Source organism: Trachypithecus francoisi, unplaced genomic scaffold (assembly GCF_009764315.1).
Source record: "Trachypithecus francoisi isolate TF-2019V2 unplaced genomic scaffold, Tfra_2.0 Lachesis_group15, whole genome shotgun sequence".
Taxonomy (NCBI): Eukaryota; Metazoa; Chordata; class Mammalia; order Primates; family Cercopithecidae; genus Trachypithecus; species Trachypithecus francoisi.
Window position 1 is genome coordinate 105,999,531 of NW_022681460.1, and position 121,896 is coordinate 106,121,426.

General features: G+C 47.5%; 1 protein-coding gene across 3 annotated transcripts; it reads left to right on the forward strand.

Annotated features, from left to right (window-relative positions):
* The first annotated feature begins 43,824 nt into the window (after positions 1 to 43,824).
* Positions 43,825 to 120,271, forward strand: USP7 (ubiquitin specific peptidase 7). 3 transcript variants are annotated; one of them, XM_033235783.1, is made up of 32 exons: positions 71,342 to 71,430; positions 79,718 to 79,822; positions 80,568 to 80,742; positions 87,161 to 87,359; positions 89,395 to 89,533; positions 90,873 to 90,961; positions 92,110 to 92,218; positions 93,780 to 93,910; positions 94,378 to 94,432; positions 95,411 to 95,491; positions 95,593 to 95,683; positions 101,144 to 101,226; positions 104,134 to 104,243; positions 105,998 to 106,154; positions 107,258 to 107,402; positions 107,988 to 108,118; positions 109,068 to 109,202; positions 110,010 to 110,111; positions 110,305 to 110,410; positions 111,252 to 111,344; positions 111,429 to 111,496; positions 111,856 to 111,956; positions 112,690 to 112,843; positions 113,262 to 113,329; positions 113,805 to 113,913; positions 114,007 to 114,084; positions 115,152 to 115,252; positions 116,510 to 116,609; positions 117,097 to 117,216; positions 117,479 to 117,550; positions 117,720 to 117,810; positions 118,252 to 119,583. In XM_033235783.1, the coding sequence occupies exons 4-32, from the start codon at positions 87,274 to 87,276 to the stop codon at positions 118,356 to 118,358; spliced, it is 3,012 nt and encodes a 1,003-aa protein (XP_033091674.1). In that variant the 5' UTR covers positions 71,342 to 71,430; positions 79,718 to 79,822; positions 80,568 to 80,742; positions 87,161 to 87,273; the 3' UTR covers positions 118,359 to 119,583. The 3 variants fall into 3 exon arrangements, with proteins under 3 accessions (XP_033091672.1, XP_033091673.1, XP_033091674.1); XM_033235781.1 differs by lacking the exons at positions 71,342 to 71,430; positions 80,568 to 80,742 and adding an exon at positions 43,825 to 44,553 and having other exon boundaries at positions 118,252 to 120,271; XM_033235782.1 differs by lacking the exon at positions 80,568 to 80,742 and having other exon boundaries at positions 71,291 to 71,430; positions 118,252 to 119,584.
* Positions 120,272 to 121,896: the final 1,625 nt, after the last annotated feature.

The following is a 121,896-nucleotide window of genomic DNA, read 5'->3' on the forward strand; positions in this document are numbered from 1 at the left end:
GGCTGAGGTGGGAGGATCACTTGAGCCCAAGGGGCAGAGGTTGCAGTGAGTTGAGATCGCGCCACTGCACTCTGGCCTGGGCAACGAGTGAGATCCTGTCTCAAAAAAATAAAAATAAAAATGAAAAATAATTAATCAATTAAAATAAAACAATGCCAAGCTGGGCATGCCCACTCCTGTAATTCCAGTGACTCTGGAATTTGGAGGGGGAGGATTACAAGCCTAAGAGGTCGAAGCTACAATGAACTGTGATTGCACCACTGTACTCCAGCCTGGACAACAGAGTGAGGCCCCGTCTCATAAACAAGTAACATAACATAACATAACAATAAAATAATGCCAAGTCTTCAGGAACAAATCCTAGAAATAAAGGGTATGCCACCCAGTCCCTGCTCCCTGGAGCTGTCATGACAAATGACAATGTGCTTAGAACTATGCCCAGGACCAAGATATACATTAGACACAGTGCCTAGGTCCCTTAGTATTTGCAGGGGCCCAGGGAATTGTTTAAATTTCTTTTAATATTCGAAGTAAAAATATAGGCTGGGTGCAGTGGCTCATGCCTGTATTCCCAGTACTTTGAGAGGCCAAGTTGGGCGGATCACTTTAGCTCAGGAGCTCGAGACCAGCCTGGACAACATGGTGAAACCCTGGCTCTACAAAAAAAAAATGCAAAAATTAGTCAGGTGTGGTGGCTTGTGCCTGTGGTCTCAGTTGCTTGGGAGGCTAAGGTAAGAGGATTGCTTGAGCCCAGGAGGCGGAGGTTGCAGTGAGCTGAGATCATGCCACTGCACTCCAGCTTGGGTAATGGACTAAGACTCTATCTAAAAAATAAATAAATAAGAAGTGAAAAATGAATATAATCCATTTCCCCTTATATTTCTCTTTGTACCAATATAGTCCTGAACGACAATATTTTTTCATGAAGGAAGGGCCCATGGAAGTTACAGTGTGGCCCCAACAGTCCCTGGCACAGAATAGACCTCAGTAGATGTGGGTTGTTTGACTATTCTCATCCTTTTGCTGTTATTGGCAAGATTGAGGCACTCCTTACACTGTGGTCACCAGACCAGCCTAGCCAGCTGGGAGGGTAAATAGAACCAAAGTAATTATAAGGCTGGGTGCGGTAGCTCACACCTGTAGTTCCAGCTACTCCGGAGGCTGAGACAAGAACGTTGCTTGAGCCCAGGAGTTACAGGCTGCAGTGAACTATGATTGCAACACTGCACTCCAGCCTGGGACACAGAGCAAGACCCTATTACTTAAAAAAAAAAAAAAAAAAAGGCTAGGCAAGGCAGGTCATGCCTATAATCCTAGCACTTTGGGAAGATCACCTGAGATCAGGACTTCGAGACCAGCCTGGCCAACATGGTGAAACCTCGTCTCTACTAAAAATACAAAAATTGGCGGGGCATAGTGGCCAGCGCCTATAATCCCAGCTACTCGGGAGGCTGAGGCAAGAGAATCCCTTGAACCTGGGAGGCGGAGGTGGTAGTGAGCCAAGATTGAGCCACTGCACTCCACCCTGGGTGACAGAGTGAGACTCCATCTCAAAAAAAAAAAAAAAATTAGCACAAAGTAAGCTGGGTGTGGTGGCTCATACCTGTAATCCCAGCAGTTTGGGAGGCTGCAGTGGGAGGATCACTTGAGTCCAGGAGTTCAAGACCTGCCTGGGTAACATGGCAAGACCCTGTCTCTACAAAAAATTTAAAGATTAGCTGGGAGTCAGCCGGGTGCGGTGGCTCACGCCTGTAATCCCAGCACTTTGGGAGGCCGAGGAGGGCAGATCACGAGGTTAGGAGATTGAGACCATGGTGAAACCCCATCTCTACTAAAAATACAAAAAATTAGCTGGGCGCGGTCGTGGGTGCCTGTAGTCCCAGCTACTCGGGAGGCTGAGGCAGGAGAATGGCATGAACCCAGGAGGTGGAGCTTGCAGTAAGCCAAGGTCGCATCACTGCACTCCAGCCTGGACGACAGAGCGAGACGACGTCTCAAAAAAAAAACAAATAAAAAAGAAAAACATTAGCCGGGAATGGTGGCATATGCCTGTGGTCCTAGCTCCTTGGGAGGCTGAGGCAGGAGAATCACTGAAGCCTGGGAGGTGAAGGCTGCTGCGAGCTATAATCAGGCCATTGCGCTGCAGACTGAGTGACAGAGTGAGACTGTTTTTCAAGAAAGAAAGAAAAAGAAAGGAAAGAAGGAAGGAAGGAAAGAAGGAAGGAAGGAAAGAAGGAAGGAAGGAAGGAAGAAGGAAGGAAGGAAGGAAGGAAGGAAGGAAGGAAGGAAGGAAGGAAACACAATGTAACAATAATATAGATTCACAGTGGTAAGTGCTCATTACACACTCAGCTCTGTGCTGAAGACATCATTGTCCCTACAAGGTGGATATTATCATCTCCATTCCGCAGATGAGGTAATGGAAGCCAGAACAGTTACGTGACTTGCCCAGCATCACACACCTACCAAGAGGGGGAGGCAGGACTTGAATCCAGGTCCCTGGGATGCCACAACCACATCCTGTATGTGCTAAGAGAGGTGATGCTAATCAGAAGGTCTTGCATGACAGTCGAGGGAATTTGGACTCACTCACACAGAAGACAGTGCTGGCAGGTTTTTGGAAAGGAGCTAAGTGGTGCTTTGGGAGATGGATTTGGCAGTGGTGCTTGGAGTCTCAGCGGGTTGTCGTAATTCCAGGGAGTATTCCAAGAGGTGTCTAAGATTGGTAAAGGGAGGCTGGGCACAGTGGCTCATGCCTGTAATCCCAGCACTTTAGGAGGCCGAGGTGGGCAGATCACAAGGTCAGGAGGTCGAGGCCAGCCTGACCAGCATCGTGAAACCCCATCTCTACTAAAAATACAAAAAATTAGCTGGGTGTGGTGGCGCATACCTGTAATCCCAGGTACTTGGGAGGCTGAGGCAGGAGAATTACTTGAACCCAGGAGGCAGAGGTTGCAGTGAGCCGAGATCGTGCCACTGCACTCCAGCCTGGGCAACAGAGTGAAACCATGTCTCAAAATAAATCAACAAATAAACAGGCCAGGCACAGTGTCTCACACCTGTAATCCCAACACTTTGAGAGGCCAAAGTGGTGAGATAGTTCTAACCCAAGAGTTCAAGACCAGCCTGGGCAACATAGTGAGACCTCATCTCTAAAAAAAAATTTTTAAAGAATTGGCTGGACACGGAGGCTCAAGCTTGTAATCCCAGCACTTTGGGAGGCTAAGGCAGGTGGATCACTTGAGTCCACAAGTTTGAGACCAGCCATGGCCAACTCCCCACCCCCAGCGTCCCAGCCCATCTCTACAAAACAATACAAAAATGAGTCTGGCGTGGTGGTGCACACTTGTAGTCCCAGCCACCAGCTAGTAGGGAGGCTGAGTTGGAAGCATTGCTTGAGCCCAGGAGTTCAAGGCTGCAGTGAGCCATGATCGTGCCCACACCTGTAATCTCAGCACTTTGAGAGGCCAAGGCAGACAGATCACTTGAGGTCAGGAGTTTGAGACCGTCCTGGCCAACATGGTGAAGCCCTGTCTCTACCAAAAATACAAAAATTAGCTGGCTGTGGTGGCCGTTGCCCGTAATCCCAGCTACTTGGGAGGATGAGGCAGGAGAATTGCTTGAACCCGGAAAGCAGAGTTTCCAATGAGCCAAGATCGAGTCACTGCACTTCAGCCTAGGCTACAGAGTGAGACTCCATCTCAAAAAAATAAATAAATAAGGCCAGGCACAATGGTTCACACCTGTAATCCCAGCACATTAGGAGGCTCAGGCGGGTGGATAACCTGAGATCAGGAGTTCGAAACCAGCATGGCCAACATGGCAAAACTCCATCTCTACTAAATACACAAAAATTAACCTGGCGTAGTGGCAGGTGCCTGTAATCCCAGCTACTCAGGAGGCTGAGGGAGGAGAATCGCTTAAACCCAGGAGGTGGAGGTTGCAGTTAGCTGAGATCATGCCACTGCATTCCAGCCTGGGTGACAGAGCAAGATTCCATCTCAAAAAAAAGAAAAAAAGAAAAGAAAAGAAAAAGAAAAAAGCCATGGTGGTACACTCCTGTAGTCCCAGCTATTCGAGAGGCTGAGACTGGGGGATTACTTTAGCCCAAGAAGCCAAGGCTGCAAGACTGTCTCAAAAAACAACAACAACAACAAAAACAACTATTTTAAAGAATGAATGCAGGTTAATCACTTAAAACAGTGCCTGAATGGCTAGGTGAGGTGATTCACGCCTGTAATCCCATCACGGCCAAGGCAGATGGATCACTTGAGGTCAGGATCACTTGAGGTCACCATCCTGGCCAACATGGTGAAACCCTGTCTCTACTAAAAATACAAAAAATTAGCTAGGCATGGTGGCACATGCCTGTAATCCCAGCTACTCAGGAGACTGAGGCAGGAGAATCGCTTGAACCTGGGAGGCGGAGGTTGCAGTGAGCCGAGATCGCACCATTGCACTTCAGCCTGGGTGACAAGAGCAAAATTCCGTCTAAAAAACAAACGAACAAAAAACGAAAAAAAAAAGAAAAACAACAGTGCCTGATACATGATAAATATTCAACAATTATTAGCTCCCATTATTCTTGTTGTTGTTATGAGTTGTCTTGCAGAAATGGGGGTAATGGGACATGGATGCTCCAAGCTAATCCTCATACTGGTATGACTAAGGGCATTAGCCTGGAAGCCAGACAGATCCAGCTGTGCCATTTACTAGCTGAGTGATTCATTTATATTACATAACTTCTTTGAGTTCAGTTTTCTCAAATGTGAAATGAGAGTAATATCTACATATATCCACCAGATGTTTTTGGCTATAAGGAACAGAAACTGGTTTGAACCATAAGAGAATATATTATCCCACATAGCAAAAATCCCAGAAGTAGGCTGGCCTTCAGAAATGGCTGATCCAGTATTCAGTACTGGGTGAGGTGGCTCATGCCTGTAGTCCACCTACTCGGGAGGCTGTGGTAGGAGAATCGTTTGAACCCGGGAGGCGGAGGTTGTAGTGAGCTGAGATCGTGCTACTGCACTCCAACCTAGGGGACAAGAGCCAAACTCCATCTTAAAAAAAAAGAAGAGGAAGGCGGGGCGCGGTGGCTCACGCTTGTAATCCCAGCACTTTGGGAGGCCAAGGTGGGCGGATCACGAGGTCACGAGTTCGAGACCAACCTGGCCAACACAGTGAAACCCTATCTGTAATAAAGATACAAAAATTAGGCTGGGCGTGGTGGCAGGCACCTGTAATCCCAGCTACTCGGGAGGCTGAGGCAGGAGAATCGCTTGAACCTGGGAGGTGGAGGCTGCAGTGAGCCGAGATGGTGCCACTGCACTCCGGCTTAGGTGACAGAGGTAGGCTCCGTCTAAAAAAAAAAAAAAAGAAAGAAAAGAAAAAAGAAATGGCTGATCCAGAAGCTGAACCTGGTCACCAAGGACTCAGAAACTTTCCATCTCTATATCTAAGGTTCATCTTCAGGTTAAGGTTCATTTTGTTTTCGTTTTTGTTTCTGCTTTTGTTTAGAAATACAGTCTGGCTATGTCGCCCAGGCTGGAGCATAGTGGCACTATGATAACTCACTACAGCCTGAAACTCCTGGGTTCATAAACCCTCAGTCCGGCCTCAAAGTTGTAGGGGTTTTTTGTTATTTATTTATTTATTTTTTAGTGTTTGCTAGATGGCTTCTGGTGGTAATTCAGGCCACATGCCTTGTTGTTCATATCCAGTGAACAGTAGAGAGTCCTCCCCCATCGTGAAATAAAATTCCTTCCTTTCAATGTAATTGGTCTAATATAAGTCTCATACCCACCCATAGACTGAGAACCCATTCAAAGGGTGGGATGCCTGAAGCTGACTGGCTTAGACCTGTATACTTGAACCAATCACAGGCAGGGAAATGGGATAATCATGTTCAGACCAATCAGAACCCATTCCTGGAGCTGGGAGGGGGGACCGGCCCCCCTCAGTCACATGGACTACATGCAGGCATTTGGTCTTAAGAAAATGCAGGGCCGGGCCGGGCGCGGTGGCTCAAGCCTGTAATCCCAGCACTTTGGGAGGCCGAGACGGGTGGATCACGAGGTCAGGAGATCGAGACCATCCTGGCTAACACGGTGAAACCTCGTCTCTACTAAAAATACAAAAAAAACTAGCCGGGTGAGGTGGCGGGCGCCTGTAGTCCCAGCTACTGGGGAGGCTGAGGCAGGAGAATGGCGTAAACCCGGGAGGCGGAGCTTGTAGTGAGCTGAGATCCGGCCACTGCACTCCAGCCCGGGCGACAGAGCCAGACTCCGCCTCAAAAAAAAAAAAAAAAAAAAAAAAGAAAAAAAAAAAAAAAAAGAAAATGCAGGGCCGGGCGCGGTGGCTCAAGCCTGTAATCCCAGCACTTTGGGAGGCCGAGACGGGCGGATCACGAGGTCAGGAGATCGAGACCATCTTGGCTAACATGGTGAAACCCCGTCTCTACTAAAAAATACAAAAACTAGCCGGGCGAGGTGGCGGGCGTCTGTAGTCCCAGCTACTCGGGAGGCTGAGGCAGGAGAATGGTGTGAACCCGGGAGGTGGAGCTTACAGTGAGCTGAGATCCGGCCACTGCACTCCAGTCTGGGCAACAGAGCGAGACTCCGTCTCAAAAAAAAAAAAGAAAAAAAAAAAAAAGAAAATGCAGACTGGATGTAGAGTCTCAATCCACAGTGTCCCTTAGGCTGCCTCTCGGGGTTCTCAAGATTAAGTAAGAAAATATCTTTAAAGCATTTTAATAATAGGTGCCTCACACCTATTATTAAGTTTTTCTGTGTTGTTAGTAGGAGCTGAGTTGAGTGCACGGAGCTGCTAAATTGGTTACCAAAGGAGAGAACAGAGAGTACCGATGAGATTAATGTTTTTTTTTTTTTTTTTTTGAGACGGAGTCTCGCTCTGTCGCCCAGGCTGGAGTGCAGTGGCCGGATCTCAGTTCACTGCAAGCTCCGCCTCCCAGGTTTACGCCATTCTCCTGCCTCAGCCTCCCGAGTAGCTGGGACTACAGGCGCCCGCCAACTCGCCCGGCTAGTTTTTTTGTATTTTTTAATAGAGACGGGGTTTCGCCGTGTTAGCTAGGTTGGTCTCGATCTCCTGACCTCGCGATCCACCCGTCTCGGCCTCCCAAAGTGCTGGGATTACAGGCTTGGGCCACCGCGCACGGCCGAGATTAATTTTTTTTGATACAGTTAACAGAGAAATAGTACAAATATTCTTAACCATTTGCCAGCTATCAGGAGACTTATAGACAGTGGCTAATGCAGTCAGGACACAATGGTTTAACTTAACCTGATATAATATCCAGAAGAAAGTAATAGCTGAAAACAAATTAAGTGACTGATTCTGGGGTGCAAACAGAGGTGCCTTCACGAGAGACTCACGAAGCTTGAGCTTCGGGATCCTAAATTGTCCCTTCCTAAATCCTGGAAGGGACCCTAGCAATTTTTGGTTTTTTTTGTTGTTGTTGTTTTGTTTTGTTTTGTGATGGAGTCTCGCTCTATCGCCCAGGCTGAAGTGCAATGGCGTGATCTCGACTCACTGCAACCTCCGCCTCCCAGGTTCAAGCGATTCTTGTGCCTCAGCCTCCAGAGTAGCTGGGACTACAGGAGTGCACCACCACACTTGGCTCATTTTTGTATTTTTAGCAGAGACCAGGTTTCACCATGTGGACCATGGCTGGTCTCAAACTTGTGACCTCAAGTGACCCGCTTGCCTCGGCCTCTCAAAGTGCTGGGATTACAGGCTTGAGTCACTATGCCTGGCCAATCCTAAAGAAAAATCTGATTGGTCCAGCCTGAGTCACATGCCTGTCTATTGAACCAATCCAGTGGCCAGAGGGAGGAGCCAGTCTGACCAGTCTTAAGCATACGGAGAGATGAAAAGAGACAGGACCGCCGGGCGCGGTGGCTCAAGCCTGTAATCCCAGCGCTTTGGGAGGCCGAGACGGGCGGATCACGAGGTCAGGAGATCGAGACCATCCTGGCTAATACGCTGAAACCCCGTCTCTACTAAAAATACAAAAACTAGCCGGGCGAGGTGGCTGGCGCCTGTAGTCCCAGCTACTCGGGAGGCTGAGGCAGGAGAATGGCGTAAACCCAGGAGGCAGAGCTTGCAGTGAGCTGAGATCTGGCCACTGCACTCCAGTCCGGGCGACAGAGCGAGACTCCGTCTCAAAAAAAAAAAAAAAAAAAAAAAAAAAAAAAAGAAAAGAGACAGGACCACTTGAAGTTCTCCCAGAGGAAAGTAGAGAAAAGTAGATGAAAATGCACATTGTGGCCGGGTGCGATGACTCACACCTGTTATCCCAGCACTTTGGGAGGCCGAGGCGGCCAGATCACTTGAGGTCAGGAGGTCGAGGCCAGCCTGGCCAACAGAAGAAAGAGAGAGAGAGAGAGAGAGAGAGAGAGAGAGAGAGAGAGAGAGGAAGGCAGGCAGGCAAGCAGAAAAGCAGGAAAGCCTGCCGGGTGCGGTGGCTCATGCCTGTAATCCCAGCACTTTGGGAGGCTGAGGCAGGTGGATCACCAAGTCAGGAGTTCAAGACCAGCCTGGCCAAGATGGTGAAACCCCGTCTCTACTAAAAATACAAAAAAAATTAGCAGGCCATGGTGGCAAGTGCCTGTAATCCCAGCTACTCAGGAGGCTGAGGCAGAGAATTGCTTAAACCTGGAGGGGCGGAGGTTGCAGTGAGCTGAGATCCTGCCACTGCACTGCAGGCTGGGCGACAGAGTGAGACTCTGTCAAAAAAAAGGAAGGAAGGGAGGAAGGGAGGGAGGGAGGGAAGGAAATGCACATTGTTCAACTACACAGTCCCTAAACCAAAGGACTGCAAGCACATCGTGTTATCACTGAGGGTACGGTGACCTAGAGAGGTGACATTTAGATTTACACAAGGTTATGCTGTATTTGCACAGATCAATCCGCATTATGAAATCATGGATCTGGCCGGGCTGGGTGGCTCGCACCTGTAATCCCAGCACTTTGGGAGGCTGACTGGCCAACATGGGAAAATCCTATCTCTACTAAAAAATACAAAAATTAGCTGGGTGGGGTGGTGGGCGCCTGTAATTCCAGCTACTCAGGAGGCTGAGCCAGGGGAATCGCCTGAACCTAGGAAAGGGAGGTTGTAGTGAACCGAGATAGTGCCACTGCACTCCAACTTGGGCGACAGAGTGAGGCCCTGTCTCAAACAAACAAATCATCTGATATAAAATAATCCTACTCCCAGTGTTTTACACAGCAGAGAGAAATCACCACATTCACCATGAAACTGATATGGACTCAATGTCCTGGGCATTGTGACCCAGAAAAATGGGAAAGACCTGCAGTCAAACTGTCTAGCAGGACGCCTTTAGGGTTCATCAAAAGGATTTCTTTTAATATAGCCACGGAGCCGTCTCCTTGTAGAAGCTACTCTCACTGATGCCAGAGCTGCTTCCTAGAATAGCTACCGTTCAGGGGGGTGGAGGTTGGTATATTCTCATCCATCAACCACAAAGAGTCAAATATCATTTTTCATCACTACCTCCAGGGACACCCAGCATCACCACCACCAACCCTTCCTTGGAAAACTGGGTATAATCCCAGTCTCACCTCTCTGGGGTGTTTGGCAAGTCTCTCCCTGCCAACACAGGAGAATGATGGCTGTAACCAAATGCTTCTTCTGTTGTTAGGCGTCTGCTGAGCCAGGAATGCAGCTATCTTAAGCAAAAGGGAGGGTTTGCTATAAGGATACTGGGCATCTTGCAAAACCTAAAGTCCTTAGGAGGGCTCAGAAATGGAAGCCATCAGAAACACTGGACAGGGGTCGGGCACAGTGGCTCACGTCTGTAATCCCAGCACTTTGGGAGGCCAAGGTGGGTGGATCACCCGAGCTCAGGAGTTCGAGACCAGCCTGGGCAACATATTGAAACCCCATCTCTACTAAAAATACAAAAGTTAGCCGGGCGTGGTGGCACATGCCTGTGATCCCAATTACTTGGGAGGCTGAGGCAGAAGGATCACTTGAGCCTGGGAGGTGGAAATTGCAGTGAGCAGAGATCACGCCACTGTACTCCAGTCTGAGCAAGAGGGTGAGATCCTGTCAGAAAGAAGGAAAGAAAGAAAGAAGGGAAGGAGGGAAGGAAGGAAGGAAAGAAGGAAGGCCGGCCAGGTGTGGTGGCTCACCCTGTAATCTCAACACTTTGGGAGGCCAAGGCAGGCAGATCACTTGAGGTCAGGAGTTCGAGACCAGCCTAACCAACATGGAAAAACTCTGTCTCTACTAAAAATACAAAACTAGCTGGTGTGGTGGCACATGCCTGTAATCACAGCTACTTGGAAGGCTGAGGCAGGAGAATTGCTTGAACCCAGGAGGCGGAGGTTGCATTGAGCCGAGATCGCACCATTGCACTCCAGCCTGGACAACAAGTGCAAAACTCCATCTCAAAAAAAAAAAAAAAAAAAGAAACTATGGCCAGGGCGAGTGTGGTGGCTCATGCCTGTAATCCCAACACTTTGGGAGGCCGAGGTGGGTGGATCTCTTAAGGTCAGGAGTTTGAGACCAGCCTGGTCAACATGGTGAAACCCTGTCTCTACTAAAAATACAAAAATTAGCTGGGCATGGCGGTACTCACCTGTAATCCCAGCTACTTGGGAGGTTGAGGCCGATGAATCTCTTGAACCCGGGAGGCAGAGGTTGCAGTGAGCCGAGATCCCGCCACTGCATTCCAGCCTGGGCAACAAAGCCAGACTCCATCTCAAAATATATATATATATATAAATACAAAATAAAGTCAGCTTGGGTCAGGCACAGTGGCTCACACCTATAATCCCAGCACTTTGGGAGGCCAAGGCAGGAAGATCACTTGACGCTGGAAGTTTGAAACCAGCCTTGCCAACACGGTGAAACCCCATCTCTACTAAAAAGACAAAAATTAGCTGGGCGTGCTGGTGGGCCCCTGTAATCCCAGCTACCCTGGAGGCTGAGGCAGGATAATTGCTTGAATCCAGGAGGTGGAGGTTGCGGTGAGCCAAGATTGTGCCACTGCCCTGTAGCCTGGGTGACAGAACAAGACCTTGTCTTTAAAAAGAAAATAAAAATTTGCTGGGCGCAGCGGCTCACACCTGTAATCCTAGCAGTTTGGGAGGCCAAGGTGGATGGATCACGAGGTCAGGGGTTCAAGACCAGCCTGGCCAAGATGGTGAAACCCCGTCTCTACTAAAAATACAAAAATTTGCTGGGCATGGTGGTGGGCGCTTGTAATCCCAGCTACTCGGGAGGCTGAGGTAGAGAATTGCTTAAACCAAGGAGGTGGAGGTTGCAGTGAGCCGAGATCATGCCACTGCACTCCAGCCTGGGTGACAGAGCAAGATTCCATCTCAAAAAAAAATATGTAAATAAATAAAAATTAAAAATAGCCGATTAGCAATCTTAATTTCACATGCTTGACATGTGAGGTAACATATGCACAGGTTCTGGGGATTAGGGTGTGGACATGGTTGGGGAACCACGATTCTGCCCATCACAGCAGCCCTCTGAGGAAATGAATAACTGGAGCAGCCAACATCAGGTCTCATTTTACATCTTACATAGAATCCAGCTCTGCTGGCTGCTGCAAGGTGGGGGCTACCCTGGGACACAGAGTACATGTGGTTGTCACAAACTGGAAGAGACAAAAATAAGCATGGTCTCCCAGAGGCATCCCTGACCTCTGCAGAGGAGACAGGGACCACCAGGTACCAAACCTGCTATCTGCTTTATCTTCCCACTGTGTTGATTTGCATAGGGATAGGGGGATAATCATCGATGTTTTTAGCAATAAAATAAGAAGCAATGTTTATAGCGTAAGTGGTGTCCTGCTTAAATAAGCCTATTGTTTTGGGGGGGGGGGTTATTATTGTTGTTTTGTTTTGTTTTGTTTTGTTTGAGGTGGAGTTTCGCTCTTGTTGCCCAGGCTGGAGTGCAGTCGTGAGATCTTGGCTCACTACAACCTCCACCTCCTGGGTTCAAGCAATTATCCTGCCTCAGCCTCCCGAGTAGCTGGGATTACAGGTGTGTGCCACCACACCTGGCTAACTTTTGTATTTTTAGTAGAGACGGGGTTTCACCATGTTGGCTGGGCTAGTCCTGAACTCCTGACCTCAAGTGATTGGCCCACCTCAGCCTCCCAAAGTGTTGGGATTACAGGCATGAGCCACTACACCCGGCCTTGTTTTGTTTTTTGAGACAGGGTCTTGTTCCGTTGCCCAGGCTGGAGTGCAGTGGCAGAATCACAGCTGACTGCAACGTGGAACTCCTGGGCTCAAGCATCCTCCTGCTTTAGCCTCCCAAGTAGCTACTAATTTTTTTTTTTTTTTTTTTTGGAGAGACAGGGTCTCACTGTTTTGCCCAGGCTGGTATGGAACTCCTGGCCTCAAGTGATCCAGCTGTCTCAGCTTCCCACAGTGCTGGGATTACAGGTGTGAGCCACCGAGCCTGGCCAAGCCTAGTGCTGTGCTCTCTGATCATCCCAGCCCCAGACATGAAATCCCCACCCAATTCCCCTTTGCAGCCACCGTCAATAATGTCTTTGGAGGCCGGCTGTGGTGGCGCATGCCTGTAATCCCAGCACTTTGGGAGGCAGAGGTGGGTGGATCACTAGGTCAGGAGATTGAGACCAGTCTGGCCAACATGGTGAAACCCCGTCTCTACTAAAAATACAAAAAATTAGCCGGTGTGGTGGTGGGCACCTGTAGTCCCAACTACGCAGGAGGCTGAGGCAGGAGAATGGCGTGAACTCGGGAAGCGGAGCTTGCAGTGAGCCGAGATCGCACCACTGCACTCCAGCCTGCGCGACAGAGCAAGACTTCCTCTCAAACACACACACACACACAAACTAATGTCTTCAGAGGTGAAAGGGCTTCCAATTAAGATCTCTGTTGATCCAGGAAGACAGGCCAGAGGTCCCACCCTCCACTCTCTGCTGGGAGAAACACCTCCCTGGAAGTGCCTGAGCTTCCTGTTCTTTTTTTCTTTTTCGTTTTTCTTTTCTGTCTCTTTCTCTTTTTTTTTTTTTTGAGACAGGGTCTTGCTCTGTCACCCAGGCTGGCATGCAGTGGTGCGATCATGGCTCATTGCAGCCTCAGCCTGCTGAGCTCAGCGATCCTCCTACCTAAGCCTCCTGTAGCTGGAATTATAGGCACACGCCACCACGCCTGGTTGGCCTTTCTGTTCTTTGTGCTCATGGGAACCTGCCACATGCTTAGGGTGTCTAGTCGATGAAGGCAGCACGGCCTGGGGGTTAAACACTCAGCCTTGAGTTCAGATCCCAGCTCTCCCACTTACCAGCTGGGACTGGCTGTTTCCTCTGAGAAATGGAGATGATGATTATAACACTGTCTCCTGGGAGTGTTGTGAGGGTAAAAATGCAACTGCGGATGCAAATGTCATGCAAATTTGCCTAGTGGGTCCTAAACAAACGTTTGCTCTTGCTTTTACTATGATCTCAATAGGAGTGACTAGAAATTAAGAGCTCAGACATTTTCCAGACCCAGGTGAGTCTATCAGCTGTTACAAAGGTGTGTGAAGAGAGAAAAGATATTCACGCCCAGTTTAGCTATTCCTATGTAAAATTAAAATACCATTCTAAAAGCTGGACATGGCTGGAACCCAGGAGTTCAAGTCCAGTCTGGGCAATGTAGGGAGACCCTGTCTCTAGAAAAAATAAATTAATAAAATACCATACAGGCTGCGCGTGGTGACTCACGCCTGTAATCCCAGCAGTCTGGGAGGCCGAGGCGGGTGGATCACTTGAGGTCGGGAATTTGAGACCAGCCTGGCCAACACAGTGAAACCCTGTCTCCACTAAAAATACAAAAATTAGCCAGGTGTGGTGGTGTGTGCCTGTAGTCCCTGCTACTTGGGAGGCTTAGGCAGGAGAATCGCTTGAACCCCAGAGGCGGAGGTTGCAGTGAGATCACACCACTGCGCTCCTGCCTGGGCAACAGAGTGAGACTCCGTGTAAAAAAAAAAAAAAATAATAATAATAATAAAATATACCATATTGTATTCCTAGGGTTTCTCAAAGGGTAGTCCAAGAATCACCTTTATTTTTCATCTTTTTTTTTTTTTTTGAGAGTGGATCTCACTCTGTCGTCCACGCTGGAGTGCAGTGTTGTGATCTTGGCTCAGAGCAGCCTCCACCTCCTGGGCTCCAGTGATCCTCGTTCCTCAGCTCCCCAGGTAGCCGGGACTACAAGCGCGTGCCACTATGCCCAGTTAATTTTTGTACTTTTTTTGTGAGCTCAAGCGATCTGCCTGCCTTGGCCTCCCAAAATGCTGGGATTACAGGACGGAGCCACTGTGCCCAGCCCGTAAAAGCCACCCTTCTGAGGCTGGGAGGGGGAGATGGTGAATACCATAGAGGTAGGAGGACTGAGGAATCTGCATTTTAAAAACTCCCAGGGATTCTTGGATTCTTATTCTCACTAAATATAAAAATGATTCTCTCTTTGTAAAGAATCTCGGCAGGAAAAGGGAAATGACTGTCTATGTTTGGTTTTTGTTTGTTTTTGAGACAGGGTCTCGCTCTGTCCCCCAGACTGGAGTGCAGAGTGGTGCACTCACGGCTCACTGCAGTCTCGACCTCCCAGGCTCAAGTGATCCTCCCACCTCAGCACCACAAGTAGCTGGGGCTATCAGTATGCTACCACACCCAGATATTTTTTTTTTTTTTTTTTTAATTTTAGTAGAGACGAGGTCTCACTATGTTGCCTAGGCTGCTCTGGAACTCCTTTTTTTTTTTTTTTGAGACAGGAGTTTTGTTCTTGTCACCCAAGCTGGAGTGCAACGGCATGCATAATCTTGGCTCATTGCAACCTCTGCCTCCTGGATTCAAGCGATTCTCCTGCCTCAGCTTCCAGAGTAGCTGGGATTACAGGCATGCATCTCCATGCCCAGCAAATTTTTGTATTTTTTTAGTAGAGACGGGGGTTTCACCGAGTTAGTCAGGCTGGTCTCAAACTCCTGACCTCAGGTGATCCGCCTGCCTTGACCTCCCAAAATGCTAGGATTACAGGTATGAGCCACCACATCCAGCCTGGTCTGGAACTCCTGAGCTCAAGCAATCCTTCCACCTCAGCCTCCCAAAGTGTTGGGATTACAGGTGTGAGCCACTGTGCCCACCAGGTCTATGCTTGGGATGTTCTGAGCATCTTGGTGTGGCAGCCAGAGGGATGGAGCGTCTTCCTTTCCCCTGTCTGGTGGTTCTTTTCCTTCTGACCACAGACAGGCTGAGAGGAAGCTGAGCGCTGGGCCTGAATCAGCTCCCATCCTGCCCATGTCAGGACCGAAAGAGTGTTTTGTGGCTGGGCACGGTGGCTCACGCCTGTAATCCCAACACTTTGGGAGGCCGAGGCAGGCAAATAAAGAGTTTGAGACCAGCCTGACCAACATAGTGAAACCCCGTCTCTATTAAAAATACAAAAATTAGCCGGGCACGCTGGCGGGCGCCTATAGTCCCAGCTACTCGGGAGGCTGAGGCAGGAGAATGGCATGAACTCAGGAGGCGGAGCTTGCAGTGAGCCAAGTGGCGCCATTGCACTCCAGCCTGGGTGACAAAGCGAGACTCCATCTCAAAAAAAAAAAAAAAAAAAAAAAAGAGTGTTTTGTGGTTCCTATGAGAGCAGCAGAGCCAGTCACAGGTCACAGCTGGTCACAAACCCCTGGGGAAAAAGCCACTTGGAAGCTCACGACCTGTTTCCTGCCCAACAAGAGACAGCCAGGCTAGAAGAAGCCATACATTAAAGAGAAGGGGCTGAGGGGCCAGGAGGAGGCCTTCTGGGTATCTGCCCTGTTTCACTGCGAGCAGCAGGTTTGCGCCACCTACAGGTAGTACCTGGGTTGAGTAAACCACCCCCTGCCCCTAACCCCGTTATTCCTGGGAAACTTGAATTTCTAACCCTGTCCTGCTCCTGGGAAAACACCAACTACTCTGGTTTTGCCTGAGGTTTGCACTGCATGGAGGTTAAGAGTGTGGATTTTGGGCCGGGTGCTGTGGCACACACCTGTAATCCCAGCACTTTGGGAGGTCAAGTTAGGAGGATTGCTTGAGCCCAGGATTTCAAGACCAGCCTATGGCAACATAGTAAGACCTTGTCTCCAAAACAAAAACAAAAACAAAAACAAAACGGGGGGACTCTGGCTTGAGCCCAGGACTTTGTCTGGGCGACAATGTGAGACCCCGTCTCAACAAAAAAATAAAATGGCCGGGCGCGGTGGCTCAAGCCTGTAATCCCAGCACTTTGGGAGGCCGAGACGGGTGGATCATGAGGTCACGAGATCGAGACCATCCTGGCTAACACGGTGAAACCCCGTCTCTACTAAAAAATACAAAAAACTAGCCGGGCGAGGTGGCGGGCGCCTGTAGTCCCAGCTACTCGGGAGGCTGAGGCAAGAGAATGGCGTGAACCCGGGAGGCGGAGCTTGCAGTGAACTGAGATCCGGCCACTGCACTCCAGCCCGGGTGACAGAGCGAAACTCCATCTCAAAAATAAATAAATAAATAAATAAAATGAAAATTAGGCAGGCATGGCGGTGCACGCCTGTAGCCCCAGCTTCTCAGGAGACTGAGGCAGGAGCATCACTTGAGCCCAGGAGGGTCAAGGCTGCAGTGAGCTATGATTTCACCACTTCACTCCAGCCTGGACAGCAGGGCAAGACTGTCTCCAAGAAAAAAAACAAGAATGTGGGCTCTGGAGCCAGGCTGAATCCCCAGCTCTGTTGTGTGATATTAGGCAAGTTACTGAACCCCTCTGTTATCCTAATTACTTCCTCTATAAAATGGGGATCACATAACCTGTACCTCATTGAGTTGGGATGAGGACTGAATGAATTTACAATTGTCCAGGGGCCCAGAGCACTCACTGCTTGCGTGGGCAAGTGTGAAATAAGTGTTTATTGGCATCATTGTCACACTACTAATAATAATTAGCACAGTTTTCTGCTGGACGCAGTGGCTCACGCCTATAATCCCAGCACTTTGTGAGACCGAGGCTGGTGGATCACGAGGTGGGGAGATCGAGACCATCCTGGCTAACACAGTGAAACCCCGTCTCTACTAAAAATATAAAAAAAGTAGCCGGTACAGTAGCGGGCGCCTGTAGTCCCAGCTACTCAAGAGGCTGATGCAGGAGAATGGCAGGAACCCAGGAGGCGGAGCATGCAGTGAGCTGAGATCGTGCCACTGCACTCCAGCCTGGAAGACAGAGCGAGACTCTGTCTCAAAATAAAATAAAATAAAATAAAATAAAAATTAGCACCATTTCCAAGTATTTCTCCCATCCCTGAGCCTGGGCTGAAAACTTTAGGCCCATAATGTCACCAAACTGCACACCTGAAAATGGTAAAAATGAAGCTGGGCACGGGCCTGTGGTCCCAGCTACCCAAGAGGCTTGAGGCAGAAGGACTACTTGAGCCCAGGAGTTCAAGGTTGCAGTAAGCCGTGATCCCACCACTGCAGTGCAATATGGGTGACAGAGGGAGACCTTGTCTCTGAAAAACAAAGAAAAGAAAATGGAGGGCCGGGCGCGGTGGCTCAAGCCTGTAATCCCAGCACTTTGGGAGGCCGAGACGGGCGGATCACGAGGTCAGGAGATCGAGACCATCCTGGCTAACACGGTGAAACCCCGTCTCTACTAAAATATACAAAAAATTAGCCGGGCGAGATGGCGGGCGCCTGTAGTCCAGCTACTCGGAGGCTGAGGCGAGAGAATGGCGTAAACCCGGGAGGCGGAGCTTGCAGTGAGCTGAGATCCGGCCACTGCACTCCAGCCTGGGCGACAGAGCGAGACTCCGTCTCAAAAAAAAAAAAAAAAAAAAAAAAGAAAATGGTGAAAATGGTAAATTTTTGTTATATGTATTTTAACACAATTTTAAAAATTCAATAGGCAGCCGGGCGTGGTAGCTCACGCCTGTAATCCCAGCACTTTGGGAGGCTAAGGGGGGGCGGATCTCTAGAGGTAAAGAGTTCAAGACCAGCCTGGCCAACATGGTGAAACCCCGTCTCTACTAAAACCACAAAAGTTAGCTGGGTATGGTGGTTCAGGCCTGTAATCCCAGCTATTTGGGAGGCTGAGGCAGGAGAATTGCTTGAACCCCAGGAGGCGGAAGTTGCAGTGAGCTGAGATCACGCCATTGCATTCCCGCTTGGATGACAAGAGCAAAACTCTCTCTCTCCAAAAAAAAAAAAAAAAATCCAATAAAGCAGGAGCTACTGTGATCACTCCATGTTATAAATGACAAACGGTGAAGTTCAAAGAGACCACATGCCTCACCCAGGCTGGGCACTGGGAGTGGCTAAGCCTGGACTTTATCCCAGTGTGCCTAACACTGGCATGAATGCAGAGACCTTTGTGCATTTATCCTTTTGTTCTTTCATTGAACAAACCTTGACTGGGCACAGTGGCTCAAGCGTGTAACCTCAGCACTTTGGGAAACCAAGGCAGATTGTGTGAGTCCAGGAGTTTGAGACCAGCTTGAGCAACATGGCAAAACCCTCTCTCTACCAAAAAATACAAAACTTAGTCGGGCATGCTGGTGCATGCCTGTAGTCCCAGCTAGTTGGCAGGCTCAGGTGGGAGGACTGCCTGAGCCCGGGAGGTCAAGGCTGCACTGAGCTGTGGTTGCACCACTGCTCTCTAGCCTGGGCAACAGAGCAAGACCCTGTCTCAAAAACATAAAACCAAAAAACCAAATTGCATCCCTACTAAGTGGCAGGCCCTGTATGATATACTGAGGGTTCTGCAGATGACAAGAGTTGATTATGAAACACTTGCCCAAATAAATGTGTATTGACAACAGGAACAAGTACTGAGGAGGAAGGTACCCAAGGAAGATGTTGATGAGGGGTTGAACTAGTTGGGGAGTGCATGAAGGGAAGTAGGAAGCAAAGAATTTTCTGGGCAGAGGGAGCCACTTTTGCAAAGGCCCTGTGGCCCATGTGGCTGGTGAGGAGGGGTTGGGAGAGGTGGAAGCAGCCGAGGATGCAGAGAGGTGCAGAGGCCAGACCACCCCCTGGAAAGCTTCACCTTTGTCCCAAGAGTAATGGGGACCCTTGAGGGTTAGAAGCCAGGCCGGGTGTGGTGGCTCACACCTGTAATCCCAGCCAAAGCCGGCAGATCCCTTGAGGTCAGGAATTCAAGATCAGCCTGGCCAACATGGTGAAGCCCCGTCTCTACTGAAAATACAAAAAATCAGCCGGGTGTGGTGGTGGGTTCCTGCAATCCCAGCTACTCGGGAAGCTGAGGCAGGAGAATCACTTGAACCCAGAGGTTGGAGGTTGCAGTGAGCCGAGATCACACCACTGCACTCCAGCCCTCCAGCCTGGTGACTCTGCAAGACTCTGTCTCAAAAAAAAAAAAAAAAAACAATAAAAGAAGGAAGAAGGAAGAAGAAGAAGAACAAAGAACCCAGGGAGCCAGGGAATGCCGCAATCTAATTCACCACTCCCAGGAAAGATCGACCGCCTCTCCCTGGCCCCAGGCTTGGCATCCCATCAGCAGCAATGAGAAGTCCCAGCAGTCAGCCTTTCCTGACGAGACCCCTCCTGCCACACCCTCCCCACAGGCCTCCCTGCATGGACACCACCCTATTAAAATATAAAATAGTATTTTATTATTTTAATAAAATGATAAAATATTTTATTTTATTATTATTATTATTTGAGACAGAGTCTCCCTCTGTTGCCCAGGCTGGAGGGCAGTGGTGCAATCTCAGCTCACTGCAACCTCTGCCCCACTGGGTTCAAGCGATTCTCCCACCTCAGCCTCCAAAAAAGCTGGGATTACAGGTGCCTGCCACCATGCCCGGCTAATTTTGTATTTTTAGTAGAGACGAGGTTTCACCATGTTGCCCAGGATGGTCCCAAACTCCTGACCTCAAGTGATCCGCCCGCCTCAGCCTCCCAAAGTGTTGGGATTACAGGCGTGAGCCACCTTGCTCGGCCTATTATTTTGAGCATTCTGTATGGAGGTGAATGGACCCACTCCTCAGTCCCAGGCACAGCACTAGAATCAAGGCAGACGCCCTAGAGACAGGGCTTGCTGCCAGCACACTCAGGATAATCACGGCGCACACTTGGGGGCCTCTGTTTCATTTCATTGCCTCATTCCCTCTTCAGAGTAACTCCAGGGGGAACCATCAGTACCTCCATTGTTCCGAATTCAAACACTGAGACAGACGCAGAGGGGGGCCTTAGCCTGAGAAGCAGCAGCGCTGGCTGTCAGCGAAGCCCAGGGCTGTCTGACTCTTGGTCCCGGTCACCTCCTACAAGGTTGCCTTAGGCCCCGTCCTGGCAAGAGTGTCCCCCACCACTCTCTCGTCCCTCTGCCTCCTGCCCCTCACAGATGTGTTCATTTCTCTTTCCCACCAGAATGTAAGGTGAAAGATACACTCAAAGATGAATTATCCCCTGCCGTGGCATCACGGACACAGCTGAAACTAATTTGATTTAGGGAGCAATGAGTATAACAGCTTGAATGAACCCTTTAAAATCATGCCACTTTTTTTTTTTTTTTTTTTTTTGAGACAGTCTCGCCCTGTCACCCAGGCTGGAGTGCAATGGCATGACCTAGGCTTATTGCAACCTCCGCCTCCCAGGTTCAAGCGATTTGCCTGCCTCAGTCTCCCAAGTAGCGGGGATTACAGGCATGCACCACCATGCCCAGCTAATTTTTGTATTTTTAGTAGAGACAGGGTTTCACCATGTTGACCAGGCTGGTCTCGAACATCTGACCTCAAGTGATCCACCGGCTTTGGCCTCCCAAATTGCTGGGATTACAAGTGTGAGCCACTGCGCCTGGCCAAACCATATCACTTCCGGCAGCTCTCATAGTTGCTGAGATGGTTGCTACACTTGTTTTGTTCACACCTGTGTTCCCAGTGCCTAGTACAACGCCAGGCACATAGTACATGCTCAGTAAATGCCTGTTGAGAGATTTAATGCATGAATGGAAAGATTTCAGTCTTGTCTTTTACTGCTAAATTATATCCATATTGTCCTCATCCCCTTTCCTCCTTCCTTCCTTTCTCCCTGCTATTCACAGCTTTTGACCCCCTACCAGATGTCATACATGTTTATAGAGGCTGCTATAAAAAGCTAAAAATGGCCGGACATGGTGGCTCACGCCTGTAATCCCAGCACTTTGGGAGGCCGAGACGGGCGGATCACGAGGTCAGGAGATGGAGACTATCCTGGCTAACACAGTGAAACCCCGTCTCTACTAAATATACAAAAAATTAGCCGGGCGCAGTGGCGGGCGCCTGTAGTCCCCGCTACTCAGGACGCTGAAGCAGGAGAATGGCGTGAACCCGGGAGGCGGATCTTGCAGTGAGCCGAGATCGCGCCACTGCACTCCAGCCTGGGCGACAGAGCGAGACTCCGTCTCAAAAAAAAAAAAAAAAAAAATGCTAAAAGTGACATGAAGCACATGGTAGTTGGTTCAATGGGTAGATATTTTAAAATTCCCCCCTTCTTTTTTAGTTTTATTTATTTATTTATTCATTTATTATTTATTTATTTTGAAATGAAGTCTCATTCTGTTGCCCAGGCTGGAGTGCAGCTCACTGCAACCTCCACCTCCCAAGTTCAAGCGATTCTCCTGTCTCAGCCTCCCGAGTAGCTGGGATTACAGGTGTGCAGCACCATGCCTGGCTAATTTTTGTATTTTTAGTTGAGATGGAGTTTCACTATGTTGGCCGGGGTTGTCTCAAACTCCTGATCTGAGATGATCTGCCTGCCTTGGCCTCCCAAAGTGCTGGGATTTCAGGTGTAAGCCACCACACCCAACCTAAAAATTCCCTTTAATATAACGTGAAGGCCAGGCATGCTGGTTCACACCTGTAATCCCAGCACTTTGGAAGTCTGAAATGGGCGGATCACCTGAGGTCGGGAGTTCAAGACCAGACCAATAGGGAGAAACCTCATCTCTAAAAAAATACAAAATTAGCCAGGCGTGGTGGCTCATGCCCGTAATCACAGCTACTCGGGAGGCTGAGGCAGGAGAATCACTTGAACCTGGGAGGCGGAGGTTGCGGTGAGCTAAGGTTGCACTCTTGTACTCCAGCCTGGCCAACAAGAGCGAAACTCCGTCTCAAAAAAAAAAAAAAAGTGAAAAGCACTATTTTATTTATTTTTTCATCACTTATTCTTTTTTACAGCTTTATTGAGGTATTGAGGTATACTTTTTTTTTTTTTGGTGGGTTTTTGTTTTTTGGAGACAGGGTCTCGCTCTTTCTTGCAGGTTGGAGTGTAGTGACGCCATCGTGGCTCAGTGCAGACTTGACCTCCTGGGCTCAAGGGATCCTCCTGCCTCAGTTTCTCAAAGTGCTGGGATTATAGGCATGAGCCCACAGTTGGCCTACTCTGCCATTTGATAATGGACTTGAGCATCCTCAAATTGTGCAATCAGTGGAACCAGTCTCCTGCAGATGCAAGGGTGGAGTTTGTGTCTTTTTGTTTGTTTGTTTGTTTTGAGACGGAGTCTCGCTCTGTGGCCCAGGCTGGAGTGCAGTGGCTGGATCTCAGCTCACTGCAAACTCTGCCTCCCGGGTTCACGCCATTCTCCTGCCTCAGCCTCCCGAGTAGCTGGGACTACAGGCGCCCGCCACCTCGTCCGGCTAGTTTTTTTGTATTTTTTACTAGAGACGGGGTTTCACCGTGTTAGCCAGGATGGTCTCGATCTCCTGACCTCGTGATCCACCCGTCTCGGCCTCCCAAAGTGCTGGGATTACAAGGTTGAGCCACCGCGTCCAGCCTGACAGTGTTTTTTTTTTTTTTTTTATTTTTTTATTTTATTTATTTTTTTTTGAGACGGAGTCTTGCTCTGTCGCCCAGGCTGGAGTGCAGTGGCCGGATCTCAGCTCAGTGCAAGCTCCGCCTCCCGGGTTCACGCTATTCTCCTGCCTCAGCCTCCGGAGTAGCTGGGACTACAGGCGCCCGCCACCTCGTCGGCTAGTTTTTTTGTATTTTTAGTAGAGACGGGGTTTCACCGTGTTAGCCAGGATGGTCTCGATCTTCTGACCTCGTGATCCGCCCGTCTCGGCCTCCCAAAGTGCTGGGATTACAGGCTTGAGCCACCGCGCCCGGCCGTGTTTTTTATTTTTACTTAATTTTAAATTAATTTAATTTTTATTTTTTTGAGACAGAGTCTTGCTCTGTTGCCCAGGCTGGAGTGCAATGGCACGATCTCGGCTCACTGCAATCTTTGCCTCCTGGGTTCAAGTGATGCTTCTGCCTCTGGCTCCTGGGTGGCTGGGATTACAGGCGCCCACAATCATGCCTGGCTAATTTTTGTATTTTTAGTAGAGACGGGGCTTCAAAATGTTGGCCAGGCTGGTCTCAAACTCCTGACCTCAGGTGATCCACCCGTCTCAGCCTCCCAACGTGCTGGGATTACAGGCGTGAGTCACCACTCCCAGTCTTATTTTATGTTTGAGACAGGTTCTTGCTCTGTCACCCGGGTTGGAGTGCAGTGGTGTGATCATGGCCCATTGCAGCCTTAACCTCCTGGGTTCAAGCGATCCTCGTACCTCAACCTCCCAAGTAGCTGAAACTACAGGCATGTACCACCATCCCCAGCTAATTTTTTTCTTTTTTTTTGTAGAGACGGGATTTCACTATGTTGTCCAGGCTGGTCTTGAACGTCTGGGCTCAAGCAATACTCCTGCCTCTCAGCCAAAAGTGCTAAGATTGCAAGCATGAGACACCATGCCTGGCTTTATTTTTATTTTTTATTTAATTTTAGTAGAGAGGTGGTCTTGCCATGTTGCCCAAGCTATTCTCAAACTCCTGGGCTCAAGTGATTCTTCCACCTCAGCTTCTCAATCTGCTGGGATTATAGGCTTGAGCCACCATACCAGGTCCTGTTTGTTTATTTATTTATTTATTTACTTACTTACTTATTGTTTTGAGACAGAGTCTCGTTCTTGTGGCCCAGGCTGGAGTGCAGTAGTGCAGTATCGGCTTACTGCAACCTCTGCCTCCTGGGTTCAAGCGATTCTCCCTGAGTAGCTAGGACTACAAGCATGCGCCACCATGCCCAACTAATTTTCATATTTTTACAAGAGAGGGGGGTTTCACCATGTTGGCCAGGCTGGTCTCGAACTCCTGACCTCAAGTGATCCTACCGCCTCGGCCTCCCAAAGTGCTGGGATTACCGGTGTGAGCAACTGCACCTGTTCTGTTTTTATTTTTTATTTTATTTATTTATTTATTCTTTGAGACAGAGTCTTGCTCTGTCGCCCAGGCTGGAGTGCCGTGGCGCGATCTTGGCTCACTGCAAACTCCGCCTCCCAGGTTCACGCCATTCTCCTGCCTCAGCCTCCCGAGTAGCTGGGACTACAGGTGCCCACCACCACACTCAGCTAATTTTTTGTATTTTTCGTAGAGACAGGGTTTCACCGTGTTAGCCAGGAGGGTCTCGATCTCCTGACCTTGTGATTCACCCACCTCAGCCTCCGAAAGTGCTGGGATTAGAGGCGTGAGCACCGTGCCCAGTCTGTTTTTATATTTTTTATTGAGACAAGTCTCACTCTGTCACCCAGCCTGCAGTGTGGTGGCGTGCTCATAGCTCACTGCAACTTAGACCTCCTGGGCTCAAGTGATCTTCCCACCCCAACCTCCCAAGTGAAGGAGAGAATGAAAGTCTTTACATGAGACATTTTTGTAGTATACTTAGAAAAAGGTGCAGGCACTGGTCCTGGTGGTTCACACTTGTAATCCCAGCACTTTGGAAGGCCAAGGCAGGAAGATTTCTTGAGGCCAGGAGTTCAAGGCCAACCTGGGCAACACGGCCACCCCATCTCTACAAAAAACTTAAAAACAAAAAAATCACCCAAGCGTAGTGGTACACACCTATAGTTCCAGCTACTCAGGAGGCTGAGGCGGGAGGATCACTTGAGCCCAGGAGGTCGAGGCTGCAGTGAGCTATGATTGCACCACTGCACTCAGCCTAGGAGACAGAGAAAAACAATAAAGGAACAAATGAAAAGAAAACGAAGGAAGAAATGGAGGGAGGAAAGAAGGAAAGAAGAGAAAGAAGAGAAAGAAAGAAAGGAAGGAAGGAAGAAGAAAGAAGGAAGTGCAGCAGTATCTCATAGAAATTTCTGGGGTTGCACATTGCCAAGACAATTCCAAGCCAAAAGAACAAAGCTGGAGGCATCACGCTACCTAATTTCAAACTATACTATAAGGCTACAGTAACCAAAATAGCATGGTACTGGTACCAAAACAGAGATATAGACCAATGGAACAGAACAGAGCCCTCAGAAATAACACCACACATCTACAACCATCTGCTCTTTGATAAACCTGACAAAAACAAGAAATGGGGAAAGGATTCCCTATTTAATACATGGTGCTGGGAAAACTGGCTAGCCATATGTAGAAAGCTGAAACTGGATCCCTTCTTTACACCTTATACAAAAATCAATTCAAGATGGATTAAAGACTTAAATGTTAGACCTAAAACCATAAAAACCCTAGAAGAAAACCTAGGCAATACCATTCAGGTCATAGGCATGGGCAAGGACTTCATGACTAAAACACCAAAAGCAATGGTAACAAAAGCCAAAATTGACAAATGGGATCTCATTAAACTAAAGAGTTTCTGCACAGCAAAAGAAACTACCATCAGAGTGAACAGGAACCTACAAAATGGGAGAAAATTTTTACAATCTACCCATCTGGCAAAGGGCTAATACCCAGAATCTACAAATAACTTAAACAAATGTACAAGAAAAAATCAAACAACCCCGTCAAAAAGTGGGCAAAGGATATGAACAGACACTTCTCAAACCAAGACATTTATGCAGCCAACAGACACATGAAGAAATGCTAATCATCACTGGCCATCAGAGAAATACAAATCAAAACCACAATGAGATACCATCTCACACCAGTTAGAATGGTGATCATTAAAAAGTCAGGAAACAACAGATGCTGGAGAGGATGTGAAGAAATAGGAACACTTTTACACTGTTGGTGGGACTGTAAACTAGTTCAACCATTGTGGAAGACAGTGTGGCGATTCCTCAAGGATCTAGAACTAGAAATACCATTTGACCCAGCCATCCCATAACTGGGTATATACCCAAAGGATTATAAATCATGCTGCTATAAAGACACATGCACACGTATGTTTACTGTGGCACTATTCACAATAGCAAAGACTTGGAACCAACCCAAATGTCCATCAGTGATAGATTGGATTAGGAAAATGTGGCACATATACACCATGGAATACCATGTGGCCATAAAAAAGGATGAGTCCATGTCCTTTATAGGGACATGGATAAAGCTGGAAACCATCATTCTGAGCAAACTATCGCAAGGATAGAAAACCAAACACCACATGTTCTCACTCATAGGTGGGAACTGAACAATGAGAAAGAACACATGGACACGAGGTGGGGAACATCACACACCAGGGCCTGCCAGGGTGTTGGGGGAGTGGGCAGGGATAGCATTAGAAGATATACCTAATGTAAATGACAAGTTAACGGGTACAGCACACCAACATGGCACATGTATACATATGTAACAAACCTGCACATTGTGCACATGTATCCTAGAACTTAAAGTAAAATTAAAAAGAAAGAAAGAAAGAAAGAAATGTCTGGGGCTGGGCGTGGTGGCTCATGCCTATAATTCCAGCACTTTGGGAAGCCGAGGTGGGCGGCTCACTTGAGATCAGGAGTTTGAGACCAGCCTGGTCAACCTGGTGAAACCCTGTCTCTGCTAAAAATACAAAAAAATCAGCCAGGTGTGGTGGTATGTGCCTATAATCCCTGCTACTTGGGAGGCTGAGAGACAGGAGAATCATTTTAACCCTGAAGGCAGAGGTTTTCAGTGAGCTGAGATCGCACCAATGCACTCCAGCCTGGGTGACAGCCTGAGACCCTGCCTCAAAAAAAAAAAAAAAAGAAAAAAAGAAAATTAGTAGAAAAAGGAAAGAAAATAAAAACAAAGGTGGAGGCTTCAAAATTACTTTAGCCTGTTCTTTTGTTCTGGGATCGCCTTAAGTAAACCCTTAAGCTATGCAACTGAGGTAAGGAGTCCAGATCCAGCCTTCAGTGAGCTGGGTGGGGAAGGGTGGGGAGGTGGGAGTCCAATTATAAGAGGCTGGAGGTGGAGAAGGCAGGGATCACATCATTTTCTCTTAATTTCCTATTTTCTTCTGAATGAGCTCAGAAAGCTCAGGAAGGCCCCAGAGAGCTTCCTTTCTGGAGATTCCCCATGCCACCGGTAAGACCAATTCGGAAATCGAGGCGTGAGCCAAGCTTCAAGCCTAGCCAGAGGCGCAAATCTCGGCCACTCCCCAAGGCCCTGAGGCACCTTTCCCAGGAAGACCCGTGTACCAGCCTCCAGTCCCTGTGGCTACTGGCTGAGTTCAGCTGCAGTGACCACAGCACAAAACAAGGTATGTTTTTTAAAATTATATTTTCCAACTTTATTGCTAGCTCATAAGAAAACTTCATGGGGCCGGGCGCGGTGGCTCAAGCCTGTAATCCCAGCACTTTGGGAGGCCGAGACGGGCGGATCACGAGGTCAGGAGATCGAGACCATCCTGGCTAACACGGTGAAACTAAAAAATACAAAAAACTAGCCGGGCGAGGTGGCGGGCGCCTGTAGTCCCAGCTACTCGGGAGGCTGAGGCAGGAGAATGGCATAAACCTGGGAGGCGGAGCTTGCAGTGAGCTGAGATCCGGCCACTGCATTCCAGCCTGGGTGACAGAGCGAGACTCCGTCTCAAAAAAAAAAAAAAAAAAAAGATTCATCCAAGTTGTAGTATGAATGTAGTTTATTTCATTTTATGGCTGAATAGTATTTTATTATATGGAAGGTATATTTTATTTATTATTACTTTTAGAGGTCGTGTCTGTGCTATGCTGCCCAGGCGGGTCTTGAACCCCTGGCCTTGAGCAATTCACCTCAGTCTGTGGAGTAGCTGGGATTACAAGCAGCTGAGCACGGTGCTCAGCTGTTAGACCACATTTTATTCATCCATTCATTCGTTGATGGACATTTGGGCTGTTTCCACCGTTTGGTGACTGAATAACTCTGCTGTGTATGTATGTGTGCATGTATTTGTTTGAGTTCTTGTTTTCAGTTCTGTTGGGTACATACCTAGGAGTGGAATTCCTGGGTCCTGTGGTAACTCTTTTGCTTTTGGAGGAACTGCTTTTCTTTTTTTTTTTTTTTTTTTTTTTGAGACAGTCTTGCTCTGTCATCACCCAGGTTGGAGTGCAGTGGCGCAATCTCAGCTCACTGCAAGCTCCACCTCCCGAGTTCACGCCATTCTCCTGCCTCAGCCTCCCAAGTAGCTGGGACTACAGGCGCCCGCCACCTCGCCCGGCTAGTTTTTTGTATTTTTAGTAGAGATGGGGTTTGACAGTGTTAGCCGGGATGGTCTCGATTTCCTGACCCTGTGATCCACCCGCCTCAGCCTCCCAGAGTGCTGGGATTACAGGCGTGAGCCACCGTGCCCAGCCAGGAACTGCCTTTCACTTTTTAAAAGTTAATGTCAGGCTCAGTGACACAGATTTGTTTTTAACGTGTACATTTGTCTCACTCTGTCGCCCAGGCTCAAGTACAATGACGTGATCTGGGCTCGCTGCAACTTCCGCCTCCCTGGTTCAAGCCATTCTTCCGCCTCAGCCTCCCAAGCAGCTGGGATTACAGGCATCCACCACCACGCCCAACTAATTTTTTTATTTTTAGTAGAGACAGGGTTTCACCATGGTGGCCAGGATGGTATCAAACTCCTGGTCTAACGTAGGCTGGAGGTCAGTGGCATGATCACAGCTCACTGCAGCCTCAACCTTCCAGGCTCCAGCAATCCTTACATCTCAACCTCCTGAGTAGCTGGGACCACAGGAACCCAACACCACACCTGGCTAATTTTTTGGTAGTTTTTTGTAGAGACAGGGGTCTCACCATGTTGTCCAGGCTGGTCTTGAATTCCTGGGCTCAAGCGAGCTGCCCATAGTCTCGGTCTCCCGAAGTGCTGGGACTATACCACCACATCCAGCTTTAATACCTTTTTTTTGAGACAATGGCGGGATCTTGGCTCACTGCAACCTCTGCCTCCCTGGTTCAAGCAATTCCAGTGCCTCAGTCTCTCTAGTAGCTGGAATTACAGGTGTGTGTCATCATGCCCGGCGAATTTTTTTGTATTTTTACTAGAGAAGGGTTCACAATGTTGGCTCGCCTGGTCTCAAACTCCTGGCCTCATGTGATCCACCCACCTTGACCTCCCAAAGTGCTCCGATTACAGGCATGAGTCACCATGCCTGGCTTCCAAATACTTTGAAAAAGAAATACGATGCGAGTCTCAATGTTATCTAATTTAAAATCACAGGCCGGGCGCGGTGGCTCAAGCCTGTAATCCCAGTACTTTGGGAGGCCGAGATGGGTGGATCACGGGGTCAGGAGATCAAGACCATCCTGGCTAACACGGTGAAACCCCGTCTCTACTAAAAATACAAAAACTAGCCGGGCGAGGTGGCGGGCGCCTGTAGTCCCAGCTCCTCGGGAGGCTGAGGCAGGAGAATGGCGTAAACCCGGGAGGCGGAGCTTGCAGTGAGCTGAGATCCGGCCACTGCACTCCAGTCCGGGCGACAGAGCGAGACTCCGCCTCAAAAAAAAAAAAAAAAAAAAAAAAATCACAGAGGATGTCCAGGATAGCTGGAGGGAGGAACCCAGGGCAGGAGCCAAGCTTTGGAGCCAGACAGACTTAATCTAAAATCCTGGTTTTGGCTGGGTGTGGTGGCTCACACTTGTAATCCCAACACTTTGGGAGGCCAAGGTTGGTGGACTGCATGAGCCCAGGAGTTTGAGACCAGCCTGGGCAACGTAGTGAGACCCCGTCTCTGTTAAAATGGTAATAATGATCCTGGTAAAAAAGAATCCTGGTTTCGTCACCTATTTGCTGTGTGACTGTACAAGTTGCTCAATTCTTCCACAAAAGAAAAGACGATGTAGGGTTGTCATTTTCAGGGCAGGTTTGAATTGATGCAATCGAAATTAAAATGAGAGTAAAATCTCACGTTCTTGCTTTAATGTGAAATACTGCAAATTTCTTACATCTTGTCATTAGTTTATCAAGTATCTCCTAACTTCAAGATGAGCAGGACTGGGCATGGGTGCTCATGCCTGTAATCCCAGCACTTCAGAAGGCCAAGGTGAGAGGATTGCTTGAGCTTGGGAGTTCAAGAGCAGCCATGGGCAACACGGTGAAACTCGCTCTCTACAAAAAATTACAAAATTAGCCCTGTGCGGGGGCATGCACCTGTAGTCCCAGCTACTTGGGAGACTGAAGTGGGAGAATTGCTTGAGCCTCAGAGGTTGAGACTGCAGTGAGCTGAGATCGCATCACTGCACTCCAACCTGGGTGACAGAATGAGACCCTGTCTTAAAAAAAAGAAAAGAGGTACGCATGACCACATGGCCTGCAGCACCCCTTGTCTATACGCATCACTCTGGAGATCCCACCTGATCGAGGAAACAGAAATAGCTGCTCCCCATTGTTAAGATTCACTGTGAATGATTAGCTGTAAATGTTGCCAAATCTTCAGGAAGAGAACTGTTGTGAAAAGTGGAGTTGGGCGCAGTGGCTCACGCCTATAATCCCAGCACTATGGGAGGCTGAGGCGGGTGGATCACCAGCTCAGGAATTCAAGACCAGCCTGGCCAAGATGGTGAAACCCCATTTCTACTAAAAGTACAAAAATTAAGCGGGCGTGGTGGCAGGTGCCTGTAATCCCAGCTACTTAGGAGGCTGAGGCAGAGAATTGTTTGAACCTGGGTGGCGGAGGTTGCAGTGAGCTGAGATCTGAGATTTCGCCGCTGCACTCCAACCTGGGCAACAGAGCGAGACTCTCTCCCAAAAAAAAAAAAGAAAGAAAGAAAGAAAAAGGAAAAGTGTAGTTAATATAAGAAAAGTGGCTGGCATAGAGTGGACCAGGGAAAACAATGACTATTTGTACATATTCAGTGGCAGAATATTAATTTAGGGTTTTCTTTGGATGTGGGGTTTGAAAAATTGATAAGCCTGGGTGAAGACACGAGAGGACTCATTAGGAACTCCAGTGGGGAGTTGAAACCTTAAAAATAAAAATTAAAAATAACTGCTTTTTTTTTTTTTTTTTTGGAGACAGAGTCTCACTCTGTTGCCCAGGCTGGAGTGCACTGGCGCAATTTTGGCTCACTGCAACATCCGCCTCCCGAGTTCAAGCAATTCTTCTGCCTCAGCCTCCTGAGTAGCTGGGACTACAGGCTCACGCCACCATGCCCAGCTAATTTTTGTATTAGTAGTGACAGGGTTTCACCCCATTGGCCAAGCTGGTCTTGAACTCCTGACCTCAGGTATCTACCCGCCTCAGCCTCCCAAAGTGTTGGGATGTATTACAGGCGTGAGCCCCCACCATGCCTGGCCAATAACAGTTTTATTGAAATATAATTCACTTACTGCACAATTTACCTGTATTAAATGTACAATGCAATGGTTTTTATTATGTTCAGAGAGTTGTACAGCCATCACCACAGTCAATTTTAAGACATTTTCATTTCTCCCCCCAAATCCTATACCCATCTGCAGTCACTCCCCATTGCCCACCTCCTGTGAACCGCAGGCAACTGCCAGTCTGTTTTCTGTCTCTACGGATTTGCTTATCACGGGTGTTTCGTATCAATGAATCGTATAATAGTTCTCCTTTTGTATCTACTTTCACTCAGCATGGTATTTTTGAGGTTCATCCATGTTGTAGCATGAATCACTACTTCATTCTTATTTATGGCTGAATAATATTCCATTGTGTTGATAGATAACTGTTATTTACTCAGTCACTTGTTGATGAACACTGGGGTTGTGTTCAGAGTTGACATCTTGGTGTTGCTTCTTACTGGACCAGTTTTGGGGCCATTAGCCTCTTGCTGCCTTAGTGTCCTCTTCTGTAAAATGGGAGTAATAGTAGCACCTCTCATATGCAGGGCTGGCACCAGCTTTTACAGTGCCCTTGTGCAAGCTAATGGTACCCCTCTGGACAGACACCTGCCTCATCCCATGGCCAGGTAAACAGGTGAAGCCTTTGGTGCCAAAAGCAACGTTGGTTCAGGGTCGTTCCTGGGCTAAATTGAGCCCCATCCTTCTTTAAAAAATATAGTTTTAGGCCGGGCGCGGTGGCTCAAGCCTGTAATCCCAGCACTTTGGGAGGCCGAGACGGGCGGATCACGAGGTTAGGAGATCGAGACCATCCTGGCTAATACGGTGAAACCCTGTCTCTACTTAAAAATACAAAAAACTAGCCGGGCGACGAGGCGGGCGCCTGTAGTCCCAGCTACTCGGGAGGCTGAGGCAGGAGAATGGCATAAACCCAGGAGGCGGAGCTTGCAGTGAGCTGAGATCCGGCCACTGCACTCCAGCCTGGGTGGCAGAGCAAGACTCCGTCTCAAAAAAAAAAAATATATATATATAGTTTTAGGCAGGGCACAGTGGCTCATGCCTACTGGCTAACGCAGTGAAACCCTGTCTCTACTAAAAGTACAAAAAATTAGCCGGGTGTGGTGGCATGTACCCGTAGTCCCAGCTACTCGGGGAGGCAGGAGAATCGCTTGAACTCAGGAGGCGGAGGTTGCATGAGCAGGATCGCACCACCGCTCTCCAGCCTGGGCGACAGAGTGAGACTCTGTCTCAAAAAAAAAAGTAGTTTTATGGCCAGGCCATTGTGGCTCAGGCCTGTAATCCCAGTACTTTGGGAGGCCGAGGTGGGAGGATCACCTAAGGTCATGAGTTTGAGACCAGCCTGGCTAACATATAATGAAACCCCATCTTTACTAAAAAAATACAAAAATTAGCTGGGTGTGGTGGCACACACCTGTAGTTCTAACTACTTGGGAAGCTGAGACAGGAGAATCGCTTGAACCCAGGAGACAGAGGTTGCAGTGAGCTGAGATCTGGCCACTGCACTGCAGCCTGGGTGACATAGCAAGACTCTATCTCTTAAAAAAAAATGTAGTTTTAAATTTTAGCTTTATAGTTTCCATTTAAAATGCCATTTTCTAGCCAGGAGTGGTATAATCACAGCCTATAATCCCAGCATTTTGGGGGGCTGAGGTGGGAAGATCACTTAAGGCCAGGAGTTCAAGACCAGCCTGGGCAACAGCAACATAGAAAGATCTTGTTAGAGGTCAGGAGAACGAGATCATCCTGGCTAACATGGTGAAAAATACTAAAAATAGAAAAATTAGCCGGGCGTGGTGGCGGGCGCCTGTAGACCCAGCTACTCGGGAGGCTGAGGCAGGAGAATGGCGTGAACCTGGGAGGCGGAGCTTGCAGTGAGCCGAGATCGCGCCACTGCACTCCAGCCTGGGCCACAGAGGCAGACTCTGTCTCTTTTTTTTTTTGAGACGGAGTCTCGCTGTGTCGCCCGGGCTGGAGTGCAGTGGCGCGATCTCGGCTCACTGCAAGCTCCGCCTCCCAGGTTCCCGCCATTCTCCCGCCTCAGCCTCGGAGTAGCTGGGACTACAGGCGCCCGCCACCGCGCCCGGCTAGTTTTTTGTATTTATAGTAGAGACGTGGTTTCACCGTGTTAGCCAGGATGGTCTCGATCTCCTGACCTCGTGATCCGCCCGCCTCGACCTCCGAAAGTGCTGGGATTACAGGCTTGAGCCACCGCGCCTGGCGACTCTGTCTCAAAGAAGAAAAAGAAAAGAAAGATCTTGTTAGCAACAATTTGACTAATTTTCCTAAAAATAAAAAATAAGAAAAGAAAAAGATGACACTGATGCTGGTTGTCCATGTTCTCACTGACTCTCATTGCAACTTCCGTCTAAATGTAAGCCAACCCAGTCACTCGTTGAGCTGTCTTCTTAAAAATGTTGGCCGGGCATGGTGGTTTATGCCTGTAATCCCAGCACTTTGGGAGGCCAAGGCGGGCAGATCACCTGAGGTCCGGAGTTCAAGACCAGACTGACCAACATGGAGAAACCCTGTCTCTACTAAAAATACAAAATTAGCCGGGCATGGTGGCGCACGCCTGTAATCCCAGCTACTTGGGAGGTTGAGGCAGGAGAATCGCTTGAACCCAGGAGGTGGAGGTTGCGGCGAGCTGAGATGGTGCCACTGCACTCCAGCCTGGACAACAAGAGTGAAACTCCGTCTCAGGAAAAAAAAAAAAAAAAGAACACGACTCCAACCACTATACACGCACCTGGCCGGCTAGGAGCAGTCATTTTGGCAAAACGCTTGCATTCACATTTGGCTGTCTCTCTTCCAAAACCTATCCCAGAAGAATGCTGGTCACATGACTTCCTTTTATTTAGCCACAGTCACTTTTGCTATTCATTTAGCCTGAGGCAGCAGGGTCCTTATCTCATAATAGGCACTCATCCCATAAACAGATTTGAGTGAAAGGACCGTGGATTGTAGGGGTCAGGAGTTGGAGGCTGGGGTCTCACTCTATTTTTATTTTTTTTTGAGAAGAGGTTTCACTCTGTTGCCCAGGCTAGAGTGCAGTGGCGCGATCTTGGCTCACTGCAACCTCTACCTCCCAGGTACAAGCGATTCTCTTGCCTCAGCCTCCTGAGTAGCTGGGATTTCAGCTGTTTGCCACTATGCCTGGCTAATACTTTTGTATTTTTAGTAGAGATGGGGTTTCACTACATTAGCCAGGCTAGTCTCCAATTCCTGACCTCAGGTGATCCACCCGCCTCGGTCTCCCAAAGTGCTGGGATTACAGGCGTGATCCACTGCGCCCAGCCTCCTTCTGTTCTTAGATCAACGATCTCAACAACTTGTGATATGTTTTTTTCTTTTTTCTTTTTTCTTTCTTTTTTTTTTTTTTTTTTTTTTTTTTTGAGACGGAGTCTCGTTCTGTCGCCCGGACTGGAGTGCAGTGGCCGGATCTCAGCTCACTGCAAGCTCCGCCTCCCGGGTTTCCGTCATTCTCCTGCCTCAGCCTCCCGAGTAGCTGGGACTACAGGCGCCCGCCGCCTCGCCCGGCTAGTTTTTGTATTTTTAGTAGAGACGGGGTTTCACGGTGTTAGCCAGGATGGTCTCGATCTCCTGACCTCGTGATCCGCCCGTCTCGGCCTCCTAAAGTGCTGGGATTACAGGCTTGAGCCACCGCGCCCGGCCTCTTTCTCTTTTTTTTTTTTTTTTTGAGGCAAAGTCTCTCTTTGTCGCCCAGGCTGAAATGCAGTGGCGCAGTCTCAGCTCACTGCAGCCTCCACCTCGCAGGTTCAAGCAGTTCTCTTGCCTCAGCCACCCAGGTAGCTGGGACTACAGGTGTGCGCCACCATGCCCGGCTATTTTTTTTGAGATGGGGTCTCACTCTGTTACCCTGACTGAATAACTACTGGAGTGCAGTAGTGCGATCTTGGCTCACTGCAACTTCCACTCCTGGCTCAAGCGATCCTTCCATCTCAGCCTCCTGAGTAGCTGGGACCACAGGCGCAAGCCACCACACCCGGCTAATTTTCTTTTTTCTTTTTTTTTTTTCCTGAGGAGTTTCGCTCTTGTCGCCCAGGCTGGAGTGCAGTGGCGCCATTTCGGCTCACTGCAACCTCCGTCTCCTGGGTTCAAGCGATTCTCCTGCCTCAGCCTCCCAAGTAGCTGGAATTATAGGCGCCCGCCACCATGCCCAGCTAATTTTTGTATTTTTAGTAGAGACGGGGTTTCACCATGTTGGCCAGGCTGGTCTCAACCTCCTGACCTCAGGTGATCCACCCGCCTTGGCCTCCCAAAGTGCTGGGATTACAGGCGTGAGTCACTGTGCCTGGCAACACTTAGCTAATTTTCTTGTATTTTTTGATAGAGACAGGTTTTCACCATGTTACCCAGGCTGTTGTCAAACTCCTGAGCTCAAGCAATCTGCCCACCTCGGCCTCCCAAAGTGCTAGGATTACAGGCGTGAGCCACTGCACTGGTCAACCTGTGGATTTTGAAGTGTTTGATATTTTATGGTTTTAGGTAGAGACTGTTTTCCCATTTCCCTGATAAGAATCCAGAATTAGAAAAGGTTGGGCCGGGTGCGGTGGCTCACACCTGTAATCCTAACACTTTGGGAGGCTGATGTGGGTGGATCACCTGAGGTCAGGAGTTCGAGATCAGCCTGACCAACATGGTGAAACCCCGTTTCTACCAAAAAGGCAAAAATTAGCCAGGCGTGGTGGCATGCAGCTGTAATCCCAGCTACTCAGGAGGTTGAGGCAAGAGAATCACTTGAACCCAGGAGGCGGAGGTTGCCGTTAGCCGAGATCGCGCCATTGTACTCCAGCTGGGGTTGGACTCCGTCTTAAAAAAAAAAAAAAAAAAAGAAAAGAAAAGAAAAGAAAAGGTTAAGTAAGCTTCCCAAATTCAAGTTTATAGAACCCTGTATGGAGCTGGGTTCCATCTGGTTTCTGAATCCTAAAGCCCCTTACCCTCCCAAACTGCTTGACCTTGGCTAAGTCCCTTATCTTCTCTAAAGTCAAATCCTCATCAGTAACCTTGTGGTATGGGATTAGGTCATCTTTCTAGGTATGGATTATTTAGGAATTTATTATCCCGGCTGGGCGGGGGGTGGGGGCAGATGAAGGCATGGAGAGGGGGAAAGGTGTAAATCCCATTTCTTCTCTGACACTTCTATTAAATAATTTTAGATCCTGACCAATATAGCTTCCAGGTAGATAAATATTTTGGTTCTCAAGAAGAAAAACCAACCCTCTGGTTTTGCCAAGTCATGGCATGGCCCTGGGAGTAGCAAAATATGTTTTGCTCCAAGTAATGATAGGGTGGCCCCTCCCTGCCCTTTACTGGCTCTAGCTAATGACAAGTCAGTTTCTCCGGTGGTTCCTGTCTCCCCGGTTTTTCATCTTCTCCTTAGTCCCCGGTTTCTGAACCACGGTAGGGGTTATGAATTTTTTTTTTTTTTTTTTAATTGGCAGTGGTCAAAAATGGTGCCCTCAGTCATCTTCCCCTTCGGAGCCTTCCATGTCCTCTGGAGGCATCTTGGCATTCACCCTCCGAGGAAGCAGGCATTACTCAGCGGATTCACTTCTGCCGAGTCCTTCCACACACACCCCTTCTGTGTGCAAATGGACTTTATAGCCAATGCAGGCACAATTCTACCAGGGGAAGAAGAAAACAGGCCAGCCGAGCCTGCTAGAATAATCAAGTCGGGGCCTTTTTAGTGGGCCTCCAAGGGCACTGGTCTTGCTTTTCTCGCAGCTGTGGTGCCCTAGAAATGAACTCTCCCTCCACCATCCACTCCTCGGTGAAAGATGTGGACCAGCCAGGAAGAAGCAAAGAAGTGCTGCTTTATTGACTCCAGATGAGAGGCCTTCCAAGCAAGCAGGCACTGTCATTCCCAGCCTGTATCCCAGAGGCTCTGAGCTCCTAGCAGGCAGTAAACAGTTGCAGGGGTGAAAGAATTCATTCGGCAAATCGGCAAATCTTCACTGAGTATGTACTATAAGCTTGGTGCTGTACCGAGGATAGAACTGTTAGACAAGACAATTTCTTTTTTTGTTTTGTTTTTGTTTTTGTTTTGGAGACAGAGTCTCACTCTGTCACCCAGGCTGGAGTGCAATGGCGCAATCTCGGCTCACTGCAACCTCCACCTCCCAGGTTCAAGCGATTCTCCTGCGTCAGCCTCGCGGGTAACTGGGACTTGCGGGTAACTGGGACTGGGACTACCACCACACCCAGCTGATTTTTTGCATTTTTAGTAGAGACGGGGTTTAACCATGTTAGCCAGGATGATCTTGATCTCCTGCCCTCCCAAAGTGCTGAGATTACAGGTGTGAGCCACTACACCCAGCGATATTGTTTATGTGTATTTATATCCTATAGCTGTGTAATAAATTTCCTTAAATTTAGCAGTGTAAAATAATATCCCTCTTTTTTTTTTTTTTGATACGCAGTCTCCCACTGCTGCCAAGGCTGCAGTGCAGTGGTACGATCTCAGCTCACTGCAACCTCCACCTGCCAGGTTCAAGTGAGTCTCCAGCCTCAGCGCCCAGAGTAGCTGGGACTACAGGCCCGTGCCACCACGCCTGGCTAATTTTTGCATTTTAGTGGAGACAGGGTTTCACTATGTTGGCCAGGCTGGTCTCGGAGTCCTGACCTCAACTGATCCATACCCACTTGGCCTCCCACAGTGCTGGGATTATAGGCGTGAGCCACTGCGCCTGGCCTCATTCAGCAAATCTTCACTGAGCAACTACTGTAAGCCCAGTGCTGTGCTGAGGATAGACCTGTAGACAAGAGAGTTTCTTTCTCAAGGTGCTTCTGGAAGGGGAGACAGATACTGTTTATGTGCATTCATTTTATTTTATTTTTTTTTTTTTTGAGATGGAGTCTCGCTCTGTTGCCCAGGCTGGAGTGCAGTGACACGATCTCGGCTCACCGCAAGATCCACCTCCCGGGTTCATGCCATTCTCCCACCTCAGCCTCCTTAGTAGCTGGGACTACAGGCACCCGCCACCACACCTGGCTAATTTTTTTTGTATTTTTAGCAGAGACGGGCTTTTGCCGTGTTAGCCAGGATGGTCTCCATCTCTTGACCTCGTGATCCACCTGCCTGGGCCTTCCAAAGTGCTGGGATTACGGGCGTGAGCCACCGCGCCCAGCCGTGTATTCATTTTGTATTGCTGTGTAATAAATTTTCTAAAATTTAGCAGTGTAAAACAATACCCCCTGGCCGGGCACGGTGGCTCAAGCCTGTAATCCCAGCACTTAGGGAGGCCGAGACGGGCGGATCACGAGGTCAGGAGATCGAGACCATCCTGGCTAAAATGGTGAAACCCCGTCTCTACTAAAAAATACAAAAAGAAACTAGCCGGGCGAGGTGGCGGGCGCCTGTAGTCCTGGCTACTCGGGAGGCTGAGGCAGGAGAATGGCGTAAACCCGGGAGACGGAGCTTGCAGTGAGCTGAGATCCGGCCACTGCACTCCAGCCTGGGCGACAGAGCGAGACTCCGTCTCAAAAAAAAAAAATACCCCTTTTTGATTTTATATTTCCATAGATCAGAAGTCACAGTGGGCTGGATTGGGTTCCTTTGGGTTTTCACAAAGCTAAAGCCAAGGGCTGGGCTCTCATCTGGAAGCTCTGGGGAAGAACAACCTTACTGAGGTTGTTGGCAGAATCCACATTTTTTTTTTTTTTTAGTAGATATGGGGTTTCACCATGTTTTCTTTTTTTTTTTTTTTTTTTTTGAGACAGAGTCTTGCTCTGTCGCCCAGGCTGGAGTACAGTGGCCAGATCTCAGCTCACTGCAAGCTCCGCCTCCCGGGTTTACGCCATTCTCCTGCCTCAGCCTCCCGAGTAGCGGGGACTACAGGCGCCCGCCACCTCACCCGGCTAGTTTTTTGTATTTTTTAGTAGAGACGGGGTTTCACCGTGTTAGCCAGGATGGTCTCGATCTCCTGACCTCGTGATCCGCCCGTCTCGGCCTCCCAAAGTGCTGGGATTACAGGCTTGAGTCACCGCGCCCAGCCTCATCATGTTTTCTAGACTGGTTTCGAACTCCTGACCTCAAGTGATCCACCCACCTTGGCCTCCCAAGACACTAGGATTACAGGCATGAGCCACCATGCCCCAGCCACACAGATTTTTTTTTTTTTTTTTTTTTTTTTGAGATAGAGTCTCATTCTATCACCCAGGCTGGAGTGCAGTGGTGCAATCTTGGCTCACTGCAACCTGCACCTCCCAAGTTCAAGCGATTCTTGTGCCTCAGCCTCCTGAGTAGCTGGGATTACAGGTGCGCGCCACCATGCCTGGCTAATTTTTGTATTTTCAGTAGAGACAGGGTTTCAGCATGTTGGTCATGCTGGTCTTGAACTCCTGACCTCATGATCTGCCCTCCTCAGCCTTCCAAAGTGCTGGGATTACAGGCGTGAGCCACCATGCCTGGCCAGATTGGTTTTGAACTCAGTGATGGGGATAAGGTTGGCCAATGTGAACTGACAGCCACACATATAACCTTCTGCCACCTCTTCGTCTGCCAGAAAGGCACTTCTTCCCTCCTCCAAGGTTCCAGAATACTAGAGAGGATTCTTTTGCATCTGAGCAGTGTTGATTAGCATTTGTGAGAATCTGTGTGAATAACAATACCTCTTCTTCAGATTCTGGGGGTGACCCAAGGGATTCCTTTGAAGTGACTGGGCTCTTCCCTGCTCACCTCTGTGGTCTGGCAGGAAATTCACTGGTGGGAAATCTTCAAGTGTATGAAATGCTGGTGAGGGGGATCCAGTCACACTTGAATCTATGTTCATTCAACCAATTGATTGAATGATTGATCAATTGATTGGCTGATCGAGATTAGGTTTCCCTATGTTGCCCAGGCTGCTCTCCAACTCCTGGGTTCAAGTGATCCTCCTGCCTAAACTTCTCAAAGTGCTGGCATAAGAGGCGTAAGCCACCGTGCCTGGCCCATTCAACCAATATTTATTTATCTATTTATTTATTTTAGATGGAATCTCGCTCTATTGCCCAGGCTGAAGTGCAGGGCTATGATTAGCTCACTGTAACCTGTACCTCCTGGGTTCAAGCAGTTCTCCTGCCTCAGCCTCCTGAGTAGCTGGGATTACAAGCGTACGCCACCATGCCCAGCTAATTTTTTGTGTGTATTTTCTTTCTTTTTTTTTTTTTTAGACGGAGTCTCGCTCTGTCGCCCGGGCTGGAGTGCAGTGGCGGATCTCAGCTCACTGCACGCTCCGCCTTCCGGGTTTACGCCATTCTCCTGCCTCAGCCTCCGAGTAGCGGGGACTACAGGCGCCCGCCACCTCACCCGGCTAGTTTTTTGTATTTTTTAGTAGAGACGGGGTTTCACCGTGTTAGCCAGGATGGTCTCGATCTCCTGACCTCGTGATCCGCCCGTCTCGGCCTCCAAAGTGCTGGGATTACAGGCTTGAGTCACCGCGCCCAGCCTCATCATGTTTTCTAGACTGGTTTCGAACTCCTGACCTCAAGTGATCCACCCACCTTGGCCTCCCAAGACACTAGGATTACAGGCATGAGCCACCACGCCCCAGCCACACAGATTTTTTTTTTTTTTTTTTTTTTGAGATAGAGTCTCATTCTATCACCCAGGCTGGAGTGCAGTGGTGCAATCTTGGCTCACTGCAACCTGCACCTCCAAGTTCAAGCGATTCTTGTGCCTCAGCCTCCTGAGTAGCTGGGATTACAGGTGCGCGCCACCATGCCTGGCTAATTTTTGTATTTTCAGTAGAGACAGGGTTTCAGCATGTTGGTCATGCTGGTCTTGAACTCCTGACCTCATGATCTGCCCTCCTCAGCCTTCCAAAGTGCTGGGATTACAGGCGTGAGCCACCATGCCTGGCCAGATTGGTTTTGAACTCAGTGATGGGGATAAGGTTGGCCAATGTGAACTGACAGCCACACATATAACCTTCTGCCACCTCTTCGTCTGCCAGAAAGGCACTTTCTTCCCTCCTCCAAGGTTCCAGAATACTAGAGAGGATTCTTTTGCATCTGAGCAGTGTTGATTAGCATTTGTGAGAATCTGTGTGAATAACAATACCTCTTCTTCAGATTCTGGGGGTGACCCAAGGGATTCCTTTGAAGTGACTGGGCTCTTCCCTGCTCACCTCTGTGGTCTGGCAGGAAATTCACTGGTGGGAAATCTTCAAGTGTATGAAATGCTGGTGAGGGGGATCCAGTCACACTTGAATCTATGTTCATTCAACCAATTGATTGAATGATTGATCAATTGATTGGCTGATCGAGATTAGGTTCCCTATGTTGCCCAGGCTGCTCTCCAACTCCTGGGTTCAAGTGATCCTCCTGCCTAAACTTCTCAAAGTGCTGGCATAAGAGGCGTAAGCCACCGTGCCTGGCCCATTCAACCAATATTTATTTATCTATTTATTTATTTTAGATGGAATCTCGCTCTATTGCCCAGGCTGAAGTGCAGGGCTATGATTAGCTCACTGTAACCTGTACCTCCTGGGTTCAAGCAGTTCTCCTGCCTCAGCCTCCTGAGTAGCTGGGATTACAAGCGTACGCCACCATGCCCAGCTAATTTTTTTGTGTGTATTTTCTTTCTTTTTTTTTTTTTTTTAGACGGAGTCTCGCTCTGTCGCCCGGGCTGGAGTGCAGTGGCCGGATCTCAGCTCACTGCACGCTCCGCCTTCCGGGTTTACGCCATTCTCCTGCCTCAGCCTCCCGAGTAGCTGGGACTACAGACGCCCGCCACCTCGCCCGGCTAGCTTTTTGTATTTTTTTTTGTAGAGACGGGGTTTCACCGTGTTAGCCAGGATGGTTTCGATCTCCTGACCTCGTGATCCGCCCGTCTCGGCCTCCCAAAGTGCTGGGATTACAGGCTTGAGCCACCGCGCCCGGCCTTTTGTGTGTATTTTTACTAGACAGGAGGTTTCACCATGTTGGCCAGGCTGGTCTCAAATTCCTGACCTCAGGTGATCCGCCCACCTCGGCCTCCCAACGTGCTGAGATTACTGGCTTGAACCACTGGGCCTGGCCCAACTAATTTTTATTAAGCACTTGCTGTGTATCCCAGGCATTTGTGATACAGTAAGCAGAACATTCTTTTGGGGGGCGGGGAGACGAACAGTACATAAACTGGAGAAAAATGCAGAGAAAGCGGGTATAGGGAGATGGAGAGGAAGACAGGTACCACAATCTTCTGGCCTTGTTAGAGCGAAATTCTATTCTCCCCTGAGATGTGTAGAAATGTATATCGGTTTGCTCCATTTTTATTGACCCACACTGCCTTGATTAACTGGAAGAGTTGAGACCCTAATCATCAGTCTGTCAATGACTGGATGAGACAGGACAGGAGATACATTCACTGAATGTCTCCTGGAATAGGGAGACCCCAGGTGAATAATCCCAGACTGGGTTGATAGGAAGGAAATAATGCCAAATGTGAGAGGTAGTGGGCTTGTTTTATTTTTATATTATGATTTTGTTATCATTATTAGTTGAGACAAGGTCTCATTCTGTTGCCCAGGCTGGAGTGCAGTGGCACCATCTTGGATCACTGCAGCCTCAGTCAACCTCCCAAGTGAACCTCCAGCTTCAGCCTCCCAAGTAGCTGGGACTACAGGCGCGGGGCACCACAACCAGCTAATTAAAAATACATTTCAAAAATGTAAAAACAAAAACCAAAAACTTTGTAGAGAGGGTGGTTTCTTACTCCTGGCCTCAAGTGATCCTCCCGCCTCGGCCTCCCAAAGTGCTGGGATCACAGGTGTGAGCAGCTGCGTCCCGCCTGCGGTTGCTCTTGAGGAGCCAAACTTTGCCAGATTAGGCTGACAGTGAGAAAATAAGTTCTTCCACGGTAGATATTGGGTGAAAAAGTGCAGGTCAGTCGGCGAGGGTAAATAACGACAATAACAGGAACTTCTAGGCGCTGACCCCAGGCTCCCTTCCGGGCGCTATCCCGGGCAGTCCCTGGGCAACCTCCGGCGCTCGCCGCGGCGCGCTCGGCTGGGACCTGAACCACGGTCGCCGAGTGGCTTCTGGGCCCCTCCTCGTTGCCGCTCCTGGGTCTTTCGGGCTGTCCAGCTCCCCAGGATGGGGAGGATTCCGGACCACCCCCGCAGGGCTAAGTCACCGGGCGTCCAGCCTGGGCCCCCAGGGCCCGGGGGCAGCGAGCGCCGAGGGCCCGCCTCGGGACTGCCGGGCAGGCGGCGCCGGGGCGCGGCGCTGCGGGGCGGGCGGGCCTCGGCGGCAGGCGGGCCGCTCCCTGCTCCGCCTCCCGTGCTCCGCCCTGCGCTCCCGCTCCGCCCTCCGGCTCGGCGCCCGCCCGCTTGCTCTCCTCGCTCGCTCGCTCGCTCCGCGGCCCCCCATGCGGATGTGACATTTCACGCCGCCGCCATTTTGAGAGCGAGCCGAGCCGAGCTGCCGGGCGCCGCGTCCGCTGCCGGAGCCCCGACGACGACGCCGAGGAGGCGGAGGCCGCGGCTCTCGGAACGCGGCCGGCCCGTCGCCCGCCCGCGCCGCCGCTCCCGCCGGCCCCAGGGCCCGCAGGCCCGCCGCGGCCGGCCAGGCCTCCCGCCCGCCGCGCCCGGCCCGAGGCGGGGCTGACTCCGCGGCCCCCGCCCGGCCGCCCTCCGCCCCCGGCCGGCCCGCAGCCCCGCAGCCCCGGCCCGGGCCCCGGCGGCGGGAGGCGGGCCCCGCGGCGGCGGCGGCGGCGGCGGCCGCAGCGAGCGACGAGGCCGCCCGGCCCGGCCCGCCGGCCGCCCGCCCGCCTCGGCGCCGAGATTGGGCGAATCGCGAGCAAGTACGTGCGGGTCTCCCTGCCGCCGCCGCCGCCCGCCGCGGGCCGCCCCGGGGCCGCCGCCGCCGACGACGCGCGGGAGGAGGAGGAGGAGGCCGCCCCGCCGCCGCCGCCGCCGCCGCCGCCCCGGCTCGCCGCCGCCCGCCAGCCGGGCTCGCAGCCCCGGCCCCCGGCCGCAGGCGAGGCCCAGGCCACGGCCGACATGAACCACCAGCAGCAGCAGCAGCAGCAGAAAGCGGGCGAGCAGCAGTTGAGCGAGCCCGAGGACATGGAGATGGAAGGTGAGGCCCGCGGGCCGGTCGCGGCGGGGCCGGGGGGCGCCTTTCATTGTGGCCGGGGGAGCCGCGGGAGCCACGCGAGGGGCTCGCCATCTTTAACCAGGCCCCGGGCGGCCGCCGGGCCTCGGCCTGGCCTCCCGGCCCCGGCCCGGCGAGGCTGCAAAGTCATGCCGGCTCCGCGGGCGAGGGGCGGCCGCCGGGGCCCCGGCCCCGTGCATTGTCCCGACCCCGCGTCCGCCGGGCCTCCCCGGCACAAAGCGCCCGGAGTTGTAAAATTCGAGCGCTCCGGCCGCGGAGCGACGGAGGTGTTTTCTCACCCAGGTTGGGAGGCGGGCTCCGGGGACCGTCCCCGTTCTGGGGCGTCCGGCTGGATCTGGTCTGGCTGGGGAACTCCTGACCTCCCCGGGCGCGGGGCTCGCCAGCACCTGCTCCGGTGCGCTCACCCGGAGGGCGCGCCGTGGCTCGGAAGCGCTCCCCCAAATCACTTTCTAACAGCACTGCCTAGCGTCGGGCTTACATTCTAAAACACCTGCAAGGAACGCAGATGTTGTCAGGCTTTGGACTGGCCCAGAGTTCTGACCCGGGCGCTGTTGGTTTCCGAATCCACCTGTTTTTCTGGGAGTTTGGTACCTGGCAGTGTGTGGTGCAGTCAGCATCCGGCCAGGTGTGCGCTTGCAGTCGTGCGAAAGCCCCGCCGCACATGGCTGCCTGCATCAGAATCAAACCTGACTCGAAAGGTAACTCGGTTTTCTGCCGATGTGGCGGTAATTTTCCAGGGCACTGTAGTTTGAGGTATCGAGTCTTGGTTATAAAGGTTGGATGTAAAGACACTGTAAAGAGAAGGGTGTTGGATTTACGGAGTTGGTCATTGGAAGGCACTTTTTCTCATGGCACATTCCACTGAAACAAAGCAAAGTCCGAATGGTCTTTAAAAAGTTTTCTTACCTACGTGACGGGTTCAGCCTGTCGGGAGTCAAATGGAGGCCACCTGAATGAAAAGGGCGTGGAATGCTTTATTCTAGTTTTGCTTTTAGCGAGGGATCTTGGGTTGCGTCAATGAATGAAGCTCCACGGGAGCTCAGGAAAAGCGATGTGTGTCCTGTGCGGTGGCTCCAAGTGTGGGGTGCTGCACACCGGTTGGTGGGAACACTTAAGCGTGACTGGTGTTCCCCTCTGTATAACTTACTGCCAGTAATTGGATGGTCAGTGAAAAAATGGCTGGCCAGGTTGCACATGGCAAAGTGGCTGGGATTCTGCACTAGGCACTCCCCAGTGGTGTTTATCAATGGCAGTAATGGAGGACAGAAGAGCGGAGTCCACGCCAAGGACTGGGTTATCTGTTTCACTTGGCCCCAGCAAAGCAGCAACTTTGCAGAGCGCCTGGTATGTGTGATTAAACCGAATAACTGAAAAGATGTACATTACTGAGAGAATTTTGTGTATTCCTTTTGTGCTGTATTTTGCAGCCCATCTAAAACATAAAAAAAGGTTGCTTTTCAGTTTCCTTTTCAAATGGTACCTGATCAAGACAAATATCCAATAACACGAGCATATGGATTTCCCATGGCATTGTCCTACTGCTTTCCAGGTGTCTTTGGACACCAGTGAGAATTAATAAACAGAGACATTACTGCAGAGCCTGTGTGTTACAGACCTGTACCTTTGGGAAAATAACCAGGTCCACAAATTTCAAAGTCTTTTCTTTTTTTTTTTTCTTGTGATACGGAGTTTTGCTCTTGCTGCCCAGGCTGGAGCGCAGTAGTGCACTCAGCTCACTGCAACCTCTGTCTCCCGGGTTCAAGCGATTTTCCTGCCTAAGCCTCCCAAGTAGCTGGGATTACAGGCATGTGCCACCACACGTGGCTACTTTTTTGTATTTTTGTTAGAGACGGGGTTTCTCCATGTTGGTCAGGCTGGTCTAGAACTCCCGACCTCAGGTGATCTGCCCTCCTCGTCCTCCCAAACTGCTGAAATTATAGGCGTGAGCCACCGCGCCTGGCCGGTCTTTGCCTTTAGAAGACTAGAGGGTGTTGAAGTTTTAGAAATTCAGCAGTCTCCATGCATGTTTTCAAGGCTGCTTGCTTTTCTCATAAAATGAAGCTTTATTTTCGTATTACAGTTTGTATTGGAAAGGTAAGCCCTAGAACAGTTAATCTGTAAATTTACCAGAATCTCAAATTGGATGGCAGCGGTTTTAGTTACTAATGCTGATTGCTTAGACTTAAGAAACTCCTTTCTTCTAACTGGGCATCTGTTTCAATTTCATTATCCAGAAGGTCCCTTGTCTTGTAGGGAGCACATGAGGCTGTGGACAAATAATAGTGCCCTGTGAGTACCCACTGGTGTGTGGTTGAAAAAGCTACTTGTGTCTTAGGCCATTTATTTCAGCCTTCCCAATCCTGAAATGTAGCCTTACGATTGATCGGAATGTGACTTAGGACCCGAAAGAGTGAGAGAACACTTCTGTTAAAAAGCCAGAAGGGTGGAATTTAGCGGTCTCGGGTTAGCTTCATGGACCAGGCTGTGAGTGGGGTCCGGGTCAGAGCTAGAGACTTGCACCTGTTTAGTGTCTGCCTCGGTGCCTAAAGAACCAGCAGCTGGAAACTGTCAGGGTCTGAACAGCTTGAGGAGGGGAAGGCTTTGTAAACCTGGAGCATCCTGCCTGTGCCTCCTGGGCAGGGTGGTTTCGAAGGAGCCTGGGAGACTGGTTTGGTTGGTTGGTTTTTCTCTATCAATATAGGTCAGTGTGAGTTTGCTCTCCGGCCTCACATTCTTGGGGTCGCATTTGCTTTTGAGTGAACTCTGCACAGCCCTTGGATATTCACTGGAAAACAGCAGTGTTCTGGAATAGTTATTTTTAAAATGCCCTGAGCAGTTAGGAAAATGATGAAGGGTAAAGTGCGGAGAGGGAAGAGGTGAGGGGCCTGATGCAGTTTGCTGGGGTTGCAACCACACACTGCCTGTGAGGCCTGGAGCAGCCAGTTGCACGTTTCTAGTTGGAAGGCAGATAGAGCTGGGGAAGTGGTGGTATGATTAGGTCTGGCTGGGAATAAGGTTGCTTGGCAGTGTATTATTATTTGCTAACTTTGGTGGCCACGGAGGTCTAGGGGCTGAAGGAGTGACTTGCATGGGTCTCTGCCCTCTGAATACTCGATGGTCATCGGATGGTCCCTGTAGACGCTGTTGAATCAACAGGAAGTTATCCGGAGGCCTTGTTTCTGCATACAAACTGTTTTTTCCGTGGTATGGTTCTTCTGCCCGAGTGAGCAGTCTCTGTTTCAGTGTCGACTCTGAGAAGAATGGGATAGATGTTAGACTGTTGTATGACACTTAGACTGCTGCTATTAGGAGCAAATGAATGGGTCAGCTGCAGCTTCTGAAAATAATTGATCATAGGCTTCTGTGTTTTTTGTTACAGGAGTGGTGGTGGGTTTCTTCCAAACTTGTGCAGTTACTTTTCTGCTGAAGCATGTTTGGGAGTAGAAAGTGACTTCTCCTGAACACACCCAGCCAGATAAACTTGTGCTGTTCTAATTTATTATAACTAAGGAAGATTCTTTCAAATAGCACTGTAAGAAGACAAAAGTCAAGTATTTCGAGGGTGTCGGTTTTCCTTATGTTGGCATATGTTGCTAAGATAGTTCTTTGCAAAGTTACAAGATGCACATCAGCTCAGAGAACCCAGTAGAGAAGAAATTAGGCCAAACCTAGCATCTCACTCTGATGTGAGCATGTCAGGTTTTAATGATTCAAAGCGTTTCCCCAGGCTCCAGCTCTCCTGATTCTTTCAGGCTGCTGATATCCTCGTTATAATTTTTTCTCTATAACCAAATGATCGATACTAGCAAATGTAGGAAGAAGGTATCCTTTCTTTTTTTGAATTCATGTTTTGGAAAAGGAGAAAGAGGTCATTAAGTTAAAATTCATGGTAGGACAGACTGTGGTGGCTAAGGCAGTCTAGATTTAGAGCCATGCCTGGGTTTGAATCTGGGTTTTGCCATTTGATTGCTGTGGTACCTAATGTGCATTGCTTAAGCACTTGGTTCCTCAGTTTCTCTATCCCTTAAAGGAGGTCACTCATGCCTGTCAAGGTTGTTGTGAGACTGGAATCGCCAGGCACATATAAAGTGCCTGGCGTGCAATTTGGAGCATAGGAGATGTTCAGCGCATGGTGTTGCCTTGATGGTAGGGCTTTCGCAGCCAAGAAGACGTGATACTTAGGTTAGAACTAAAGTGGGGCACACAGCACACGTGGGGCCGTCGAAGATGGTTGCTCTGCAGAAAAGGCCCGCAGTAACCATAGCCGATGTGGATTAGGAAGAAACCATCCGGCCTCTGCCTAAACAATGCTATTCATGAAATCTCGGGCTTGATGTGCCTGAATAGGGGTTTTAATATTAAAGGTGTAATATTTTGAGAACGATTCACTGTATGGTAAAAGTCGAGTGGATTTGGTGCCATTTGCCACTGATGCTTAATTTTAGTCAGCCTGGTGGCCTTCTGATGATTCTTGCGTGAGTGCTAGAACTCCCCACGAGTGTGGGGAAGTGGAGCACTAGATAGTGGCAGGAAACCAGGTCCCTGAGTGTCCAGAGGTTGGGAGTCGGCCTTGAACTCTGCCGTCTCTATCCCACATCCTGTTGCCAGGCCCTTGCTGCCTCATGCTGGAACTGTGGCGGTAGCCTTCCTCTTGGTCCTGCTTCCAGCCTGCCCGACCCCACACGCTATGAAAGCTGCTGCCCACAGGACTTCTGTCTGTCACTGCCCTGCTGAAAAGGACTCGGTGTCCCGCCTTTCCTACAGGAAGTGGCACAGCCAGAGTCTCAGGATGGCCCCAGCCTCGTTGGTGCTACTGACTCCCAGCACACATGCACTTGTGTGGGCACAAACAGGACAGATACCCCCGGAAAGTGGTTCAAAATCCCACCCAGGGGCCATCTTTCCTCTAGGCCTAAAGGTCGCCTCTGCCCCTTGGCTTGCATAAGACCTGTGCACTTTTTGCCCCACCTGCTACTGTGCTGGTGGGATGGGCGTTTGGGTCCCTCCTCCACACTGTTGGCTTGTTTGCTCTGAAGGTGACCGTCTTAGTTTCCTTTTTTGTTAAATTTATTTGTGGGAGATGCTCTTTCAGGAAACAGGTTTTCAGTGTACTCTGAGAATAAACAGTAGTGCAGGAGGTGGCTGGCTGGCAAGTGGCTCTCAGACGCTGAAGCCATAAAATGGTATTGCTTTGATAAGTGATCATTCAGTTTTATTGCTTTTAACGTTAACGTAATGGTTTTTTTTTGATCCTTTTGGAAGTAAAAGCCCGTTTTCCAGACAAAGACATTGCTAGACTTTCATAAATAACTGAAAATTTCTTTTGGGTATTTTGTAAAGTCTATTTTTGTTACTGTTTTTGTGTTTAAAAAATTTTTTTTTGTTTTTTTTAAATTTAAGCGACAGGGTGGCTCTGGCTGTAGTGCAGTGGGTGATCATAGCTCACTGCAGCCTTAAACTTGCGGGCTCAGGTGATCCTCCCACCTCAGCCTTCCAAGTAGCTGGGACTACAGGGTTGAGGTGACCACATCTGGCTAATTGGTTTTGTTTTTTTTGTTTTGTTTTGTTTTTCTTTTTTCTTTTTTTTTTTGAGGTGGAGTCTGGCTCTGTCGCCCGGACTGGAGTGCAGTGGCCAGATCTCAGCTCACTGCAAGCTCCGCCTCCCGGGTTTACGCCATTCTCCTGCCTCAGCCTCCTGAGTAGCTGGGACTACAGGCGCCCGCCACCTCGCCCAGCTAGTTTTTGTATTTTTAGTAGAGACGGGGTTTCACTGTGTTAGCCAGGATGGTCTCGATCTCCTGACCTCGTGATCCGCCCATCTTGGCCTCCCAAAGTGCTGGGATTACAGGCTTGAGCCACCGCGCCCGGCCTTTTTTTTTTTTTTTAAGTTTTGTAGAGATGGAGTCTTACAATGTTCAAACTGGTCTGGCCTTCCTGGCCTCAAGCGATCCTCCTACCTGAACCTTCCAAAGCGCTGGGATTATAGGTGTGAGCCACCTCACCTCACCCCGCCTGTTTATGGTTTTTTGCATGAGTAACAAATAGCGTGGATATCCTGCTTGATTTCCAAGGCAAAGAAATTTTACCCTGGAGAACAAGAGTTGTAACAACATATTTCTTGCCATGTACCATGACAGAGTTAGATGTTAAATGTCACCTGCTTTAGAAATTGCTTGTTCTGAAGTAATTTGGACTTAAGAAAGTTGGAGGAAGCAGGGTTTTAAGTGTCATGCGTAGGCGAGAAAGTCAGTTAAGCCATTTTTCTAGTAAGTTAACACATGCCTCGGCTAATGAGAAGTCAGATGTGTTGAAATTTTTGAAGAGAAGCAGGTCTACTTCTGAGGGTTGGTAATTTTAACTTTTTATTTGGAAGTTGGAAACAGTAATTAGTACGTTTCTTGTATGGGGAAATACACCAACCTGAGCTAGAGCGGGGATGCTTCCAGAATTCAGTGATGACAACCCTGAGACAGGCTGGCAACAACCCAACATGGGATGGGAAGAGGGTCGTCTGGGAGAAGGCACCCTGAGAAATAGCGTCGACTTGTCTGTGTTGTGCTGCCCAGAAGGGCTGGGCATGTCTGAGGCTGCGCTGGGAGTCCTGGTGGGTAATGGGGCACTGCCTGCCGGGGGCTGGGCTCTCACTATCCTATGCCTGTGGCTGTGTAAAGCAAAATCTTTTTTTTTTTTTTAAATACGAAGTCTCACTTTGTTGCCCAGGCTGGAGTGCAGTGGCACGATGTCGGCTCACTGTAACCTCGGACCCCTGGGTTTAAGGCATTCTCCTGCCTCACCCTCCTGAGTAGCTGGGACTACAGGCACACGCTACCATGTCCGGCTAATTTTTGTATTTTAGTAGAGATGCGGTTTCACCGTGTTGCCCAGATAGTCTTGACCTCCTGAGCTCAGGCAATATGCCTGCCTCGGCCTCCCAGAGTGCTGGGATTAGAGGCGCGAGCCGCCGCACCTGACCCAAATTCAGTTGTTAGTGTACCCCTTAAGGGGTGGAGACACTGTTGTGAGGTCACAGCTGTTCATAGTCGCAGAAATGCCCATGTTTCCTTGGAAGGAGCCCATGTTACCTGCGAGGAGCTTTAACTTCATGAATGTTTGAAACCTGGGAGCAAGCGTTGTGGCCCATTCTCAAGGTGGTGATTCTCTTTGGGTCGTTGAGAATCTAAAAGCTATTTAGAAGGAGACTCCCTTGTGAAACCAGAACGAGTCATGTGATTTTCCTGCCTACCATAGAAGATTAAAAAATCAGGCCCCTCTGTTTTGATTGCACGCCAGTAACGAAGGTTTCCTGACATCCCGATACTGGGAGGGCAGTGTCCTGTGTTATGTAGTAACCTCCAGCTCTTGCAATAAGTTGTTAAACTGGCATCTGGTTGGGAAAGTGTGCTGTGTGAGTTTGGTAGGGTGACCTGTATTGTGGAACGTGGTCCCATCCCAGGGTGTGGCCGCAGGTGTCTGGGTGGTAATCTGACTTCTGGCTGTCCCTCTTGCCACCCCGTTCACAGTACTTCAGAAGAAGTTGAGGAGAGTGTTTCCAGGGGACACTGTGTGGCATTGCCGTGAATGTGTAGGCTGAGCAAACCTTTCTACTCCGCAGCCCCTTAAAAAAGCTGTAAGCTGTTGACCTCAAGTTGCAAGTACATTTCATCAATAAGACTTTGGGGAATAAATTATATTTCATGACTCTTAATTGACCTTGTGCAATTGCTATATATATGTATTTTTTTGTTTTTTGTGTTTGAGGTGGCGTCTCCCTCTGTCGCCCAGGCTGGAGTGCAGTTGTGCAATCTCTCCGCACTGCAAGCTCTGCCTCCCGGGTTCACGCCATTCTCCTGCCTCAGCCTCCCGAGCAGCTGGGACTACAGGCGCCCCCTGCCACGCCCAGCTAATTTTTTTGTATTTACTGAAAATAAATACGAATAATAAATCTCTCTAGTGAAAATAAATCTCTCTACTGAAGAGAGAGGGTTTCACTGTGTTAGCCAGGATGGTCTTGATCTCCTGACCTCTTGATCCGCCCACCTCGGCCTCTCAAAATGCTGGGATTACAGGCGTGAGCCACCGCACCCGGCTTTTTTTTTTTTTTTTTTTTGAGACGGAGTCTCGCTCTGTCACCCAGGCTGGAGTGTTGTGGCCAGATCTCAGCTCACTGCAAGCTCCGCCTCCCGGGTTCACGCCATTCTCCTGCCTCAGCCTCCCGGGTAGCTGGGACTACAGGCGCCACCACCTCGCCAGGCTAGTTTTTTGTAGTTTTTAGTAGAGACGGGGTTTCACCGTGTTAGCCAGGATGGTCTCGATCTCCTGACCTCGTGATCCGCCCACCTCAGCCTCTCAAAGTGCTGGGACTACAGGCGCCGCCACTTCGCCCGGCTAGTTTTTTGTAATTTTTACTAGAGACGGGGTTTCACCGTGTTAGCCAGGATGGTCTCGATCTCCTGACCTCGTGATCCGCCCGTCTGGGCCTCCCAAAGTGCTGGGATTACAGGCTTGAGCCACTGCGCCCGGCCTTTTTTTTTTTTTTTTGAGAAGAAATCTCGCTCTGTTGCCAGGCTGGACTGCAGTGGAAGGATCTCGGCTCACTGCAGCCTCCTCCTCCCAGGTTCAAGCGATTCCCCTGCCTCAGCCTCCCGAGTAACTGGGACTACAGGTGCTGCCACCACGCCCAGCTAATTTTTTGTATTTTAGTAAGAGACAGGGTTTCCCCATGTTGGCCAGGCCTGACCTCATGATCTGCCCGCCTTGGCCTCCCAAAGTGCTGGGATTACAGGTGTGAGCCACTGCGCCTGGCCATGCAATTGCTATTTTAAAACATGCTTGTGAACCTGGGCGTGGTGGCTCATGCCTGGAATCCCAGCACTTTGGGAGGCCGAGGTGGGAGGATCACTTGAGCCTTGGAGGTCAAGGCCCCAGTGAGCTATGATTGCATCACTGCACTCTAGCCTGGGGCGAGACACTGACTGGTCCCAATACTGTCCATCATGTAGAAATGAAAGGCAAACAGATTATTGAAGAAGTAAAGAAACAGCCATACAGAAAGAGAAACTCCAGTTTATTAAATACAACAAATGTAAAACTACATTTCAGCAGTTATTGTTAGAACAAGCATACATGGGAAGAAATAAAAGAATTGCAGAAACTGCAGATTCATAGAAAGTGGGTATAGGTGATAAGTAGAGTGACTGGTCCACACATCACTATCATTCACCCTGTGGTAGCTGAACAAAATGTGTGAAACAGCAATTGCTGTTACTGTTTTTTTTTTTTTTTTCTTTTTTAGTAGAGACGGGGTTTCACCGTGTTAGCCAGGATGGTCTCGATCTCCTGACCTCGTGATCCGCCCTCCTCAGCCTCCCAAAGTGCTGGGATTACAGGCTTGAGCTACTGTGCCCGGCCTGTTACTGTTTTTTTATTTTATTTTTATTTTTTGAGACAGAGTCTCGCTCTGTTTGTCAGGCTGGAGTGCAGTGGCACTATCTCGGCTCACTGCAACCTCTGCCTCCTGGGTTCACGGCTTTCTCCTGCCTCAGCCTCCCGAGTAGCTGGGACTACAGGTGCCCGCCACCACACCGGCTAATTTTTTTTGTAGTTTTAGTAGAGGCGGGGTTTCACCGTGTTAGCCAGGATGGTCTTGATCACCTGACCTTGTGATCCACCCGCCTCGGCCTCCCAAAGTGCTGGGGTTACAAACGTGAGCCACCCCACCCGGCCCGCAATTGCTGTTATTAAACTACGAAAACTTCAAGTGAATACATACTTTCATATTTAGTTAGTAAAGTTTTTGGTAAGTCTTCATCTCTGTAGAAAACTTCAAGAATGTATCCTATAAACTTATAGCTAAATTGTCTTCCATTGCAAAAAATAGATTCTGGATTTGACTTTCTGAGTTATGGTTAACAGGGTAATCCTAAAATCTCACAGGCTGTAATGTGGTCCGATTGCCTGTGACCTGAATGCAGTCACGCCTCATGTGATGAGTTTGAGAACACCCAAGCTGCCTCATGCTCTGTTTAGAGAGATGAGCGAGCCCACTGAACACATGTTTGGATGTTGCAGCAGAGTCAGATTTCTTAAAAAGCCATCTAAGGCTCAATCTCCATTTCCTTTAGGTTCCCAGGGGCACCTGTTCAAAGCCTCTGCTTTGAGTGGCACTGCGCGGGACACCTGTCTTCTCCCCAAGCCCCATTTCTTACTGCCTTGGTTTCCCCTTGGATCGTAGCTCAGACTTCACTTAGTGGCAGAAGGGGTGTCCTGTGGTGTCCACAGAGGCTGATGTAGGCTTTTGTGCATCATACGTCTCCTGACTGGCAGGAACTGGGCTGGCTACTGGGTTATGGTCCCAGCCCTGTCCCCGATGGGACTGCCTCAGAAAGTGAAGGAACCCTGAACACATGTGCAGGGGAGGGCTTCGGCAAAGCAGCTGTGACATAGGAGAGACAGGACTGGCTTCCCGCGGGGAGGGGGAGCCTCGAGTGAGGCCTCACAAAAAAGGCGACACAGCTGAGTGTGAAAAGAGGAGGTGAGGCCAGGTGTAGTGGCTCACGCCTGTAATCCCAGCACTTTGGGAGGCCGAGGCAGGCAGATTACCAGGTCAAGGGTTCAAGACCAGCCTGACCAACATGGTGAAACCTCGTCTCTACTAAAATTACAAAAAATAGCCTGGCATGGTGGCACACGCCTGTAATCCCAGCTACTTGGGAGGCTGAGGCAGGAGAATCGCTTGAACCCAGAAAATGGAGGTTGCATTGAGCCAAGATCGTTGCCATTGCCCTCCAGCCTGGGTGACAAGAGTGAGACTCCAGCTTAAAACAAAAACAAAACCAAAAAAAAGGGAGGCGAGTGTGGTCACAGGCAGGAGGGGTGGAATAGCGGGATGAGTTTGGGAACTGCCAGACTCGGTGACTAGAGGTTTAGGGTCTGGTTGGCAGAATGATGCCCCCGTCCCCCAAGGGTGTCCATGTCCTAATTGCTGAAACCTGCAGATGGGATTTTGCAGACGTGATTGAATTCAGGATCACTAGTGAGGAGATGGGCCGGCGTGCCGCAGGTGGGCCCAGTGTACTCACTGTCATCAGCGTCAGAGTGAGTGGACCTGAGAAGACAGGGGCAAGGGAGAGCCCAGGAATGGGGCGGCCCTAGGAGGCAGAAGCGGCAGGGAAACATTTCCCCCAGAGCCTCCAGAAGGATTGAGCCCCGGCCAGCACCTTGGTTTTAGCCCAGTGAAACCCATTTCAGACTTCCGACCTTCAGAGCTGTGAAAGAACAAGGCGTGTCAACTTATCTGGTTCACCCAGAGCAAGTGGCAGAGCTGGGATTGGAACCCATGTGGTCTGACTTCACCTTAACCAGTATGTGCCGTTGGTCATAAAGTAGCGGCTACTGATTTTTAATAATTAAGTTTTAATTATTACTATTTTTTTGGAGACAGGGTCTCCCTCTTGCCCAGGCTGGAGTGCAGTAGTGCGATCACCGTTAACTGTAGCCTCAAACTCCTGGGGCTCAGGCACTCCTCCCACCTCAGCCTCCCTAGTGACTGGGACTACAGGCACTCCATCCCCGGCCAGGTTTTTTTTCTTTTTTGTATAGATGGGAGTCTACTTTTTGATTTAAACACTCTCCTGCTTTCATTCATTTTCCTATCTCATCACCCAAAAGTCAGGAACTGCAGTTGGGCTTCCCAGTCTGAAGGTTGTGGTGTGGTTCACCACATGCTTTGAATATAGAAAGTAACCCACTGCCTGAATAGGCCAGGGCCACTGATACACTGCAGGTGGCATTTGGTGGCATAAAAAGAGATGAAGCAAAATAATGCACATTGGTAGATTTCTTCCTTTGTGAATCAGGTGTTCAGTAACAAGTTTTAATGAGATCCTGAGCTGAATGAATCATTCCTAAAGCAAACCATCCTGGGCTGTATGTGTCTCTGAGTGTATGGAGGGATTTAAATGTGAAAAGGCCTGAGTCTCGTCTCCCAGGGCTCAGGGTGCAGGTGCACAGCGTCTCAGCATACCCAGGTCTCTAGATGTACAGAGTTAGATATTACAGCATTTTAGACCTAAGTATAGCCTCATGGGCTCAGGTCCTCAGTCATCCTCATGCCCACAAACGCTCTGCATTTTCAGATGAGCAAATAGGATATCCAGGCCCTCTCTCCAATCCCGCAGAGCTCATCACATGAACCTGACTGGCTCAGAGCCAGGTGGGTGAGCCCCCTGCTCCCCGGGCCGTGTTCTCTGTGAAGTCCTGGCCAGCTGGGGTGGTGTCCTTCCTGTTGCCTAAATCACCTAGTTTATTTAAGACGGCAGCTTTCACAAGGTGGAAGGAAAACTGGGTCAGGGCTACCAGAGGCTCAGGATTCCTTTACTGAGCAGAGGTTGAAAGAAATTAGGTGACTTAAGAGGCCAGTCTCCTTGCTTCATTAACTTGTAGTTAGCTGTGTCGTATTTATTGTTTCCGTGGCATATTTTGAATATTTTCCATGGGGGCCTCTTTCCCTGACAGTAGATTTTAAAGATTAAATATATGTATACACACACAGACACACACACATATATATATATGTGATGTACATCTTCATAGGCAACTTTGGAAACTATTTAGTTTGTAAAGTGACCGTAGCAGTCAAATAACAGTGGCAAGACTACAGTTTAAAATACAGAAATCCTTACTTGGTTTAACTTTAAGTCTTGCCTGTTAAGTCACTGATTGAAGAAAGCAGAAGGAAACGTGGCTTTTTGATCTTAGGTTTCTGCATGTGCCTGCTGCTCACACAATGCACAAGAGCTGTGAATTCTTTGGACATTGCATCAGGTCAGTTTTTTTAGTCTGTGCACAAATATTAGCTTGAATGCTTACTTAGTGGTCACTAACTGTACATGTGGTTCTCTTGGGAAAAATAAGACAGGAGACCCAAGTTCTGGCCTCAGGAGTGACGGTGTGCACAGAAACAAATGACACTGAGTGCCCGCTCAGACCACTGCCGTGCGCTGGTCAGTGCCTGGGGAAGACATGCATGTAAGCCAGGTGACCCTTGGGTCCCTCGCCAGTAGGACGTGGCCCTCCAGGTGACTGGCTGAGCGTCAGAATGCAGGGCACCCGGGCACATAGCTTCTGAATCTTGGACACTTAGCAGTGCCACGTTCATGGCAGGCAGGGCTGGGGTGGTAACTGAGACTGTTGTCTGGCAGCGCCCAGTCCTGTGGGAAACGTGCTACTGAAAGCTCTGTCCCAGCCCAAGTGATCAAAGTCTTCAGTGTTCTCAAGTTGGGGTTAATTGCCTATGGGTAAGGGGTCTGGAAAGAGGAAGAACACGTTAGAACCACACATCTGCATTTACTGTTAATGATCAGTATTTCCTTTGGAAATCAGAAGCTGTTACTTAAAATCTAATTCTGTTTTGATGACATTAAGTCCTATACTTGTTAAAAGGGCTTTTATTTTTCTTAAAATACTGTTTTAATCTTGAGTGTTTACCAGAGAGCACTGGGTCCCATCTTTTTTTTAGAGCAGAAAGTGTCTGTTGTGGCCCCTACTCTACAAGCCTAGAAACCAAGGCTCTGAGTGATAAAATTATTTCTAGACCTTTGCTGTCCACTGTGGCAGCCACTAGCCATATGTGGTTGATTAAATTAAATACATAAATATTTGATTTTTTGGTCTCCATGGCCATATTTCATGTGCTCAATAAGTACATGTGGCTATTTAAGTAAAATTATATTGAATAAGATAACAATACTAGTTCCTCTGTCACAACAGCCATGTTTTTTTTTTTTTTTGAGACGGAGTCTCGCTCTGTCGCCCAGGCTGGAGTGCAGTGGCCGGATCTCAGCTCACTGCAAGCTCCGCCTCCCGGGTTCACACCATTCTCCTGCCTCAGCCTCCCGAGCAGCTGGGACTGCAGGCGCCCGCCACCTCGCCCGGCTAGTTTTTTGTATTTTTTAGTAGAGACGGGGTTTCACCGTGTTAGCCAGGATGGTCTCGATCTCCTGACCTCGTGATCCGCCCGTCTCGGCCTCCCAAAGTGCTGGGATTACAGGCTTGAGCCACCGCGCCCGGCACAACAGCCATGTTTCAAGCGCTCAGTCGCCACGTGTAGCTCCTGGCTTCTGTGTTTGGTGGGACAGCGCTGCTCTTTAGACAGAGCCTGTGACTGGGGGGTTTTCCTTTGCTATTCTAGGGGATAGCAACCCTTAGACCTCCTTGACCAGGATGGTTTAGAATATGGAAAGCCAACCATTTTCATGTAATAACTTCTTAGAAGGAACTTCCCCAAGCTCAGCTTAGGACATCCTTGCTGGTAATCACCGCTTCAGGCCCGGGGGGCTTGGAGGGGAAGCAGAGATGAAGTGATAAGGTGTCTCTGCCTAAGGAAAGCCAGCATGGTTCAGATAGGTCATAGGAGCAAATATTGAGGGCAGAAGGTGATGAATGCCCAGAGGTGAGCCAGGTGGGGGCATGGAAATTGAAGAGCGAGATTGCACCCCGAGAGCAGGAAGGCATGGTGAAGAGGTGGTGGTGTGGTGGGCCTTAAAGTAGAGTTAGGACTTGAGCTTGGGGAATTGGAGGTAAAGATGGCAGTGGCAAGGCTTCTGGGTGGATGAAAATAGAAGCACCGGCTGTCCTGGACATGGCCGTTGTATTGGAATTGCCACATTGTGTTGTGTTACTTCGCTCTTCTTCACTAGACTTTGAGGTTGTAAAGTTCACGGACTGTGCCCCGGGCATTTTCAATGCCTTGAACAGTAGTGTTTCTCCCTACACAGACCCAATCATCAATTGCTTTGCATTTTTATGTCTTAGTTTCAATCCGAGTGGAATGTGCCACGATGTTTAATGCCAGTTAACTTTAATTTTACCTGATTTGGTAACAGTTGTAAAGGGTTAGATTTGCATCTGTGCTTTTTGATAAAATTCGCTAACAATCATGATTTTTAAAATAACTTCATTGAGAGATAATTCACATATCACAATTCACCCATTTAAAGTGGGTTCAGTGGTTTTTAGTATTCACAATTGTGTGACTATCAGCAATCAATTCGAGCACATTTTTATAACCACAAAAGGAAACCCTGTACCCATTAGCAGTCACCACTAATCTATGGATTTGCCTGTTATAGACATTTCATAGACTGTAAGCTTCCCTCCCGCCTTTGAAGATCTTGTCAACCCGGCTGGAGTGCCGTGGTTTGATCATAGCTCACTGCAGCCTTAAACTCCTGGGCCCAAGCCATCCTCTCCCATCTCAGCCTCCCGAGTAGCTGGAACCACAGGCACACGCCACCATGCCCGGCTAATTTTGTATTTTTGTAGAGACGGGGTTTCGCCGTTTTGTCCAGCCTTGTTTTTGGCTGCTTTTACTTAGCTTAATATCCTCAGGGTTGGCCGGGCGTGGTGGCTCAAGCCTGTAATCCCAGCACTTTGGGAGGCTGAGGCGGGCGGATCACGAGGTCAGGAGATCAAGACCATCCTGGCTAACATGGTGAAACCCCGTCTCTACTAAAAATACAAAAAACTAGCCGGGCGTGGTGGCGGGTGCCTGTAGTCCCAGCTACTCGGAGGCTGAGGCGAGAGAATGGCGTGAACCTGGGAGGCGGAGCTTGCAGTGAGCCGAGATGGCGCCACTGCACTCCAGCCTGGGCGACAGAGCGAGACTCCGTCTCCAAAAAAAAAAAAATTCTCAGGGTTCACCCACATTGTAGCCAGTAGTCGTTCCCTTTTCTTGCAGAATAATATTCCATCGTGTGGAACTTCACCATGATTTAGCAAAGAGATGTGCAAGTTCTTAGGATTGTGTCATCTATAATAGGCTTTAGTCAGTATTTTTAAAGGGATTTGAACTTTTTTTGTAGTTAGGAATATGCTTCACTTACTGAGTTGACTGAGGGCCAGATGTGGCAGCTCATACCTGTAATCCCAGCACTTTGGGAGGCTGAGGCCAGTGGATAGCTTGAGCCCAGGGGTTTGAGACCAGCCTGGGCAACATGATGAAAACTCGTCTCTACAAAAAATACCAAAAATTAGTCAGGCATGATGGCATGTGCCTGTAGTTCCAGCTACTCCGGAGGCTGAGGTGGGAGGATTGTTTGAGCCCAGGAAGTTGAGGCTGCAGTGAGCTGAGATGGTGCCACGTGTACTCCAGCCTGGGCTGGTGGGAGGGAGGAATCAAGGTCAGTTGAGGGTTCCATCAAGGGAGCAGAAGTGTAGGAAAGGGATGCAGGGATTTATTAGTGGGATTTTACTGGACACAGTGGTGGGAGCTCGATTAGCATCTGGGTCTGGTGCCAGAGCTGACCGACGTCTGCAGGGCATGTAGTCTTCAAGATGTGGTGGTGGGAGTGGGGAGCCAGGCTGTGCTGCACTCCAGAGTGCCTCTCACCATGTCCAAGCCTCCAGAGCCTAATGACCTGGGAGGCAGAGAAACCCCTAGGCGTAACGGCATGTGGCACCTACTTTACTCCTGCCTTCTGAATTGCACACTGAGGGTCTCAAAAGTGGGAGCTGTGCAGGGAGGGGCATGGCATGCCCACCTAGCTGAGGCAGCTTGGCACAAACCCACCAGGCAGCCCCACCTCTGGAATCGCCAAGCTTTTGGTGGCAGGATCCTGTCAAAGTCCTAAAAGACTTCACCCATTAAAGAGCTTTTGGTGGTTGGGTTATAGCTACTGTTATTTACCATATAGAAATTAAGGCCAACCTTAAATAGTTATTGATTGAAATACAATAGACGCACCCCTGTAATCCCAGCATTTTGGGAGGCCGAGGTGGGTGGATCACTTGAGGCCAGGAGTTCGAGACCAGCCTGGGCAACATGGTGAAACCCAGTCTCTACTAAAAATACAAAAATTAGCTGGGTGTGGTGGTGCACGCTTGTAGTCCAGCTAATCAGGAGACTGATGTGAGATAGTCGCTTGAACCTGGGAGGTGGAGGTTGCAGTGAGCCGAGATGGCGTCACTGTACTTCAGCCTGGGTGATAGAGTGAGATCCTGTGTGTGTGTGTGTGTTGGGGTGGTTGGGGCTGGGGGGCACCGCTGTGGGAAAACAATAAACCGGGACATGGTGATGTTGTATAAAAAATAGTTATTTTCCAAAAGTCTGTTGAGAAGAATGGCATTGCTTTACGTTTTTGTAAATTTGTTTACTGTCTGTCTTAATAGAAGACTTCTTACCTGCTTTTGCGTTCAGTCAGGTGCAGTGTAATTTTAATTAAAATATGAAGAAAACCCAATCTTACAGAGATATACTGAAAAAAACAGGAGGAATGCTTTGGTAGCCTTTTTGGATGGTTGTGGCTATTTGATACTACAGCAGAACAAGTGGTAGATTAATGGAGGTTAATTACACCCCCGTTACGTTAAGTTCATTGATCTCTCATGCACTTTCAGTGGATTTTTTCCAGTTGCATTCATTGGCCATTTGGAAAATACGGATTCATCGAGTTATACAGGTCTGCTAAATGTTGCCACATTTTGTTATACAGTTATATTAAGAAATTGAGTTTATATGCCCAGACGTCGGCGTTGTGGGAAACCCTGCTGCTGTTTGCTCTGTGGGTGGAGCCTTCTGTGTGCTGGCAGATGGTTGAGTGGTGTAGTGTGAGTGGCTGTGTGGAGGCCGCCTCCTCATCTGCTGGCCTGTAGGGCTGGGGTACAGGCCAGTGACCAGACTACTGGAGGTGTGCATTTGCCATGCCTGTGTGCTCTTCAGAGTGTCAGTTCAGGTGTTCTGACTTTTTAGTTGGGTTGTGTCCAGCTGTTGAGTTTTGTGAACTGTTTATATATTTGAGATTCGAGTCTTTGTAAGATACACGATTTGCAAATATTTTCTCCTGGTCTGTAGCTTGTGTGTATTCACTTAACAGCTTCTTTCTGGAGCAAATGTCCAAATATTTGCCCCACCCATCATGATAGATGTTCTCCTGTGTTTTCTTACAGTCTTACAGTTTTCCATTTCATTGTGAGCTACTTTTTATATAAGGTGTGAGGTTTAGGTTGAGTGTCTTGTGGGGGAGGGGCTATAGAATCCGGTTGTTCCATGGTTCCATGACTTTTGTTAGAGACTTTTTCCTTTGAATTGCTTTTGTACCTTTGTCAAAAATCAAATGGGATCTATTTCTGAACTCTTCCATTCTCCTCTGTCTGTTCCTTTGCCAGCAGTGCTGTCTTGATTATGGAAGCTTCGTACGGGTAATGTGATTCCTCAATCTGTGCTGTTGTTTTTTAATTTTAATTTTAATTTTTGGAAATGGGGTCTCGCTATGTTGCCCAGGTTGGTTTCTGATTCCTGGCCTCAAGCAGTCTTCTTGCCTTGGCTTCCCAAAGTGTTGGGATTATAGGGTAAGAGCCACCACACCCGGCAAATCTGTTACTCAAAATTGTTTTACCTACTCAATCTTTTAATTGTTCCATATAAATATTAGAATCAGCTTGTCCATAGCTATTAAAAATCCTGCTTTTTAATTGGACTGTGTTTAAATGTATAGATTAATTTGGAGAGAACATCTTTACTGTGCTGTCTCCCAGTGCATGGGCACGGTATGTCCCCAGTCTCAATGATTGTACCTCTTACGAACAGCTAGCATTCACAGTACATCACTAGTGCACAGAAATGTTCAAGGTGTCTGTTGGTTTATAGGTTGAACTGTTCCCCAAGCCCCCACTACCCCATGAACAAATAAAACAAGATTTACTTTGCTATTCTCTGGACAACTAGTCTTCCCAGGAACATTTTTGTTTGTTTGTTTGAGACAATGTCTTGCTGTGTTGCCCAAGCTGGAGTACAGTGGCGTGGTCTTGGCTCCCAGATACAAACGATTCTTGTGCCTCAGCCTCTTAAGTAGCTGGGATTACAGGCGTGCACCACCACACCTGGCTATTTTAAGACAGAATTTCACTCTTGTTGCCCAGGCTGGAGTGCAATGGCAGAATCTCGGCTCACTGCAACCTCCACCTCCCAGGTTCAAGCAATTCTCCTGTCTCAGCCTCCGGAATAGCTGGGATTACAGGCGCCCACCACCATACCCAGCTAATTTCTGCATTTTTAGTAGAGATGGGGTTTCATCTTCTTGGTCAGGCTGGTCTTGAACTCCTGACCTCGGGTGATCGACCTGCCTCGGCCTCCCAAAGTGTTGGGATAGGTGTGAGCCACCGCGCCCAGCCCACCTGACTAATTTTTGTATTTTTAGTAGAGATGAGGTTTCACCATATTGGCCAGGCCGATCTCGGAATTCCTGACCCCATTCATGTGCCCCCCTCAGCATTCCAAGTGCTGGGATTATAGGCGTGAGCCACCGTGTCCAGCCGCCAGAACCTTTTCAAAATCCCTTTGACTAGATTTTCAAAAGATGTGACAGCCCTTGAATTGCAGATGTTCCATAAAAGTCTGCAATGGTCCCTTCTCTAAAGGAGATGAAAACCTGAATGGTGGTCTGTGTCTCTGGTGGCCTAGAGTAGACTGGCAGCCTGTGACATGGTGCAAAAGAAAAAAAAAAATAGTTTTCTTTCTCTACTAAGTTGTTCCCGTTTGTGGTTTTATTCAAATAAAGGAGCCTGTTTGAAGTTGGTTATGTTTGACTAGTTTTAAAGGACTTAAATTAGCACAACCAAGAGTTTGCATAAAAATCTCCTTTCTACCTCTGACCTCATCCCCAGAACCCAAACTGGCTTGTCTTTTCAAATAATTTTTAGGGAAAAACAGACATTTAAGAGAGGAAGCTGCTAGTTAGTTGCCAAGGTGTAAACGGACCTTCCAGGCCACAAATAGCCCAGGCAATTCCTTTGTTCCAGGACTCTGGCCCCCTCCTGACTCCAGGCGGGCAGCTGTTGCACCCCCTCTCTCAGCTGCCAAGGGGGTGTCAAGCCTCAGCCAGTATTTTGGCTGTGCTTTTTTTTTGCACCTCTGTTGCCCTGTGTATTTTTGCTTTTGTTTTAAGAGTAATATATATCCCCGGAAACATTCAAACATGCAAGGAAAAAGGCAAGAAGGAGAGATTCTGTTCCTCAGAGGGAACTACCATTATATACTTGATATATCATGGATATGGTCCCAGTTCATTCTTTTTTTGATTGTTTTTTAATTTTAGAGACGGGGATCTCCCTATGTTTGCCCAGGCTGGTCTTGAACTCCTGGATACTGCCTCCCCTGCACCTTATAGTTTTTAAAACCGAATTATTGTAGAATAAGCAATAAAATAAATGTATTAGAGAATTGAAATTTTAAAAACCAAAATGTTTTCCTATAAAAACTTAAACTTATGTTTAATTTAAAGTTGTGCCTCTGCAGGAAGCACTGTTTGTGTTTATCCCTGGGCATGAGTGCTCATTTTCTTGGGGAATGGGTTTTTGTGGTAACATTTCAAAATGAGTGAAAGGACAATCAGCATTTTGGTTTGATACATACTGCCTTTGGGAAGGACAATTTGACTCTAGAAAAGTGTGTTCCTGCCAGCCATTTGACACTACCCATATGGTAGACCTTCAGTACCAGTGAGCATCTCCATTGCTTTTCACCATTAATCTAGCAGAGGAAGAGTGGTATCCCATGGTAACGAGAGAAGTGGAGCCTGTTGGTTAGTCATTTGTGTTTCTCATGGCATTGGGGCCCTGCATTCTCGTTGTTAATCCTTTGCCTCTTGTGTGTCACAGATCCCCATCCAGGTGGTGGCATCCCTTGCCCTACCGTGTCTGTGCAGCTTGGTTCCGGCCACGCGTGCTGCGACTGCCTTCCAACAGCACTTGCATTGTGCTGCACAGTTGAGCAGATAATCCTGTTTCTTTTGTGGAACAAACGATACATGTATAGAATCAGTACAGGCATAATTATAAGCCCTTGTGCTGTATTTTAAACCCCTCTCAGTGTACAACACAGCATTGAAACCAATCATCAGTGTTTGGACAGGCATTTTTGGTAGTTAGGATGATCTCTAGGGAACAGATGATTTTACATAATGAAGCTAAACTGAAAGCTCCAAACAAATAGTTTTATTTAAGGATCACATATTATATGTGGCCTTCTTTGGGGCTTGGTTTTCATATAGCTAATTTACATCAGGATTATTTCAGCATATAGAGCAAACCGTCAGATTTTAATACAGTAGGTCCACTTTGAACACTCAGGCTCCATTGCCTTAAAGCTAGGTGGGTAGCTGACCTCAGGGCCCACAGTGGCTGAAAAGGCACAGGACTGAAGGCAACCTAGCTTAGTAGTATAGGACTGTCTCCTGGAAGTGGCTTTCCAGCCAGCCTAATGAGGGTGCATAGTTTTATACACTCCAAGTAACTGGAGTGTATAAAATCACAAAGTGGCTGGACGTGGTGTCTCATGTCTGTAACCCCAACACTTTGGAGGCCGAGCTGGGAGATTGCTTGAGGCTGGGAGTTAAAGACCAGCCTGGACAACATAGTGAGACCCAATCTCTACAAAAAATACAGAAACTAGCTGAGTGTGGTCGTGTGCACCTGTAGTCCCAGCTACTCGGGAGGTTGAGGTGGGAGGATTGCTCGAGCCTGGGAGGTTGAGGCTGCAGTGAGCCGTGGTGGTACCACTGCACTCCAGCCTGCCCAACAGAGTGAGACACTGTCTCAAAGATAAGTAAGCCATAAGCCAAAATTGTTAATAAGACCAGAGGGATTCAGAGTTATTTAGGAGGGCCCTGTTTTAGAGTACACAGGGGTCTATGTTGATAGGCTGGGTTGAGGTGTGGGTGTTCAGACCCTCACAGTCCTGCAGAACAGCAGAGGAGCTTGTAGGCAGACCCTTAGCATGTGATAAGGGTGGGACAAACCCCACTGCTGTGATATTTGGCAGGGCTGGTACCAAGATGCCCGTGCTGGGGCCGTCTCAGGTCCGACAGAGCCCTCCACTGGGCATCCTAGTCACCCCGAGTGTCCCAGTACCTCCCAAGGACACAGATGGCTTCCTGTTCATTGGGTGGAACACCTGCTGGGAGGGAACATTTTAAAGTTAAGACTCCTTATGATGGCCTTCAAGGCCTTCCACAGCCTTGGCCCTGCCCACCTTCCATTTCCCACCCATCCCCTTCCCACTGCCCTGTTCCTGTTCCTGTTGCAGTTTGCTCTACCTGAAAGGTACTTCTCCATCTCTGGCCGGCAGGCTTCTTGCACTCTGTGCTTGCCATCCATTTGTCTCCTCCTTCATGACTAAGGGACATGAAGCAGCCCTGTGGCTGTCACTGTGTGCTGTTTGCCATCTATGGCGATGAGCACCAAGGGACTTGCCTCCCACTCATTAGTGAGCACCAGGAGACCAGGGGGCATGTCTGCCCAGTTCCCTCCTGAACCCTGGACCCAGCCATGCTTGTGGCACATACAAGTTACTGAACATGTTGACTGACCTGCAAGAAGTGGGTGGCCTCTGCCGAACTGCAGCCAGAGATGCATGCCTTTACTCTCAGGCGCTTCCTGCTTGGAAAAATAGCATATTAGGCTACAGAATCAAATGTCATCTTTTTAAAAGAGTTGTTAACTGCAGGCTGCAGGATATGTAGGGTATGTCCACACTTAAGGCGATGCATGAAATCCTAGCTAATGGTGACAGCTTACAAAGGTGATTTCAACATTATTTTTGAGCATAGTTGAATTTTTCCACTTAGGATCATGTTCTGGAATTGGCTCCTTCCAAGAGGTTTCAGGTGCTCAGTCAGGCACACAGGGCATGAGGGCTGGGAAGTATTTGGGGGGTCCTCATGGCCCCATGGGCAGGGTGGTCTTTGTGAGTGGGGCAGCAGCTTGTTGGCATACAAGGGCAGTGTGGCCTGGCCAGCACCTACCACTTTCCAGCCAGTGGCTGGAAGGGGTGATGAACCTTGAGTCCCTGAGTGCTGGACGAGAAGAAGGGTCCTGGGGTGGAAGGGTAGAGAATTCTTTCCTGCTATTCCTGACTTTATTGTATCCTATTATGACCTTCGCCCCCACTTGATTAACTGGAATATATACAGTGTGTAGATATATAGATAATAAGCAATTCTCCTGCCTCAGCCTCCCGAGTAGCTTGGATTACAGGTGTGCGCCACCATGTCCGGCTAAATATTCCAGGGCCCTACCTGAAGCCAGCTCGAGCTTTACCTAGGAGAGGTCTCGCAGAGGGGATTGAACTCACTCCACGGCCTCTGATCTTTCCCACTCCCTGGAATGTCCAGAAGATGGCTGTCAGGAGCTTCTTAGGGAGTGTGGTAACGCTGTATTTTTTGGCAGCCACCATCGTCCCTGTTTATGTGGATGCCTTGGGAGCTCACAGGCTCTCACCTCTCCTTTCCTGATGCAGGGAGTCATTGCTCTAACTACCCCACTTCTTGCCCTGGGTTGCGTGGTCCCAAGGTAACCCCTGCCCTTCACTCTGATCAACAGCCCTGATGGTGGCGTTCAGCTTCTTGGACGTTCCTAGTACACCTTTTGCCTCTCGTTGTGTTCCAGAAGCTGAGGAGTTCTCCTCCACACTGTGCTGGAGGCTGGTCCTGTGCTGGAGCTGGCCAGAGCATTTGGCAGTGTTCTGGTTCTTGGATAAATGTGTTGATATTTGTCATTGGACAAAGCATAGTTAGCCACTTGCAGAGACCAGATGTGTATATGACCTGGTTATAGGATGAGTAGACAGGTGACCTGGCTGTAGGATGCATGGACAGATGACCTGGCTATAGGATGCGTAGATAGGCAGCAGGATGGGAGCCACAGCACAGGCTGTTTGTGAGAGCATTTGGAGTAGCAAAAATAAAGAAAAAACCTGGATGGAAACAGTCCTTTTTTTCTTTTTTTGGAGACAGAGTCTTGCTGTCACCCAGGCTGGAGTGCATTGGCTTGATCTCAGCTCACTGCAACCTCTGCCTCCCTGGTTCAAGCGATTCTCGTGCCTCAGCCTCCCAAGTAGCTGGCACTACAGGTGACCACCACCACCACCACCACCACGCCCAGCTAAGTTTTTGTATTTTTAGTAGAGAGGGGGTTTCACCTTGTTAGCCAGGCTGGTGTTGATCTCCTGACCTAGTGATCCGCCTGCCTCAGCCTCCCAATGTGCTGAAATTACAGGCTTGAGCCACTGAGCCCGGCCAGTCTTTTTTTTTTTTTTTTGAGACGGAGTCTCACTCTGTCGCCGGGGCTGGAGTGCAGTGGCCGGATCTCAGCTCACTGCAAGCTCCACCTCCCGGGTTCCCGCCATTCTCCTGCCTCAGCCTCCCGAGTAGCTGGGACTACAGGCGCCCGCCACCTCGCCTGGCTAGTTTTTTGTATTTTTTAGTAGAGAGGGGGTTTCACAGTGTTAGCCAGGATGGTCTCTATCTCCTGACCTCGTGATCCACCCGTCTCGGCCTCCCAAAGTGCTGGGATTACAGGCTTGAGCCACCGCGCCCGGCCGAGCCTGGCCAGTCTTGATCTCTTGACCTCGTGATCCACCCGCCTCGGCCTCCCAAAGTGCTGGGATTACGGGCATGAGTCACCGCACCCGGCCCCCTGAGTATTTTTAATACGCAGTTTGTTGAATCCACAGATGTGGAAGACTGACTGTATTGTTTCTTTTTTTTCTTTCTTTTTTTTTTGAGACGGAGTCTCACTCTGTCACCCAGGCTCAGTGCAGTGGCGCGATCTCCACTCTCTGCAAGCTGTGCCTCCTGGGTTCATGCCATTCTCCTGTCTCAGCCTCCCGAGTAGCTGGGACTACAGGCGCCTGCCACCACGCCCGGCTAATTTTTTGTATTTTTATTAGAGACGGGGTTTCATTGTGTTAGCCAGGATGGTCTCGATCTCCTGACCTCGTGATCTGCCCGCCTCGGCTTCCCAAACTGCTGGGATTACAGACATGTGCCACTGTGCCCGGCCGACTGTATTATTTCTTAAGACTGTGTGTGAATCCACAGTTAACTCAAAGTTTAATCAAGAAAAGTTTAATCAAGTCAGTATAGTATGGTGTAGTAGCAGTCCTACAGGAATCCAAGTTATTTTGGGAATATCCATATTTAAAAGCATATGTAGTCAAAGAACTTCAGCCTTCTTGGAGTGTCGTGCCTGTTTGCTTAGGACTTTTCCATTCTTCTTGCCTAGGTCCTCTTGTGGCAGTCAGTGCCTGTCCTAGTCCAGCTGTGACCCTGGTCTGGTGACATAGGATATTCTGCCCTACCTTACCCTGGGGCCAGTGACGATTACCTGATAATTGTACAAGGCCTGGCACATACATAATAGGGGCTCATTGGAGTTACTGATTGATGAAATACTTAAGCAGATGGTAGTTCCTTCTCATGTGGTCAGTATTTTCTCTCCCCCTCCTACCCCCACATAGATGCAAGCTCCCCAGACTGGCAGCAGGTCTCCTGAGCAATTCTCTTGTCCAGTTGTCTCCTGGCATCTGTGTGGAAAGTGTTTTGTGTTTCAGCTCCCAGACTGCTTTTTTGTCTGCCTTGAATTGCTTGAGAATTTAAGGCATGCTCTATATAGGTGCATAATGCAAACATTTTTCCCTGTTTTTTTTTTTTTTTTATAGCCTATTTAAGAGACAGGGTCTTAAATGGGTAATAGGTCTTAATAGGTAAGGCTGACTGCAGCCTTTGCCTCCCACCTCAGCCTCCCATGTGGTTGGGATTACAGGTGTGCACCACTATACCCAGCTGATTTTTTTTTTTTTTTTTTTTTTTTGAGACAGAGTCTTACTCTGTCACCCAGGCTGGAGTGCAGTGGCGCGATCTCGGTTCACTGCAACCTCTGCCTCCCAGATTCAAGTGATTCTCCTGCCTCAGCCTGCCGAGTAGTAGCTGGAATTACAGGCATGAGCCACCACGTCTGACTAATTTTTGTATTTTTAGTAGAGATGGGGTTTTGCCATGTTGGCCAGGCTGGTCTCAAACTTCTGGCCTCAGGTGATTCGCCGGCCTCAGCCTCCCAAAGTGCTGGGATTACCAGCGCGAGCCACCATGCCTGGCCCAAATTGCGTATCTTACAAACAAACTAGTTGATACACGTTGTTTCCGGTTAATCCTTTTTTAAAAAGACAAGGTCTCACTGTGTTGCCCAGGCTAAAGGGATCTTCCTGCCTCGGGGTCCTAAGTGCCTGGGATTCCTCCTGCTTCTTAGGCTGAGAGGGCGTTCTACTTTGCCTTTTAAAAATTAGCTTTTAGGCCAGGCGCGGTGGCTCAAGCCTGTAATCCCAGCACTTTGGGAGGCCGACACGGGTGGATCATGAGGTCAGGAGATCGAGACCATCCTGGCTAACAAGGTGAAACCCCGTCTCTACTAAAAAATACAAAAAACTAGCTGGGTGAGGTGGCGGGCGCCTGTAGTCCCAGCTACTCGGGAGCCTGAGGCGGGAGAATGGCGTAAACCCGGGAGGCGGAGCTTGCAGTGAGCTGAGATCTGGCCCCCGCACTCCAGCCTGGGCAACAGAGCGAGACTCCGTCTCAAAAAAAAAAAAAAAAAAAATTAGGTTTTAATTTTGGAGTAATTCTAGATGTACAGAAAAGTTGCCAAGTTACAACAGAGCTCCTGTGTGCCCCCCACTGACAATTTATATCACCAGTGTGAGTTTGTCACAGCTAAGGAACTGACATTGGTGTGTTACTGTTAACCAAACTCAATCTTTCATGATTGCACCAGTTTTTCCATTAATATCCTCTTGCTGGACTGCCTTATCTAAATTGAAGTTGCTTGAATATGTTTCTGGTCCTAAAGACAAGGCTTTTGTGGGATGCTTTAAAAAATAAAAAAGAATGCTGAGGTAGAGCTCCTAGAGATTCTATGCAGTCACTCTGATGTGGGTGAGAGAACTCCCCCACCCCCAGCAGACGCCACTGCAGAGCCATGCAGAGATGGCTGGGAACCACAGGCTTGGGCTTGAAGGTGAGTCAGGTTTTCAGGTTGCGCTCCTTATGCTGGTGATGGATGGAGATAAACTATACTGACATGTCTAACCAGACTTCTGAAGTGTATTTGGGGCTACAAATCGAGAAACTATATATATCAGTAAACTTTATATCTTTAAATTTATGTATATCTTTAAACTTATATCAGTAAACTTTATATAAAGATCCCTGCTTTCTCAGTTACCTCTATTTTTTTTTTTTTTTTTGGAGACAAAGTCTCGCTCTGTCGCCCAGGCTGGAGTGCAGTGGCCGGATCTCAGCTCACTGCAAGCTCCGCCTCCCGGGTTTACGCCATTCTCCCGCCTCAGTCTCCCGAGTAGCTGGAACTACAGGCGTCCGCCACCTCGCCCGGCTAGTTTTTTGTATTTTTTAGTAGAGACAGGGTTTCACCGTGTTAGCCAGGATGGTCTCGATCTCCTGACCTCGTGATCCACCCGTCTCGGCCTCCCAAAGTGCTGGGATTACAGGCTTGAGCCACCGTGCCCGGCCATTTACCTCTATTTTAAGTGATACATTTAAATGAGTTCAGTGTGGGCAGAGGAGATGAGAGGTGAAGAGAGGACCATGCAGAAGCCAGAGGGAGTTCAAGGTGAACTGATGGGGGTGGGGTGAGATGGGCTGTAGGGCGCCATGCGAGCCACCCAGAGACCAGGCGTTGGCCCGTGCATGTCTGCCGTAATAACAGAGCTGTAGTTTTGATCACTAGGCTGTCACTAGTGGAAGGATCTGGGGGCTGAGTGGAGACACCTGTGGCTCAGAGGCTGCGCTGGATCTTCATGGACAAGGCACCACCTGGTGGCAGGACAGGGATTCAGTTTCAACACACCAGGATTTTCTTGTGTTCCCATACCCTGCCCCCTGCCAGCTTTTTGGGAGAGGATTGATAAATCTTTGTGAAGTGACAGAAAATATCAAAGCCAGCCAATTGGAATCTTGCTTATTCTGATCTGTTATCTCAGGAGTGAGATTTGGGTGCTGAAGTGTTCTACCTAACTTCTATAGCGGTTGGGAGGTGTTCTCTGTTGGGGTAGCAGTTCTGTGTTATGACATCACAAATGGGATTCAGGGGGAGGAAAGCAGGGTATAGGCGTAAGTGCCCAGTAGAGCAGGTGGGAATATAGGCCCTGCAACTAGCCAGGGAGCCTACTTGGTGTTTCTAAAACATACTTTCTGCTTTTTTTTTTTTTTTTTTTTTTAGAGACGGAGTCTCGCTCTGTCACCCGGGCTGGTGTGCAGTGGCCGGATCTCAGCTCACTGCAAGCTCCGCCCCCCGGGTTCACGCCATTCTCCTGCCTCAGCCTCCCAAGTAGCTGGGACTACAGGCGGCTGCCACCTCGCCCGGCTAGTTTTTTGTATTTTTTAGTAGAGACGGGGTTTCACCATGTTAGCCAGGATGGTCTTGATCTCCTGACCTCGTGATCCGCCCATGTCGGCCTCCCAAAGTGCTGGGATTACAGTCTTGAGCCACCGCGCCCGGCCTGCTTTTTCTTATACATATTGTGTTAAAAGGCCTAGCAGTCACGAATAATGGAGACTGTCTTCTATTTCTGGGTGGGGTGTGCATATTATGGTATGGTAATTGCTTTATTTCCTACAGACGTTTTTCATCCAGGGCCTGTTTGACATTGCACATTGTCACTTGTGTTTGCCAAACATGTCCCCAGTCTTATTTGAGATAATTTTGTGTCAAAAATAGTGTGTCGTGGCTTATGCCTGTAATCCCAACGCTTTGGGAGGCTGAGATGGGCAGATCACCTGAGGTCAGGAGTTCGACACCAGCCTGGCCAACATGGTGAAACCCCATCTCTACAAAAATACGGAAAAATTTTAGCCAGGCTGGCCGGGCGCGGTGGCTCAAGCCTGTAATCCCAGCACTTTGGGAGGCCGAGACGGGCGGATCACGAGGTCAGGAGATCAAGACCATCCTGGCTAACATGGTGAAACCCCCGTCTCTACTAAAAAATACAAAAAACTAGCCGCGCGAGGTGGCGGGCGCCTGTAGTCCCAGCTACTCGGGAGGCTGAGGCAGGAGAATGGCGTAAACCCGGGAGGCGGAGCTTGCAGTGAGCTGAGATCCGGCCACTGCACTCCAGCCTGGGCGGCAGAGCGAGACTTTGTCTCCAAAAAAAAAAAAAAAAATTTAGCCAGGCATGATGGTGGGTGCCTGTAATCCCAGCTACTCAGGAGGCTGAGGTGGGAGAATTACTTGAACCCAGGAGGCTTGAACCCAGAAGGTTGCAGTGAGCCGATATCACGCTATTGCACTCCAGTCTGGGTGATAGAACGAGACTCTGTCTCCAAAAAAAAACCAAAAATGCCTTAGCTCAAGTGTTTGGCCAAATCAGTCTCCATGTCTTAAAAACGTCCAAAGGCCGGGTGCGGTGGCTCAAGCCTGTAATCCCAGCACTTTGGGAGGCCGAGACGGGTGGATCACAAGGTCAGGAGATCGAGACCATCCTGGCTAACACCGTGAAACCCCGTCTCTACTAAAAAATACAAAAAACTAGCTGGGCGAGGTGGCGGGCGCCTGTAGTCCCAGCTACTCGGGAGGCTGAGGCAGGAGAATGGCATGAACCCAGGAGGCGGAGCTTGCAGTGAGCTGAGATCCGGCCACTGCACTCCAGCCTGGGCGATAGAGCAAGACTGCGTCTTAAAAAAAAAAAAAAAAATTTCCAAAAAGGTGGGATATAAAACTTGGTATTGGCCGGGCGCGGTGGCTCAAGCCTGTAATCCCAGCACTTTGGGAGGCCGAGACGGGTGGATCACGAGGTCAGGAGATCGAGACCATCCTGGCTAATACGGTGAAACCCTGTCTCTACTTAAAAAAAATACAAAAAACTAGCCGGGCGACGAGGCGGGCGCCTGTAGTCCCAGCTACTCGGGAGGCTGAGGCAGGAGAATGGCGTAAACCCGGGAGGCGGAGCTTGCAGTGAGCTGAGATCCGGCCACTGCACTCCAGCCTGGGTGGCAGAGCAAGACTCCGTCTCAAAAAAAAAAAAAAAAAAACTTGGTATTACATCACTCTTACATGGCAATAAATATATGTGCATGCCAACCTTGAACATCTGTCTTGAACAACAAAAGAAGGCAGCCTCATTGTTTAGGCTATTTCTAGAAGCCTAGTACAGATTTTTTTGTGTGTGGCTATCCTGTGCTTTCATCATTTACTTCTGGACCAGGGATTTACCATGTCTTAATTAAAATTTTAATCCTCTTGCAGAACTAACTCATTTATGAGGAGCTTTTAAAAATGGGATCTCTTGCCCCTGGGAGCTGGACTGGAATCACCTTGGCGGCTGCTTGGACACCCATAGGGCCGTTGGTGGCCGGATCCATGCCTCATGTACTCGGTGGCCAACCAGTGGCCCTTTGCCATTTCACAGCCACTGGCCTTGACCGCTTTCTCTGCACCTGTCAGGTGGAAAAGGGCAGACTGGCCAAAGCAACTCAGATGTGTTAATTTGGATGTAAAAGATGGGGTCTTGTTCAGATTCTGTTGTAACCGCAGAGCTCTACTTTGCTTTTTGAAGGCCAACTGCAGAGTAGCCCGTACTTCACACTAGAACAATGTCAGAAAATAATAGGCTTTCTTTAGTCATCACACTACAGTTAATCCCACTGCTGAAAAGTGGGGGGTAGAGCTTATACATTTCCCCCACCCCAACCTGTAAGATATTATGCGCTCTTGAATTGATCTTGGTTTTTACTATTGCTGTAACTTTTGGAGACAATGCAGTCTCTCTGAAGTCACCCAAACAAGCCCTTCTTTGAGCTCTAATCTGAGTTCACTTGTGTCTCAATCTGATTTCACTAGACCTCATGAAACCATAACCTGTACCTCAGAATTACAGAGCAGTTGTAGAGTTTGCTTATTTTCCATCTGTTACACTGCTTACACTTACATATGATCCTCATTTTATTTATTTATTTTTATTTTTTATTTTATTTTATTTTTTTTTTGAGACGGAGTCTCGCTCTGCCGCCCAGGCTGGAGTGCAGTGGCCGGATCTCAGCTCACTGCAAGCTCCGCCTCCCGGGTTCACGCCATTCTGCCTCAGCCTCCCGAGTAGCTGGGACTACAGGCGCCCGCCACCTCACCCGGCTAGTTTTTTGTATTTTTTAGTAGAGACGGGGTTTCACGGTGTTAGCCAGGATGGTCTTGATCTCCTGACCTTGTGATCCACCCGTCTCGGCCTCCCAAAGTGCTGGGATTACAGGCTCTTGAGCCACCGTGCCCGGCCGATCCTCATTTTAGACATGAAGTTTTATCTACAGAAAATGAGCCCTCATTTTTGCATCCATGCGTTAAAACCATGTTTTAAAGCAACCGTCGTAGGATAAGTTTGAACCAAGGAAGTTAAAAGTACTAGGTGTACCTCTAGCAAATTACTTTTAAGATTTATAGACCAGGCGTGGAGTCTCATCCCTGTAATCTCGGTACTTTGGGAGGCCACGGCTGGCGGATCACTTGAGGTCATGAGTTTGAGACCAGCCTGGCCAACATGGTGAAACCCTGTCTCTACTAAAAATACAAAAATTAGCTGGGTGTGGTGGCACACGGTTGTAATCCTAGCTACTTGGGAAGGCTGAGGCAGGAGGATCACTTGAACCTAGGAGATGGAGGCAGCCGTGAACCGAGATCACACCACTGCATTCCAGCATGGGAGACAGAGGAAGACTCCATCTCAAAAAAAAAAAAAAAAAAAAAAAGTCCAGGCAGGGTGGTACATGCCTGTAATCCCAGCATTTTGGGAGGCTTCTGTGTAACCCTAATCTCTAGTAGGTTCTTATGTATCCTCCTGCTGTTTCTGTATACATCTTTTGAATTTTGTAAAGGGAAATATGAAATTCTATGTTTCTATTTCAACACAGCTCTCTCCTTTTGTAACAGAGGTTGTATGTGGTACGTATCACTTGGTACCTGAATATTTTTGTTTTTAATAGAGATGGGAATCTCACTATATTGCCCACGGATGGTCTTGGACTCCTTGACTCCTGCAATCGTCCCATCCTGGCCTCCCACAAGTGCTAGGAGCCACCATGCTTGGCTAAATATTTTTTTAACATTCCATTGGGAGGTTGGTGCAGTGGCTCACGAGTGTAATCCCAGCACTTTGAGAGGCCATGGCAGGTGGATCACTTGAGGTCAGGAGTTCGAGACCAGCCTGACCAACAATGAAACCCTGTCTCTACTAAAAATACAAAATTAGCCAAGCATGGTGGTACACACCTGTAATCCCAGCCATTTGGGAGACTGAGGCAGGAGAATCGCTGGAACCCCGGAGGCTGAGGTTGCAGTGAGCCAAGATCACGCCACTGCACTCCAGCCTGGGCAACAAGGGCGAAACTGCATCTTTAAAAAAAAAAAAAAATCCATTGGAATTTGCCTTAATTTATTTAATAGGCCTTCATAGGTTCTTTTTTCCTATTCAATTAATATATAAATATATTCTTAAGTTTAAATATATATGTTACCTCTTTAAAAATTTTCAACTTTAAATATCACAGATAAGGCACTAGCCTGCTTTGTCCATCCCCAGCCCTGTTCCCTTCTTGCCCCCTCCACTTTATAGGGCCAGTCACTGTCCTTGGTTTACAATTTATACATCTCATAAAACTTTTTAAAGATTTGATGTAATTCTAGGAAAATGAATGTGGGTGAAAGACATTTCAGAGTACCTGATTTTTCTTTTTTTAAATTTAGCATGTATATTTGATTTAGAGCATTTGAGCTAGTTAAGAATCAGCAAAAAGACATTTTTCCTTCTTTCCGTCCTTTCTCTTGAGTGTACATCTGAGTTCCTTTCCTTAACCCTCTTCCACAGTATTTCTGTCAAGGCATGATGGTCTAGGGACTAGTTTAGAAGTGTGTGTATATGTTTTCAGAAATAAGCTTTAAAAAAATAATAAATTGAGACGAGATCTCACTGTGTTTCCCTGGTTGGTCTCAAACTCCTGAGCTCAAGCAGTTCTCTCACCTTGGCCTCCCAGAGTGCTAGGATTATAGGCAGTGAGCCACCGGTTGGACCAGAAATAACTTTTACACCATCATTAATTAAGTATATCTATTAAAAGACTGTGAAGATTGAAATTGATCTTTAATGTCTTAATCTTAAATGTCTGGGTGGTAATACCTGTTTCTTGGTATTTTGAATGTTTTGAGATGCTTGGGTGGTGGGGAGTACCATTTTATTTAGGAATGATTGGAGAGGCTTGTGATGTAATCTTAAGCATTAGGGTTTTGGAGAGTTCCTAGAGGGGGGAAGTGAGTGTGACACTGTCCATGGTGCTGAATCAGATTGCATGCTGGTTCGAATGGCGGAAAGGCTCTGAAATTGTGAAGGCCACCCACACACACAGTTAACTGACTGTTAAAAAGCTCATCTCCTGTCTGCAGTTGAGATTCATAATTTCTGTTGGTGTCCGATGCACCAGGGAAAGCTGACTGTGTAGGCAACTGTGGGGCCAGCATTGGTTGCAGTGAGCTGTTCTAATATGTGGAAGAACAAATTGATTTAAATGGGACGTGTGAAGCTAGGTAAAACCTAAAAGTCCTGCTGTGATTATTCTGCTTGTAGAATAACCATCTGTGTCAGTGTGAGAAATCTATGCTTTAAAATTAATGAAAAATGATTGGAATGTTGTTGTAATTTACACCTTATTTGCCATTTGTAGCTTAAAATGTTTTGAATCCAAACTTGAGTTATATGTGTTTTTCAGCCCAAGCATTTAGCACGCATTTAGAGCGATCAGTTTTATCCTTTCCTAAATACTTTACATAATCCAGGCTCTTTACATAATTATACAGTAATTGTCCACTGACACCTTGAGGATGATGATTTGATGTTTTAAGACACTGGCATGGGTGGGCGATCCCAGCACTTTGGGAGGCCAAGGCGGGTGGATCACTTGAGGCCAGGAGTTCGAGACCAGTTGACCAACATGGTGAAACCACATTGCCACTAAAAATACAAAATTATCTGGGCATGGTGGCACGTGCTTGTAATCCCAGCTACTCAGAAGATTGAGACAGGAGAATAGTTTGAACCCGAAAGGCAGAGGTAGCAGTGAGCTGAGATTGTGCCACTGCACTCCAGCCTGGGGAACAGAGTGAGACTGTCTCAAAAAAAAAAAAAAAAAAAAAAGATACTGGCATGTGTTCATGATGAAAAAGTTTAAAATAATTTGTTTTAATATATACCATTTGCATATGTTCAGTAATCTTCACAACAAAATTGCCTGTAGAATTGTTTGTAATTACTAGGAAACCTGTAGTAAAATAATGACTTTCCACAACAATTAGATAAAAGTTCTTTATGCTGATTAACTATTGTAAAGTAAGAACTACCTAAGGAATTTTTATTTTTTTTATTTTTTTTGAGACTGAGTCTCACTCTGTCGGCCAGGCTGGAGTGCAGTGGCACGATCTTCGTTCATCGCAGCCTCTGCCTCCTTGGTTCAAGTGATTTTCATTCCTCGGCCTGCCGAGTAGCTGGGATTACAGGTATGCACCACCACACCCAACTAATTTTTGCATTTCTACTAGAGACGGGGTTTCACGATGTTGGCCAGCCTGGTCTCGAGCTCCTGGCTTCAGATGATCCATCCGCCTTAGCCTCCCAAAATGCTAGGATTACAGGCATGAGCCACCATGCCTGGCCTACGTAAGAGATTTTACGTAAAAAGTTTTGTGCAGAATATCATTGCAAATAAAGCAAATTATAGTGTGGTATAGCATGTTTTCAAATTCCAGTTAGTGTTTTGAAATAACAGAAGTTTGTATTTAGTAAACATTAGTATAAATATTTTTTGGATTAGAATGAACCTTTACTGTGCTACAATTGAATTTTTTTTTTTTTTTTTTTTGAGACGGAGTCTCGCTCTGTTACCCAGGCTGGAGTGTAGTGGCACGATCTCACCTCACTGCAAGCTCCATCTCCCGGGTTCATGCCATTCTCCTGCCTCAGCCTCCCGAGTAGCTGGGACTATATGCGCTCGCCACCATGCCCGGATAATTTTTTTTTGTATTTTTAGTAGAGACGGAGTTTCACCGTGTTAACCAGGAGGGTCTCGATCGCCTGACGTCGTGATCTGCCTGCCTCGGCCTCCCAAAGTGCTGGAATTACAGGGTGTGAGCCACCGTGCCCAGTCACAATTGGAATTTATTAATGATTAGGCAATATCAAAAGTATAAGTTTATATTTTGCTTATTCCATTAAAGCCGTGAATGTGAAACCCATGGAATTTCTTTTTCTTCTTTAAAGCTGGAGATACAGATGACCCACCAAGAATTACTCAGAACCCTGTGATCAACGGGAATGTGGCCCTGAGTGATGGACATAACAACACGGAGGAGGACATGGAGGATGGTAAGTGCCTATCGTTCGCCTCCTCGCAGCGGGCCGAAACCTGTGAGAAAACAGATTCAGATCCATGTTTTTTCCTTGGGTACTGTACTTGTGAGCTTGAGCATAGCTAGTTTTCAGGAGGCTGTAACTGAGGAAAATCTTGTTTGGGTTTTGAGTTTCAAGATGGCCTACACCATTTCCAGGTAAGTAGAGTCTCCCTAGCCTAGGTGAGGAGGTGTAATGTAGGTTTAAATGTAATAGGTGGGTATTTACTCACGCCTGCAGGTCTCCAGCCACTGCTAGTATTGGGAACAACAAGCATGTCTTACTCTCCTTCCTGTTTGTTTGCAGCGAGATACGTGCAGACATTGGAACTTGGCTTTCCATTGCATTCTCATTGCAGGGTGTATATCAGTTGATGATAGCTGAGAATCCCTCCCCACTCCTCTTAGGGATGAAATCAGATTCAAGCTTTGGCCTTCATTCTCCCTCACTGAGTTTTGGTCTATAGCTTCTCTGTGAGAAAGCACACTCATATGTATGTGCATGGACATTTTTTTGTGTAGGAGATGAGTTTTTTTCTTCCAAAACCATTCCTTCTTTAAATTTGTCACATTAGTGACCTCAACATTTGTAAGGTCACACTTGTGAGTAGGGAGCAGCCATAATTGCAGTATGCAGCCCCTGGAGTCTTGAGTGTAATATGAAACCATGTTCTGTCAAAAAGCATGTCCATCAATCCTCATGAGGGTTGTGTCCTTCCCAGGGGAGTAACGGGGCAGTTGAAAGAAACCATCAGTCACGGGCTGCACCACCAGAAGGACTGCTGTTCAGACCTCCTGCCAAAAGTTCAGCCTCCATGAGAAACTGCAGCCGTAGTTGAGAGTTCTCTCACAGTGCGGTTTACCCCTGGCAGCTGGCTGAGGCAATATCTGAGGAAGGTAAAGAGGCGTGGTCTAAACCCGCTGCTTTGTTACCTGTGGAGTGCGCTTTCCACCGTAGACAAGGGCAATGGTGTGGGTGTGGTCTCGCTGGTTGTTGGGCTTTTGGAGGTTTTACTTCAGACATTAGAGATGCCGAAAGTGGTTTAGTGAGCGCATTTGGGAAGGCATGGCCAGGTCTGAGGCGCCAGGTGTGCGTTTGGAATCAATTCCAGCCACTTGTGGAGCAGTGACAGGCCCTGCCCCATCAAAGCATTCCCAGTCTAGTTCCCACAAAGCAATCTGTTCCAACATTTCCCTACTGTGTTTTGTTTTTTTTAGGGGGGAGGTCTTGGGAGGAGACATAGATATAGGGTGGAGCTTCTCAGCTTCTCATGGCATCTTGGATAATTCTTGGTTGTGGGAGGCTGTCCTGTGCATTCCAGGATGCCCATGGCCGCTGCCCCCCACTTGCAGTCATGACATGTCTCTAGACACTGACAAGTGTCTCCTGGGGAGAATGACTTATGAGGACATAAGTATGGGTAAAAATCTCCTTCCTTTTGAGGTACATTTCACTAAATTAGTAGACAGTGGTGCCACACCGTAGGACCTAAAAGTGGAAATGCCCTTCTTGTGACCTCCTTGATGGAAAGAGCGTATAATCCAAGAAGGTTGAGGACTCTTCAGTAGCACCTTTCCTTGGTTTGGAACTATGGTTGCCGTTGAAAGACCCAGCATGTAATATCTTTCTGATGGCAAAGTGCATGGGAGGGAGGTGGTCCTGACTGTGGGAGAAGAACTTGTAGCCGAGGGCAGCATTTTCCAGCTGCAGTATGAATTGTGCAACCCTCTTCTTCAGGGGATAAGTGTGTTGTAAAAAATGCACAGGATTCTAGGAAGTTATAGATGCACTTGGCTAAACAAGCTTCATTTACCATTGTATGTCTCAGGGTTGTCATACCAGAAGCAACATAAATTGCTTCTCCAAAAGTTTTTGTTCATGATGCCCCAAGACTCTGGATTTCAGAGCTCCCCTTCTTTTGAGTGTCCTGTTTACTTGAGTGTTGAGTGTCCATTTCAGACCTAGGACACACGATCTGGGAAGCATCTCAGAAGTTTTGTCTGTTGCCAAACTATCAGAGACTTGATTGATTTGCACAGAAGACTTCTTAGTAAGGGACATTTCCTGTGTAAGAAGCTAAGTAGCTGTTGACATAGCCATGGGAGACCTGTATAGTTGAGGAAGAGAACTTACTTTAAAAACCTGTTAACATAGAATTATGGGCAAGTTTCAGAATTATTTTTTACTGTATCTACTCGTTCTGTACTTTTAGTTCCTCATTCACTGTTTTTCGTGAGATGTCCAAGGAAGTTATTTTATTTTATTTTATTTTATTTATTTTGAGATAACAGTCTTGCTCTGTCACCCAGGCTGAAGTGCAGTGGTATGATCACCGCTTACTGCAACCGCAGTCTCCTGAGTAGCTGGGACTACAAGTGTATACCGCCATGTGTGACTAATTGTTTGTAGTGACTGGATATCTCTATGTTGCCCAGGCTGGTCTAGAACTTCTGGGCTCAAGCAGTTCTCCTTTCTTGGCCTCCCAGTGTGTTGGGATTATGGGCATGACCCATTGCACTTGGCCAAAGGAAGTTTTATTTTATTTTATTTTATTTTGAGATAGGTTCTTGCTGTGTCACCCAGGCTAGAGTACAGTGGTGAGATCTCAGCTCACTGTAACCTCTACCTCCTGGGTTTTTGCGATTCTCCTGCCTCAGCCTCCCGGGTAGCTGGAATTACAGGCACATGCCACCACGCCTGGCTACTTTTTGTATTTTTAGTAGAGACAGAGTTTCACCATGTTGGCCAGCTGGTCTTGAACTCCTGACCTCAGGTGATCCACCTGCCTTGGCCTCCCAAAGTACTGGGACTACAAGCGTGAGCCACCGAGGAAGTTTTAGAGCAAATATGGCCTCTGAAGATCTAGATGGATGTAGATTTAGAATGTTGTTCTCCATGAGACTAATTTGTGGGGATTGACGAGGACTTGCAAGAACTTGTATTAGAATGAAGAAGTTAGCTAAAATCACTGCAACAGCACATTGGGGAAATTTCATACCATCCTTTCTGATTCAGAAATCTGAAGTGTTGTTTTTCTTTAACGTACTTTTTTTTCTTTTTCCTTTCCTCCCTCGCTCCCTCGCTCCCTCCCTCCCTCGCTCCCTCCCTCCCTTCCTCCCTTCCTTCCTTCCTTCCTTTCTTTTTCTTTCTTTCTTTTCTTTTTGATGGAGTTACACTTGTTGCCCAGGCTGAAGTACAGTGGAGCGATCTCGGGTCACTGTATCCTCTGCCTCCTGGGTTTAAGCAATTCTCTTGCCTCAGCCTCCAAGGCAGCTGGGGCTACAGGCGCCTACCATCATGCCTGGCTAATTTTTTGTATTTTTAGTAGAGATGAGGTTTTACTGTGTTGGCCAGGCTGCTAGTCTCGAACTCCTGACCTCGTGATCCGCCCACCTCGACCTCCCAAAGTGTTGGGATTACAGACATGAGCCAATGTGCCCGGCCTACCTTTCTTTTTGCAGCTGAAGCCTAGACTGGTCCATTGGCCTTTGCCCTGGGAGGATAAAATTGATGTAACAAAGTGCACAGTGGGAACTGTGTGCTGTAGGTAATTGCTGCTGCCGCTGCTACAAGAGTCTCCAGGAACCAGATTGGAAGGTAGTGAGTTATCAAGGAGTCTGGTTGAGGATTTGTGGTGGCAGCACTTTGCAGAAGCTTGTTGCGCTGTCATTGACAATAAAAAGAAGCAGTAATGAAATGATACTCTGCTAATGTTAGTGGCATCCAGGCAGATTGGAGTCTTTGTGCATGAAGCGCTAATTTTGCAGGGAATGTGGGTGTCCTTCCTAATCCCTAGTATAGTTGGAAGTTGCAAAAAATAGTACATAAGATCCAGTATACTGTTAAGTGTTTTCTTGGGCAAAGATCTCCATCACTCAGTCTCATGTAATTCCTCGTAGGAGGACAATCTGGCTGGCCATATCTGTGAAAGCTGGTTTCCAAGTCCACTTCTCCTTTTTATTGGACTTTTTTTGGAGGCAGAGTTTTTTGCTCTTGTTGCCCAGGCTGGAGTGCAGTGGCATGATCTCAGCTCACTGCAACCTCCACCTCCCAGGTTCAAGCGATTCTCCTGCCTCAGCCTCCCAAGTACCTGGGATTACAGGCGCACACCACCACACTTGGCTAATTTTTGTGTTTTTAGTAGAGATGGGGTTTTGCCATGCTGGGGCAGGCTGGTCTCAAACTCCTGATCTCAGGTGGTCCGCCGGCCTCGGCCTCCCAAAGTGCTGGGATTACAGGCGTGAGCCACCGCGTCCTGCTGACTTTTTTTTTTTTTTTTTTTTGAAACGGAGTCTCGCTCTGTTGCCCAGGCTGGAGGGCAGTGGTGCAAGCTCCACCTCCCAGGTTCACGCCACTCTCTTGCCTCAGCCTCCCGAGCAGCTGGGACGCCCTCCACCAAGCCTGGCTAATTTTTTTTTTTTTTTTTTTGTATTTTTAGTAGAGACGGAGTTTCACTGTGTTAGCCAGGATGGTCTTGATCTCCTGACCTCGTGATCTGCCCGCCTCGGCCTCCCAAAGTGCTGGGATTACAGGCGTGAGCCACCGTGCCCAGCGAGACCTTTTGTTTTTTAGTAAAAGTTTTACATTATTCTATTAGTATGAAGAGTTTTCAGGAAGTGAGGTGAAATTTTAATACACCTGAAGTGTCATCTAAACTTCATGCCTAGCAGATTTGATAAGTCTGTTCTAAGAAATGTGCCTCGAGTGTGAGGCTGAAATAGAGTGTACGGTGCACTGTGAACTATCTACCGTGTGTCAGGACAGTGCCACGCTCGGGGGCACAGAGACTGATGCGTGGTGGCCTCTGTGGGGCTGGGCAGCAGGTGGATCAAGTGCAAACTTCAATTCTGAGTCTCACCATTGTTTGGGTCTTTTTAATATTTAAGGAATATCTCGGGAAATGTAATGTATAGGGCAAAAGTTCAAAAAGCATTTATAGTATGTATTGATTTGGGGTACATAAAATCAAACCCTATAAAGAGCTGAGTTATATAAAATAGATGAGTTAGAAGAGAGGCATAACCTTGTTTCTTTCAGCTTTTTAGGTCCTGCAGTGATTTTCCATTTGGTTGCTTCTGTGCAGTTCTGTATACATGGGCTTCGTAAAGCGGGCAAGCTAGTAGTCTCATTTTGTGGAGACCTGCGTTTTGTGAGTGTTATGGTAACTTCCAGGAGTGATATTTTAAAAACCAGAGTCAGGGTCACTGTGCGTAGTGTCTTGACAAATCTTGGATATTAAAATCCTCTATTGTCACTTTGTAAAACTGCCTCGGCGGACTTCCATTTCCTCACTTAAAATGTAGGAATTGACATTTGTCTCTTGTCTACCTTGCAGAACTTAACTCCCGATCAACTGTGAATTGCATGATCCTAAAAACACATGGCAAAATTCGTTCCACCACGCCATTCTAGACATTAGTATCTTAAACAAGTTTCTTGCCTTTTAGTAGACTTCTGTCCCTCAAAGGGATTAGGGTAATACCACTTAAAGAGGCTTAAATAAATAATTCTCTTGGACAAGACGCACCTCTTTCAGCTGCTCTTCCTTTCAAAGTGCCTGTGCTGTAAACAACTTAGCAGGGTTATGTGGAATAAAAAAGTTTGGCATGAAGAGTGTCTCAAAGAAGGTAGAAGTGCTTACCATCACACATGCTTTTGATATTTCAATTCTACCCTCCCAGGAGGACTGATGGACATGTTTTCTTAAGACCAAACTCAGTCATCAACTTCAAGCAAATTATGTTCCCCGAGAAGTGGCTGATGCTGAGAACTCAGTTGTTAGTGAACTTTGGAGTCTGAAGGGTTGTTGGATGCTGTGGTGACTGCCTTCAGGGGCCTGAAGATGAAGGATGGGAGGATGTTTTTATGCGCTCTTTACCCAAGCCTACAAGTCTCATTTTGTGCCTTAGGAGCCGGGTGGTCAGGGATGTCAAAATAGCACCTGATTCTAAGCCACAAACAGCCTTCCAGGCACTGCGCATAGAGCGTGGCCCTCGGCATGGCCCTGCGTCTCCCACCAGTCCGGGAGCTGTGTGCAGGCTCTAATGAGATAGGGACAGAAAGTGAAGGAAGCGTTTAGAAGCTGGTGTAGCATGTTGAGCTTGTTGTGGCAATTTCATTATGCTTTATAAAAGTATTGGTCAGTAACACATTGGTGTGGGTGCAGGAGGACTGTGCCTTCACAGGAGTCGTTTGAGAAGCAGTGAGATGCTGCAGGGTTTGTCAAAAGTGATTGACCGATGACCACATGCAAATGAAAGATTGAAATTTAAATGGAGACCTTCATTTGGACCTCTGCTAAGGGGCACTGTGTTGGCAGAAACTTAAATTTCTTTTTTTTTTTTTGAGACAGAGTCTTGCTCTGCCGCCCAGGCTGGAGTGCAGTGGCCGGATCTCAGCTCACTGCAAGCTCCGCCTCCCGGGTTTACGCCATTCTCCTGCCTCAGCCTCCCGAGTAGCTGGGACTACAGGCGCCCGCCATCTTGCCCGGCTAGTTTTTTGTATTTTTTAGTAGAGCCGGGGTTTCACCGTGTTAGCCAGGATGGTCTCGATCTCCTGACCTCGTGATCCACCCGTCTCGGCCTCCCAAAGTGCTGGGATTACAGGCTTGAGCCACCGCCCCCGGCTAAATTTCTTAAATCAGCCTTTGGTCTTGTTATCATTGAACAATTTATACTGCTTATGTAGGAAAAGGTACCAGTTTCTTAAAAAAAAAAAAAAAAAAATTCCCCCTAGGGTGTCCAGGCTAGTATTTTTACAAAAATTGTGAACTAATGAAGTTAACTTTATCATGAAGCTACTGTTGTAGCCCTTGTCTTGCCTCTGAGCAGTGCTGAGCTTCCAGGGGGATGGCTGTTTCCCTGGCTCTCAAGTCCTGCCTGTGTGTTCTGTGCTCTCTAAAGTCAGCCCAAGTCCCATGTTGTGGTCTTTCCCCCCAGAAGTCCTGTCCTTGAACAGATGTGAGCCATGTCGTTCCTTCTCTCCAAAGTCTCTCCACTCACGGGGTGCCCGGGGTCCTTGGGAATTCAGCTTTGGTAAAGTAGACATTGTTCTCATGTGGAACTCAGTGTGACAGGGATGACAAGTGTATGATTAGCACTCTGAGTTTTGGACTCCATAAGGAAGAAGTAATCCATTCAGAAACTGTATGTCATCTCAGTCTTAGGCTTTTAATAAATTGGAAGCAATTTTTTCGAACCGTTAGATTTTAGCAGTTAAATCAAGATGTATAGAATAGTTTACTCCATGTTGATAAATGCTAGTGCTTTTGGTCAGTGCACAGGCTCTGTGGCTGATGATATGTTTTTTTTGCAGACACCAGTTGGCGCTCTGAGGCAACCTTTCAGTTCACTGTGGAGCGCTTCAGCAGACTGAGTGAGTCGGTCCTTAGCCCTCCGTGTTTTGTGCGAAATCTGCCATGGAAGATTATGGTGATGCCACGCTTTTATCCAGACAGACCACACCAAAAAAGCGTAGGATTCTTTCTCCAGTGCAATGCTGAATCTGATTCCACGTAAGACAGTTTAAATGATGCAACTACAAACCCCACATAGTTGTATTACATTACTGGAAGCCAAATTCCATCAACCTAATGCAATTGTATCTTATTTGCTGCCTCTACATAGTCTTTTGATTTTAAATTAGATTAAATACGTCTTTCTCTTTAAAACCCACTGGTGTATGTATAATACCCAAGCTAGAAAAGTGTATTTTTGTCTTGTAAGTAAAAAAACTAAAAATAGTTTGTTAGAATCTGCCAGCCCATGGAATCAGGGCCTGCCAGGATTAGCTGACCATAGAGCCACCAGGCTTAATTCTTACTCTGCCTGAGCAGAAAATGGCAGCTGTCAGAGCCACACATCCCTTCCATTGTGTGATAACTAATTTGTATGGGTTGTTCAGAAAGTACAAGTAAAACATACTTTGTGAAGGATTTATGCAACGTGGCCCTGTGACTTGAGGAACATTTAAACATTCATGAATATTATGAAATGTCCAAACATTGAGAAATCTTGATGGTCCTTCTATTTCGATGAATTAGAAAATTAATTCACCTTTTATCAAAAACCCAGTTGATTCTGGGAGTGCGGACCACTGTCTGCATCGGAGCCGGGGGAGGCTGCTGACTTGGACTGCACCTGTCCTAGTCTCCCTATGACCCTTTGGAACCCTCAGTAACATGTTCCCAGAGTGAACTGGCTCTAGCTGTTCTGTCAGCTCCCCCAGGGAGTAAAATTTATGGAGTCTCACTCTGTCACCAGGCTGGAGTGCAGTGGCCTGATCTTGGCTCACTGCAACCTCCGTCTCTCAGGTTCAAGCGATTCTCCTGCCTTGGCCTTCCTAGTAGCTGGGACTACAGGCGTGTGCCAGCACACCCAGCTAATTTTATATTTTTAGTAGAGATGGGATTTCACCATGTTGACTAGGCTGGTCTTGAACTCCTGACCTCAGGTGATCTGCCTGCCTTGGCCTCCCAAAGTGCTGGGATTACAGGTGTGAGCCACCGTGCCCGGCCGTACTTTCATTTTCTTTAATGTTTAAGTAAGAAGTGCCAAGGTGATTTTATGATGCAGCCAGGGCTTTTGGATGGTTTAAAAAGTTTTCCTCTTCTGTTCACATTATGATGTGATCTGATGAGTATTTGGGCTAGGTTTGTTTCAGTCTGATGGACAACTTTAGCCCGAAGAGCACTTTGGAAAAACAGTGAATGGTCCATACCCAGGGTCAGCGTCCTGGGCAAGCAGGAAGTGCTGCGGGAACAGCACTGTCCTACCCTTGTCCTGAAGAGTCAAACCGTTTCAGGGTTCAGTTGTAGCGTTGATTTATAAGGCCCCACTTTAATCGCAAACCTTAACTTTCTGTGGCTTAAGGGCTGTTAGTATGGTTTTTGAACCTGGATTTGGAGACCCTTTTGTGGTTCACCCCACACTTGACTGCATACAGTAGTTCTCTTTAGTTGTAATTTGTGCCTCGTCAGTGAATTCCTCGATGCCAGGGCAGGACAGCAAGCTCTAAGGCCACAGAGCTCCCTGGTGCTGGTTTTGGGGCTGGTTTTCCCCAGCGTGTGCTGGAGGGCATCCTCGGAGAGCCTGAGAGGCACAGCACTGAAGGGCTGCAGGGGCAGGAGCGACGCTGAGAGGTGACCCCTCTATCCGCAGCAGAAGCAGAGGCTTACATCCACCCATCTAGTCTTTTTGGTTCTTTCCTAATAACTATTATCTGACCAAAAAGTTGCAGTCTTGTACAGAATCCACAACTGGTATTGAAAGTTCAAAATTGTATAGATACAATTAAAATTTGTTTCAACTTCTGAGGAATTAAAAAATGAAACCGTGAGTGAAATCCCTACAGAATACACTGAGGGAGCCCCAAACACCCTTTTTTCTATTAAAGGTAAAAATGCCTCCGTCCTACCTTTAACCCCAACCGGAAAGGAGAGAGCAACAAAAACATAAGTGGGAATTTTGGTGTGCTATGTTTACTGTCTGTAAAAATGTGTAACATCTGGTGAATATGTCAACTAAGGCTCAGATTATTCTTTTAAACAGGTCGTGGTCTTGCCATGCGCAAGCAGTGCTGAAGATAATAAATTACAGAGATGATGAAAAGTCGTTCAGTCGTCGTATTAGTCATTTGTTCTTCCATAAAGAAAATGATTGGGGATTTTCCAATTTTATGGCCTGGAGTGTAAGTAACGGTGTATTTAGTCTGAACAATCGGTGCATTACTGCTTGTTGTTCCCTTACCTTTTTGATTTTTCAAGTCCTTTATTCATTTTAGAGCTAGATTTTTGCTTTCTGAATTGAACAGGTGTCTTTGAAAACATGTTTTCTCTAGTTTCCTATTCTAGGTTTTTAGTAGCTTTTTCTGGATTCACGTCTCACCTTTTAGTCAGTCATTCAAAGGGAGTTCCCAGTGGGCTAAATTTCCTTTAAAAGACATAATGCTGTTTGAGGCCCTTTCATGATTCAGGCATAGTACTGAGTGGTTCCACATGACTCCAGTAACTTCATTCAGTTCATTTTGGCTCCTTTTTGCAGAGGTGGTAGCCGGTGGAACAATCTTAGGAATGTTCCTTCTTACTCTGCTAAGTCACTTGTCATTGCCTTCTCCGGCCCCTCCCCTCGCCTGCTTAGAGGAGCACAGATTTCTCCTGTCCATGCTGTGGCTCTGAGCCTCTGGGTACCTCTGGGATACCTCTGAGGTGCCAAGCATTTGCTGTGTGTGTTGTGAGACCACTGTTTTTTTTTTTTTTTTTGAGACGGAGTCTGGCTCTGTCGCCCAGGCTGGAGTGCGGTGGCCGGATCTCAGCTCACTGCAAGCTCCGTCTCCCAGGTTCACGCCATTCTCCTGCCTCCGCCTCCCAAGTAGCTGGGACTACAGGCGCCCGCCTCGTCGCCAGGCTAGTTTTTTGTATTCTTTTGTAGAGACGGGGTTTCACCGTATTAGCCAGGATGGTCTCGATCTCCTGACCTTGTGATCCGCCCGTCTCGGCCTCCCAAAGTGCTGGGATTACAGGCTTGAGCCACCGCGCCCGGCCGAGACCACTGTTAAAAGCAAATTGAAACAGTCTAAAATTAGCAACAAAGTTGGGATATATGTTTAAAAGAGTATTTTATTTTATTTTTTTTTTGAGACGGGAGTCTCGCTCTGTCACCTGGGCGGGAGTGCAGTGGCCGTATCTCAGCTCACTGCAAGCTCCGCCTCCCGGGTTTACCACCATTCTCCTGCCTCAGCCTCCGAGTAGCTGGGACTACAGGCGCCTGCCACCTCGCCCGGCTAGTTTTTTGTATTGTTTAGTAGAGATGGGGTTTCACCGTGTTAGCCAGGATGGTCTCGATCTCCTGACCTCGTGAACCACCCGTCTCGGCCTCCCAAAGTGCTGGGATTACAGGCTTGAGCCACCGCGCCCGGCTTAAAAAAGTATTTTAATCTCTATTAAGTACAGGGCACTAATGTAATTTGTCTCTTGGGAATAAAGTGTGTGTTCTTATTCAAGCTGGATATTCTTATTTATATTTTATAGGAAGTGACCGATCCTGAGAAAGGATTTATAGATGATGACAAAGTTACCTTTGAAGTCTTTGTACAGGCGGATGCTCCCCATGGAGTTGCGTAAGTTTTTCTTTAATTGGGTGCTGTTAAAAATGTCTTTTGTGCTACAGTGAAAGAAGCTCTGGCATGCATGTAACAGAGATGCACATATTTAATCAGTAAGCGTCATCTCTGCGCTTGCTCTGTGGTACACACAGTCATGCCCGCTTGCCACTCTTTTAATGGATTGATTGAGCAGTTCTACATGTTAGACCCTTGGAACATAATTGTATAATAGCCAGTACATAAATACCCAGAGCAGAGGTGCTCTGTTTTTACTTTGATGAGGGCAGGGAGGAAGTCCTCTCCGAGTGTGAGGAAGGGGGGATTGGGGGAAGAGGCGAGCATCACCAACAACTAACACGGTGAGCGAGGAGTAAAGAGGCATGACCAGGCCGTTAGATGTACTTGAGCGTTTCAAAGGCTGTGAACTAACCCCTGGAGTGGCAGGGTGGGTGAATGGTACTACACAGTAGGTGTCTCCTCCAGCACTGGTCCCGCTTGGTGACTGTCGTGTGTTCATGTCATGGCATTGTGTACAGAGGGAGATGGGCGTGGACGTGGGAGGATTGCTCTAGTTTCTGGCACCGTTCTCTGTGGCTTCCTTTTACTACTTGGGGTGGGGGTGGGAAGGTACAAGACATAGTTAATTCCGAGAATCTTATCTTCCCCCAAACAACCACCAAAATCACAAAATAAAAAAAGCTCTAGGAGTTTAGAAGTCTGAGGCGAAACTTGGCGAATACACACTCCTGTTTCTTCTTGTGTGTGGGTCTACAGAAAAGATGAGTTTCAGCTTTTTCCATGTTGTGCTGACCTCGCGTGTGATAAGTGTAATTATGTAACCAGACTCTACTGTGAGGCATGTTGGGTATGAGCATGCAGGTCTCCGTTAAGTGTCTGTTGGTGCTGGGCTTGATCAGTGACAGGAGTGCCAGTGTCAGCAAGCAGGTGCTTCGAGGGCTGTGTGAATGTGGGGGTTACATTTGCACCAGTTCACACAGTGGAGCAAGCAGAAGGGTATCGATGACCATCGAAGGATGCTGTGTGATAAGTGCTCCTGGCCTCGGTTTCCTTAAGGCTGACCTTGAGTCAGATTGCTCCACACATACTGCAGGAGCAGTGGGGTATCTCTGCAAGATCCCCTCAACCTTGAACTGATCTTTCAGGTGGGATTCAAAGAAGCACACAGGCTATGTCGGCTTAAAGAATCAGGGAGCGACTTGTTACATGAACAGCCTGCTACAGACGTTATTTTTCACGAATCAGCTACGAAAGGTAAATGGATAGTGGTCCTCTCCTGCAGCCTTCTGCCCACCCTTTCCTTTCAGGTATATCAGAGCAAAGTCTTCTCAACAAACATCCCAGTCTCCCTTCCCTGGTCTTGTCTCCTTAGATGGCTGCTAGTTCATGCTGCATTTTCATTCCCCAGTGTTGGGACACCTACTTTGTAAACTGCTTCAGTGTTTCAGAATTACCACCGCCAACCTTTTCCTTTGAGACAGAGTCTCGCTCTGTCACCTAGACTGGAGTGCAATGGTGTGACCTTGGCTCACTGTAGCCTCTGCCTCCCGGGTTCAAGTGATTCTCTGGCCTCAGCCTCCTGAGTAGCTGGGATTACAGGCACCCGCCACCACGGCCGGCTAATTTTTATATTTTAGTAGAGGTGGGGTTTCACCATGTTGTCCAGGCTGGTCTCGAACTCCTGACCCCAAGCTATCCACCTGCCTCAGCTTCTCAAGGGGCTCAGATTATAGGCGTGAGTCACCATGCCTAACCGTGACCTGAATTTACAGACTTACCATTGTGTTAGAAATCACCTTGTGAAGGTATTGAGAAAAACAATCTTAAAATCCATTAACAGCAACATTTGCAAAGTTTTATATCAAAACTGAGTTGAAAAGTCAATGCAACTTACTTTTATTGAACATTTTAATAAAAAGAATAGACATACATTAAATCTAATATAGTTGAGTCAGTCAGTTCTATTTTGAGAATTACATGTGATTATTAGGAAGCAGCACGGAGATCGGCACTCCTGGTTGTGGGGTGGGCAGGGAGCTGGCTGGCTTGTCAGCCTTGAAAGCGTGTTTGCACAGCCACCCAGACAGGTTGTTGTGTCACATCCCAGGGGCAACTCAGTGTGGGTAATTCTAGTCACATTTAAGTTTTTATCAAATGTTTTGTTCACGAGTCATGGTAAGTTAAGAAATGGTGCTCCAATAAGTAGGAAATAAAAGTAGTTCTCTGAGGGGTGGTTTTGTTTTTTATTTGCTTCTTTCTCTGTTGTCTTTTTATCAAGAACATATGGGTGAGGCCGGGAGCGGTGGCTCTCGCCTGTAATCCCAGTACTTTGGGAGGCCAAGGTGGGCAGATCACCTGAGATCAGGAGTTTGAGACCAGCCTGGCTAACATGGCGAAACCCCGTCTCTACTGAAAATTCAGAAATTAGCCTGGCATGGTGGTGCATGCCAGTAATTCCAGCTACTCGGGAGGCTGAGGAAGGAGAATTGCTTGAACCTGGGAGGCAGAGGTTGCAGTGAGCCGAGATTGCGCCACTGCACTTCAGCCTGGGAGACAGAGCGAGACTCCGTCTCACGTGGGTGGTGATTTTCAAAATTTATTTTTGCATTTTTGTGTTTTCCAGTATCCCTAAAGATGTTCATGATTTTGTAAACTTTCTCATCGATTTGGGGATCATTAAAAGTCCTAACAACAATCTTAGCCATTGTGTTATTAGAAATGATTTTTTAAAACGTGAAGGTTAAATTCTTACTGTTTTTTAAATTTCCCTGCGTCTTCTCAGAATAAATTCTTAAATCTGAATTAATTCTTTCAGGCTGTATACATGATGCCAACCGAGGGGGACGATTCATCTAAAAGCGTCCCTTTAGCATTACAGAGGGTGTTCTATGAATTACAACACAGTGATAAACCTGTAGGAACAAAAAAGCTAACAAAATCATTTGGGTATGTATTAGACATCTGCCTTTGCCATTCTGCTTCCTCTTTTTTTTTTTTTAAAGGACAAGTGAGTAGAGGATAGAAAAGTTAGTAGAGCATACTATAGGCACTTAATTTAGGGAGGCTTGAGCATTTAATGGTGTCAGTGCTTTTATCATTGTATTTTGTTTCATTTCTTTGGAAATAGACACTTTGTTTTAGAATTTTGCTTGAGAAAGAATTCACCGCTTAGGGTTTTTACTTTTCAACGCAAGAACCTGTATTGCTTTCAAATTAGTTGCATTTTCTTGGAAACACCACTTCCTCTAGCAGTAAATACATCTGAATTATAACTCCCAAAAATAATCTTCACAGGAAAGGAATTTGAGAATAATAATTGATTATCCAGTTTAGTTTTTCAATCTAAGTTACTTTTAATTTGCTCATTTGAAAGTTGAACGTTTAAATGTAGATGTTTGTTTTATCTTTGAAAGGTGGGAAACTTTAGATAGCTTCATGCAACATGATGTTCAGGAGCTTTGTCGAGTGGTAAGTTTCAAGCAGTACCTGTATATTTCTTACAATGAATATTTTTTGAAGCATTGTCAGAGTTATTACCAAGTAAAACCTCAGACCTAATTCAGAAAATGCCCATGTTTGTTTAGGATCAGACTTAGGCTACAAAAAGGCAGCAGCTGTCTAGTTTTAAAGGCTGGTAAGAACTATTTGAATAGGGATTTGAAGGTGAGGTGAGGAAGCTTGAATTTTAATACTAGCAGGCAGTAGGCTTTTAATTTGTTAAATTGGTATATATACATGAGTTACTAATCCAGGAACCAAAGACTGGCTTTGTTGGCTGTCCCGTTGGTCCTGAGTCACTGTAGAGTGGTGACTTCTGTTCTTACTCCAGTGTCCAGACCCCTCCTGTGCAGCGAGGTTCTCATTGAGCAGACCTCAGTATGCGGCGATTACTCTCCCTGCGGCGTCACTAGTCACTAGCAAATCCTCATTCTTCCAGTTGTGATTAAAGACACAGAAACACACACACACAACATGAAATGGCTGTTCAAGGTGATTGGCTGGGCAAGGTGTGTTTTCTTTTTTGCAGCACTAGCTGGATTGATTCCAGTTCATTAAATATCCATGGACAAACCAGTCAATCCTGTTGACAGGCTCAACCTCATTAATCTCTTGGTGTGGACCATTACGAGTTAAGTTTAGTGAACAATTTTACATGCTTTTCCACAGAGGTAAAAAAAATATAAAAATGCTTCTAAAGGCACTACAGATTACTAATTTATTCCAAAGGCTGTATAAAAGGTTAACCTCAACTGTTGCATGTAGAGATGTTTGTAAAAATCCAACCAAGAAAAAAGATTTTGTATATGTTTTTGATAATTGCATGCCGGAGGTCATATTTTTATAGTCTACGACTTCTTTGAACATTGATATTTGTAGTCAGTTATAAAATTACTATATATATTAAGCATAAGAACTTTTTTTTAAAGCCAAAACATTCTTTTTCAGTTGCTTGATAATGTGGAAAATAAGATGAAAGGCACCTGTGTAGAGGGCACCATACCCAAATTATTCCGCGGCAAGATGGTGGTATGTGGCTACCAGTTCTAAAAGATCTTTTGAAAAGGTTTTAGAATGTGAATTTTTTGACTATTACTACTTAAGTCACTTTTAACTTTCCTTATTTGCAGTCTTATATCCAGTGTAAAGAAGTAGACTATCGGTCTGATAGAAGAGAAGATTATTATGATATCCAGCTAAGTATCAAAGGAAAGAAAAATAGTAAGTGTTGCGTGTATCTAATGGCATGATCTTTTGATGATTTCTATTGTGGTTTAATGTTTCATTTACACAAGTGATGTTTTTTTAAACAGTCTAAACACAGAGAATGGCTCAGATCTTAAGCAAACAGCTTCACTGGGCGAACACAGGCTTGTCACCTCCACCCAGCTCTAGTGTTGGCCAGCACCCCCACAGCCCTTCCCAGCCACCACCTCCCTGTCCTCACAAGAAACCACCACGTGGACTTCTAACATCCTAGGTTAACTTTGCATGTTTTAGGTGTCTATTTAAATAGAATTTTGTACTAGGATGTATTTGTTTATTTTGTTGTTGTTTGAGATAGGGTCTTGTGCTATATAGGCTGGGGTGCAGCGGTGCAATGATAGCTCACTGCAGCCTCAAACTCCTCCTGCTTCAGCTTCTCCAGTGGCTGGGAACACAGGCATGTGCCACTACACCCGGCTAATTTTTTTTTTTTTTGAGACAAAGTCTGGCTCTGTCGCCCAGGCTGGAGCGCAGTGGCGTGATCTCGGCTGCCTCAGCCTCTCGAATAGCTGCGACCCTGTAGTCCGCCACCACGCTCGGCTAATTTTTTGTATTTTTAGTAGAAACGGGGTTTTCACCGTGTTCGCCAGGATGGTCTCGATCTCCTGACCTTGTGATCCGCCCGACTTGGCCTCCCAAAGTGCTGGGATTACAGGCGTGAGCCACCGCGCCCGGCTTTTTTTTTTTTTTAATAGAGATGGGGATCTCGCTTTGTTGCTCAGGCTGGTCTTCAACTCCTGGATTCAAGCAGCCTTCCTGCCTTGGGCTCCCAAAGTACTGGAATTAGACATGAGCTACCATGTCCAGCCTGTGTCTGATTTCTTTTGCTCAGCACATTCATGAGACACATCCACACTGGGAGTAGTCATAGTCATCATTTGTGTTGCTTTATAGTATTCCATTTTCAGAATATACCACAAAAATTTTGAAATCTTTCTTCTTCTGATTGATACTTGTTTTGGTCTGCGTTTGAGGTGGTTGGGCATGAGGCAGATTGACCATTCTTAATGCCTGTTTGCATTTGGAGGAAGAGGAATTACTGGCATATGTTCAGCTTGATGGATAAAGTTAGCCAGATTCCCAAAGTGGTTTATCAGTTTCACAGTCATCAGCAAGGTGTCAGAGTTGGAGCTGCTCCATACCCACACTGGAGGTGTCAGTTGCTGGACGTGGAAAGATTTTGGTGGGAGTATATATAGTGCTGTGTGCATTTTAGTTTGTATTTCCTTGCACATCAGTGAGGTTGTTCTTACCTTTTCAAATGCTTATTGGCAATTTGGGTATCTTCCTTTATAAAATGCTTGTTTAAATACTTTTAACACTTTTAGTATTGGCTTCTTTTTTTTTTTTTTTTAATAGAGATGGGGATCTCGCTTTGTTGCTCAGGCTGGTCTTCAACTCCTGGATTCAAGCAGCCTTCCTGCCTTGGGCTCCCAAAGTACTGGAATTAGACATGAGCTACCATGTCCAGCCTGTGTCTGATTTCTTTTGCTCAGCACATTCATGAGACACATCCACACTGGGAGTAGTCATAGTCATCATTTGTGTTGCTTATAGTATTCCATTTTCAGAATATACCACAAAAATTTTGAAATCTTTCTTCTTCTGATTGATACTTGTTTTGGTCTGCGTTTGAGGTGGTTGGGCATGAGGCAGATTGACCATTCTTAATGCCTGTTTGCATTTGGAGGAAGAGGAATTACTGGCATATGTTCAGCTTGATGGATAAAGTTAGCCAGATTCCCAAAGTGGTTTATCAGTTTCACAGTCATCAGCAAGGTGTCAGAGTTGGAGCTGCTCCATACCCACACTGGAGGTGTCAGTTGCTGGACGTGGAAAGATTTTGGTGGGAGTATATATAGTGCTGTGTGCATTTTAGTTTGTATTTCCTTGCACATCAGTGAGGTTGTTCTTACCTTTTCAAATGCTTATTGGCAATTTGGGTATCTTCCTTTATAAAATGCTTGTTTAAATACTTTTAACACTTTTAGTATTGGCTTCTTTTTTTTTTTTTCCCCCTTAACTGATTTATAGTCATTCTTTTAAAGAAATATTTAAAATAAGGGGGAGGATGGGTGTGGTTGCTCATGCCTGTAATTTCAGCACTTTGGGAGGCTGAGGCGGGAGGATTGCTATAACCCAGAAGTTTGAGGCCGGCAACATAGTGAGACTCCATCTCTACAAGAAATACAAAAATTAGCTGGGTGTGGTGGCATGCACCTGTAGTCCCTGCGACTCGAGGCTGAGGCGGGAGGATAGCTTGAGCCCTGGAGTTCAAGGCTGCACCGAGTTCAAGGCTGCGCCCACTGTACTCCATCCTGCGCAACAGAGCAAGTGCCTGTCTCAAGAAAGTAAAATAAAATAAAAAGAGTGAGGAGGGGAAGTGCTTTATCTTGACCCATGTATTTACAGCTTGCAATGCTCCTCCTCTGTTTTTAATTTGGATATGGATTCTTATTAGGCATCATTGAGTGCAGGTTGGCTGAGATGAGTTTTTTCAGCTTGCATGCCTGGAAAGATTTTATTTCATCTGCAGTTGTGAAAGACATTTTAAGTCGATGTAGACTTCTAGGTTGGCAGTTTCCTGCCTTTGGTCTGTTAGACGTTCCACCATCTTCTACCTCACATCGTTTCTGAGAAGTGGGCGGTAGTGTCCTCATTCTTGTTCATTTGTTTCTCGGCCCCAAGCCCCTCACGCTTCGCTTCACTTCGCTTCGCTTTGCTTCACTTCGCTTCTCTCTTCCCTCTTCTCTTCTCTTTTTTTGAGAGAGAGTCTTGCTCTGTCACCCAGGCTGGAGTGCAGTGGCCGGATCTCAGCTCACTGCAAGCTCTGCCTCCGGGGTTTACACCATTCTCCTGCCTCAGCTTCCCGAGTAGCTGGGACTACAGGCGCCCACCACCTCGCCTGGCTAGTTTTTTGTGATTTTTAGTAGAGATGGGGTTTCACCTTGTTAGCCAGGATGGTCTCGATCTCCTGACCTCGTGATCCGCCCATCTCAGCCTCCCAAAATGCTGAGATTACAGGCTTGAGCCACCGTGCTCGGCCCGATTTTCAGACTTTAAAAAATTTTTTTTTCTTTTTAGAAGTTTGACTTGGATTTTTTTCTTTTTCTTTTTTTTTTGTTTTTTGGGACGGAGTCTTGCTTTGTCACCCAGGCTGGAGTGCAGTGGCTGGATCTCAGCTCGCTGCAAGGTCTGCCTTCCGGGTTTACACCATTCTCCTGCCTCAGCCTCCCGAGTAGCTGGGACTACAGGCACCCACCACCTCGCCTGGCTAGTTTTTTGTATTTTTTAGTAGAGACGGGGTTTCACCGTGTTAGCCAGGATGGTCTCGATCTCCTGACCTTGTGATCCGCCCATCTCGGCCTCCCAAAGTGCTGGGATTACAGGCTTGAGCCACTGCGACTGGCTTGGATTTTTTTTTAAATGAATATCTTTATCTCTTCTTTTTTTTTCTATGTATTTATCAATTAATTATAATTATTTGGAGACAAGGTCTTGCTGTGTTAAGCCAGTCTCGGAGGTCCTGCGCTCAAGCAGTCTGCCCGCCTTGGCCTCCCAAAGTGCTGGGACTATGCCCAGCCCTGTGTCTCTTCTTAGTATGCTCTTGCTTTCTTCTCCTTTGGACTTAAGTTGGTAATGCTCTTGTCTACTAATTCTGTCATCTGTGAGATTTCTGCGTCTGTTTCTATTGAAGGATTGTTCTCTTCGTCTTGGGTGGTGGTTTCAACTTCTTTGCATGCTTGGTAACATTTTTGTTTTCTTTTTTCTTTTTGTTTTTTTTTGAGACGGAGTCTCACTCTGTCGCCCAGGCTGGAGTGCAGTGGCGCAGTCTCGGCTCACTACGACCTCTGTCTCCTGGGTTCAAGCAGTTCTCCTATCAGCCTCCTGAGTAGCTGGAATTACAGGTGCCCGCCATCACACCCAGCTAATTTTTGCATTCATTTTTAGTAGAGACGGGGTTTCACCACATTGGCCAGGGTGGTATCGAACTCCTTACCTCATGCGATCCACCCGCCTCGGCTTCCCAAAGTGCTGGGATTACAGGCGCGAGCCACTGAGCCACTGTACTGGGCCACATGCTTGGTAACCTTTTTATTGAACAGCAAGCATGGTGGTTTTTATCTTGCTGGGTGTTAGATATTACTAACCTTTGCTCTTACACACAGATAAGTGACTTGTAAATCATTTGCTTCCTTTGATTCTTGTTTTTAAGCCTTGCTAGGTGGAGAACAGGTTTTACTTGAGGGATAACCTGTCCCCACATCCTTTTAGTTGTTAGCTGAGTCTCCCAGGTGTTCAGAGGTTTTTCCACTGTGGCTGATGGGAACACAGACTTCCCAGCCTGTCGTGAGCTCTGAAGGTTGTTCCCCCAATCCTCATCCTCTTGCTGCTTCTTTCCCTTTCCCCAGGTAATTTCCTCGATTTCACTGATGAGTTCTGTCTGGCAGCTTCGGAGGAAACTGCATATCCCCAGATCTTGCTTTCTGGGCAGCATTCTGCTTTAGGCTACTCTGCCCCACAGGTTCTGGCTCCCTTGGGCTCCTCTGATTCTCACTTCTTGGCTCTTTCTGGGTTTGCCTTTCGCTGGCTGCAACCTGTAAACTCAGCAGAGCTGGGCCCATCACAGGGCTCTCATTTGTCCCTTCAGGGATCCCTGTCCTGTACCACATGTGTTCAGAGCGTGATAGCAGCTGTTTTCAGTGTTGTGCAGTTGCATGTTTCCTTCATGATCGGAGCAGGAAGAGCTCTCCATACACTCTGGCTGCACAATTCTGTGTTGGATTGAGAGCTTGTCCTTCAGCGTGTGGCTGGTCCTTTCACCCTTAATGTTACCATTCTTAATTTTAGGGAAATACAGTGTATACTTGTTTGCTTTTTATGTCCTATAAAATTCTGTTACCTTTTACTATTTTGCCTTTTCCATTTATCTACAATCCACTTGGAATAAGTGGGGGTATGGAGATGCCAGGACCAGCTTCCACTCCGTCTTGTGTTGACCTCTTAGGAAATCCAGGTTTTCCTTGTCGTTCTGCCACATCAGGCAGCATTCACCTTTGTGCATCTCTGCTTTTGAGACCAAGGGGTTGTCCATACTGCCCAATTCCAAGCTGTCTTCATAATCATAGCTTTACAGTATGTGCTTTGTTCAAATAACAGTAAAACCTTAACTGTTACCTCCATATTGTCATTTTAATGTCCTTAAGAAAGATACTAATGACCTTTGGCCAATGAGCAAAGGTGCTAACAGCACATTTACCTACAGTATTGGCTACAGGGGGAGAATTACTGTTCTAATTAGTGTGTTTACCTTCTCTGCTATTCCTAAATATGCTGATTTACATAACTTATACCTGGGTTGGCTATATTATAAATGAAGCTTTAGCAATTGACTTTTCTCTCTCTTTTCCAAAGTATTTGAATCATTTGTGGATTATGTGGCAGTAGAACAGCTCGATGGGGACAATAAATACGACGCTGGGGAACATGGCTTACAGGTAACTTCGGTGTTTTGTGCTAGTGTCCTGTTGTAGCTTTCTTCTTTATTTTCAGTTCTTTTAATTGCTAAATAAAAAATCGCTTGTGCCCTTTGGTGTGTTTCTGGTATTTAGAGTATACAAGGATTCTGTTTCTTGGATAGTCGAATGGGGAGGGTGAGGGGGATATTAGGAGATGGGAGTGCAGCTGATTTATCCCGTAGAAGCACATCCAGTAGGATGGAGGGTCTCGTGGGGTTTTAGGAATCTTATCCTTTCCCTGTTCCTCAGCTTACTGGGGTCACTGCTCCAGTTTTCCTTCAGTTTCTCCTGGTCACAAGTGGCATTTCTTGGTGAGTTGGTCTGTGTTTATTTAGGTTGTGTTGCTTTATTTTTAAATGTATTTTTAATGAATTTAGTTTTCTGAGGATCACGACTTCAATGAGGAGTGTGTTCTCTAGGGTTGTGGCCCCCAGTTTTCTGGGCATCTGACAGAGCAGTGAGCATGGTGGGTGACCAGGTGGCCAGCCCCTGCTTAGATGTAGGGAAATGAACTGTTCCTGGCTGCTGGTCTCTTGGATCTGCAGTGTCCTCATGGATCCAGTGATCCAGGGTCTGTTATGTAATCTTATAACCTTGACTCATTGACTCAACTAATTTATAATTAAAAATTTCGGGCCGGCCTGTGCTTACAAAGCCTGCCAGTATATAGTTCATGATGCCTGTGTGCCCATTTTGTAGTCAGCTTCCAATGTACTCTTCTGCTAGGTCGGTCCAGTTGGACTGAAGGACTGAGGTATAGATCAGAAAGTTGCTTTTTTTTTTTTTTTTTTGAGACGGAGTCTCGCTGTGTCGCCCAGGCTGGAGTGCAGTGGCGCGATCTGGGCTCACTGCAAGCTCCGCCTCCCGGGTTCCCGCCATTCTCCCGCCTCAGCCTCCGAGTAGCTGGGACTACAGGCGCCCGCCACCTCGCCCGGCTAGTTTTTTGTATTTTTTAGTAGAGACGGGGTTTCACCGTGTTAGCCAGGAGGGTCTCGATCTCCTGACCTCGTGATCCGCCCGCCTCGGCCTCCCAAAGTGCTGGGATTACAGGCTTGAGCCACCGCGCCCGGCCGCTTTTTTTTTTTTGAGATGGAGCCTCGCTCTGTTCCCTAGGCTAGAGTGCAGTCGTGCGATCTCGACTCACTGCAACCTCCGCCTCCCGGGTTCAAGCAATTCTTCTACCTCAGCCTCCCAAGCAGCCGGGACTACAGGCACCCGCCACTATGCCCAACTAATTTTTGTAGTTTTAGTAGAGATGGGGTTTCACCATATTGGCCAGGCTGGTCTCGAACCCCTGACCTTGTGATCCACTTGCCTCAGCCTCCCAAAGTACTGGGATTACAGGCGTGAGCCACTGCCCTTGGCCAGAAAGTTATTTTTTATTTTTTATTTTTTATTTTTTTTTTGAGACAGAATCTCGCTCTGTCGCCCAGGCTGGAGTACAGTGGCCGGATCTCAGCTCACTGCAAGCTCCGCCTCCCGGGTTCACGCCATTCTCCTGCCTCAGCCTCCCAAGTAGCTGGGACCACAGGCGCCCGCCACCACGCCCGGCTAATTTTTTTTGTATTTTTTAGTAGAGACGGGGTTTCACCGTGTTAGCCAGGATGGTCTTGATCTCCTGACCTTGTGATCCGCCCGTCTCGGCCTCCCAAAGTGCTGGGATTACAGGCTTGAGCCACCACGCCCGGCCAGAAAGTTATTTTTTAATGAGAACTTTGGCAGCTTGGTGTGATTAAGAAATATTCTGGTCTACTCACAAGAATTATTATTTTCTATTCTGGATGTTTTAGGGTCTGATTGAGCAATATGCATTTGAGTCAAAGCCTCAGTGGACAGCGGTGGAGACAGAATCCTTTTATCTTTCAGGCTGTATTAAAAACAGGCCCTTCCCCACTGTGGAGTGGGCTCCTGAGGTCTGTTTTTGTCTTTTCTGAGATAGCCCTGTCTTCAACGAGCAGCTCATGTACACCCAAGAACCTTGGCATACGGGTGTGCCTTGTTATGGCCCCCAGTTCCTCCAGGTCTCTTGCTAGCTGCTGGGCAGGTGGGTTTCCAGCCAGAAGGAAGGTCTGCATTGGAAATAGAGCTGTGAGTCAGACGTGCACTGAGGGACCCTGACCGCCTGGCCATGGGTGAGATCGGCAAAGCCTGATTTTACTGAGGAACAAAGAGCTGGCCAAGATGGAGCAGAGATCGAGCGGGGCGAGAGCTGTAGAGTCCGATGTCCCCAGAGAAGGCTTGTTGAGAAGTTGGGGTGTCCTGTCCCACAGAGGCCAGCAGTCAGCTGGGGAAGGGCCTTGCTGCCACTGGATCAGAACTTAGAAGTGGAATTGAGCCATAAGCACTACGGGCGTGCCCTGTGATGCATGGGTTCTTATGCAAACATCAGCGAGCCCAAGGAAAGGAAGCTTATAATCCTGCCAACCCCTCACTGGGTTCATTGCTACTTGTTGTGTTTGGGCGTTTCATAAGCATACCTAATCTTGCGTAATTGTAACCAGAGTTTGCTGCTTTTCCTTTTAATGATTTTTCTGTGGATCTCCATAATTTGCACAGTGTTTAATGACTGTATAATTCAGCAGCAAATGACTGTCTACATTTCCTTAACCATTTCTCCCCCCGTTGCTGGATATCAAGTTAGAATATAATCCAAGGTAAGAGAATCTCACAGTCATGCTGGTGCAGCATTATTTTCACAAACAAAGAGACCCATAAACAGACCTAAAGAAAACATTTCAAAGATGCCCTAAGTGGACATCTAAACTTCCTTGCCTTTGTCTCCAGAGTTCCCAGACATGTTCCAATCTTGCTGAGCCGCTGTTGATTTCATTGCTTCCAGGAGTAAGTAGAGGCTAACTACATTTGCATTTCTTTTTCAATGTTCAGGAAGCCGAGAAAGGTGTGAAATTCCTAACATTGCCACCAGTGTTACATCTACAACTGATGAGATTTATGTATGACCCTCAGACGGACCAAAATATCAAGATCAATGATAGGTAATCTGTAGTGGGATGTAAAATTCAGATTTCATCATTGTGCTGGTCTAGGGGGTTAGTCTCAGTGCTTTCCTCAGTCTTTGTATTTTCAGTCCCACGTCTGATTTATTTAGATTTCCCTTCTACCTCTGTGTCCCAAGAGCAGCAGTGTTAAAGGAATGATTTTATGTCAAGTTTCAGAGGCCGCCTCTGCCGAGTCCATTTCCCCTCTCAAGATGCTTTGCCCAGTCCCAGCTCTGCTGTCTGCTGTGGCTGATTTCAGTCCACAAGGATGGGGCTGTTTCTGCTTCACCGATTTTGCATTCACAGGATTTCTAATAAATTTAATTTTGACCAATTGTAAATGTTATTTCACAGGGACTTTTAGTGTATTTGTTTAAATAGGATTTTCCAATATTTTGTTGTCTCTCAGTTGGCATCAACTTCTAGAATGTGCTAGAGTTTTCAAGAATGCTAAAGGAGTTGTTTGTATGCCAATTACAAGTAGTTATTTTATTTTTATTTATTTTGTTACGATTTTGAGACGGAGTCTTGCTGTGTCGCCCAGGCTGGAGTGCAGTGGCACTATCATGGCTCACTGCAGCCTTGAACTGCTGGGCTCGAATGATCCTCCTGCCTCAGCCTTCCAAGTACCTGGCTAATTTTGTATTTTAATAGAGACAGGGTTTCACCATGCTGGCCAGGCTGGTCTCAAGTGATCTGCTGGCCTCAGCCTCCCAAAGTGCTGGGAGTATTGGCATGAAACACCACCCCCAGCCACAAGTAGTTTTTAGATTGTTAAAATACCAGGTGCAGGAGTGACAGTGTGCACTACCTTATCTGATAGAGGATACAGTAGTTTTGTCCTTAGTAGTTTGAGCACCAGCTTTGTATGGAATGTAGGTTGGTCATTCAGCTTTCAGTTTTGATGGAGAGTATAATCAAATCATGTTACTTGCAACCAGCTGAGCCTTTCGTTGCCCATTCAGTCTTTATATAGGTCAGAAACTGTCTCAGCGAGAACTCAAAAACTGGCAGCCTTCAGACCAATTTCCACCTGTTGGTTGGTATGTTTCTTTAGGTCCTTACTTGGTTTTTGTTTTTATTGGAGCCAGTGGCAAACATTTTTTAAATTGTGAGATTTTACATAGATGCTCAGATTTTGGCATCGTTTAGGAATCCGAAAGTTTGGCAACTTGAGGCCACCATTCCTGAAGGCTGCAGGGGCTGTGAGCTGAGTGCTGGCTGCTTCATAGGTGGGGCGAATGCTGTGCTTGGGACCAGCCCCCACCCGTGGAACTGGACTTCCTGCCTCTTAATTTTGCAACCCTGATGGTGAAATTTGGTCAAGTAAATCAAAATTTGTAGAGCCAGTTAAAACTAAGTCGATTTCGGGATGTCTGTAGAATATTGAAACTAAGTCGATATTCAGAGTGGGAAATATTTTTACATGTCTTTCTGAATTTGATTTTTCATGTTTCTCTGTTTGCAGATATCCTTAGTAGTCTTAACCTCTCGACCTTCAGAATCATTTCTTGATATATTTGGAATTCCCCCACCATAAATTATTCGTACTGTGTATTTATTATGTTGGCTAGGAATAATTATTTCCATCAAGTAGACATTACGTTACGTAGTTCATAGGCCTTCCCAAGGCAATTCATGCTTATCACATTAAAGATGAGCCAATACATTAAATGGCCTTACTTAACGGTAAAGTGTGATATTTTTTGTGTAAATTAATACTGAATTTCTTTTAAAATGTTTTCTAATAGGTTTGAATTCCCAGAGCAGTTACCACTTGATGAATTTTTGCAAAAAACAGATCCTAAGGACCCTGCAAATTATATTCTTCATGCAGTCCTGGTTCATAGTGGAGATAATCATGGCGGACATTATGTGGTTTATCTAAACCCTAAAGGGGATGGCAAAGTAAGTGCTGGGACCCAGGACTGAATGCGAGTTCATCAGAAAGTTAACACTGACGCTCTGCTTCAGCCTGTTTTGGTTCCTACTTGGGACCTTGTCAGGGACCCCTAATTGATCTGTGTATTTTCTGGCTACTAAGTGCTATTGTCCCATCCATTTAATTGCTGAGATTTGAAGGGAAATAGTAAATTAGCATTTGTGCTTCTCTTCGTTAGTAATCAATGTTGGAACCTACAGAATCCCTTATATCTCATGTGAGACACTTACATTTTCTCCTGAATGCTCATGGGATAATTACCCATGCCATGGGCCCAGTCGGAGAGGCCGGCTGGTTGCATATCCCTCTGCATGCTCCCCTGGTCCTCTCTTGTTTCCTCTCATGGGGATCTCATGCCGTCTTCACCACCACCCTTGGGAGCGTAGAGGGCGCCATACTCATTTGGCAGATGAGGATCTCGGAATCGACCTCCAAGACCACAGGGCCAGCACCCAGCTCCTGCCAAGGAGATTTGATGGAGGGACCCCACAGCATGAGAAAACAGTGAAGAGTACCTGTAACAGTAGCACTCGCCACTATTTAATACGGCTCCATCCACAAGGCAGATGGGAAGATAACTGTTAGGGACATGTCATGTTGACTTCAGTCTGGCCCTTAACTTGATTCCATAAAATGCCGTGGGATAGGATAAAACAACCCATTTAATTTTATAACTAAAGGATAAAATTTGAACTCGAATTTGGTGTACTCAGTATGGCCTTTTTAATTCTGTAAAGAGTTGGTAATGTCAGTAGATTGAACTTAAGTGGAAAATGGGCTATTTGAGTAGATTAGAAAAATTGCCATTGGGTGAACGGTAGTATTGCCCACAGAATGTTGAATGGGGATGGCACAGGTCCTAGTGAATTGTATGAGTGGGTGCCTGAGGCTCTGCCTGCCTAGCACACCATCAGGTTGTGTGCCTGTGTATGTATAGACATGTATATTTTTTCAACTAGGGGCATACCTAGAAGTTCACACATTTTAGAACAACGCTGCCTTCTAGTGTTGAGCGTGGGTGCTTGTCACAGTGCTTGATCGCTCCTGATGTGTGTTGCTTTCCTTGCAGTGGTGTAAATTTGATGACGACGTGGTGTCAAGGTGCACTAAAGAGGAAGCAATTGAGCACAATTATGGGGGTCACGATGACGACCTGTCTGTTCGGCACTGCACTAATGCTTACATGTTAGTCTATATCAGGGAATCAAAACTGAGTGAGTAGCGTTCACTTTTGTTCTGTCCTTTACTGTGGTGGACTTGACATTTCTACCATGAATTCTTTTTTTTTGTCCAAACATGTTTTATGCTTATTCTACTATATTTACAACAGCCCAGAAACAAGCAGGGTTGGGCTTGTGCAGACTCATGGTACCAAGTAATTTCACGTTAATAGATTGTTTTATTTTATTTTGAGACGGAGTCTCACTCTGTCGCCCAGGCTGGAGTGCAGTGGCGCGATCTCGACTCACTGCAAGCTCCACCTGCCGGGTTCACGCCATTCTCCTGCCTCAGCCTCCTGAGTAGCTGGAACTACAGGGGCCCGTCACCATGCCCGGCTAATTCTTTGTATTTTTTTTTAGTAGAGATGGGGTTTCACCATGTTAGGCAGGATGGTCTTGATCTCCTGACCTCGTGATCCGTCTGCCTTGGCCTCCCAAAGTGCTGGGATTACAGGAATGAGCCACCAAGCCCGACCTAATATAATAGATTATCTTATTAATGATGACCTAGAATCAGGAGCTTCTAAGGAGGCGAAAGTCCATCTGCAGAGGGTCAAAGACGATGCCTTTGTCCTGCAGGTGAAGTTTTACAGGCGGTCACCGACCATGATATTCCTCAGCAGTTGGTGGAGCGATTACAAGAAGAGAAAAGGATCGAGGCTCAGAAGCGGAAGGAGCGGCAGGAAGCCCATCTCTATATGCAAGTGCAGGTCAGCCCCCACCCTTCTGGGACTCCCGGGTTACCACGAAGCAAGGCACCCATCTCTGTACGCACGTGCAGGTCAGCCCCCGCCCCTCTGGGACCCTTGGGTCACCCAGCGCACAGCAGGGCAACTGCCCAGAGAGAAGCTGCTCCACATGCTGTCCTGAGCTTGGTCTCAGTCCCAGATTAGTTCCTGATACACACACCAGGACTGTTACGCCCTGAGCTGCTCTGGGCAGCTGCCTGAGCATTTGTAACACCTGGCCCTGTTGGTGGCGGGCAGGGCCGGTTCAGGAGTAAAGACTTGGGTGTCAGAAGTCAGGCCACCAGACAGAGTAGCGATCAAGTGCACGTCAGGGTGTGTGTTGCTTCAGAAAGTACTGTGGGGGTTGGAGAAGGGAGGAGGTCATCTCACAGTTGGCTGTCTAGCTAGGTCCAATTTATAGGTGAGTTAAGTTATTGCACTAAAACACAGCCTCCTTTTCTTTTTTCTTTTCTTTTTTTTTTTGAGACAGTTTCACTCTTGTTGCCCAGGCTGGAATGCAGTGGCATGATCTCTGCTCACCTCAACCTCTGCCTCAGCCTCCCAAGTAGCTGGGATTACAGGCATGTGCCACTACACGCAGCTAATTTTGTGGTTTTGGTAGAGATGGGGTTTCTCCATGTAGGTCAGGCTGGTCTTGGAACTCCTGACCTCACGTGATCCACCTGCCTCACCCTCCCAGAGTTGCTGGGATTACAGGCGTGAGCCACTGTGCCCAGCCCACAGCCTCCTTTTCTAAATAAATAGGTTTACATTTTGGTCATTTTATGCTGTTTTTCTTCATTGGTCTTTTGAAGAAGTTTCTTTGGAACAAAAGATGAGTTTTCAGCGTTTTAATGTTTAAATGTGTTCAGTGTGGACTCATTTTTTGTCAGTTGTCAAGTCTTTTCTGTGTTTTCATACAAATTTTCAGATAGTCGCAGAGGACCAGTTTTGTGGCCACCAAGGAAATGACATGTACGATGAAGAAAAAGTGAAATACACTGTGTTCAAAGTGTTGAAGAACTCCTCGCTTGCTGAGTTTGTTCAGAGCCTCTCTCAAACCATGGTGCGTGCCGGTCTTATGGATGTTCCCCACCCTGGCTCCCAAGGTCCACCTTCCTTCCATGTCACTAGAAAAGACTAACTGCCTTTGGGGGTGGACGCTGTGTCCAGCTACTGTCTAACATTGAGGAGTGTGACCCAGGAACGTTTCCTGCCTGAGAAAGTGCAAGAAAACCACTGAGCCCCCTGACTGCAGCTCTGGGGAACCCAGAGGGTTTCACAGACGTGTTTCCACCGCTTTTCCTCATCCTCCACTCCACTCCCTGCACCCCCATCCCCTCTTTATTTTTGTAAAATGGGCATTCGATCCTGAAGGATAAGTCACAGTTGTCCAAATCAACCGGGAAAGAATTAGAATTCTTTTTCTTATAATCACAGTCTTTTTTCTTTTCTTTTTTTTTTTTTTTCGAGACAGGTTTCACTCGTTACCCAGTGGCGCAATCTCGGCTCACTGCAACCTCCGCCTTTTGGTTTCAAGCAATTATCCTGCCTCAGCCTCCCGAGTAGCTGGGATTGCAGGCGCCTGCCACCATGCCTAGCTAATTTTTGTATTTTTAGTAGAGACGGGATTTCACCATCTTGGCCAGGCTGGTCTTGAACTCCCGACCTCATGATCCACCCGTCTTGGCCTCCCAAAGTGCTGGGATTACAGGCGTGAGCCACAGCACCCGGGCTACCATCACAATCTTAACATTAGCATATTGACTATATGTGTATGTATATGTATATATATGTATATACATATGTGTGTGTATTACAGAGGACTAAAATATGAGTGTGTTTTTATCTTAATCTATTAATATTTTTTCAGGGATTTCCACAAGATCAAATTCGATTGTGGCCCATGCAAGCAAGGAGTAATGGAACAAAACGGCCAGCAATGTTAGATAATGAAGCCGACGGCAATAAAACAGTAAATATTGTTAATAGCGTATCTGGTTTGGAACCGTGCAGGAGGTGTTAGTCCTCTGCACTTAGTGCAGCTTGTTTCCCTTTTGGTCCACTTAACTAGAATTGGACGTTTTCTTCAGTACTTGACTGTAGTTTTTCGCTCTGTCACCTAAGCCATTAGACTCTTCTAAAATCAGCGTCTCTTTTGGAAATAGATGATTGAGCTCAGTGATAATGAAAACCCTTGGACAATATTCCTGGAAACAGTTGATCCCGAGCTGGCTGCTAGTGGAGCGACCTTACCCAAGTTTGATAAAGATCGTAAGTGCCCACGAGACGCCTGCCTGCACTTAGAGCAGTAGCGTTGGATTCCTGGATTGTTGTTCTAAACACACAGGGTTAAGCCTTCTTACCTTGCAGAAAGATCTGTTGATCAAGTCCACAAATGCTCACTTGACTTCCTGATGAAGTCAAATAAGACTGACTTGGCTGCAAGTTTCCTGTGAGGCCCGGAGACAGTAGCAGCCATGTGGGGCCGTCCTGTTCTGTCTTCAGTCTCAGCTGCTGTGCTGTGCTAATCGCGTTGGTCATATCCTAAAGAGCAGGGTTGCAAACGTCTGTCAGGGGCCAGATAGGCAATATCTCAGGCGTTTCAGGCCTTTCTGTCTGTACTAAGGCGGCCACAAAGAATATGTAAATGAACGGGCTGGCTGTCTTCCAGTACAACTTTATCGACAAAACAGGTGGATCGGAATTTGCTGACCCTTGCTATAAAATGACACTTTTATTGCTGTGAGTGGTCACTTCCGGCAAAGACACAAGACCATGCGCAATCTTCCCGTGGCAACGCTCTTCCAGCCAGTCAGTGCCAGGTCTCAGAACTAGGAATTCTAAGTTTGCTGCACTCCATACCGTCTTGACTGTCTAAATGTAGTGGGTTTCCATGGGTCTGATGTTCGGAAACTCTGCGGTCATAGCCTCAGCTTCGTGACTAAGCCACATCTGAAGTCACTTTTAGGTACCTTAAGCTGTCATTTCACTTGTCACTGAGCTATTCAGCTTACTGGTTTTTTGTTTTTGTTTTTTTTTGTTTGTTTGTTATTTTGTTTTTTAAGCATTGTACTGTTTGGATCTTAACAAAACTTGTTTATTAACCTTGTAGATGATGTAATGTTATTTTTGAAGATGTATGATCCCAAAACACGGAGCTTGAATTACTGTGGGCATATCTACACACCAATATCCTGTAAAATACGTAAGTCCTTTGTGCACTTACCTTCTGAGTAGATTTTGCTCAGTACATTACAGCTACACATTTAAAATATCTTCTTTCTCCTAGGTGACTTGCTCCCAGTTATGTGTGACAGAGCAGGATTTATTCAAGATACTAGCCTTATCCTCTATGAGGTTTGGATGGTTTATTTTTCCATAAGTAGTATATTCTTAGTGGTTTGTGGAGGGTTCTGTTTGTTCTTTTTACCCCGATTTGTTACTCTGTTAGGTCTACTAACTAACTCAGGGTCTCAGATGATCTTAAGAAGGATATATTTAGATTTGTGATTTTTTTTTTTTTTTTTTTTTTTTTTTTTAGAATCAGTTTTACATATTTGTGGATTTATTTATTTAGCTTTTTCCGTTAACATTTTAACTTAAAACGTGAATAGAATTGGGTGTAAAGCAAATACTTAAGTACATGGAAGACTATCTGGCCATATTAAACATTAGACAGACTTTGCAATGTAACAATTTTATATCTTTCGCTGTAGGAAGTTAAACCGAATTTAACAGAGAGAATTCAGGACTATGACGTGTCTCTTGATAAAGCCCTTGATGAACTAATGGACGGTGACATCATAGTATTTCAGAAGTATGTACTTTGTGAAGGACTGTATCACTTTCTACTAATTTCAGGATTTTTTAAGTTGTAGAACCAAGAAACATTTGTACTAGATCCTGGGCCGCGCTTTTGTTTTTGTCTTTGTTTTTAATGTAGCTCTGTTGACAGGCTTTCTCTGGGTTTTGAAATTAGGTGTGGTGAACATTTTCATTCCACAAAGCTCTTCTCAGTTCCTTAGAGTGTCTCACGTGCACGTGACAACTGTTAGCAGGGTGGGAACAATTGCTTCCTTCCCCTAAGATTTATGAAATCAAAACTCCTTAGAATGTACCTACTTGGGTAATTCATTTCAGTTTGTCTTCATGTAAACCCACCAGTCTTTGGTCTTAGACACTCAGTGTCTGAAAGCGGCTCGATGGCACACGAAAGCCTTGATTTGCTGACTGACGGTCAGAGACTGGGCTCCACCACCTGTCAGGTCTTTGGGTAAGACACTGTGTCCAAGTCTGCTCCTGTAGAGGAGGCACAGGTGCTGTTACCTAAGGGGGTTTTGTTTTGTAGTGGGATGAGAATGTAAAGCCACTACGTTGTGCCTGGCTCAGTGTATCCCCTTGCATACTTGCCTCGCTTACAAAGGGGAACCTGAATTTATCTTGCAAGACAGCCTGTTGGTGTCACTATTGTGTAAAAGATGATGCCATTTTTACCAGCTACCCCCTGCCATGGACTTTGATTCAGACTGCAAACTTTCTCCCCCCACCAGGGATGACCCCGAAAATGATAACAGTGAATTACCCACCGCAAAGGAGTATTTCCGAGATCTCTACCACCGCGTTGATGTCATTTTCTGTGATAAAACAATCCCTAATGATCCTGGATTTGTGGTTACGTTATCAAATAGAATGAATTATTTTCAGGTATTTAATAAATGCTCCTTTCCTCTTCAGATCCCACTCCCGAAAGACAAATTTATTTCTTAAAATGCTTGTCGAAGAAGCTGTCTCATGGTTTTGGTTCAGGAGGGGCTATGCCTGAGGAAATCTCCGACTGAAGTGGGTTCAGGCTGATACTGCCATGGGAGCTAGAATAATTGCCATCAGAAAAGAACCTGTAGACCTCACCATTAAAAGTGAAAACCTTTTCAAAGTTGTCTTCATCAGATAGCTATTCCCATGGTGATACATTAAGGGATAATACAGTTTATTCCTGTTTAATAAATTGCTACGGAATTTAAATTCAGGCTGCTCATAGCACGTTTTACGTAATTAATCATGAAGTTTATGACCAGGTTTCAATTTTTTCCCCAAAATATGAACCTTCCTTTCTATGTCTCAGGTTGCAAAGACAGTTGCACAGAGGCTCAACACAGATCCAATGTTGCTCCAGTTTTTCAAGTCACAAGGGTAAGTCACATGCATGGACACTTGCTTGCTGTTGACTGCATGCTTTCCACAGTTCATTGAAACATCTTGGAACTAATAATTAGCTCGCCATTTCACCTGACATGCCATTTCTTGCTTAGTTTCGGAATTGTCACCACTCACATCTTGACCACATTACTCTGAGATGTTAAAATAATTGACAGCCTCATCCAAAGCCAGACTGACTTTAGATACATCCTCAGTGCATCTCTCATGTGTCCAGCTGGTCAGTCCTGCCAGGCTGCTGGGTGTTTTGTCACTATTGCAGAGAGCGTTCAAGTGTGACAGCGAGTGGGACATAGTTCTCGGGAAACAGGAGTATTAAGTTAAACCCCATGCTAGGTCCAAATTTCAAGTCCAGATGTAAGGCCAGCGGTTTGCTTTTATGCTCACTCACAGATATTTGTTTGTAGGCAAATAAACAAGTCATTTATTTATATGCTGTTTTCTTGTGTAGTTATAGGGATGGCCCAGGTAATCCTCTTAGACATAATTATGAAGGTACTTTAAGAGATCTTCTACAATTCTTCAAGCCTAGACAACCTAAGAAACTTTACTATCAGCAGGTATGAGTCCAAATTAATGTAACTATGGGTAATAAAGAGAAGGCTTGGGTTTTTGGTGACGGTATCTGACGTGAATCTTTCTTTTCTTAATAGCTTAAGATGAAAATCACAGACTTTGAGAACAGGCGAAGTTTTAAATGTATATGGTTAAACAGCCAATTTAGGGAAGAGGTAAGTTTTTTTAATACTATGAATTTTAATTTTTATTGGAATTTGCTTATTGTTTCTACCTGTCCCCAGACGTTGAAAACTAAGACAACAGGCCAGGTGCGGTGGCTCAAGCCTGTAATCCCAGCACTTTGGGAGGCCGAGACGGGCGGATCACGAGGTCAGGAGATCGAGACCATCCTGGCTAATACGGTGAAACCCCGTTTCTACTAAAAAATACAAAAAACTAGCCGGGCGACGAGGCGGGCGCCTGTAGTCCCAGCTACTCGGGAGGCTGAGACAGGAGAATGGCGTGAACCCGGGAGGCGGAGCTTGCAGTGAGCTGAGAGCCGGCCACTGCACTCCAGCCTGGGCGGCAGAGCAAGACTCCGTCTCAAAAAAAAAAAAAAAAAAAAAAAAAAAAAAAAGAAAACTAAGACACCAAAGAAAAGCACTCTAAACAACAGCACATGAAGGGGGCTGGGGGCGCCCTGGGCCAGTCTTTCCTGCCTCCTGGCAAGACCTCCTGAGGTCTTTGGGTGCATCACGTGTTGAGCTAAGGAACCATTCGTTCGGAAGCCAGCCCTTCCCTTCCAGGTCCCACTGTGATGCTTAAGCATTGCCACTTGGCTGAGGGGGAGAATCCTTCTCCAGCTATTCCTGCCACGGCCTGGTCTCAGGGAGTCCAGCAGGCCTGTGAATGGAGCGGGCCTTGACTCCGCTGTGCGCTTACTCCCCAAGCTGCTAGTGTAAACAGCTCCAGTGTCACATGCTTGCTCCAAACAGAAGACACACCCAGCCACATTTTAGGTGGTTCTTTTTTGAGACAGGGTCTCACTCTGTCGCCCAGGCTGGAGTGCAGTGGCACCATCTCAGCCGACGACAGCCTAGACCTCCTGAGCTCAGGTGATCCTCCCACCTCAGCCCCCAAGTAGCTAGGATTACAGGTGTATGTCACCAGGCCCAGCTCATTCATGGGGGCCAGCTGGGGACAGTTGAGAACAATGATGCAACTTTCTCCTCTCTTCCTTTGTGGTAGTAGACCTTTTATGCTTTCTTGAAAGCACTTATTTTATCTTTTCATTACTTAGGAAATAACACTATATCCAGACAAGCATGGGTGTGTCCGGGACCTGTTAGAAGAATGTAAAAAGGCCGTGGAGCTTGGGGAGAAAGCATCAGGGAAACTTAGGCAAGTATTTCTTGAGCCCAAATGTGGACAGTTAGTTAGGGGTGGCAGTAACGCTGACCTCTGCAGCTGCGTCGGTGCAAACCACCCAGCCAGAATCCATGCGCATCATTCCCAGACTCAGTGGGGTGTGCCTCAGGTTGCAAAGACAGTTGCACAGAAACTCAACACAGACCCAGTGTTGCTCCAGTTTTTCAAGTCTCAAGGGTAACATCAAGCCGGTGTGGTGCAGAGGGTTATGCATGTTTCACAGTTAAGCCATGTTTTTCCTCCTTCATCTTGTATCTTCTGATAACATTAGCTGTAGTAACAAGGCGTGATTCCTATAGAAAAGCCATACAGAGGAACGATATGATTCCATTTGAATGACGAACTGAAACTGGAAAGGGTGACTCTTGATTTTGTATTTGACAGATTGAATCACTTCTGATCCGTCTAGCCAACATTTGGGCTGTAGAAAGAAGCCCCTGAATTGATTATTTCAGAGAGATGGGAATGATTCTCTCTACGTTGCCCTGTAGTCACTTGGAGGACAAATGGCCTTTGGGGCCATGTGGTTCCCAAATTTTCTTTAGTGTTAATAAAACAGTTATTAAACAGTGAGACCGTAATCTGTTACCTAATAAGAGTAAGTGAGGAAAACGCCTCAATCACCTGAATGTGAATTCCTTGTGGGAAAGGTTTACACAACTTTTGGAGGCCCAGTCTGTCCATCTCTGCCCAAGTGTGGCCACTTCCACTGTGTCCAGCAGAGCCCTTTAATCTTGTGCTTCGAGGGGACCCCCTCTGCTTGCCTTGCCCCCAGTCTCTGTTTCTGATATTTCAGATCCCCTTAAAAAAAAAAAAAAAAAAAAAGGCTGGGCACGGTGGCTCACGCTTGTAATCCCGGCACTTTGGGAGGCCGAGGCGAGCGGATCACGAGGTCAGGAGTTTGAGACCAGCCTGCCCAATATAGTGAAACCCCGTCTCTACTAAAAATACAAGTATCACCTGGGTGTGGTGGCACGCACCTATAGTCCCAGCTACTCGGGAGGCTGAGGTGGGAGAATCGCTTAAACCTGGGAGGCGGAGGTTGCATTAAGCTGAGACCATGTTGTTGCATTCTAGCCTGGGCGACAGAGTGAGACTCTTGTCTCAAAAAGAAAAAAAAAAAAAAAAGCATATCATGGTAACTTTATTTCTTTCTAGAAAACCATTTTATTTTTATGCGAGTATACATACTTCGTTTTGCCCCATTTTTTTTTTTTCTTCTCTGTTCAGGCTGCTAGAAATTGTAAGCTACAAAATCATCGGTGTCCATCAAGAAGATGAACTATTAGAATGTTTATCTCCTGCAACAAGCCGGACGTTTCGAATAGAGGTATCTGTCCCCGACACCATTGGCACCAAAGAGTATTCATGAGCCCCATCTGCTGCGTATTTAAATATCACAGCAAAGTGTACAAGTAGCTTGGACTGTGTTTATATACTAGTAATTGAGGTATATGATTTCGTGGGTGGACCTGCAGTGTTTTTGCACAGAGATTAGTCCTCAGTTTGGGTTACTAACCGAATCCAGACAGAAACTGTGGATCACTTGGATTTAGAGCTGTTGACATTTCCACAGGGACTGGGATAATAGTATTTGGTCTCTTAAAATTCAGTTTTTTGGGGGAGGAGGAAGAAACTTGGATATCTTCTGGCTGAGGCTCCCATGAGCGCCCATCATTCTGGCTGGATCCAGGTGTGGCATTTTAAGCAAAAAGAGGCTCTACCCTCCAGGTTAGAGTAGTGTGAGAATTGAGATATGGACACTTTGACCGCATCACTTGCACTTACAGAACTGTGTCTGTCGTCCATGTCCCCAGGAAATCCCTTTGGACCAGGTGGACATAGACAAAGAGAATGAGATGCTTGTCACAGTGGCACATTTCCACAAAGAGGTCTTCGGAACGTTCGGAATCCCGTTTTTGCTGAGGATACACCAGGTATGATGATGTGGTTGGCCAAGTGGCTCGCATCAAAACCTGGAGCCTTTGAGTGGCTGCTCTTGCTGAATCTGCGCTCCTGTTGGGGCTGGGCGTTGGTTTTGGTGGCTGCCACGTGGCGTGGCCCGGGGGTGCCGGCAGTGACTGTGACATGGCCCGGGGGTGCCGGCAGTGACTGTGACGTGGCCCGGGGGTGCCTGCCACGTGACGTGGCCCGGGGGTGCCGGCAGTGACTGTGAGCACGTGCCCTTTGCCATTCCAGGGCGAGCATTTTCGAGAAGTGATGAAGCGAATCCAGAGCCTGCTGGACATCCAGGAGAAGGAGTTTGAGAAGGTGTGCAGCTGGGGCCTCCTGGGGGCTTGACGGGCCACAGGCTCAAGCCTTGCCTAGCATAGCGGCCTAGGCCTTTTTTTTTTTTTTTTTTTTTTTTTTTTTTTGCCAGAGATGTGAGTTTTACTGATATACAGAAGTAATGGAGGAGTTTTAATTTTTTTTCTTTTAGTTTAAATTTGCAATTGTAATGATGGGCCGACACCAGTACATAAATGAAGACGAGTATGAAGTAAATTTGAAAGACTTTGAGCCACAGCCCGGTAAGGGTTCTCCCCTCGGGGGCTGGTGTGGGTTTCAGGCTAAGAAGCCAGTGGTCTGGGGCCGGGAGGGGCAGCCCCAGGGTCAAGTGCCAGCTCTTCTCTCTCCGCTGGCGACCTGTGGAACCAGGAGCAATAGCGTTCCATAACCTATGCGTTCTTAACAGATCCTTACATCCTTTGGAACCTGTGAGTTCTTCAAGGAGAGAAGCTTGGATGTGTGTTCAGGGTGATTGAAACTGAGGGTTGTGAGGACAGTGGCTCTGAGGCGCAGTCAGGGTGTGGGCCTTCTTAGCTCCAGGTGGGCGTGCAGTTCAGGTCCTGGCTTCCCCGCAAACTTACCCCTTGGGGAGCCACGGGGATGCATGCCTCACTGGCCACCACCCCCCTGAGGGGTTCCAGGGCTGCTCTGTGGCCTCACTTGCTTTTCTTCGTCCCCACCAGGTAATATGTCTCATCCTCGGCCTTGGCTAGGGCTCGACCACTTCAACAAAGCCCCAAAGAGGAGTCGCTACACTTACCTTGAAAAGGCCATTAAAATCCATAACTGATTTCCAAGCTGGTGTGTTCAAGGCGAGGACGGTGTGTGGGTGGCCCCTTAACAGCCTAGAACTTTGGTGCACGTGCCCTCTAGCCGAAGTCTTCAGCAAGAGGATTCGCTGCTGGTGTTAATTTTATTTTATTGAGGCTGTTCAGTTTGGCTTCTCTGTATCTATTGACTGCCCTTTTTGAGCAAAATGAAGGTGTTTTTATAAAGCTTGGATGCCAATGAGAGTTATTTTATGGTAACCACAGTGCAAGGCAACTGTCAGCGCAATGGGGGAGAAGAGGTTAGTGGATCATGGGTCCCTGGCTCAAGGTCTCTGGGCTGTCCCTAGTGGGCATGAGTGGCTCGGCTGCCTTCCTGGGGTCCCGTGCACCAGCCCTGCATCTAGAAAGTCTTGTGTTTAGGCTCGTCTGACCTATTTCCTTCAGTTATACTTTCAATGACCTTTTGTGCATCTGTAAAGGCAAAACAGAGAAACTCACAACCTAATAAATAGCGCTCTTCCCTTCATTGTGTGCATTGTCGGCCCTTCCTCGGGTTCTCCTCCTCCAGCTGCCTGGGGGCTTTTTAATAAACTCGTCTCACCTCGTCAGCCACTACTGTCTGCAGCCCCTTTGCAAAGTGGATGCACTGAATACAGTCCGGACAGACATCGTGGGGGTCTTTTTTATTAAATCAAGAACATTGTTAAATTCAATTAAGGTTTACTCTGCTGCCTCGGCAGACTTATGATCTCAACAGTTCATACGAGCAGGTGAAAGAATTATACATAGAATTTCGTTAAAGTGGAACAGACAACAAAAAAGCCTTTTAGCAAGAGGGCATGCTCACTAGTGGTTAGTACGCTGTTGACTTTGTAAAAAAGTTAAAAAGGAAAAAAAAAGGAAAAATGAAATTGTATATTTAATGAATGAACATGTACAATTTGCCACTGGGAGGAGGTTCCTTTTTGTTGGGTGAGTCTGCAAGTGAATTTCACTGATGTTGATATTCATTGTGTGTAGTTTTATTTCAGTCGCAGCCCCGTTTCCTTTTCTTTTGGAGCTAATGCCAGCTGCGTGTCTAGTTTTGAGTGCAGTAAAATAGAATCAGCAAATCACTCTTATTTTTCATCCTTTTCCGGTATTTTTTGGGTTGTTTCTGTGGGAGCAGTGTACACCAACTCTTCCTGTATATTGCCTTTTTGCTGGAAAATGTTGTATGTTGAATAAAATTTTCTATAAAAATTATAATTCAGTGAGTGACGTGGAAGTGGAGGAAGATTTCTACTCTCCCTGGAAACAGTCCTGGGAAACCTTGGCATTTGTAACAAGGTTTCACCGAAATGTACTTTTCCTTCTAATTCCGTTTTGCGGGGGCAGGGTCTCTTGTTTTCATTTCTTTCTTCTTTTTTTTTTTTTTTTTTTTTTTCTGCCTCTAACTAGTCACATCTGCTCTTAAGAAATAAAAGGTTTTCCAGGAGGGAGCTGTGTACAAATGAGGTGACTGGAGATGTGACCTGACGTATCATGAGGCCCCTCGGGGCGGCAGGCGCTGTCGTGGACGTGGTCCTCGCACTGTCCCATCGGCCTTGCCTTCCAGCTCTGTGGCACGGTTTCCTGGTCTCTGGGCCAGTGTGTACCTTGGAGTGACTTCCTTTCTCAACTTCCACTGCATTGTGTGTGCCTTCTGCTCTGAGAGCTGCCTTGTGACCTGTGTGATAGCAGGGAGTGAGGGCCCCCGGGGACCTGGCCCTTCCCTCCTTCCTTCCCTAGAAAGAGGAGTTGGAGCAGGGGTGCGAGCGCCGTTCGCTGTGCGTTTGTCTTTGAACGAACATTAAGGTGTCTTGTTTTTGTTCTGGGCTGGGGGTTGGCTGTAGTCTTAGGTAACTCAAAGTTCCTACTCTCCCTTGAGATATTAAATGACTCTTTTTCCAAAAAACGTGTTGTAATGTTTCCGTCGTGTGCCGTGTTCCCTTTTACACGCACTCCCAGTTACACTGTCAGGAGTTTGAGTTTGTGAAGCTGGTTTTGGGGAGACAAGTTGAAATTTTAAAGAAAAATGAACTCCCCTTCCCCGGCCTCACTGTAACCCGGGACTGTTGTGTCCTCTCCCTCTGTGGGGTGTGGATGCCATCTGTTGACAGCGTTCGGAGTCCTGAAAAACCACCGTGTGACAGCAAGGGCCTGTGGTCACAATGGCCCTTTCCGCGTGGCCTCGCACACAGGAGCAGCGAGCTGAAGCAGTCTCGTTTCAAAATGAGCAGCCAGGCGCAGGGGCTCATGCTGTGAGCAAAGCCCAAGGCTGATACAGTGGCACCCTGCAGAGTCCCCTGCAACATGGCAGCCGTGACGAGAAGCCACATGTAGACACCATCACTTCCTGTTGGAGGCCCTCACCCAGCTTCTCTTTCACAAGACAGCAAGGACACTTGGCTTCATACGTGACATTGCTCATTTGCTGTGAGGCAAATGTTTATGGTGCCAGGGATGGAAATTGTGAGTAGTTTTAAAGTCTCGACTCTGAAACCACCTTCCCAGTTAAAGCACATGCGATAAAACTATAGCACCTGGGCTGGATGCGGTGGCTCACACCTGTGATCCCAGCACTTTGGGAGGCCGAGGCGAGTGGATCACTTGAGGTCAGGAGACCAGCCTGGCCAGTGTGGTGAAACCGTTTCTACTAAAAACACAAAAATTAGCCGGTCATGGTGGCACATACCTGCAGTCCCAGCTACTCGGGAGGCTGAGGCCAGAGAATCACCTGAACTCAGGAGGCGGAAGTTGCAGTGAGCCCAGATCACACTACTGCACTCCAGCCTGGGCGACAGTAAAGGAGACTCCATCTCAAAGCCATAGCACCTGAAGGTTCTTGAATTACTAAGGTGATATGTGTAAGTAAGACCTCTCTCTTGTCATTTGGGCTTATGTCAGGGTCAGGGTTGGTAAACTTTCTGTAAAAGGTCAGAGAGTAGATTTGTGTGATGGTCTCTGTGGGGACCCTCAGCTTTGCCAACGTGGCATGAATGCAGCCACAGACAACACTTGAGTGGTGAGGCTGTCCCCACAGGGCTTCGTTTTTTAAAAACCCCCTTTGTAGGTTTACCAGCCCTGGATTACAGGGAAATGATCCTGTGTTCATGGCTTGGTATAAGGGCATCTTGGGCCGAGAGAGCTTCAGATTAGATAGCGGAGTCCCCTGGCGAAATAGGGGAGTCAAGTTGACAACCAGACCTTGCCAAGTCCATTGGACTACATCTCTAAGGCTTTTGTGTGAGTAGTGGGTAGTGTTTCCGGCCAGCCTTGCTACCACCCTGTTCTCACCCAGTTGTGTTCACCAGAACTTTGTCTTAGTGGAGCTACTGGTCACCTGTGGCTATAAAGCACTTGGAATGTGGCTTAAGTGGCAGAGGGGGTTGAATTTTAATTGTATTCTAATTTGCACATGTGGTTGATGTCTTCCATACTGGATATGCAGTTCTAACAAAACATTCCCCACCTTGGGAGTTAACAGGGACTAACTCGAGGGCTTTTGAGTGCTACGTGAAGCACAGGCATTGGAGT

What these genes read in the sequence shown, in the direction of transcription:
- USP7 (XM_033235782.1), top strand. Translation starts at nt 71,343, where the DNA reads ATGTGGGTGAGAGAACTCCCCCACCCCCAGCAGACGCCACTGCAGAGC. An exon ending in CCACAGGCTTGGGCTTGAAG is followed by an intron (nt 71,431 to 79,717) that starts GTGAGTCAGGTT and finishes TCTTCTTTAAAG; the next exon opens with CTGGAGATACAGATGACCCA. An exon ending in ACCCAAGTTTGATAAAGATC is followed by an intron (nt 110,411 to 111,251) that starts GTAAGTGCCCAC and finishes TTAACCTTGTAG; the next exon opens with ATGATGTAATGTTATTTTTG.